Here is a 113,133-nt window from a genome sequence, read left to right as displayed (position 1 = left end):
CACTGTAAGGTCTACACCTGTTGAATTCGGCGCATGTGACTAATACAATTTGATTTGATTTGATTCCCTACTACGCATTGCGTGCAGACCGTTAATAAAGATTGTGACAGTGAGCAAGCTAACAATGATGTCGTCAGATAGATATATAAGCATGAATTACTTTTCTCGAGCCACTTATCCATGTAATGCTACCCATAACCTATGCTACCCATAACCTATTCTAAAGAATAGATTTGGATATACTGTATCTCTGTGCACTTCCTGCAAAATAAAGTTTATGACACAAGACGTATTGCTTACCAAACAGGCCTAAGTGGGCCTAAATGTTAATGATAGACTTCCTTCAGCAGAGAGACTCTACCCTTGCTCCATCCAATGATTGCATCTTACAACTTACTGAACTGGTATTATCCCATAACTACTTTGTCTTTGAGTCAGACTTTTTCCTTCAGATTTGGGGTGTAGCCATGGGCTCCCCTTTTTCCTCCAACTATGCAAACCTGTATGTGGGACAATTTGAAGAAGCATTCCTTTATTAAACAGAGACACACCCCTTACTTTCTAAAATATTTCTATGGAAGAGATACATAGATGATGTCTTTGTGCTCTGGGAAGGAAGTCAGCAGGAACTAAATTAATTCCAAACTCTGGTGCACGAGAGCTCTGAATACCTCAAAATTCACCATGCAGACTGATGAGCGAAAAATAAACTACCTGGACTTATGGATCATCAAAGAGAATGATGCATTACACACAGACTTATACACAAAGCCCACAGATCACAATACCTTGCTATGTGCTGATAGTATGCATCACCTTCCCCTCAAGAATGGTCTACCATATAGCCAGTAATGCAGGGTTAAACGAATCTGTGGCCACCAGTCAGATTTTGACAGCAATGCTAACAAAATGACAGGCTACAAGGACAAAACTCTTGATGCTGCAATGATGAAAATATCTCAAAAACCATGAGAGGAGTTACTAAAAACTCAACCAAAGAAGAAAAACAACGCAACCATCTTTTGCACTAAGTACATCAAGGGTTCGGAGAAAATGAAAGCAATCCTGAAAAAGCACTGGCATATTCTGCAATCAGACAAAAGAAATGGCACACCTCTTCAAGGAACTCCCACTGGTGGTCTATAAGCGTGGTCGCAATTTTGGAGATATTTTGGTGAGATCTGACATGTCCCCTGAGCCCACTCAGACACTCTTGACACCCATCCCAAATGGGAACTACAAATGTGGCTCATGCGCACAGTGTAATAGCACTGTAAAAACATCCTTCTTCAGACACCCACATGATTAACGAGATGTGGTGTGATCATAACAACATACAGGAACTCAAGTCCTTTTGTTCACCTGACTTAGAATTCCTCACAATCAAATGCCGACAGCATTATCTACCAAGAGAATTCTCTTCGATCATAATCACAGTGCATAATCACAGTGTATATCCCCCCCCCCCCCCCCAAGCAGACACATCGACGGCCCTGAAAGAACTTCATTGGACTATGTAAACTGGAAACCACATATCCTGAGGCTGCATTTATTGTAGCCGGGGATTTTAACAAGGCTAATCTGAAAACAAGGCTCCCCAAATTCTATCAGCATATCGATTGTGCTACCAGGGCTGGCAAAACCCTAGACCACTGTTATTCTAACTTCCGTGACGCATATAAGGCCCTCCCCGCCCTCCCTTCGGAAAAGCTGACCACAACTCCATTTTGTTGCTCCCTGCCTATAGACAGAAACTAAAACAGGAAGCTCCCGCGCTCAGGTCTGTTCAACGCTGGTCCGACCAATCGGATTCCACGCTTCAAGATTGCTTCGATCACGTGGAATGGGATATGTTCCGCATTGCGACGAACAACAACATTGACGAATACGCTGATTCGGTGTGCGAGTTTATTAACAAGTGCATCGGTGATGTTGTACCCAGAGCGTCTATTAAAACATTCCCCAACCAGAAACCGTGGATTGATGGCAGCATTCGCGCAAAACTGAAGCGCGAACCACTGCTTTTAATCAGGGCAAGGTGACCGGAAACATGACCGAATACAAACAGTGTAGCTATTCCCTCCGCAAGGCAATCAAACAAGCTAAGCGTCAGTACAGAGACAAAGTGGAGTCGCAATTCAACGGCTCGTGTTAACCGTGTTAACCCTCGCAAGGCTGCAGGCCCAGACGGCATCCCCGGCCGCGTCCTCAGAGCATGTGCAGACCAGCTGGCTGGTGTGTTTACAGACATATTCAATCAATCCTTATCCCAGTCTGCTGTCCCCACATGCTTCAAGAGGGCCACCATTGTTCCTGTTCCCAAGAAAGCTAAGGTAACTGAGCTAAATGACTACCGCCCTGTAGCACTCACTTCCGTCATCATGCTTTGAGAGACTAGTCAAGGACCATATCACCTCCACCCTACCTGACACCCTAGACCCACTCCAATTTGCTTACCGCCCCAATAGGTCCACAGACGACGCAATTGCATTCACACTGCACAGTGCCCTAACCCATCTGGACAAGAGGAATACCTATGTAAGAATGCTGTTCATCGATTACAGCTCAGCATTTAACACCATTGTACCCTCCAAACTCGTCATTAAGCTCGAGACCCTGGGTCTTGACCCCGCCCTGTAAAACTGGGTCCTGGACATCCTGACGGGCCGCCCCCAGGTGGTGAGGGTAGGAAACAACATCTCCACCCCGCTGATCCTCAACACTGGGGCCCCACAAGGGTGCGTTCTCAGCCCTCTCCTGTACTCCCTGTTCACCCACGACTGCATGGCCATGCACGACTCCAACTCAATCATCAAGTTTGCAGACGACACTACAATGGTAGGCTTGATTACCAACAACGAGGAGAGGGCCTACAGGGAGGAGGTGAGCGCCCTCGGAGTGTGGTGTCAGGAAAACAACCTCACACTCAATGTCAACAAAACAAAGGAGATGATCGTGGACTTCAGGAAACAGCAGAGGGAGCAGCCCCCTATCTACATTGACGGGACAGTAGTGGAGAGGGTGGAGAGTTTTAAGTTCCTCGGCGTACACATCACGGACAAACTGAAATGGTCCACCCACACAGACAGCGTGGTGAAGAAGGCGCAGCAAGCGCCTCTTCAACCTCGGGAGGCTGAAGAAATTTGGCTTGTCACCAAAAACACTCACAAACTTTTACAGATGCACAATCGAGAGCATCCTGTTGGGCTGTATCACCACCTGGTACTGCAACTGCTCCACCCATAACCGTAACGCTCTCCAGAGGGTAGTGAGGTCTGCACAACACATCACCGGGGGCAAACTACCTGCCCTCCAGGACACCTACACCACCCGATGTCACAGGAAGGCCATAAAGATCATCAAGGACAACAACCACCCGAGCCACTGCCTGTTCACCCCGCTATCATCCAGAAGGCGAGGTCAGTACAGGTGCATCAAAGCGGGGACCGAGAGACTGAAAAACAGCTTCTATCTCAAGGCCATCAGACTGTTTAACAGCCATCACTAACATTGAGTGGCTGCTGCCAACATACTGACTCATCTCCAACCACTTTAATAATGGAAAAATTGATGTAATCAATTCATCACTAGCCACTTTATATAATGTTTACATACCCTACATTACTCATCTCATATGTATATACTGTACGCTATACCATCTACTGCATCTTGCCATCTTGATGTAATTAAATGTATCACTAGCCACTTTAAACAATGCCACTTTATATAATGTTCTCATGCATCTTGCCCATCAACTGCATCTTGCCTATGCCGTTCGGCCATCACTCATTTATATATTTTTATGTACATATTCATATTCATTCCTTTACACTTGTGTGTATAAGGAAGTTGTTGTGGAATTGTTAGGTTATATTACTTGTTAGATATTACTGCATGGTCCGAACTAGAAGCGCAAGCATTTCGCTACACTCGCATTAACATCTGCTAACCATGTGTATGTGACAAATAAATTTGATTTGATTTGATAGCTGTCTGCATCTGGGTCTTATCCTGAGTTGATGCAATCAACGCAAAAGTTATTGCAGACAAGAGATTTAACAGCGAATGTCTGTTGAATGTCTGATATAAAAACCCACTAGATCTCGCTGCTGGGTAGGGTTACTGCCTTCAGTTGGAGTATATGTATTCTCCTCATTTTGATATAGTCCTACCCTGCAACTTGGCTTGTAAGCCTACCTGGCAACCTTGTGACCATGTAATTAGGAGTTAGGTGTATTTAGACAGTTCCAAAGCGATATTGCAAGAGATAGGTATGAGTACATGTTAAATGCCTTTGCTTCTTCAGAGGTACAGATGTAAGGGATAATAGCCTACTATGCTATACCAGCAGAGGGCAGGCTTGTTCATTTAATGTCCATGTGTTTCTTTCCCACCATTCCTATACATGAAGTTTGGTGCATTGGCCTCAGAAAGAAGATAGCCTACACCATTAGCAAGTTCACCGACCACCTAGAAAGGTACCCTATATGAACTAACTGACCTTAGATCAATGCTTCCATGCAACTTAACTGGTGCAGTGACAAGACAGGGTTGCGTGCCAAATGACACCCTATTCCCCATAGTTGATATAGTGCACTACTATTGACAAAAGCACGAGTCAAAAGTAGTGCACTATAGGAATATGGTGCCATTTGGGATGCAGCCAGGGAGAGGGGGTGAAATTACTTTTTCAACCTTAATGACATATGAATCAAAGCCGCCTACAGTATCCTCTCCTGTGCTCAGGCATATGTCATAGTGGCTATTTTATGTTCCTTCTTGTAAACTCAGCAAAAAAAGAAACGTCCCTTTTTCAGGACCCTGTCTTTCAAAGATAATTCGTAAAAATCCAAATAACTTCACAGATCTTCATAATAAAGGGTAAAGGGTTTAAACACTGTATCCCATGCTTGTTCAATGAACCATAAACAATTCATGAACATGCACCTGTGGAACGGTCGTTAAGACACGCACAGCTTACAGACGGTAGGCAATTAAGGTCACAGTTATGAAAACTTAGGACACTAAAGAGGCCTTTCTACTGACTCTGAAAAACACCAAAAGAAAGATGCCCAGGGTCCCTGCTCATCTGCGTGAACGTGCCTTAGACATACTGCAAGGAGGCATGAGGACTGCAGATGTGGCCAGGGCAATAAATTGCAATGTCCATACTGTGAGATGCCTAAGACAGCGCTACAGGCAGACAGAACGGACAGCTGATCGTCCTCGCAGTGGCAGACCATGTGTAACAACACCTGCACAGGATCGGGACATCCGAACATCACACCTGCAGGACAGGTACAGGATGGCAACAACAACTGCCCGAGTTACACCAGGAACACACAATCCCTCCATCAGTGCTCAGACTGTCCGCAATAGGCTGAGAGAGGCTGGACTGAGGGCTTGTAGGCCTGTTGTAATGCAGGTCCTCACCAGACATCACCGGAAACAACGTCGCCTATGGGCACAAACCCACCGTCATTGGACCAGACAGGACTGGCAAAAAGTCTTCACTGACGAGTCGCGGTTTTGTCTTACCAGAGGTGATGGTCGGATTCGCGTTTATCGTCGAAAGAATGAGCGTTACACCGAGGCCTGTACTCTGGCGCAGGATCGATTTGGAGGTGGAGGGTCCGTCTTGGTCTGGGGCGATGTGTCACAGCATCATCGGACTGAGCTTGTTGTCATTGCTGGCGATCTCAACACTGTGCGTTACAGGGAAGACATCCTCCTCCCTCATGTGGTACCCTTCCTGCAGGCTCATCCTGACATGACCCTCCAGCATGACAATGCCACCAGCCATACTGCTTTTTTCTGTGCTTGATTTCCTGCAAGACAGGAATGTCAGTGTTCTGCCATGGCCAGCGAAGAGCTCGGATCTCAATTATTCAATTTCTGTTAGTCACATGTCTGTGGAACTTGTTCAGTTTATGTATCAGTTTTTGAATCTTGTTATGTTCATACAAATATTTACACATGTTAAGTTTGCTGAAAATAAACACAGTTGACAGTGAGAGGATGTTTCTTTTTTTGCTGAGTTTAGGTTCATATTGTCCTTGGATAAGGGAAATACTTTATCTGTATTAGCAGTGAAGTGTTTTTAATGGAATCGCTCACTCCTGGTGGAAATGCTCTCTGGCTTTGGTAGTAGGGACAGACAGGCCACTCCTTAACCAAGGAAACAGGGAATTCAGCATACGCCTTCCTTGAACTGTTATGACCCCCCCTCTCCCCACTCTCTCTCTCCTCCATTTCCACCCACATGTCACTGCACCGCCACCTTACTGTGGCACTGTCACGCCCTGGCCATAGAGAGGCTTTTATTATCAATTTTAGTTAGGCCAGGGTGTGACTAGGGTGGGCATTCTAGTTTCTTTATTTCTATGTTTTTGTATTTCTCTGATTGGGAATCATACTTAGGCACCCCTTTTAGTTATCTAGTTATCTTTGTTAGTGGCACTATAGCCCTGTTAAGCTTCACGGTTGTTTCTTCGTTTCTTGTTTTGTTGGCAACATTTAAAATAATAAAAGAAAACGTACGCTCACCACGCTCACTTTGGTCTCCTTCCGACGACGGCCGTGACAATACCGCTACATTTTTGTGTAAATATGTATATGATTGTCTCAGAGTAGTACGCACCATATGTAATAGAGGGGCTAACAATACAAGACGGCACAATGCATGGTAAACAACCCTAAACTGAAAGATGTAAGACAAGTCATCGTCACTGTTTGTGCTGTTATGGGAGCTCTTGAATGTGTGTAGTTCGTGGTGTTCGGTTATTGCAGCTTTTCATGAGACAGTCTTGAGGTCCCTGAAGTTTGCTGCTGTGGTTTTTTATGTTTTGATGATTTCCTCCCTCATAGTAGTTTCTTCTATATTTGCCATTGCCTCAGGCTTACCAGTGTACCACACATTAAATCAAATTTTAAGACCCAAAGTATTAAGTAACAAAAATGATAAGTCGCACACACGCACACACACACACACACACACACACACACACACACACACACACACACACACACACACACACACACACACACACACACACACACACACACACACACACACACACACACACACACACACACACACACACACACACACACACAGAGCTCTGAATCAGCCCTTCTAAGCCTCTTCCCCTCTGTCACGACTTCGGTGCATCTCCTTGTTCGGGCGGCGCTCAGCGGTCGGCGTCGCCGGTCTACTAGCCATCGCCGATCCACTTTTCTTTTTCCTTTGGTTTTGTCTTTGTTTTCACACACCTGTTTTCCATTTCACAATGATTTGTTCCTGTATTTAAACTCTCTGTTTCTCCCATGGTGTTGTGCGGGATTATTACCTGTTTAGTTAGGTTTATTATGATGGCTGTTTTTTTTGACAGGTGCTGTGTTCACCCGTGCGTTATCTTTACCGTCTTGTTTTGGTCAAGTTTAATTGTTACCTTGTGCCTTGTTGAGTAAAGTACGTTGCTCACTCATTCTGCTCTCCTGCGCGTGACTTCGTGCACCAGCTACACTCACCTTCTGACACCCTCCCTCTATTTACATCTCTCTCCCCTTTTTTGTCCCCCTCGCCCTCTCCATTTCTCTCTTGTGTTTCGCCTGCAAGCACTATTTCAATTCCTCTGTCTAGGAGAGAAAGAGAGAGACAGAGAGAGCAAGTGCACGTGAGAGAAAGAGGGAAAGGGGAGGGTATGCCAGACAGGATTTGGAGTTCAAGTGCACGTGTAGAAAATTGCCTGAATAAAAGGGAGACTGAGCGGAAAGTAAGCAAGGAGGAAGGGAGGCGGCAAGAGGCACAAAGTGGAGAGAGCAGTGCTCTTACTCTCTCTTTCTGAGAGAAAATGTATTAACCCAGGAATGAGGGAAGAAATGGAAGTACAAAAAATAAATAGTGGGAGAGAGAAAAAAATAAACTCCAGCAGCCCCCTCCTCTTCCCTCTCTCCCCAACAACACACTCCTCCTCTTCTATCCCTCCCTCCTGGATATTTCACCATGAAATCCCAGTCTCGCTCTAGCTAGCTTTCCCTTTTCTCCCCTCCCACCTCTTTACACACCCGGGCTGACTCCTTCCCTCACACGCCTACTATCCACTTTCGCCTGAGACCGCAGCCAGCATAGGGCTCAGTTTTTTATTAGATTTTTTTTATTTGCTTTGCTTGCTTTGGGTCTTTCCCTCTTGTACAGCGAGACGAGTCCCATTGCACCCCTCCTCTGCCCCTGAAAACATAGGCCCTGGATTGTCCCTGCATCAGACTGCATGCTACCAATTGATTTGTGCATCTACTCCTCCCTATTATTTTTGCTCTTTATATAAAAAATTGCTCTCCAGCTTTAATGTAAAGATTCGGTTCATTCTGAGTCATTTCTTCACATACCCATTCTGGAAGAGAGGACGAAGAAAAGAAGAGAACGCTCACGGAATGGACAGACGTAATGGGACAGCAGAAGAAAGAGTGAGAAAATGGAGAGCATGTTCTGTGGGAGAGCAAGAGAGGTAGGAGAGAGAGTACCGGCACTACCAAGAAAGATTAGAGGGAGAGAAGAGAAGGGGGGACCAGTAAGAGGGTCAAAATCAAGGGAAAAGGAGGGGGGAAAAGGAGAAAACTAAAAAGAGAAGGAACAAGACCTAAACGTGTGCTGGTACTTTCTGTATCGCTTTTGTGTTTTTTGCCCCCTCACTTTTCCTAATTTCTTATAATTCCGTCAATGTCCCTCTCGCCTCTGTGTGTCTGTTCATATCCTTTTTTCCTCTTCATACGTTTATCGCTTTCTTTCTCTCAGATTCTCCGTTCTCCCGCCCTCCTCATGCCTTGCTCCATTTTTCAACTATTTTATTTTTGTTTGAAAAATGTGTTCCCTAGGATCCTAATCCCCCATCCTATCCCCTCTCTCTCTCTCTCTCTCCTTCTCTCTCTTCCCTATCTCCCTCTCTCTCTTACTCCCCCCCCCCCCTCTGCTGTTCTCTAACATATGCTATCTTAAGTGCCTCCCTGTAGGATTACCCTTGGTCGCATTTAGATGGGGATTTTGGAGGGGGCTGCATTCAGAGCATCCCGTTTTGGGGGTCCAGACAGAGGAGAAAGAGAGAGAGAGGGAGACTGGGGGGTTGGAGTGAGAGGTGCCTGGCGGTTCCCTCTTATGGCGGATCACTCTCCTGTGACTCCCTACGCATTCGTGGGGTTGTGCCAATCACGGTTCATGTTATATATCGGCGTGTGTATCGAAAGGATGTTGTGTGTTATAATGAAGCGTAAAAGGAGGCATGAAGGGCATGTCGACTTGGCTGATGACAGCCAAGTTTGATTATTTTAGTATTACAATATGGGTGTTGGGAAATGGGAATTAGAAGTATAGGGTCGCCTCTTCTCTCTTTTTGTTATATGCTCCTCCCATCTTTTTCCCCTTTTCTGTCCCATCTTCCATCCGGGTACCCCTCAATCTGTCTGTCCTCCTGTATTGAAAGACAATATTCACAAATCAAGACATGGTCTGGTGTCATCAATAGATCGGGGAATATTAACTACTGGTTCCGAAACACTTAAACGGTTTCAAAAAGTTTGTTTGATTATCGTCCCTGCATTTTTGGGGATAACTTGTTTATGTGGTGATATTTACTGGTGAAGAGAGAGACTTGGTATGTACATACAATTTCGACACAGAGCAATAGCAATAGTAGTATCTTGTGTTCATTTAAAGATATCGTGGTCATTCATTACTTTGCCTCACATGTTATATCAATGTAATGACATGTGAGGCAATGGCGATTCACACTACATATGTTATATATATGTGATTGTTGGTTAGAAAAAGACCCAAATATGCTCTACCCAGCTGCTAATCCGTCCGTGTGTATTGTATGTCCAGTACCAGTATGTAAACCCACCTTCTCCTCGCCATCATCAGCCTGATATACACTACATATACAAAAGTATGTGGATACCCATTCAAATTAGTAGATTTGGCTATTTCAATCACACCTGTTTCTGACAGGTGTTTAAAATCGAGCACACAGCCATGCAATCTCCATAGACAGACTTTGGCGGTAGAATGGCCTTACTGAAGAGCTCAGTGACTTTCAAAGTGGCACCTTTCCAACAAGTCAGTTCATCAAATTTCTGCCCTGCTAGAGCTGCTCCGGTCAAGTGTAAGTACTGTTATTGTGAAGTGGAAACGTCGAGGAGCAACAGCTGCTTAGCGCAAAGTGGTAGACCACACAAGCTTACAGAACGGGACCGCAGACTGCTGAAGCGCGTACCGCATAAAATCCTCTGTCCTCGGTTGCAACTCTCACTACCGAGGTCCAAACTGCCTCTGGAAGCAACGTCAGCACAATAACTGTTCGTCGGGAGCTTCATGAAATGGGTTTCCATGGCCGAGCAGCCGCACACAAGCCTAAGATTACCATATGCAAAACCGTGCGTCGGCTAGAGTGGTGTAAAGCTCGCCGCCTTTGGACTCTGGAGCAGTGGAAACTCGTTCTCTGGAGTGAGGAATCACGCTCCACCATCTGGCATTCCAACGGACAAATCAGGGTTTGGCGGATGCCAGGAGAACGCTTCCTGCCTGAATGCATAGTGCCAACTATAAAGTTTGGTGGAGGAGGAGTAATGGTCTTGGGCTGTTTTTCATGGTTCAGGCTGGGCCCCTTAATTCCAGTGAAGGGAAATCTTAACGCTACAGCATACAATGACATTCAACTTTGTGGCAACAGTTTGGGGAAGGCCCTTTCCATGTTCAGAATGACAATGCCCCTGTGCACAAAGTGAGGTTCATACAGAAATGGTTTGACGAGATTAGTGTCGAAGAACTTGACTGGCCTGCACAGAGCCCTGACCTCAACCCCATCAAACACCTTTGGTATGAAATGGAACACCGACTGTGAGCCAGGCCTAATCGCTAAACAGGAGTTCCCGACCTCACTAATGCTCTTGTGGCTGAATGGAAGCAAGTCCCCACAGCAACGTTCCAACATCTGGTGGGAAGAGTGGAGGCTGTTATAGCAGCAAAGGGGGGACCAACTCAGTATTAATGCCCATAATTTTGGAATGAGATGTTTGACGAGAAGGTGTCCACATACTTTTGGTCATGTAGTTTATCTTTCCCTTTCTCTCTTCCCTCCCCTGTGTTATCTGCCTCCCTACTCTGTGGTTGATATATATACAGTATGTGCTTAAGTCGAACCAGTATGACTACAATGCGCGGCCTCAATCACCACCTTCCGGAGACACCTGAAACCCCACCTCTTCAAGGAATACCTAGGATAGGATAAAGCAATCCTTCTGCCCCCCCCCCCCCCCCTAAAAGATTTAGATGCACTATTGTAAAGTGGCTGTTCCACTGGATGTCATAAGGTGAATGCACCAATTTGTAAGTCGCTCTGGATAAGAGCGTCTGCTAAATGACTTAAATGTAATGTAAATGTAATTTCTATACATGTTTCATGCATAGTTACAGGATGAATTCACATGTCTTGATTTGATTAACGAGGACATCCTCTCAATAGTCTGTGTGGGACGTCCCTTTGTTTAGTGGCGTTCCAGCCCTGGCACCACCACGACCTCCCTATGGCTTTTAAAGGAAGAGGGGGGGGAAAGTCTTTGATGTCAAAGTTCACATGAGGCAAACGTCTGGGTTTGCAGCAGTATCAGTCAGGGGGGGATCCCATGCTCCGGCAGTACACCTGTTTGATTCAAATCCACCGTCAGATGTCTCTGAATGTTCCTCAACCTCAACAAACCGCCTTTGATTTCAGTCCTGTAGGTAGTTGATGGTAATGCCAGTGTACTGTATTGGGACCCGGGTGTTTTGTAATCTTTACGTGACAGTGGCTGGATGAGGGTGCAGGCTCATGATCAGTGGTAGTGAACTATATGGGTCTACCCCTGGCATGGACTCGATGGCCCCATCCTAGCACCTATAGTACAGTACATACCTGTGCTTGAAGTGGAAGAGACAGGTTGTAAATGACAAGAATACTGTATGTCTCAGAGGGAGGTTGACATCACATCTAAATACCACAGAGTACATTATTATCATAATCATACCAGATTTCAAATCTAATAGATCCATCCATTTCAGAAATGTGGAAATCATTCATCATCACATTAGGCTCATATGGAGAATTTTAACAAATATATGAACATTGTCACCCTCCAGCAGCTCATGTGATATTCCAAACATGTAATAGAAATACATACTGTACAAGCCCATAGCTCTGATCTGTCTACATCTTGCTCTCTTAGGTTAGGTCTCAAATAGCACCATATACCCTTTGTAGTGCACTACTTTTGACCAGAGCTGTATGGGGGCTCTGGTCAAACGTTGTGCACTATATAGGGAATAAGTGTACCATCGATGTGTACCATTGTTTTAGCATCCGAATGTTCCTCTCACCATCAGTTCCATTCTTCTGTGTGTGAATCTGTTGTGTTGCTCATGCTTAAGAGATGACATTCAAACCGCAGCATCAGACATTAACTGGATCAGTGCAGACCTAAGGATTTCCTCTGCCGGCCGGCTCTGTGTGTGTGTGTAGATGGGGTTGATTCATTGACATAGAGCGCCTTCAGAAAATATTCACACCCTTTGACTTTTTCCACATTTTGTTGTGTTACAGCTTGATTTCAAATTGATTCAATTGAAATGTTGTGTCACTGGCCTACACAATATCCCATAACGTCAACGTGGAATTATGTTTTTTAGAAATGTTTACAAATTAATTAAAAATGAAAAGCTGAAATGTATTGCGTCTATAAGTATTCAACCCCTTTGTTATGGCAAGCCTAAATAAGTTTGTTTAACAATAATACATTTATCAACATAGAGATCATTACTCTGAACTGACCAAGGGGGACACCTAATTTCAGAGAGCTCTGTAGTTACTCCACAATACTAACCTAAATGACAGCTTTAAAAAAAGGAAGCCTGTACAAAATAGAAATATTCCAAAACATGCATCCTGTTTGCAATAAGGCACTAAAGTAATACTGCAAAAAATGTGGCAAAGAAGTTAACTTTATGTCATGAATACAAATTGTTATGTTGGGGGCAAATCCAAAACAACACATCACCGAGTACCGCTCTTCATATTTTCAAGCATTGTGGTGGTGGCATCATGTTATGGGTATGCTTGTCATCAGCAAGGACTAGGGAGTTTTTTAGGGTAAAATAAACAGAATAGAGCTAAGCACAGGAAAAATCATGGGGGAAAACTTGGTTCAGTCTGCTTTCCAACAGACACGGGGAGAAAAAAATACCCATTTGAGCAGGACAATTACCAAAAACACAAGGAGAAATATACACTGGAGTTGCTTACCAAGACAACATTGAATGATCCTGAGTGGCCTAGTTACAGTTTTGACTTAAATGGGCTTGAAAATCTATGGCAAGACTTGAAAATGGCTGTCTAGCAATGATCAACAACGAACTTGACAGAGTTTGAAGAATTTTGAAAAGAATAATGGCCAGATGTTATACAATTCAGGTGTGCAACGCTCTTAGAAACTTACCCAGAAAGACTCACAGCTATAATCACTGCCAAACATAATTCTAACACCTGTATTGAATGTATTGAATCAGGAATGTGAAAACGTATTAAAATGCGATATGTGTATTTCATTTTCAATACATTTGCAAACATTTCTAAAAACATGATTTCACTTTGTCATTATGAGGTATTTTGTGTGAGAGCAAAAAAATATAGTTAATCCTTTTTGAATTCAGGCTGTAACACAACACAATGTGGAAAAAGTCAAGGGGTATGAATCTTTCTGAAGGCAGGGGTTGAATGTCAATTTTTACCAACAGAAATCTGTTGATATGATATGATACACTGGTCATTGATGATATATATCTGTGATGGTATGGAAAAACTCCCAGTGTGACTGTTGCAAAGAGTAGGAGCAATATATCTGCAGAGCAATAGACAGATTGGTAGACATACAGTTGAAGTCGGAAGATTACATTTAAAACTCGTTTTTCAACCACTCCACAAATTTCTTGTTAACAAACTATAGTTTTGGCAAGTCAGTTAGGACATCTACAAGTATTTTTTTCCAACAATTGTTTACAGACAGATTATTTCACTTATATTTCACTGTATAACAATTCCAGTGGGTCAGAAGTTGACTGGGCCTTTAAACAGCTTGGAAAATTCCAGAAAATGATGTCATGGCTTTAGAAGCTTCATATAGGCTAATTGACATAATTTGAGTGAATTGGAGGTGTAAAGCCAGACTACGGTTTGCACATGGGGACAAAGATCGTACTTTTTGGAGAAATGTCCTCTGGTCTGATGAAACAAAAATAGAACTGTTTGGCCATAATGACCGTCGTTATGTTTGGAGGAAAAAGGGGGCCGCTTACAAGCCCGAAGAACACCATCCCAACCGTGAAGCACGAGGGTGGCAGCATCATGGTGTGGGGGTGCTTTGCTGCAGGGGGGACTGGTGCACGTCACAAAATAGATGGCATCATGAGGCAGAAAAATGATGTGGATATATTGAGGCAACATCTCAAGACATTAGTCAGGAAGTTAAAGCTTGGTCGCAAATGGGTCTTCCAAATGGACAATGACCCCAAGTATACTTCCAAAGTTGTGGCAAAATGGCTTAAGGACAACAAAGTCAAGGTATTGGAGTGGCCATCACAAAGCCCTGACCTCAATCCTATAGAACATTTGTGGGCAGAACTGGCAAAGCGAGTGCGAGCCAGGAGGCCTACAAACCTGACTCAGTTACACCAGCTCTGTCAGGAGGAATGGGCCAACATTCACCCAACTTATTGTGGGAAGCTTGTGGAAGGCTACCCAAAACGTTTGACCCAAGTTAAACAATTTAAAGGCAATGCTACCAAATACTAATTGAGTGTATGTAAACTTCTGACCCACTGGGAATGTGATGAAAGAAATAAAAGCTGAAATAAATAATTCTCTCTACTATTATTCTGACATTTCACGTTCTTAAAATAAAGTGGTGTTCCTAACTGACATAAGACAGGGATTTTTAGGATTACATTTCATGAATTGTGAAAAACTGAGTTTAAATGTATTTGGCTAAGGTGTATGTAAAGTTCAGACTTCAACTGTATACAGTAAGTGGACACACCGATAGACATACTGGGAAACAGACAGGTGGATATACAGTAAAAACAATAGACAGCCTAACAGACATGCAAAGACAAATATAGAGAATACAGAGGCTACCTCTCTTTAGGGGTAGCGGGGGAGCAGCAGTCAAGCATACAGAACTAGAACTGAAAGCTTTCAAAAGAACTAAAGATGACTGCAAAAAAGGTAACAGTTTTTTTCTCTTTTTCAGACCTCACCTACGCACCCAACATTACCACTCCCATTCCATGTAGCCCAAGACCTGAAAAGTAAGTAGTGGTGTAAAGTATTACTTAAGTAGGTTTTTTGGGTATCTGTACTTTACTTTACTATTTATATTTTTGACTACTTTTACTTCACTACATTCCTAAAGAAAATGATGTACTTTTTACTCCATACATTTTCCCTGACACCCAAAAGTACTTCTTACATTTTGAATGCTTAGCAGGACAGGAAAATGGTCTAATTCAAATACTTATCAAGCGAACATCCCTGGTCATCCCTACTTCCTCTAATCTGGCCGATTCACTAAGCATGCTTTGTTTGTAAATTATATCTTAGTGTTGGAGCGTGTCCCTGGCTATCCGTAAATTAAAAAAAACATGAAAATTAGGCTGTCTGGTACATTTACTTATTTAAAAGCAAATACTTTTAGACTTTTACTTAAGTAGTATTTTACTGGGTGACTTTCATTTTTACTTGAGTCATTTTTTATTAATGTATCTTTACTTTTACTCAAGTATGACATTTGGGTGCTTTTACCCCCCACCGAAGGTAAGGAGATTTTTTTTTACATTTTCAGTCAAAACTAACCAACACAAATTATCCATCATACTTCACTTACCTTTCAGGGAAGTCATCTGAAGGTGAATAGAATCAAGTGCTCTATAGGTCATCTTTTTTCTCAAACATCTAGCAGTGAGAAAGATCACTTGGTCAGCCATTTTGAGCTCGGAAACCGATTTACCACCAGAACAATTGAATTAAGAGTCATCCTATAATGATTCCCTTTAAGGTTGTTCTACCAAGGAAGCTAAATAGCAAACTAATGATCATGTTCTACGGTGATGGGTATTTCATGTCACATTTGATCTTCGTACAATGCGGGTTGCATGTTTGAGCGTTGACATACTGTATTTCTTACTGAGTTACAAGTGGTGAGGTTGCCAGTTGGTCATGTCCTGATCCGGCAGTATTGTATGTAGTGAATTGCTAGGGAATCATGGAGAAGCAGAGGGGTATAAAGAAGAGCATGTGGCTTTGAGAAGCTTCACATTACATTTTTGTCTTTGTAACCCCCCCTGTCCCCCGTTCCCACCAGCAGAATAAGAGCTACATTCTGCCCCGGTGACACAATAGAGCCCTTCATATGCAGATATTGTCACAATGTGTTTTTGCAGCACCATATGCACACCTACACCCAGTTCAATGGTTCACTTGGTTATGCTACGCACTTTACCTGATCAACTCATTCTTGTTTACTGTGTTCGTTTAGAAATGTGTAGAGGCTCCCTTCAGCGTTTGTGTGTGTGTGTGAGTGTGTGAGTGTGTGTATGTGTGTGTGTGCCGTGTCAGTTTAGGCATCACAATTAATCATGCTTCAATATATGTCGATCAGTGGCTTTTCAGATACAGTATATGTGCTGATTTATTGTGTGTGCAGAACTAGGCTTGGTGAATGTGTGCACAGGACAGTACTGGGGAAGTGGCCAGTGGTGGTCTAGCCGTTTACTGTGGCTGCCTTTGGAGCACTGTCTCCCTTCACTGTCTCTATCCAATAAATAAATACAAACTTTGAAACAATGAGTTGCTGGTGTAGAGCGGTGTACAATGGTGCAACCCAGTGCCAGTGAGGGCTGCCAGTGTAACCCGCTCCACCCCAACAGGGCGGCAGCGCGTGGGTTAATGTCTGACGACCGGAGGAATGTGTCCTGGTCGACAGGGTGAATTCCTCAGTCCTGCATGAGTAGGTCACAGTGCCGACAAGAGCCTGCCTCTTATTTTAGCACACACCCTCCCGCCTGCCTTCTCTCTCTTTCTCTCTCTCTCTTCTCGCTCTCTTTTTCTTTCTCTCTCTCTCTCCCCCCTAACCCAGGCCCTTTCTGCCCCGCTCTCTTTCACGGGTAGTCTATTCCTGTCTATCAACCTCTTGCTCATTCTTCCTGCTTCTCTGTCTTACTTTCTGCTCTCTTCTCACTCCTGTTCATTGTGTCTCATTTTGTCTTGATCTCCACGTCTCTCTATTCACATTCACATATCCTCCACTTACATTAGGTATCCTATTATCCTTATGCACTATACCTACCCTTCGTTGATCTCTCTCTCCTTCTCTCAATTCAATTTCAATTCAATTCCATTTGAAGGGCTTTATTGGCATGGGAAACATATGTTAACATTGCCAATGCAAGTGAAGTAGATAATACTGTAGCTCTCTCTCTCTCTCTCTCTTCGGCACATGGAGTTCAGTACCTGTGGTGCTGGGGGGTTGGTTGAGAAAGGGAAAGATACAGACTGTGTGTCTGTGCGTACTTGTTATTAATGCAGCGCGGTACAGTGTCTGTATAGTGTGCCTGGTGCTGGTGGTCATGTATGATTTATAACATGTGTTCCCATACACAGGAGGTTGGTGGCACTTTAATTGCGGAGCACGGGCTTGTGGTAATGGCTGGAGTGGAATGAGTGGAATGGTATCAAATACGTCCGACACAAAATTTGAAATTGTGTTTTTTTACATTGGATAAAAGTAGAGACTCAGAGCTCAAAAATTGTATAACATTCTATTGAAATGGTTACTTGCATACGGGAGTATTTTGTTTAGACATGTAGCTAGCTAGCCAGCTAAACAACAAGCCATAATCCCAACTCATTATGTTACTACCCGGCATGAATCTGCAGGTAGCTAAACCACCAGGGTCAATGTTAGCTAGCTAACATTGACTAGCAATGCAAATGGCTCTGAGATACTAATAATATTACCACACAGATCATGCACATAACATTAGCTAGCGAGCCAGCCAGCCAACGGTATGTTAGCTAGCTAACAGTACACTTTAACTTGAAATGAAAACGACTTTCTGACAAAATTAGAAACGTGTAACATCTGAAAATGTAGCTAGCTAGACAATCTTATACATGGACACTTCTCCCTCTCTGTCACGGATGCCATAGTTGCCTTAGTTTGAAGTTGTAATCCGGAGACGGGTGTTTTATATAACAGCCTTCTGTGTGTTCTCTTTTCGACTCAGTTCGTAATTTAACAATTTTATTTACAGATGGCAAATGTATTTACAAATGGCATGCAAGTTTGTTATTAAGGCACATGAAAGTTCACATGTTCCAGAAAGCATTTCTGCCCAAAAACGCATTTTCATTCAAAAAATTTAGTTTATGTTCAAAAGGCTCTGCTGTGAAGTAGTGACGCACGACATACGCTTAGTTTCCTGAAATGAGTCACATATGAGCTATCTGGATATCTGACTGTAGTAACCCAAAGCTGTGATTCTCTCTTTCTGTAACCCCCCCCTACTATCCCCAATCCTCACTGGTTCATATTGTGAGTGACAGACTCAAAAGATAGCCGTCAGCCATCAGATACGCTGATGCCATCAGATACGCCGTCAGCCATCAGATACGCTGATGTTCTTGCTTCTGTCAGATGGGGGATTTGACATACTTTAAACCTCATACACATGCTCCTTGAATGAAAGCACATTTCACATACACAGATGTAGGGCATCTCAAATCTGACGCAAAGGAAGCTTTTAATGCCAGATTGGCAGGGAATAGAACTTAGCTCAGGGGGGCAGACAGAGGGAGGGAGGGCGGGAGAGAGAGAGAGAGAGAGAGGGGGAAGGGGGAAAAAGAGATCAGAGAGAGAGTCTCCTGGTCTGTCTCACTCAGACACACAGACAAACATACACACACAGCTCTGTACTACTATACTTGTGAGGACTTTTTACCCTAACCCTAAACCAAACCCTTACAATAACCCTAATTCTAACCCTAAACCTAACCCGAAGCCTAAAATAGCCTTTTTAGAAGTGAGGACCGGCCAGATGTCCTCACTTCTCAGAATTGTCCTTGGTTTACCATTGTTGTCAGGACTTCCATTGCTGTGAGCACTTTGTGCACTGAGGTGGGAGGGGTGGCAATATCTTAGGTGTGTCTTTTAAAACATGTGCCAACGTGCCAATTTCAGGCAGTGCTGGTGGGGATTTTTAAAACCAAACAAAAGCTGGTCATAGCGGTTATGACATGGATTTTGACGTTGGAAGCACAGCCTATCCAGCCGTGATGCACAGTGCCGGTATGCGCATGGAGGAAGAGGGATGTGCTTCCCCCCCCCATTTATTTGATTAAAAACCAAGCATAGCCTTCCCTCCTCTCAATGAAGGCAGTTTTTTGTAATGCCCAAGAGAGAGAGAGATACTTACTTATCTTGGACACATTCTATAACTATTCTCACAATTATATAGTTTGCACACGAACCCCCCGTTTGGAAACTAAATAGAGTTCACTCTTCCGTAGGGGGGATTAGTATAGTGTACTACGGTGATTTGAGACTCGTAGGAAGATGGGATGGTTTGAAGAGTTCGAGATATTTGACCAAGGACAGCTAATCAGCTGTACCAGTGATTGTCTGAGACGGGAGTTTGTCGCCAAGAAGACATTAACCTGTCTAGGATGAGGGTGCCGCTAGCGGCACTCCCCCCCCACCCCCACTGAAAAACCAGTGCCGCGAAATTAAAAAAAAATATTTTTTTAAAATATTTAACTTTCACACATTAAAGTCCAATACAGCTAATGAAAGACACAGATCTTGTGAATCCAGCCAACATGTCCGATTTTTAAAATGTTTTACAGGGAAGACACAATATGTAAAGATGTAAATCTATTAGCTAAAAACACATTAGCATAATCCACCATCTTTTATTTGTCCACCAACACCAGTAGCTATCACCAATTCGGCTAAACTAAGATATTTATAGCCCCTAACCAAGAAAAAAACTCATCAGATGACAGTCTGATAACATATTTATGGTATGGGATAGGTTTTGTTAGACAAATGTGCATATTTCAGGTAGCTGGCATAGTTTACAATTGCACCCACCGTCACAAATGGACTAGAATAATTACAATGAGCAACGTGTTTACCTAACTACTAATCATCAAACATTTCGTAAAAATACACAGCATACACTAATCGAAAGACACAGATCCTGTGAATACAGACAATATTTCAGATTTTCTAAGTGTCTTACAGCGAAAACACAATAAATCGTTATATTAGCATAGCACATAGCACATAGCAGCCCAGCATTGATTCTAGCCAAAGAGAGCGATAACGTAAACATCGCCAAAATATATTATTTTTTTCACTAACCTTCTCAGAATTCTTCAGATGACACCCCTGTAACATCACATTACAACATACATATACAGTTTGTTCGAAAATGTGCATATTTAGCCACCAAAATCATGGTTACACAATGACAAAAGTAGCCCAGCTGGTGAGAAAATGTTGGTGCGCCATATTAGACAGTGATCTACTCTTATACATAAATACTCATAAACGTGACTAAAAAATATAGGGTGGACAGCGATTGATAGACAATTTAATTCTTAATACAATCGCGGAATTACATTTTTTAAATTATCCTTACTTTTCAATACAGTTTGCGCCAAGCGAAGCTACGTCAAAAAACATGGCGTCCTAAGCCACTAACATTTTTCGACAGAAACACGATTTATCATAATAAATTGTTCCTACTTTGAGCTGTTCTTCCATCAGTATCTTGGGCAAAGGATCCTTTCTTGGGTCTAATCGTCTTTTGGTGGAAAGCTGTCCTCTTGCCATGTGGAAATGCCAACTGCGTTCGGGATGAACTGGAAGCGTGCCCAGCGATTCACAGCGTTTCAGAAATAAATGTCCCAAAATCGCACTAAACGGATATAAATTGCTATAAAACGCTTTAAATTAACTACCTTATGATGTTTTTAACTCCTATAACGAGTCTTAACATGACCGGAGAAAGATTACTCCCAACACTAATGCTTGGAACAGGTGCGGGTCGGTGTCCTCCACGCGCATGACGCACCAAGAAAAGAGTTGCTAGCTACAGGGTTTTTTAATTTATAGTGCCTGTGAACGCGCAATCGACCCCATTCAAATCGTCATCACGTAAAGGCATCCAGGGGAAGACGTAAGCAGTGTCCGTATACTCATAGCAATAACAGTGGCCTTTTAACTGACTCCAGATCAGGGGCCAACATTTCTGAAATCTGACTCCATGTCAGGGAAATTGCTGTAGAATGGGTTCTGTTCCACTTAGAGACAACATGTCAACTCCTATAGAAACTATAGACTGTTTTCTATCCAATAATAATAATAATATGCATATTGTACGATCAAGAATTTTGTGGGAAGCCGTTTCAAAAATTACACGATTAGCATAAATAGTGACAACAGCGCCCCCAGCCTCAACAGGTTAACGACACTCAGGTGTGTCCTGTTTACTCATTATGATTTCCCTGTTAAAAGAGGTGTGTTTTCTGTTGTTCTTTTCTGAAGCTGTGCGCGTTTGTCTCCTGAGTTTTCGAGACTTAGTGTTTGTTGTTTTCCCAGTGTTACTGTGATCCCGTTTCTCAGTAAAGCATTATGCTTATCCTTACCTTCTTTGGGAACGGGGGCAGTATTGAGTATCTTGGATGAATAAGGTGCCCAGAGGTGCCCAGAGTAAACTGCCTGCTACTCAGGCCCAAAAGCTAGAACATGCATGTAATTAGTAGATTTGGATAGGAAACAATCTGAAGTTTCTAAAACTGTTTGAATGATGTCTGTGAGTATAACAGAACTCATATGGCAGGCGAGAAAGTGGGAAATCTGAGGTTTGTAGGTTTTCAAGTCTTTGCCTATCCAATATACAGTGTCTATGGTGTCATATTGCACTTCCTAGGGCTTCCACTAGATGTCAACAGTCTTTAGAACCTTGTTTCAGGCTTCTACTATGAAGGGAGAGCGAATAATAGCTGTTTGACTAAGAGGTCTGGCAGGATGCCATGAGCTAAGTCAGGCGTGCGGCCGTGAGAGCGAGCTGCGTTCCTTTTCATTTCTAAAGACAAAGGAATTGTCCGGTTGAAACATTATTGAAGATTCATGATAAAAACATCCTAAAGATTGATTCTATACATCGTTGGACATGTTTCTATGAACTGTAATATAACTTTTTCGACTTTTCATCTGAACTAATTGCTCGCGCATTGTGCATTTGGATTACTGGGCTAAAAGCGCAAACAAAAAGGAGGTATTTGGACATATATTATGGACTTTATCGAACAAAACAAACATTTATTGTGGAACTGGGATTCCTGGGAGTGCATTCCGATGAAGATCATCAAAGGTAAGTGAATATTTATAATGCTATTTCTGAGTTTTTTGATACCTCTCATTCTTTGGAAAATGGCTGTGTTTTTTTTTATGTGACTTGGCGCTGACCTAACATATTCACAAGGTGTGCTTTCACCGTAAAGCCTTTTTGAAATCAGACACTGTGGCTGGATAAACGAGAAGTTTATCTTTAAAATTGTGTATAATACTTGTATGTTTGAGGAATTTTAATTATGAGATTTCTGTTTCAATTTGGCACCCTGCAATTTCACCGGTTGTTGTCGTGGTGGGACGCTAGCATCCCACATATCTCAGAGAAGTTAACTGATTCCTTGTCTGGTCTCATCTCTGCACCTGGTCCAACCTCACGATGTCACAGCAATCTTCCGCCTACAACATGGACCCAGCAGAGGTCAGTCAGGTCAAGAATATTGTAACCCACCAAGGAGCACTGCTGGGGCGGCAGCAAGAACAACTCTTCCAGATATCAGAAACCCTCCGGGCAATTACCGACTCCCTCCAGCCACAGTCCAACCCCAACCCAGGAGCAGCCAATGTCCAAGTCTCATCACCCAGTGCTACAGGCGTTGCCGTAGTTCCTCCAGGGAACCTCCACCGGGAACCAAATATCCCAGCCTTACCCAAGTTGCCCTCAGCGAAAGAGACCGCTGATCTCATGATTACCCATGTCTTTTGACTACACAGACTTCCCCAGGACATTGTCTCGGATCATGGGCCGCAGTTCGTCGCATGGTACTGGAAAGTCTGGGTAGCCATTTGATTAGATGTTCAAGAGTCTTATGGCTTGGGGGTCGAAACTGTTTAGAAGACTCGGCGCTCCTGTACCACTTGCCGTGTGGTGGCAGAGAGAACAGTCTATGACTCGGGTGGCTGGAGTCTGACAATTTTTAGGGCCTTTCTCTGACACTGCCTGGTATAGAGGTCCTGGATGGCAGGAAGCTTGGCCCCGGTGATGTACTGGGCCGTACGCACTACCCTCTGCTGTGCCTTGCGGTCGGAGTCCGAGCAATTGCCACACCAGGCAGCGATGCAACCCGCCAGGATGCTCTTAATGATGCAGCTGTCAAACCTTTTGAGGATCTGATCTTTTCAGTCTCCTGAGGAGGAATAGGTTTTTTCGTGCTCTCTTCACTAGTGTCTTGGTGTGCTTGGACCATGTTCGTTTGTTGGTGATGTGGACGCCAAGGAACTTGAAGCTCTCAACCTGCTCCACTGCAGCCCCGTCGATGACAATGAAGGAGTGCTCGGTCCTCCTTTTCCTGTAGTCCACAATAATCTCCTTTGACTTGATCACGTTGAGGGAGAGGATTTTGTCCTGGCACCACACGGTCAGGTCTCTGACCTCCTCCCTATAGGCTGTCTCATTGTTTTCAGTGATCAGGCCTACCACTGTTGTCATCTGCCAACTTAATGATGGTATTGGAGTCGTGCCTGGCCGTGCAGGGAGTACAGGATGGGACTGAGCACGCACCCCTGCGGGGCCCCCGTGTTGAGGATAAGCGTGGCGGATGTATTGTTACCCACCTTTACCACCTGGGGGCAGCCTGTCAGGAAGTCCAGGATCCAGTTGCAGAGGGAGGTGTTTAGTCCCAGGGTCCTTAGCTTAGTGATGAGCTTTGAGGGCAATATGGTGTTGAACGCTGAGCTGTAGTCAATGAATAGCATTCTCACATAGATGTTCCTTTTACCCAGCTGTAAAAGGGCAGTGTGGAGTGCAATAGAGATTGCATCATCTGTGGATCTGTTGGGGTGGTATGCAAATTGGAGTGGGTCTAGGGTTTCTGGGATAATGGTGTTGATGTAGGCCATGACCAGCCTTTCAAAGCATTTCATGGCTACATGAATACCTTAGTATTCTTGGGCACACGGACTATGGTGCTCTGCTTGAAACATGTTGGTATTACACACTCAGACAGGGAGAGATTGAAAATGTCAGTGAAGACACTTGCCAGTTGGTCAGCGCATGCTCGGAGTACACATCCTGGTAATCCGTCTGGCCCTGCGGCCTTGTGAATGTTGTCCTGTTCACAGGTCTTACTCACATCGGCTGCGGAGAGAGTGATCACACAGTCATCCGGAACAGCTGATGCTCTCATGCATCTTTCAATGTTACTTGCCTCGAAGCGAGCATATAAGTTTTTTAGCTCGTCTGGTAGGCTCGTGTCACTGGGCAGCTCTCGGCTGTGCTTCCCTTTGTAGTCTGTAATAGTTTGCAAGCCCTGCCATGTCAGAATGAGGGACACCTGAGAGAGGCAAAGCCTGAAACCTTTTGTCGTCTTCACTTCTTTGTGTACCGAGCTCTGGTTGCGAGCTTGGTTGCTTGGTTGGGTACTCATTCTGTAGCGCGTGACCGTTCTGGAATTCTTCCAAATGGTACCTAAGGGTGGTTTTCCTTAATCTAGACACGTGAGTGTCGCACTGTCTCCGTTCAGCCTCATACTTATCCGTCATGGTTTGCAGGTAGAGATCTTGAGTGTGGAGCGAGCAATTGAGTGATGAGATTTCCTCCGCTTGTTTAGAAATATATATTTTTCATCTTTCTCGCCTTGGTTCTCTCAAAAATCATTTGATCAGCAACTTCAATGAGTTCCTCTGTTTTTTCATCCAACTTGGTCATGGTGTTCCTTAATTGAAAGTTTGGTTTGCGGCATTTGGACTAGAACATTCCTGCTTTGAGTGTTGATAACATGCATGCAGTTTTGATTAACAAGTTGTGCGTCCCTGTTTGTAGAAAACTTGCGTACTATTGTTTGTACAGATGAACATGGTACCTTCAGGCATTTGGAAATTGCTCCCAAGGATGAACCAGATTTGTGGAGGTCTACAATTGTTTTTCTGAGGTCTTGGCTGATTTCTTTGGATTTTCCAATGATGTCAAGAAAAGAGGCACTGAGTTTGAAGGTAGGCCTTGAAATATATCCACAGGTACACCTCCAATTGACTCAAATGATGTCAATTAGCCTATCAGAAGCTTCTAAAGCTATGACATCATTTTCGGGAATTTTCCAAGCTGTTTAAAGACACAGTCAACTTAGTGTATTTAAACTTCTGACCCACTAGAATTGTGATACAGTGAATTATAAGTGAAATAATCTGTCTGTAAACAATTGTTGGAAAAATGACTTGTGGCAGGTACAAAGTAGATGTCCTAACCGACTATAGTTTGTTAACAAGAAATTTGTGGAGTGGTAGAAGAACGAGTTTTAATGACTCCAACCGAAGTGTATGTAAACTTCCGACTCAACTGTATGCTCATATAAAGGTAGTCAATATAACTTGGAACATGTTGAATCCGCTTAAAAAAGATGCCAAGTTCCATGGGGGTACAATAAGGATGATATTTCAGGATAATGTACAGTACCAGTCAAAAGTTTGGACACATTCTTGGCATTCTCTCAACCAGCTTCATAGTCACCTGGAATGCATTTAAATTAACAGGTGTGCTTTGTTAAAAGTTAATTGTGGAATTTCTTTCCTTTATGCATTTGAGGCAATCAGTTGTGTTGTGACAAGGTAGGGGTGGTATACAGAAGATAGCCCTATTTGGTAAAAGACAAAGTCCATATTAGGGCAAGAACAGCGCAAATAAGCAAAGAGAAACACTTTACGACATAAAAGATTTTTCTTTTTCAAGAACAAGTTTCTTCAAGTGCAGACGCAAAAACCATCAAGCTCTATAACGAAACTGGCTCTCATGAGGACCGACACAAGAAATGAAGACCCAGAGTTACCTCTGCTGCAGAAGATATGTTCAATAGAGTTAACTGCACCTCAGACTGCAGCCCAAATAAATGCTTCACAGAGTTCAAGTAACAGACACATCTCAACATCAACTGTATAGAGGAGACTGCATGAATCAGGCCTTCATGGTCAAACCACTACTAAAGGACACCAATAAGAAGAAGAGACTTACTTGGGCCAAGAAACACAAGCAATAGACATTAGACCGGTGGAGGAGGAGGAGGTGTGATGGTGTGGGGGTGCTTTGCTGGTGACACTGTGATTTATTTAGAATTCAAGGCACACTTAACCAGCATGGCTACCACAGCATTCTGCAGCGATACGCCATCCCATCTGGTTTACGCTTAGTGGGACGATCATTTGTTTTTCAACAGGACAATGACCCGACACACCTCCAGGCGGTGTAAGGGCTATTTGACCAAGAATGAGAGTGATGGTGCTACATCAGATGTCCTGGCCTCCACAATCACATGACCTCAACCCAATTTAGATGGTTTGGGATGAGTTTAACCATAGAATGAAGGTAAAGCAGCCAACAAGTGCTCAGCAAATGTGGGAACTGCTTCAAGACTGTTGGAATAGGGATTCCAGGTGAAGCTGGTTGAGAGAATACCAAGAGTGTGCAAAGCTGTCATCAAGGCAGTGGGTTGAAGAATCTAACATATTAAATATATTTTGATTTGTTTAATACTTTTTTGGTTACTACATGATTCCATGTGTTATTTCATAGTTTTGATGTCTTCACTATTATTCTACAATGTAGAAAATAGTACAAATAAAGAAAAACCCTTGAATGAGTAGGTGTGTCCAAACTTTTGACTGGTACTGTCTATACGGGACAAGAATACCGTTATATGCCTTTCGCCAAACACACATATCGCTAAACGATTACTGGTACAGTTTCAACATGATGATCCTCTCCTCATTTGGATCCACATAATGCGCATGCATCGATATTATCTAGGATGCACCTGTTTGAACACTAGTTAGGTTTCCATCCAATCGGCGACAGACTTTCATGCAAATGTAATAAAATATGCATAAAGAAAATATGCTAATTTTCCCGCCAGTGGTGTGTTTCCACCAAACGCACTTGTTGCGGATAGAAATCAGTGTGTGATGATGTAGTCCACACAAAATGTCATTTCTCTCTTAAGTTTTCATGTATCACATAAAAATCGAAAGTTATATTTGTTTCCATTGCATTTTCAAATTTACCCATAGTTTTATCACAAAAAAAGTGTTTTGCGTTAAATAGCAAATGTGGTTTCCATCAGCTCCCGAGTGGCGCAGCAATCTAAGGCAATGCATCTCAGTGCAAGAGGCGTCACTATAGTACCCGGTTCGAATTCAGGCTGTATCACATCCGGTTGTGATTGGGAGTCCAATAGGGCGGCACACAACTGGCCCAGCGTCGTTGGGGTTTGGCCGGAGTAGGCCGTCATTGTAAATATGACTTTTTTTTCCTTAACTGACTTGCCTAGTTAAATAAAGGTTTAATATAAAAAACAAATGTGCCTACTCTAGTCGTGGCATGTGTGCTGTAGTCAACAGCTCGCAGATACAGTGCAGGTAGGCTGTGCGGTTAGGCAAGTCTACATGATGATATTATTACGGATAACAGTGAGAATATTTTTTGGGGGGTCAATTGGCAGTCAAGCATCGATCCTCATGCCACCATAATGAGACCCAAGATAATTATTGGAAAGGAGCATCAATATCAACATGCACTTTCACCACCCTGTGGATTTCATCGTAAGTTATTTCATCCGTAGCCTAATAAACTGCATGGTTTCCCAAGTCGTAGTGGGAAGACCACAGACCATATCATGACTTCAAGTCGGATTTTTCCACAGACATTTCTCGCATAATACATTTTACCGAACTAACAAATGATTTGTCGGCATTTATAACATTTTCCCGAAACATCCTGCTTCCATCACAGCTGTCGTGATTTTTCAATACGGTATAAAAACTGTGGATGGAAATGTGGTTACTTTTAATAGAAATGTACACTTATGCACCTGAACCTCCTGCTGAATCTCAGCAGTGAACACCACTACGCTATATTTCTACACAGATCATTCAGAAGAAATGGTCAGTTTGACTTGTATGCATGCGGTGGCCATTCTAATTAAAACTTGTCTCCAGTACTGAGGAACCTTGAGCAAGATGGAGAGCAGGTTCAATAGCACTCAGCAGCCAGGTGTTTGTTTTCACCACTTCACATCAAAAAAGTCTCATCCAGTATAGACACCGAAATGGCCTTCTGCGCTTTGATCTCGCCGCCCAAGCGATGAGGTGTTGTAGAAAACCAAGTTATCCTGTTTTCAGCACTCAGCTCCGCAGCCCCAGTTCGTCGTCAGCCCAGCCCCCAAGTTATCCTGTTTTCACTTTTGAGATGTGTGAAGACATTGGCTGAAAGAATTTGAAATGTTTGTCACGATAGATAAATAATACCAATCTGAAAAGGAAATTGATAGCTGGAAAAGATAGAATGTATGGTATGCATAGTGCATGATACTTGCATATGCATTTCTCAAAACAAAAGATGGAGTTTTGCTTAAGACGGTGGGGTGACAGATTGATGGTCAGTGTCCACTTGGCCTTCAGCTGTAGCGTGACTGCCTCTATCATACAGAGCCAGATTTCACTAACTGGGGTTCAGAGGTCAAGGATAGGTGACACACAGCCATACCCTGGACACCCTCCAAACCGTGGCTTTGTCCCAAATTGCACCATATTCTCCATATAGTGCACTGGTCAAAAACAAATAATGTCACTCAAACAGAAGGGGGAACTAACAAAGAGTCACTGACAACAACCAAAACGAAACAGGTGGGATTTTAGGAGGGGTTCTGAAAGACACTCATGGGGGTGCCCACTGAAAGTTGACTAGCAACAATAACTGGAACCTAAAAGACAGCGACCATGAGCGGCCACCAAACTTGGCGCAAAACAAATTCAGACAAAGGATTGTTTGTCTAGACATCAAAATAGGAATAGCCAACAAAAGGTGTTACCGCTCTGCATCTAACAAGACAACTGGAGTACTGGGCCAGCCACTGAAACACCTTCCCACTAATGAGATGAACAAGACACCACAGGTGTAACACATACTGACTAACGATGTGACACCAATCGGTACGTCCTAAGTGCTAACGTACTAAAGTCCAACCTCAGAACATAAATGGAAAAACCAAAGCCTGTAATAATATCCAATTCCCTCTCTTCTCTCTGTCTGAGTCACTGCTTTAACAGAATGTCAATAACAATGCAGGAAGGTTGAATTAGTCTCCAGTATCTCTGCTCTCCTCTCTCTCCCCTCCTTGACCCTCTTTCTTCACTGTCACTGACGTCTAGAGTTTAAGTACTCAGGTTGTGCTGTAGAGATGACTGGTTTCTCCCCAGTGTACAGTTAGCCAGTGCACTAGCACTATCAGTCAGTCCCCGTCCAACCCTCCAACTCACCACCTCCCACTTCTTCATCCCCCTCCTCCCTTTTTCTCTCTCTCTCCTTCACTCTCTCACTTGGCTTCATATTGATCTGAATTCCTTTGTTTCTTATTGATCCACCACTCCACCCTCTGCCGCATTAAACAAACATAAAGACACACACACACACTCTGGAAAAGCACACACACCCACTCACCTAGGACATATGTGAACTGCGTCAATGCATGCATGTTGTGAAGACAGGTCTGTATCTGAATTGTATTTAATGGAAATACCACTATGCATGCATAAATATGCACTCACTCAGTGCTATTCCCGTCAATGTGTGTATGTCTCTATCTCTCTCTGTCCCACACACACACACCTGCGGACACACTTAAAAAGGTCTCTCCTAAATGATCAGACAAGCAAATGACACAGAATGGAGACCAGATTCCATATTGACCCAACACTCCAGAGCTGAATTGAAAACAGAGTCAGACCTTGCAGGTAACACAATTAGGCTAAAGCTGCTGTTCATTTTTCAGTGTTGACGTTTTTGAAGGGGCTTTACATTTTTGTTTAGTGTTGCATTGTCATTGTTGTTTTTGGGCAACGCTGGCACCACACATACAATTCATTCATAGAAGGATGTCTACACTCTTAGAAAAAAAAGAGAACCTTTTGAAGAACCCGTTTTAGTTCCATACTGTAGAACCATTTTGGTTCCAGGTAGAACTCTCTTGGGTTCCATGTAGAATCCTTTCCACAGAAGGTTCTACATGGAACCCAAACTGGTTCTCCTATGGGGACAGCCGGAGAACCTCTTTGGGACCCTTTTTTTCTAAGAGTGTAGTATGCATGGGGAAGTATGAAGGACACAAGTGAAAACTCAATGAGTATCCAGACCGAGATTCACTTGAAAATACACTTTAAGAAGCATCAATATTTTAGGCTCAACTTCCTTCTTGCTGATTCAGAGCCAGAATGATGCGTCTCTGATAATGACCCCCTGACAGGTTGTCTTACCTGCCAAACCATCCCTCCTCACAATCTCTGGTTGGTGGCATCAAGTTGCCGTAACACCTGACTGTTTAGCCTGGTCTTTGACCTCCTTTAAGGGCATGCTGAGCTCAATCTTACATCTCCAGCCATGGTTTAAATTCAAAGGGATGGGAGAGGCAGGGGAAGGGGCAACAGTTCCTCTGGTGATGCTAGATCAAAACACACTGCAGGCAACACTGATCTCTTACTGAAGGCATGCTTCCCATCTGAAACAGTTTGGAGCAGTTTGTGCATATATTAGGATGACATTTTGTGACGTTGTCATTCGTTTTGTCCTTCGGCAAGGGTTTTTTCAGCTGTTCGTGCACACAATTTTTTTTGAGGCAAACCGAAGTTCGGAAGTTACATTTTGTGACGTTTTTGTTGGTTTTGGCCTTCGACAAGTTTTTTTTTTGTTAGGGCTGTTCGGAAGGCGAAGTCTACGCCCCTTCATCGGTAACTGGTCAACAGTAAGGATTATTCAATGAAGAGTTTGTTGTCATTCAAAGACGGACGACTCGTTTTCATATACATTTTTTCATTTGAGAAATACTGCACCAAACATCCTAGTTAAATATAAAAATGTGCGACTAAGATTTCCTTGGCAAAAATGTAAAAGTGAATGACTTATCTTGACTATTTTGAGGAAGTGTATACTGGCTACGCGTCTCCAGATTGACAAACGGTACTAAGGATGCTTTTTTCCCTTGTTTTTTTTAAGCCAAGTTGTTTTCAAGCGAAGGTCGAAGGTATGCAAGCGCACTCGTTCGGTTCGCCACACCGATTTTCAGCTAGGTGCCAGCTGAACCGAAGCATGCAGAGGCCTTAAGTGCATGCAAATACTGTGTTGAGATGTAATCATTATTGCATTTGTTTGGCTCACTACTATTTAATTTATAATGTCGGATTGTGTTGTTCATCATTGTTAATGTGTTATTCATCACTATTGTCTTAAAGCATCTCTTCATGGCTTTGTATGTCATGTTCTATTCAGTCTTTGTCAATAGCACAACATCATTGTAATATTTTCACTCTTCCATTTTCCCTTTCATTATCTACACAGATAATATTGCGGATATACTCTGTTTCCTGACGTAAAGCTACAATATGTAACTTTTTGGTCAACCTGACCAAATTCGCATAGAAATGTGTGTTATAGATCTTTCATTCCCATTGAAGGCAAGTCTAATAAGCTGTAGATATGTTCTATGTGTGCTATTTCTATTTTCCCCGTTCTGAAGTTTCGTTTTTGCTCTTTTGCTTTGGTTTCGTACACCAGCTTCAAACAGTTAAATATACAATATTTTTGCTAATGGAAAATATATTTCACAGCGGTTTAGATGGTACAATGATTCTCTACACAATGACTGCTTGTTTTGTCAAAAACTGAAATTAGGCAAACTATTAGAATTGTAGTGATTTCTGCATAGTTTATCTCTAAGACTATGAGCTATTATGTTCTCGGTTCAATATTGTTATTTATTGTTCAAAGATTTGCTTCACAAATGTTTAGCTTACATTATTCAATGCTCTATGTTTCCATCGGAAATAGCACTGGACAAGGTCAGGTCTGAACTGTGGACATATGAATTGATTTATTAATAGATAATAATAAACAGCCTATTCTCTGTTGCTTTCAGGAATGCTGTGGTCTACTCTTGTCTTGAGTCCGTGGAAACTTCCCACTAAGGAGGAACAATGGAAAGAATTTCACTCCAGCCTCAGTAAGGTAAAGCTGCCTCCAATCTTTCTCTCTCTCACCCTTTTTTTCACACCCTCTTTTTCTCTTTCCCTCTCTCGCTCTCTCTTTGTCTCCTCTCTCTCTCTCAGACACACACACACACACACACACACACACACACACACACACACACACACACACACACACACACACACACACACACACACACACACACACACACACACACACACACACACACACACAGACACACACACACACACACACACACACACACACACACACACACACACACACAGACAGAGCGAGAGAGACACACAGAAACACGCACATATACACACATATGTGAATGTTCTGGCAACTTCAAATCTCATTCCACTCACAAACACTCCCACTAGTAGCTATTTCAAACAGATGGTAGAATATCTCATTTACATAAAACATCAAATAATGAGCTATATCAACTTTTTCAATGGGCTATATTAGAATTGGGTACAAGTACATTGACTTACATAGGCTACAAAAACACATGTTCCACACGTGCACTCACAGGATTGGCACAATACCCATAGCAACTGAAAACTGCGCCATAGTAACTATTGGGCATCTTGCCAAGCCATTGAGGTTGCCAGGCAGTGTCAGTGTTCCCATGGTAACATCTTATGCTGCCTTTGTAAATATGGGAGAGAGAAATGGGGGAAGAGAATAGAGGGGTGGGGACTACTACAGCATCTCGTATCATCTTGAGAAAGCTAATCATTTATGGTCTGGGAGAAGCAGATACTTACCCTGGCCTTGAATCAAGTTGCCATCTGGCTGAAGAGGGAAAGTTTGTCTGTGGGGTGGTCTGAGCCTTGCTCTCCCATACAGAAAATCAGGCCCAAACTCTAAAGAGGACAAGGGACTGAATATGACTCCGGAGAGGAGTATAACACATTCCAGCATCCTCCCCAACGTCTAACGGTCACATAAACACACTCTCATAAAAGTTCCGAAAAGAAAAGGGAAAATAATGACCACATATCCACACAGTATACACAGTTTATACTCCCACCTGCCTCCGCTCTGGTGAGGTAATGCGTGTCACGTCGACTTGCCGTCCAACTCAATCTGCTTTTCCAGTTAGAAGACAATGATAGATTGAGTCAAGACTCTCCACTCAACAATTTCTTTGTTGCCATGCAGACTTCATGGACTCTGCTCTCTGGCTGTCTGGGTTTTGCCATACACAGTGGCTTAGTTGTCTGTCACTCAAATCACAGTGGAGACATGTTAAGTCTTAAGATGTGTCATTTTTTTTTAAGTGTGTCAGAGGTGTATCTGTCACCTGAGCTCATTATTTTTAGCTTTGTATCACTTTCTCAGTGATTGACAAAGATCAGACTGGCACGTTTGATACCAATGCAGCTGTCACGTCGCTCTAGTGTCTCTATCCAGTCAAGTCAGAAGCATATAAATTCAAAATCTTTTGTTTTGCGTTCACTCCCTGTTAAGTCAAACTGTGTTTTAAATGTATTATCTTCCTCAAATCTCATTTAAGACTTTGTCAATCTCTCAACTTTTGACGACAAGAACAGATGTTACGTTTATTCTTTTAACAAACAAACAAGCTTTGGTTACTTTTTTTCTTTCTCTCTCCTTATATCCTTAATGGATAAAAAAAAAATGTAACTGCTGGTTACTCAGAAGGGGGCCAATGTCCTTCTATCTTCAGTGAATATCCAGTGGGACACTGTTTGCGTCCCAAAAGGCACCCTATTCCCTATGTAGTGCACTACTCTCGGCCCTGGTCAATGGCTGTGCACTATGTTGGGAAAAGGGTGTCATTTGGGACGTAGACACCGTTAGTTACAGAGACGGGCTGGGAGGGAGCCACCCACTGTGAAACAGCTGGAAAGTTTGACCATCCATCAGTCAACTGTGCAGTGCCAAATTTGGATTCTGTCGACGGATGTGCTTCCTTCTCTCACCTTAACAAGCCCAACTCTGGTGTCTGGTGCAAAGTCACAGATTCCCAGACAGAGCCTAATAAGTGCATGTACTGTCACTCTCTGAATATACAGAGAGGAATTTCTAATTCTTTATTATATCTAAATATTCTTCATCATAATTTTTCTTGACGGTGGAGCTCTATGCTACGATCCTCCGACCCTCCCAATTAATTTGGTGTCAATCAAGTTGTTTGAATAGTCATCTACAATAGCTTCACGTAACCCCAAACCGTCTTGGGTTCATAAACCATAGACTGGCATCCAACGCAAGGGCGTTCCATCAGGCTTACACTGGCACACAAACACACACACAAACAGACTGGCAGAGAAATGGCATTGGCACAACCATGCCGCATACACACGTGATTCGACTACGAATGAGACAGTGAGAGAGATTGAAAGGAGAGGAGCGGAATCAAGGGGATGAAGAAGGGAGACCTGTATGAAAAGAGAGATTGTCCAACAACAAAAAGAGCTGGAAAAGATTTCTCAGACAAATGTTTAGCAATGAAGGACAACTGAGAGGCACTTAGAGACCGGGGAAGCCGGCCAATGAAAGCGAATGAAGGGTAGACGGGCTTTGTGGGGTAGACTGAAGGAGAAAGAGAAGTGGCGAATGGGGTTTGCAGTTGGATGCTATCCAAAATGAGTAAAAAAAAAGAAAAAGATTACAATCGTTAATGTCTCCACTGATCATACTTTTCATAATAGGTTTGACATTGGCACTAAATCTATTGAAGGGCATAAAAGTTGGTCTTTCCCACCTGATATATCTGTGTAATATATCAAACGAAGGGTAGACTCAGATAGCTGGCTCTGGTGATGGCATTTATGCTCATACATAGGCCTAGACAAAAAGCCACTGACGTAAATGTCGCAATACGAATTTCCCAGTCAATATGCATCAGTTGACATGAAACCTTGTTCCCGCGCCTCAACCTTTTGGTCAACAGAAATTCAGTAAGGCTTTAGCTAGCCAACTCAGAAGTGAAGGATGTTTTTTTTTTGGCGCATTAACCAAGCTGAATGGGGAGCCTAGCAAAGCTGTGTAGCTATCAAGTAATCAGTGAGTCCTTCAGGCACAAAGGAAGAGTGTCAAAACACCACCATTGACTTCCAACAACAGCCAATTTACTGCTGTTATCGGAGAGGAAAAGATCTGCACCTCACTCTGCAGTCTGTACGCGCCTATCAAAATCAGCTCCCTATGTTGTGCAGTGAGAGAGACTGACCCAATGTTGAGCTGTAGATCTGCACCTCCCTCTGCAGTCTGTACGCGCCTATCAAAATCAGCTCACTATGTTGTGCAGTGAGAGAGACTGACCCAATGTTGAGCTGTAGATCTGCACCTCCCTCTGCAGTCTGTACGCGCCTATCAAAATCAGCTCCCTATGTTGTGCAGTGAGAGAGACTGACCCAATGTTGAGCTGTAGATCTGTAACCCATGATTACTCATATTTGACAAATAAAAAATCTAACCTGGATCTACCATCAGGGCAAGTATTGCTTCATTGATCAGAGAAGGGAGTATATTATATTAGTACATATTATACTCCCTGTTTTGGGCACTCCCATATGATTATTAAGACAGAATGTCTACTGATACAATAACTCATGCTGTGGTGATTGAACGCGTGTGCTAAAAGAAGATATCTAGTATCATCATTTCCAAATCACTACACTCTATGTCTTGATCATTCTTCTGTCACAATCTTATTGCCATCAGTTGATAGTCTAGTGAAGAGTGATCCTACAGACCTTTTTACCTGAGTAAAGTGATGATTATCAGCTCACAAAGAGAGACAATACTTCTGATGTTTTTTTTGTGGGAGAAGAAGGAGAAAGGATGAGACTGAACTCAGCATTTCTAGACTGCTTTAGAATAATGAAGTATTCTCAGTGTTCAAGGGGGTGAAGATTTTGGATGCACCACATTATTGTTTAAGTACGTCAGACAGACTGCAGGTAGAGTGCCTGGCTTTGTGCTGTAAGACAGGGAAGGGGATGCGTCCCAAATGGCACCCTATTCCCTTTATAGTGCACTACTTTTGACCAGATCTGGCACTATAAAGGGAATAAAGTACCATTTGGGACGTATCCAAGGTCTTGCGATAAGTGAGTTGAAGGGGGAGGGGAGGTCTTGAAGGTTCAATCACGTACCACAAGAGGGAGACAATACCACAGAAATGCATTGGGTGGATGCATTTCCTAACCCGCGCGCATTTTTTTTATCACTTTGGAATCTGAACATTTCATCATGATACCCTGTACAATGTGAGGATATAAGTTAACAAACCTTTCTGGAATTTTTGTTTTTATTTTTTTTAATTCAGGATGACTTTCGAACCAATATTGAATTGTATGATGAATCGGGTGAAAAAAATACTGTATTTAGAGTAAAAATACTGAAAGGACAGACCATTAAAGAGATGGACAGTCATTCTGTCAGGAAACTCCAACAGTGACCCTGCTCTAAGAGGGCTCTGCAGTGTGAGGTAGTTGGTTGTATTGTTTCGCATAATAAACAGCCTGGAGATAACTGTACAACCTTCTAGCTTTCCCTGCGGTGTCACCAATACATCATCCAATGGACCCCTTCTCTCAACTCCCCTGTGGTAAGTATGAAGAGTTGACTAAAGACCCCACAACACTTCTGGACATTTAGACAGAGTTTAGAAAGTGTCAGCTCTACGCTACGACGCTCCATTAATCTTGCTTTTTAGTTCAGGACTAGGTTGAATCTGTGTCCAGGAAACCGCCCCTAAAAATACCTTTACTATGTATTCTGTCAATTTATAATGAACAATGTATAATGATGTGTAATACCACTGAGTAAGAAATGTGAAATAGGGCTGTGTCCCAAATTGCCGCCCCCAGGTGATGAAGGTAGGAACAACACCTCCACTTTGCTGATCCTCAACACAGGTGCCCCACAAGGGTGCGTGCTCAGCCCCCTCCTGTACTCCCTGTTCACCCATGACTGTGTGGCCACGCACACATCCAACTCAATCATCAAGTGTGCAGACGAGACAACAGTAGTAGGCTTGATTACCAACGATGACGAAACAGCCTACAGGGAGGAGGTGAGGGTTCTGGGAGTGTGGTGCCAGGAAAATAACCTCTCACCCAACATCAACAAAACAAAGTAGCTGATCGTGGACTTCAGGAAACAGCGGAGGGAGCACTCCCTTATCCACATCGACAGGACCGCAGTGGAGAAGGTGGAAAGCTTTAAGTTCCTCGGCGTACACATCACTAACAAACTGAAATGGTCCACCCACACAGACAGTGTGATGAAGAAGGCGCAGCAGCGCCTCTTCAACCTCAGGAGGCTGAATAAATTTGGCTTGGCACCTAAAACCCTCACAAACTTTTACAGATGCACAATTGAGAGCATCATGTCAGACTGTATCACCGCCTGGTATGGCAACTGCACCGCAAGCAACTGCAGGGCTCTCCAGGGGGTAGTGAGGTCTGCACAAAGCATCACCGGGGGCACACTGCCTGCCCTCTAGGACACCTACAGCACCTGATGTCACAGGAAGGCCAAAAGGATAATCAATAGCAACAACCATCCAGGCCACTGCCTGTTCAACCTGCTACCATCCAGAAGGCGAGTTCAGTCCAGGTGCATCAAAGCTGGGGCCGAGAGACTGAAAAACAGCTTCTATCTCAAGCCATCAGACTGCTAAATAGCCATCACTAGCACATTAGAGGCTGATGCCTGTATACATAGACTTGAAATCACTGGCCACTATAATAATGGACAACTAGTCACTTTAATAATGTTTACATATTTGCATTACTCATCTCATATAAATATACTGTATTCTATTATATTCTACTTTATCTTAGTCTATGCCGCTCTGACATTGATAATCTCATATGTATATATTCTTAATTCCATTCCTTTACTTAGATTTGTGTGTATTGTGTATACTGTTGTGAAAGTGTTAGGTATTACTTGTTATATTTTACTGCACTGTTGGAGCTAGAAACACAAGCATTTCGCTACACCCGCAATAACATCTGCCAAACACGTGTGACCAATAAAATTTGATTTGATGTATTCCCTAAATAGTGGTGTACATTTGAACAGTGCCCATTGGGACGCAATCTATGTGTGTGATTGAATAAGGGGCATAAGAGGCCGATTAAGGCACATTATTTAGACTTTGAAAATGTTATTTGAATTTCATCCCAACATTAATATTTTTTTTATAAACAAAAAAACCTAATACAACCAAAATGTCAATTCGATTGAAATAGACATGGAATGACATAAGGACAATGGTATTCTCATTAATATATGCTATTGACATCAGGGCTTTTGTTCCTGAATGTGAAACTCCAAAGGCACTTAGACAGTGAGGGAAATCCAGGCAGACATCAACATGGCAAGCGTCTGCTGTTTGATAAGTATTTGGTGCAGCATGTGGACGTATAGAGGTTGTATCAATTATTCTCCTACACAGTTTGAGATTTCTCAACTGCGCTCTGTTAACTAGAGGTACACATACAATAACATAACCTAAACACCATTATCATGGTTTGTTCATGGTCACAGACTACAGTGTATTGCCCTTTTTATTGTTGCACTCCCCCATTGCCATTACAGGTTATGACAGCCTCTGGTCCCGTAATATAGAGCAAATGGACATTTGTGATGCTTTTAACCATTTTGTCTCAGCTGGCCACCTTTTTGAAAGAATAGTTTCTGAGAATTCCTCTAATTTCTCTATAGGGAGTTTATTTAACTTGAAACAGACTGTACAGACAATCTTATTTTTTTCATTTCAAGTATTTTATGTCTGATATATTTAGTACCTTGCTAAAGATCGATGGAAAAAAATCCCCATGGCCTTACTACAGCTCTCTGCCCGACTCATTGTTGAATCATTAACCGTTATTTTTTACTTGACAATTGCTACTGGTGTTATCCCCTTCTGGAAAATGGTGGAGATCCTTCTGACTTGGATAACTTGGAAATTGGGCGATAGTTATCTTGCCTAGCCAAGGTATTAGAATCCCTGACCAACTCCCAGCCCTTGTTGATTTAAAACTTGTACTTACAGTAATGCGAGCAAAACTAAATATATGTTGCTCTCTAATTCACGCAAAGAAAATTCTCAGATGGACTAAACACAGTGCCTTCAGAAAGTATTCACACCCCTTGACTTTTTCCACAAAAGCAGACATTGAATATCCCTTTGAGCATTGTGAACACCTACAGAGTTTAATGGCTGTGATAGGAGAAAACTGGAGGACGGATCAACAACATTGTTGTTACTCCACAATACTAACCTAATTGACAGAGTTTAACTTCTTATGGGCAAGTGGGACGGTAGCGTCCGGTGAAATTGCAGAGCGCGAAATTCAAATGACAGAAATATAAATATTTAACATTCATGAAAATACAAGTATTATACATCAAAATTAAGCTTAACTTCTTGTTAATCCAGCCAATGTGTCAGATTGCAAAAAGGCTTTAGGGCGAAAGCACACCATGCGATTATCTGAGGACAGCGCCCCGCATACAAAAGCATGAAAAACATTTTTCAACCAGGCAGGTGCGACACGAAAGTCAGAAATAGCGATATAATAAATGCCTTACCTTTGAAGATTTTCTTCTGTTGGCACTCCAAAAGGTCTCAGTTACATCACAAATGGTCCTTTTGTTTGATAAAGTCCTTTTTTATATCCATAGAAAACTCAGTTTAGCTGGCGCGCTTCATTCAATAATCAACCGGTTTCCCTCCTTCAAAATGCATACAAAATGAATCCCAAACGTTACCAATAAACTTATCCAAACAAGTCAAACAACGTTTATAATCAAACCTCAGGTACTCTAATACGTAAATAAACGATCAAATTTAAGATGGAGAATAGTATGTTCATTACCGGAGATAAATAACAAAGAATGCGCTTTCATCCACGAGCATGGAAACACTACAGCCAAAATGGGAACCACTTAGAAAAACTACAACTTCTAGCTCATTTTTCCAAAAACCAGCCTGAAACTCCTTCTAAAGACTGTTGACATCTAGTGGAAGCCCTAGGAACTGCCATCTGGGAGGACTTCGCCTCATAATAAACATGAAAGCCATTGGAAACAGTGGTAGGCTGATTTAGTTTTTTTTGGGATGGTTTGTCCTCTGGGTTTTGCCTGCCATATCAGTTCTGTTATACTCACAGACATTATTTTAACAGTTTTAGAAACTTCAGAGTGTTTTCTATCCAATGCAATTATATGCATATCCTAGCTTCTGGGCCTGAGTAAACAGGCAGTTTACTTTGGGCACGTCATTCATCCGAACTTCCGAACACTGCCCCCTAGCCCTAAGAGGTTTTAAATATCTGTGCGTTTGGAATGATAAATATCTAATGTATTAAAACGCCAAACCCATTCACAGGGATGGTTAACTCTTGGTGTTCCACCAGTCTGCACCAATCTAGGTAGATCTGCTTTCAGTTTTAATGCCCCCCATTCTTGGACTAGCCTGCAGAACTTCTTGCATCTTGGTTCCCTGGTGCTGCCAGGGCAGTTTAAGATTATAGTATTAGATGTGTTGAATGAAAGTTGCAGTTGTTTTGATTGAATTCAGAGATTGTTTTGGTTGTAATGTTGAAAGCTGTAATGTAGTTTTCTTTTTGTTTTGTTAGAATGATCATTTTTGTACTGTTGTATTGCTGTGCTCAGGGCACCTTTCAAAATGAAACCCTCGTCTCAATCAGTTTCCCCTGACTACATACAAGTTAAATAAAACAAATAGGCACACGCCCTGGATTATATAGCCTTTGAATAAAATGGACAGGTGACAGGTTTCTACTGTGATCTCGTAAATTCGCCATCTTCACAAGAGTCTGCTGATCTGTGTGGTTGCAGGAAGTACAGCTATTAGTACCAATATGGCCGAAAGCATGGGAGCTTTGAGCTCCCCCCCCACCATACTGCCTTCCCCCTCTCCTCCTCCTCGCCTTACAACCCCCCTCCACTCCCCCTAAGTCCCCCCCAGTGTGTCTGGCTAGTGGCTCAGACAGTCACTATCCGCATTGCGTTACAGTGCTCGAGTAAGGAGAGAAAAAGAACACATATCATTCATCTGTGCCTGCCGCTGTTTTATCTTTAAGCACTCAAAGAAATACTTGCTTGATCTCTCCTCCAACAGGATAAATATACCCAGCATGGCACTAGTGCCAACTATTGTCTGCTATTTTGGAATTTCGTGCCATTCATAGGTTTGTGGGGGAACTTTATTATTTTTGACTTTCTGACATTCCTTTCAAGCCGTCAACCGTTGATGTTTCATTCTTGAAACATTGTCTCATATGACTTTATCTTGATTGTGTTATATTCACATACAACCTGTGTTGGTTTAAACGTGCTACACAACTGTGGCGCGGAATAAGTGGATCACGTAACATGAAAATAACAGTGAATCTGTTCATATGTGCATTTGAGATAAACGTGTCTGTGCCAAGTAGAAATGATCAATGAAGAGACGGCAGTTATATGCATATTATAATTGGGATTCTAACTGTAAAACATTTATGTTAAGAGATATTTATAAGAGGCAGATTCTTAGGGACATATTTGCTTCAGAGGTACTGAGTGTTGTTTAGATGTAGAGATGATGTATGTTGTTTACATGCCCAGTGTATAATAGTGAGGACGGTGGCGGTCGAACAGAATGTGAGGTTAATCACTTTTGGGCGAGATGTGGCTTTGATCCTCATGCTGTGTGAATACCACAGCCTCAGTCTCTGTCTGCTCCTGCCACTGCCACCTTCCCCCACTCCCTCCCTCCCTCCAGCTCTCACACACATTTACTCTCTTTCCCAGATGCACGAGCACAGCAGTGTACGAGCACACACACCACACATGCAAGTGTGCACACACACACACACACACGTACAGATAGACACACACACGTAAAGACACACATGCGCGCACACAGACTGCAAGATGGGCGAGACAAGTCGTCACGCCTGAAAAAAAACACAAGGGTGAGAGTATGAGCGAGAAAGAGAGAGAGAAAGTGAGAGGGGGGAGGAGGAAAAGGGAATAGATGGAGATGAGGGGAAAGGGGGTGAGAGACAGAGCAGGGGAGGCGGGGACAGAGCGGTGAGAATGTCAGCAGGCGAGAGAGAAAGATGGACTGTAAGCTTGCATATGTGTTTTGTGTGTGTTTGTGTGTGTGCGATGTATATAGGTGACACAGATTTATGAGGGGAGGAGGTCAGAGATGGAGGCGCTGGCTGGTGTTTGTGGTAGGGGGTTGTGGAAGTATGGCTGTAAGTACAGCAGTAATGGCATCAATGCGATTGTCTGTGGTGTACCTGTCTCACACAATGGCTGCTTGGACTCTAATCGCCCGGAGAATTAGGGATCTGACTTGGCACATGGAGACAGCCATTAACAGAGCCAGGGACAGAGCCTGTGAGAGGGATAGGAGGAGAGAGACAAAAAAGAGAACGCTGGGGGAGTAGAACGGGAACCTTTTTCATGTTACTGTCTAGGCTACAGCCCTGAAAAAAAGGAAGACAGTGAAGATGGAGCAGGATAGGGTTTATTGTGCTTTATTTCCTTTACCGATGGAATAATCGTCCTTTTTCTCAGTGGGGTAATAGATCAATAACTAATCGAGAGTGTGTGTGCTACTGTGCATGTTTGCCTGCGTGTGTGTGCATGCTCTTGTGTATGTATGTACAGTATGTGCATCCATTTGTGTGTATGTGTGTGCACACAGTCATGTGTGTGAGTGTGTGTTTACACAAGGAACACAAATTCTACACCAGCTAAAGCCGAAATGGTGAGTGGATACACTCGAGCGAATAGGCAAACGAAAAGAGAGAAGCTATCTATCTGACTTCTTCGGCTAGCCGCCGTTATTCTCTTTCCATTTCTTCCTTCACATTCATCCCTGTTTTTTTTGCGTGGTGTTTCTACTCCCTCTCTCTCTGGTTTTCTTCATCCACCTTCCTCTTGTGCTCTCATGCTTTGGAGAGAAAGGAGGAGCTCGTCAATCTGGGACGGGGAAAACCTGAGGGACAAGAGGAAGCTGAAGGGGTCTAATTTCAGACAGTACATGCTACATGCACCTTCGTTGTGTTGGATTTATTTGCATGACATGTATGTATTCCGTTGGATGAGCTCTGAGATGTGTTCTTGCTGCCTTGTGAAGGCCATCTTCCCCATCTGTCTTTAACATGCATGATCTGTCTTTAACATGCATGCAGCAAACTTAGCGCATCGGTAGTATCTCAGTAGTTTTAAGCCTTTTTTTACTTTTAAGAAAGCATTTGTTTAGTTATGTTTCACTGTTTGTCTAATATAGACTAGCGTAGAAATGTGTCTGTAAATCAATGATATTTCTACTAAATATACATTTTAACTAGAATATGGGTGTGGGTACGCAGACCCACGAACCACTGCGGCCCCTCATGAGTTACATTTTTTTGTGGCCCCCTCCCCATCAAAGTTGCCCATCCCTGGTTTAGACAATAGTATGTCAGTCTGTTTCAACAGTAACTTTTTCTCTGTCTGTCTACCACTAGGGGGTAACTAGAGGAATGAAATGCATATACAATATCTTCATGTCTTGAAAGATTCAAATGAAAACACAAGAATGGTACAGCGCATCAATACCATCCAATGATTTCTTACCCCTGTCTTCTTTTCATCTTTCAGGTAACATCTCTGGCAAGTTTTGGAGGTTTAGAGATGAGCCATTATGAGGTGGAGCCGTTCACCAACCCAACACACAACACAATTATATGGTATCCAAACTAGTGGCAGATTGACTCTTTCTTTCAGGGATCGTCATAAGTAAGTTTCCCATTAACTGCTGTTCGCCGTTTCGCTACAAAAGCCTTTATACACTTCCCACCATCATCCAAATGATGACTCTGATTGTGACGTGATAATATGACATGCTCTATTGTCTTTGTTGTGTTGTAACTTTTATCCTCAAATAGATTCACATTAAGTATATTTAGAGACTTGACATATCTACGCATGTTTTGTTGTCCCTGAGACCCTTAACCTGTGATTACTTGAAGGTCACAGGTGAGGTCCTTGGGAACAAGGCTACATGCAAGTTCATCTGAATTTGGGGGAATAAATAAAAACTATTAGGAGAGGGGTAAGAATGATGTAATCGGGATCAAGAAGATGTCATCGGATGAACAGCCAGGAAGCACGGAAATATCACCACCTAAAGCACCAGTTACCCTACTGGAAATTTGACACAAAATAAACACATTCTGTTTGCAATTCTAACATGTTCCAACTCATGTGAAATTACTTGATTACCTGTTTCCTATGCATTCGTAATGTGTTTAGGAACTACAAAGGCACTCCAAACAACCTTTAAGGTGTTTATGAAATAATTTGTTATGTTACAATTCGATTTGTGTTACAATAAATGTTGTTATTGTGAAATGAATGTATATTCCTACGTTTTTAGCATGTACATTTCTGGTAGGGGACCCTCACAAAATTGTCTTTAATAGAATAATAATATTATTATTATTCACAAATGTTAAGGCTAAACTCCATTGTACTGATAAAGGAAATACACATTTTCTTGGAAAAAATGTATAAGGGATGACATTGACATTGTAAATAAGGACACTAAAATTATGTCACACAAGCAATTAACAAAGGTGTATGGAGTATAACGAACTCATCGCAGCAGAGGACATTTCTCAAAATAGAAAGGAATGAATTGGTTTGTCTGCCTCCAATGAAAAACCATGCATGGCTTAAAATGACTAGTATAAATCGTAAAATGTATCAGTTTCACTTAAGGTCGAGAGGTTTGATAACTACGCCGCATATAATTCTAGATAGTTGGGAACAGATTTTTTATGTCCCAATACCATGGCATCGGGTTTATGAACTGATTTACAAAACAACAATTGAAGCATAAATCCATTATTTTTAATTTAATGTTATTATGTAAAATTCTCACCACAAAAGGAATGCTTAATATAATGGGGCATTGAACAGTGAGTCCTGTGCAGACTCTGCCACGAAGAAACAGAATCAATAGATCATCTCTTTTGGTACTACCCTTCGGTGGCTCGCTTTTGGAGTCAGGTCCACAAGTGGTTATTAAGTCATAAAGTCTGTGCTCAGATTGACCTACAAACAGTACTGTCAAGAGATTTGAAAAAGCACGATCAATTATTGGGAAATATGATAATACCCTAAGGTAAAGTATTTATTTTTAGGAGAATCTCGGTAGAAATGGTACAAATAGAGAGGTTCAAGACCCTCATAAAACATCACAGTAAAATAGAAGGATGTATGCAAAAGGAAATAGTCAAATGTTAGTGTACTGGGAAAGGTGGCTTAGTCTGTGGTTATCTGATTATTTATTTTTTTTTTACATTTGACCTTGGAGTCCAGTGTAATTAGGAAAGAAACGTTATACACTGACGGTACAAAACATTAGTAACACCTTCTTAATATTAAGTTGCACCCCCTTTTTGTCCTACACCTTGTAGAGTTCAATCCCCGACGAATTGAGGCTATTATGAGGACAAAACGGAGTGCAACTCAGTATTAGGAAGGTGTTCCTAATGTTTTGTACATTCAGTGTCACATATATATTTACAAAGTTTAAGTCGGATGTTTACATTCACTCGTTTTTCAACCACTCCAAAATGTCTTGTTAACAAACTATAGCTTTGGCAAGTCGGTTAGGACATCTCCTTTGTGCATGACACAAGTAATTTTTCCAACAATTGTTTACAGATATTATTTCACTTATAATTCACTGTATCACAATTCCAGTGGGTCAGAAGTTAACATACACTAAGTTGCCTGTGCCTTTAAACAGCTTGGAAAATTCCAGAAAATTATGTAATGGCTTTAGAAGCTTCTGATGGGCTAATTGACATTATAAGAATCAATTGGAGGCGTACCTGTGTATTTATTTCAAGACCTACCTTCAAACTCAATGCCTCTTTGCTTGACATTTAAAAAAAGAAAAAAATATTTAACCTTTATTTAACCAGGTAGGCTAGTTGAGAACAATTTCTCATTTGCAACTGCGACCTGGCCAAGATAAAGCAAAGCAGTTCGACACATACAACAACACAGAGTTACACATGGAATAAACAAACATACAGTCAATAATACAGTAGAAAAAGTCTATATACAGGCAATAAATAGGCCATGGTGGCGAAGTAATTACAATACAGCAATTAAACAATGGAATGGTAGATGTGCAGAAGATGAATGTGCAAGTAGAGATACTGGGGTGCAAAGGAGCAAGATAAATAAATACAGTATGGGGATGAGGTAGTTGGATGGGCTATTTACAGGTACAGTGATCTGTGAGCTGCTCTGACAGCTGGTGCTTAAAGCTAGTGAGGGAGACATGAGTCTCCAGCTTCAGTGATTTTTGTAGTTCGTTCCAGTCAATGGCAGCAGAGAACTGCCAGTGACCAGTGAGATATACCTGCTGGAGCGCGTGCTACGGGTGGGTGCTGCTATGGTGACCAGTGAGCTGAGATAAGGCGGGGCTTTACCTAGCAGAGACTTGTAGATGACCTGGAGCCAGTGGGTTTGGCGACAAGTATGAAGCAAGGGCCAGCCAACGAGAGCGTACAGGTCGCAGTGGTGGGTAGTATATGGGGCTTTGGTGACAAAACGGATGGCACTGTGATAGACTGCATCCAATTTGTTGAGTAGAGTGTTGGAGGCTATTTTGTTAATGACATCGCCGAAGTCGAGGATCTGTAGGATGGTCAGTTTTACGAGGGTATGTTTGGCAGCATGAGTGAAGGAGGCTTTGTTGCGATACAGGAATCCAATTCTAGATTTAATTTTGGATTGGAGATGTGAGTCTGGAAGGAGAGTTTATAGTCTAACCAGACACCTAGGTATTTGTAGTTGTCCACATATTCTAAGTCAGAACCGTCCAGAGTAGTGATGCTGGACGGGCGGGCGGGTGAGGGCAGCGATCGGTTGAAGAGCATGCATTTAGTTTTACTTGCATTTAACAGCAGTTGGAGGAGAGTTGTACGGCATTGAAGCTCGTCTGGAGGTTAGGTAACACAGTGTCCAAAGAAGGGCCAGAGGTATACAGAACGGTATCATCTGTGTAGAGGTGGATCAGAGAATCACCAGCAGCAAGAGCGACATCATTGATGTATACAGAGAAGAGAGTCGGCCCGAGAATTGAACCCTGTGGCAACCCCATAGAGACTGCCAGAGGTCCGGACAACAGGCCCTCCGATTTGACACACTGAACTCTATCAGAGAAGTAGTTGGTGAACCAGGCGAGGCAATCATTTGAGAAACCAAGGCTGTTGAGTCTGCCGATAAGAATGTGGTGATTGACAGAGTCGAAAGCCTTGGCCAGGTCGATGAATACGGCTGCACAGTAATGTCTCTTATTGATAACGGTTATGATATCGTTTAGGACTTTGAGCATGGCTGAGGTGCACCCATGACCAGCTCTGAAACCAGATTGCAGAGGAGAAGGTACGGTGGGATTCGAAATGGTCGGTAATCTGTTTTGTTAACTTCGCTTTCGAAGACCTTAGAAAGGCAGGGTAGATAGATATAGCAGTTTGGGTCTAGAGCAGGGGTGTCAAACTCATTTCGCATCGTGGGCCACATACGGCCTAGGGAGATGTCAAGTGGGCCGGACCATTAAAATTATACCATACTCTGCTATAAATAACCAAAATATCATGTCTTTCCTTTGTTTTGGTGTAAAGAAGCACAAGAACATTAGGAAAATATTGAAATTTAATGAACTATCCTTTTACAAAACATTTCATGAAACACCTCATATTTCCTTAGACAAATGTGCAATTTACTTTTATCATTCACAAATATGCATTGCAACTGATCCCACTGATTGTACAAAGGCACAAAACTTTAATTGGCACTGAAAAATATAGTAATGCACTTTAAGATTAAATGAGACTTTTAAAGAAAGGAATTTTTAAACCACTTACACATACGCATATAAAATCTAAATGTAATCCCTGCGTACACCTTACAAACTAAGGAGAGTGATTTTAAATGTGTAATGAAGAAAGTGTTCGCCTGTCCTGTAAATCTGTAAACTTCATACATGAAACATACATACACATACAATACATACTGAAAATTTATGGAGTTGTATGAACAGTAGAATTCCATCACACAACTTTTGTTTTGAAGCTGCTGACTAACATTAAAGTGCACATTTTTTAAATCACCACAGTAAGGATTCATCTTCACAGAGCTGTATTCTTTCAATGCAAACAGTATCTAAGGCAGCATTTTAAAGGTGTTAGTCTAGTCTGGACTTGTATTTGTTCCTGAAACTTGGCATCTTTTGGCCTGTACAAGTGCATCAACACCAGGTGTCATGTCCTGACTAGCTGTCACTTTCAGAATGTCATTTAAGTGCTTGTTTGTGAGCCTTGAACGCATTTTTGTTTTATTGATATTCATCACTGAGAAAATTTGTTCACAAAGGTAGGTTGTCCCAAACATGCACAAAATTTTAGCAGCCAGGGTTGTTAATTTGGGGTACCCTGGTAGTAGATACTGATAAAATCTGTCCAGACCTACAGAGGCAAATTTGCCCTTCAAATCTGCATCACACTGCAAATCAATTATCTCTAGCTGAATTTCGACCGGCAGATCAGAAGCTTTAACTGTGAAAGGTGAGCGAAAAACTGAAAATTCTGTCTCAAGTTCACCAAATACCTGAAAACGTTTCTCAAACTCCCGCAGTAGTCCTGCAATTTTGTCTTTGTACCGTTTCATGTCCGCATCAGGTCTGGTCACACACACATCTCTCAGACAGGGGAAATGAGCAGGGTTGCCATTTGCCAGTTGCATCTCCCACAAAGTCAGCTTCAACTTAAATGCATGTATGTTGTCAGAAAACTGTGTGACAACTTTTTTGCGGCCTTGCAACATTTTGTTCAGATTGTTCAAGTGTTCAGTAATATCAACCAAGAATGCAAGGTCCCGTAGCCATTCCTGAGATTGTAATTCCAACATCGGTTTTCCTTTTTTCTCCATGAACTGTCCGATTTCCTCTCGTAGATCAAAGAAATGCCTCAGCACAGCGCCTCGGCTTAACCATCTCACTTCAGTGTGGTATGGCAGGCTGTGGGTAATGTTGCTGTCGCTGAGAAGTTTGTCAAACTGATGATGGTTCAGACCTCTGGACCGGATGAAATTTACAGTGCGAACAACCACCTCCATGACGTGGTCCATTTTCAGCGACTTGCAACACAATGCCTCCTGGTGCAAAATACAGTGAAATGTCCAGAAACGATCTCCTCCATTAAGGGCTTGTACTTTGTCTTTGAACTTTGTCGCGACACCTGCTTTCTTTCCGACCATGGATGGCGCGCCGTCTGTAGCCAGGCTGACAGCGCGGGACCAGTCCACTCCAACTCTGTCCAATGCAGCAACGACAGAGCCGAAAATGTCCTCGGCTGTTGTGGTGTCCATCATTGGCACCAACTCAAGAAACTCTTCAGTAACAGTCAATGTCTCATCAACTCCTCGAATAAATATGGCCAGTTGGGCCACGTCTGTGATGTCAGTGCTCTCGTCAATTGCCACGGAAAATGCAATAAATGACTTGACTCTCTGTTTCAATTGACTGTCTAAATCTGCCGATAGTTCCGAAATCCTCTCTGCTATAGTATTCCTCGTCAGGCTAATATTGGCAAAAGCTTGTCGCTTCTCGGGACATACAAGTTCAGCCGCCTTCATCATGCATCGTTTAACAAAGTCACCGTCGGAATACGGCTTCGATGCTAATGCTATTTCGCTAGCAATTAGGTAGCTGGCTTTTACCGCTGCTTCACTGACTTCTCGGCTCTGGATGAAAGTTGACTGCTGTTTCCTCAGACCCGCCAGCAATTCGTTAATCTTATCTCTTCTCAGTTGTCCTTGCAAGCCGTCATATTTTTCGCTGTGATGAGTCTCGTAGTGGCGTCGAATATTATATTCCTTCAATACCGAAACTTGTTGCAAACACACCAAGCACGAAGGTTTTCCGTGCATCTCTGTAAATAAATAGGACGTGGTCCATTTTTCTTTGAAAATTCTACACTCCTTATCTACTTTTCTCCGTTTGGATAACGACATTTTGGCTAATGAGGGTGTAGCGGAGAGGTAGAGACCAAGGTATTAACAACGTCGTAACAAGCAGCAGATGGCGCATTGATACCGTCTGCTGTTTTCAGTCTGTCTCAGTGATGCGGCTTGTCTTCTACTCTGATGGAAAGAGTGCGCCCCTTAGCGGATAATCCATGAATTGCAGCGAATTAAAAATATTAATTCCATGTCTTTTATGCATTTTTTCCACTTTCAAATTATCCTGCGGGCCTGATCGAACCTCCTTGGGGGCCGGTTCCGGCCCGCGGGCCGTATGTTTGACACCCCTGGTCTAGAGTGTCTCCCCCTTTGAACAAGGGGATGACCGTGGCAGCTTTCCAATCTTAGGGAATCTCAGACGATACGAAAGAGAGGTTGAACAGGCTAGTAATAGGTGTTGCAACAATTTTGGCAGATCATTTTAGAAAGAGAGGGCCCAGATTGTCTAGCCCGGCTGATTTGTAGGGGTCCAGATTTTGCAGCTCTTTCAGAAAATCATCTATCTGGATTTGGGTGAAGGATAAATGGGGAGGCTTGGGCGAGTTGCTATGGGGGGTGGAGAGCTGTTGATCGGGGTAGGGGTAGCCAGGTGGAAAGCTTGGCCAGCCGTAGTAAATTGCTTATTGAAATTCTCAATTATAGTGGATTTATCGGTGGTGACAGTGTTTCCTAGCCTCCTAGTGCAGTGGGCAGCTGGGAGGAGGTGCTCTTATTCTCCATGGACTTTTCAGTGTCCCAGAACTTTTTAGAGTTTGTGCTACAGGATGCAAATTTCTGCTTGAAAAAGCTAGCCATAGCTTTCCTAACTACCTGTGTATATTGGTTCCTAACTTCCCTGAAAGGTTGCATATCATGGTGGCTATTCGATGCTAATGCAGAACGCCACAGGATGTTTTTGTGCTGATCAAGGGCAGTCAAGTCTGGAGAGAACCAAGGGCTATATCTGTTCCTGGTTCTACATTTTTTGAATGGGGCATGCTTATTTAAGATGGTGCGAAAGGCACTTTTAAAGAATAACCAGGCATCCTTTACTGACAGAATGAGGTCAATATCCTTCCAGGATACCCGGGCCAGGTCGATTAGAAAGGCCTGCTCGCCGAAGTGTTTTAGGGAGCGTTTGACAGTGATGAAGGGGCAGACCCATTACGGATGCAGGCAATGAGGCAGTGATCGCTGAGATCTTGGTTGAAAACAGCAGAGATGTATTTAGAGGGCAAGTTGGTTAGCATGATATCTATGAGGGTGCCCGTGTTTACGGATTTGCGGTTGTACCTGGTGGGTTTATTGGTAATTTGTGTGCGATTGAGGGCATCAAGCTTAGATTGTAGGATGGCCGGGGTGTTAGTTTAGTTCACCTAGCAGCACATGATCTGAAGATAGATGGGTGGCAATCAATTCACATATGGTGTCCAGGGCACAGCTGGAAGCAGAGGATGATCTATAGCAAGCGGCAACGGAGAGACTTGTTTCTGGAAAGGTGGATTTTTAAAAGTAGAAGCTCTAATTGTTTGGGTACAGACCTGGATAGTAATACAGAACTCTTCAGGCTATCTCTGCAGTAGATTGCAAAACCGCCCCATTTGGCAGTTCTATCTTGTTGGAAAATGTTATAGTTAGGGATGGAAATTTCAGGGTTTTTGGTGATCTTCCAAAGCCAGGATTCAGACACGGCTAGGACATCCTAGGCAGAGTGTGCTAATGCAGTGACTAAAACAAATTTAGGGAGGCTTCTAATGTTTAGGGAGGCTTCTTTTAGGGAGGCTTCTAATGTTAACATGCATGAAACCAAGGCTTTTACGGTTACAGAAGTCAACAAATGAGAGCACCTGGGGAGTAGGAGTGGAGCTAGACACTGCAGGGCCTGGATTTCCCTCTACATAACCAGAGGAACAGAGGAGGAGTAAGATAAGGGTGCGGCTAAAGGCTATCATAACTGGTCGTCTAGTGCGTTCGGAACAGAGAGTAAAACGAGCAGGTTTCTGGGCGCGATAGAATAGATTCAAGGCCTAATGTACAGATAAAAGTATGGTAGGATGTGAGTACATTGGAGGTAAACCTAGGCATTGAGCAATGATGAGAGAGATATTGTCTCTAGAGACATTTAAACCAGGTGATGTCATCGCATATGTGTGAGGTGGAACTAAATGGTTGGTTAAGGCATATTGAGCAGGGCTAGAGGCTCACTAGTGAAATAAGACAATAATCACTAACCAGGACAGTAATGGACAAGGCATATTGATATTAGGGTAGAGGCATGTGTAGCCGAGTGATCATAGGGGTCCGGTGAGTGGTTGGGCTGGCTGGAGACACAGCGATTCAGACAGCTAGCAGGCCGGAGCTAGCAAGCTAGCAGAAGGGCCTTAGAGGGACATTGCAACAGAGGGAAGTCTGTTTTAGCCTGCGCATGCGGTGACGTCGATAGACCAGTCGTGATGGATTAGTAGGGTTCCCGAGTAGCAGAGGGGTCCAAGTCTAATTGGAAAAATAGGTATAGTGGCCCAAGAAATTGGCCGATGGATCGATTCAGCTAACAGTCCAATATGCTCTAGACAGCTAGCTGGCCACGGCTAACAGCTAGCGGGACGCGGCTAACAGGCTAGCAGATAGGCATTCAGGGGACATTGCAACGTAGGGGCCAGTTGAGTACCCCCTCGAGCAGATTACGTCGGTAGTCCAGTCGTGAAGGGCATCATGGGAAAATCAAAAGAAATCAGGCAAGACCTCAGAAAAACAATTCTGATTCATTCTTGGGAGCAATTTCCAAATGCCTGAAGGTACCACGTTCATCTGTACAAACAATAGTATGCAAGAATAAGCACCATGGGACCAAGCATACGTTATACCACTCAGGAAGGAGATGTGTTCTGTCTCCTAGAGATGAATGTACTTTGGTGTGAAAAGTGCAAATCAATCCCAGAACAACAGCAAAGGACCTTGTGAAGATGCTGTGGAAAACAGATACAAAAGTATCTATATCCACAGTAAAACGAGTCCTATATCGACATAACCTGAAAGGCCACTCAGCAAGGAAGAAGCCACTGCTCGAAAACCGCCATAAAAAAAGCCAGACTACGGTTTGCAATTGCACATGGGGACAAAGATCGTACTTTTTGGAGAAATGTCCTCTGGTCTGATGAAACAAAAATAGAACTGTTTGGCCATAATGACCGTCGTTATGTTTGGAGGAAAAAGGGGGATGCTTGCAAGCCGAAGAACACCATCCCAACCGTGAAGCACGGGGGTGGCAGCAATCATGTTGTGGGGGTGCTTTGCTGCAGGGGGGACTGGTGCACTTCACAAAATAGATGGCTTCATGAGGCAGGAAAATTATGTGGATATATTGAAGCAACATCTCAAGACATCAGTCAGGAAGTTAAAGCTTGGTCGCAAATGGGTCTTCCAAATGGACAATGACCCCAAGTATACTTCCAAAGTTGTGGCAAAATGGCTTAAGGACAACAAAGTCAAGATATTGGAGTGGCCATCACAAAGTCCTGACCTCAATCCTATAGAAAGTTGTGGGCAGAACTGAAAAAGTGTGTGCGAGCAAGGAGGCCTACAAACCTGACTCAGTTACACCAATTCTGTCAGGAGGAATGGGCCAAAATTCACCCAACTTATTGTGGGAAGGTTGTAGAAGGCTACCTGAAACGTTCGACCCAAGTTAAATCATTTAAAGACAATGCTACCAAATACTAATTGAGTGTATGTAAACTTCTGACCCATTGGGAATGTGATGAAAGAAATAAAAGCTGAAACATATCATTCTCTCTACTATTATTCTGACATTTCACATTGTTCAAATAAAGTGGGGATCCTAACTGACCTAAGACAGGGAATTGTTACGAGGATTAAACGTCAGGAATTGTGAAAAACTGAATTTAAATGTATTTGGCTAAGGTTTATGTAAACTTCTGACTTCAAATGTACAGTGTATATTCAATTTTAATGTTTTCCACCAAGTTTTCTAAACAGGGGAGAAGGGGGTAGGGGCATAGTAATCTATGTATATATATATAGTACCAGTCAAACATTTGGACACACCGACTCATTCAAGGGTTTTTCTTTATTTTTTACTATTTTTTACATTGTAGTATAATACTGAAGACATCAAAACTATGAAATAACACATAGTAAAAAGTGTTAAACAAATGTTATAAATTTCAAAATATATTTTAGTCACCCTTCGCCTTGATGACAGCTTGCGCACTCTTGGCATTCTCTCAACCAGCTTCATGAGGTAGTCACCTGGAATGCATTTCATTTAACATGTGTGCCTTGTTAAAAGTTGATTTGTGGAATTTCTTTCCTTCTTAATGCGTTTGAGCCAATCAGTTGTGTGACAAGGTAGGGGTCGTATACAGAAGATAGCTCTCCCTATTTGGTAAAAGACCAAGTCCGTATCATGGCGAAAACAGATCAAATAAGCACAGAGAAATGACAGTCTATCATTACTTAAAGACATAAACGTCAGTCAATCTGAAAATTTTAAAGAACTTTGAAGGTTTCTTCAAGTGCAGTCGCAAAACCATCAAGCAATATGATGAAACTGGCTCTCATGAGGACCGCTATAGGAAAGGAAAACCCAGAGTTACTTCTGCTGCAGAGGATACGTTCATTAGAGTTACCAGCCTCAGAAATTGCAGCCCAAATAAATGCTTCACAGAGTTCAAGTAACAGACACATCTCAACATCAACTGTTTAGGGGAGATTGTATGAATCAGGCCTTCATGGTCGAATTGCTGCAAAGAAACCACTACTAAAGGACACCAATAAGAAGAAGAGACTTGCTTGGGCCAAGAAATACAATCAATGGACATTAGACAAGTGGAAATCTGTCCTTTGGTCTGATAAGTACAAATTTGCCATTTTGGGTTCCAACCCCCGTGTCTCTGTGAGATGCAGAGTAGGTGAACGGATGATCTCCGCATGTGTGGTTCCCACCGTGAAGCATGGAGGAGGTGTGATAGTACTTTGCTGGTGACACTGTCTGTGATTTATTTTGAATTCAAGGCACACTGAACCAACATGGCTACCAGAGCATTCTGCAGCAATATAACATCCCATATTTTTTGCGCTTAGTGGGACTATCATTTGTTTTTCAACAGGACAATGACCCAAAACACACCTCCAGGCTGTGTAAGGGCTATTTGACCAAGAAGGAGAGTGATGGAGTGCTGCATTAGATGACTTGGCCTCCACAATCACCCGACCTCAACCAAATTGGGATGGTTTGGATGAGTTGGACCGCAGAGTGAAGGAAAAGCAGCCAACAAGTGCACAACATATGTGGGAATGCCTTCAAGACTGTTGGAAACGCATTCCAGGGGAAGCTGGTTGAGAGAATGCTAAGAGTGTGCAAAGCTGTCATCAAAACATTGATTTGTTTAACACTTGTTTTGTTTACTACATGATTACATATGTATTAGTTCATAGTTTTGATGTCTTCAATATTATTTTACAATGTAGAAAATAGCAAAATAAAGAAAAACTTTGAATGAGTAGGTGTGTCCAAACGTTTGACTGGTATTGTATATACATGTAAAGTGCCTTCGGAAAGTAATCAGACACCTTTAATTTTTCCACATTTTGTTGTGTTACATCCTTATTATAAAAAGGATTTAAACATTTTTAGCTCAGCAATCTACACACAATAAATACCCCATAATGACAAAGCAAAAACAGATGTATTAAAAATAAAAACTGAAACACCTTATTTACGTAAGTATTCAGACCCTTTGCTATTTGACTCGGAACTGAGCTCAGGTGCATCCTGTTTCCATTGATCATCCTTGAGATGTTTCTACAACTTGATTGGAGTCCAACTGTGGTAAATTAAATTGATTGGACATGATTTGGAAAGGCACACACCTGTCTATATAAGGTCCCACAGTTGAAAGTGCATGTCAGAAAAAAGACCAAGCCTTGATCTGGTGAAGGGTACCAAAACATTTCTGCAGAATTGCAGGTCCCCAAGAACACAGTGGCTTCCATCATTCTGAAATGGAATACATTTGGAACCACCAAGACTTTTCCTAGAGGTGGCCGCTCGTCCAAACTGAGCAATTGGGAGAGAAGGCCCTTGGTCAGGGAGGTGACCAAGAAGCCAATGATCACTCTGACCGAGCTCTACAGTTCCTCTGTGGAGATGGGAGAACATTCTAGAAGGGCAACCATCTCTGCAGCACTCCACCAATTAGGCCTTTATGGTAGAGTGGCCAGACGGAAGCCACTACTCCGTAAAAGGCATATGACAGCCCGCTTGGAGTTTGTCAAAAGACTCTCAGACAATGAGAAACAAGATTCTCTGGTCTGATGAAACCAAGATTGAACTATTGTGCCTGAATGCCAAGCGTCACGTCTGGAGGAAACCTGGCACCATCCCTACAGTGAAGCATGGTGGTGGCAGCATCATGTTTTTCAGCAGCAAGGACTGGAAGACCAATCAGGATTGAGGAAAAGATGAACGGAGCAAAGTACTGAGTGATTCTTGATGAAAACCTGCTCCAGAGTGCTCTGGACCTCATACTGGGGCAAAGGTTCACCTTCCAACAGGACAACGACCCTAAACACATAGCCAAGACAACTCAGGGATGGCTTTGGGACAAGTTTCTGAATGTCCTTGAGTGGTCCAGCCAGAGCCCAGACTTGAACCCGATCAAACATCTCTGGAGAGACCTGAAAATAGCTGTGTAGCAAAGCTCCCCATCCAACCTGACAGAGCTTGAGAGGATCTGCAGAGAAGAATTGGAGGACCTCCCCAAATACAGGTGTGCCAAGCTTGTAGCGTCATACCCAAGACTCGATGCTTTAATCACTGCCAAAGGTGCTTCCAGAAAGCACCTTTGTGTTCGAATACTCATACTAACCGCTAAACCGTACTATTTGTGACATGAATTGAGTATATAGTATGCTTATTAGTCATAGTATGGATATAGTTAGTATGCCAAAAGTTTCCGGATGTCGTACTAAATTCGCCAAAATATGAATTATACACACAGAGGACACTATTTCCGTACTTTTGGGCCCATAATGCAATTCTTCAGGAAATGGGTGTGGCTTCACGTCGTTTTCAAATGTGAAGAAATTGGCGGAAAATATGCAGCCGAAGCACAACGAGAGCGGATACAAATTCATTATGACAAATGTTCAATTATGACAAATGTTAAGAAAATTAAACAATGTAATAAAAATGACTTTTCAAATAAGTTACCTTACACGTTATGTCGGCTGACAATTTGTTAGCTACGCTGTCATTACGAACCGCAGCATATCGTTACAGCAGAATCGCAGCTAGCAATGAGGAATCGGCCCAGAAGCGGCCCTCTTCTGGGGGGCTGGAACTGATTGAATTGGCCCAGAATCGGGTTTCGGACTCGGTCCGGAATCAAAATTAAGGACTGCCCAGAACCAGCCGTTTCCGTCGGGCCGTTTCCGTCTACCAGAATTCAGCCAACATCTTACCAGAATCTCCCCAGAAGCGGTCCGATGCAAATTTAAACAAATGTATACAAAATTACCCAATTTAGTCATTTTAAATACTACTATTATACATACAAAGTATACCCATCGCGATGGGACAAGGACCTCCCCTAACTCGGACGATGCTGCGTCAATTGTGCATCGCCTCATGGGTCTCCCGGTCGTGGCAAGCACAGGACTCGAGACAGCATCTGTAGCAACGCAGTTTGTACTGCTATGCAGTGTCTTAGACTGCTGCGCTACTCGGGAGTGTAATGAACACAAAGTGAGACATAGAGCTGGTTTCAAGCGCAGGGCACAGCAGGTGTTTATTGGTAAAGGACCACATGAGGCAGGTAGCTGGGTCCAGGGGCAGGCAGAAGGTCATACACAGGGGGTCCAAAAAGGCAACAGTACAGGCAGGGAAAAGGGTTGTAACGTCATCCGGGAGATCAGGCAATAGGTTGATAACGGAAAATCCGATAGGCTAAAGTACAGGCAGGGAATAGGTGTCGTTAGTGAGGCAGGCAGAAACTATCATACACGGGAGGATTAAATTACGGGAAAAACAGAGCTCCGAATAGAAGTGTGTCACAAAACAAACAATACCTCACAATGACGGGATGCAAAGAACTGAACAAAATCATGTGTGATAATGACATGCAGGTGTGTGAACAGGTGATCAGAATTCAGGTGATTGGGATCTGAAGAGTGAGCTGCGTTCAGGGGATCTATGTGCTTGAAAGTGTGAGCTGGAAAGTGGACTGGAAAGTGAGCTGTGTTCAGGGGATCTACGTGTTTGAGAGTGAGTTGGAAGCAGACGTTACAGGGAGGCTCCATCCACAAAGTTTTTAAAGCTTATCAATTGCCTTGCACAAAGTATCAAAATACTAAAATACTACACAGGACTCTTAAAGAATTTCATTTAAATGTTAATTATATTTTTTGATCACAGAAACAATTAGAAATCATGGAAAAATAAATAATGAAATGTCAATTATTTAAAGCAGCCCTTGTAATCATCCGCCAGAGAATAGTCCCAATCTGCCGAGCCCCAAGAAATACATTTGGGCCAGTAAACTCTCACCAGAATCAGCCCGAGCCCCAAATAATACATTTGGGCCAGATAACTCACGCCGCAATCGGCCCGAGCTCAATCCCCGCATCCTAGCCATAAGTAATACTGACGTCGGCAGAGTCTGATTCTCAGCCGAGTTCCCCAACTCTACCCAACGTTTATTGACAAGATTATTCCCGTCATTCTTAGTTTAGCTAAATGGTATAGTCATGGTGCATTCTCAATGGACATTTGGGTCCTTTCGTAAATTCGCTCTGGCTATCTACAGTACTCTGATTTCAGAGCACTCTCCTCTGAGTGTAATGAATTTATGAGCGCTCAACCCCCATTGAATATGGCTGGTGTCAGTAAACTTCGACAAAAAGAGCATAATTAAATTGTTGCCAGCAGCACAGTTACAGTCACCAACGCTCTGGAAAACTGCCTAACCAGCTCTGCTAGGGCGAGTAAAATGGTCAGAGTGGTCTCATTTGTGTCTGGAAGTAGCTAGCAAGCTAGCCAACGTTAGCTTGGGTGCTTGACTGCCATAAGGTCAGAAAGCTCAAAGGCTGGAGTGTCCAGTGTGCGCTCCGAGAGCGAAAGCTCTGAATTTACAAACAGACAATCTGACTATGCTCTGAATTTACAAGTGCACTCTGGCACTCCAGATTGAATTTAAGAACACACCCAAAGTTGTAAAATGTCTAAATAGTAATTTGTTATGCTAACTAGCTAGCAAGAGGTTGCATAGCAACAGCATCAACTTCCGGTAGAGAGGCGAAGAGCTAGTACACTCAACTGAAAGCATACTGTTCGTTTACAGCATACTAAAATGAACTGTGTAGTATATACTCATTAAGTGTGCAGTATACGTATGTTAGTATGGGTATTCAAACGCAGCTCTGGTTGCCTCTGCCAGGAGGCTGAAACTTGGCTGCAAGTGGCTCTTCCAGCAAGACACTAACCCCAAGAACTCATCATAATCTACAAATAAATGGTTAATTGACCACAAAACCAATATTTTGCAATGGTCATCTCAGTGTCCGGACTTGAACCCCATTGAAAATCTGTGATTTGAATTGAAGAGGGCAGTTCATAAGAGCAGACAAAGGATATCAAGGATCTGGAAAGATTCTGAATGGAGTAATGGTCTAAGATCCCTCCCGATGTGGTCTCCAATCTCATAAAACATTTTAGAAAAAGGCTAAGTGTCATTATCCTCACAAGGTGAGGTATTGAAAAAAAGGAAGACAATAATTTTGACCCCTATCTTTAAAAAAAATATATATATATTTCTCTGAACAATAAAACAAAATCATTTTCAAATGTTTTTGAGCATACAATAGCTCAGTATTTTTATTATTTATTTTATAGACTTTTTTTGCTCATCTTTATCAAGTGTGCCAATAATTTTGGACCTGACGGTACGTATCAAAATAATTTACTGAAAACAAAAATAACTGACATAAAAAGAAAGCTCTTGTGCAATAAATTGTGCTAATATATTGTACAAAAATGAATTGAATAAATTAAAATGAGTCTCTAATTACTCTTATTTTCTCTAACTCACAAACTAATTCTAAAATCTTTAAGGAGAGCAAGGTATTTTGTTTCATTTTAAAAAAGCATAACATTTTAGTCACCTTACATTATTCAGCCTTGCAGGCAGCTTGGTGGTTTCCCTGGCCCTCTGCTAGTGGTGGTGCATCCTGGGACAGTTGATATTGATTGTGCCATTTTCTGAGGAGACAGACCGAGACACATTAGTACCCAGCTCACCCCTGCTGAAAAACACATTAACTGCCTGCATTGGGAGCCCTGTCTCGTAACCATGGCAAAGCATGCAGGGAGTAGGTAGGGGTATTAGGCGGCAGCGGGTTCAACACACAGACTCTGGGATTGTCTGTCAAGCTCTCTCCCTGTTTCTCTCCAAATCCCACACAGAGGCACGTACAGGGTCATGCGCACACATATACAATTTGTATTTTTTTTAAAATTCATGCTGCTTCCATCACTCATATGTTACCACATACCTCTTATCTCCCTTAATCTCCATACATAAATATTTTTCCTGTCTATGGAGACGAGAACAAAATATAGAGGTAGGGAAAAGAAAGGGGTAGCAAATCAAGTGGTGCGAAAATAACAAAAGTGCCTGATATACTGTATATTTTAATTATTTCTACAGTTATAGACCTATGCCATATTATTTTATACAGAAGCTGTAAAAGTTCTCAGCTATACTGTAGTGATCCTCCCTAATGAGCAACCTTGCAATTCCCACCAAGTGGGTTAACTCTATTGGTGTGAAACGTAGGGGGCTTGCTTTTCACGCCAGTGACACCCATTAGCGACACACTCCCTCCATTCACTACATTGGTGTCAGAAGTGGGATGGTGGACATGAGGCCATCGAAACGCACGGCCGGACGTGTGAGGGGACTGAGGTGATCAAAGCACGAGACAAGCCTTCCCATTCCGAGGGGTCAGTGTAGCGATCCTCGCTAATGAGCCACATTACAATTCCTAAGTGGGTTAACCCTATTGGCGCAATGCATATAGGGTGTTTTCTTTTCACGCCAGCGCCACAGGTTTATGTCTCTGTTCCTCCGTTTGCTACTCTTACTGATCTTTTTTAAATTAATGTTATTATCTAAAAGATTGCAGTTTCAAGCTAACAGTCTCAAAAACACAGGTACATCTAGCAATTAATAACTAATTAATTGATGAGAGATACATTTTCATGATCCAAAGACCAATAGATCTAGCAGAGTTGGCTGCTGTTGGCACTGTAACAAAACATTCACTCTCCATCATGGACAGATCATCGGTAAGAGAGGAGAAAACTTGGCGGAAGTGGACGCTGATGTGGAGCGTGAATACAATGGCGGGGGAATCAAGGAGAATTGGAATGTTATCCAAAAGAATATAAAACGGAGCAAAGAAGCAGTGATGAGAATGTCCCTTCTTATCTTGTAGGTGTACGTTTTGTTAATTAGGAGCAGCTGATTGGATTGCCAATTTTGAAGAATTTATTTGATATATTCAAACTGGGGGAGAGAGTGCTGGGTAACGTGAAAGCTGTGAGGATCACTAGAGGCGAGCTTGTTTCGATTTTTTTGTTCTTCTGAGTTTTTAGAAGGAACGTGTTTTGCGTCTCACCCGAGTTTGATGTGTCCTGTGTGTCTCTTCGGAACAGGGCACCCCTCACGAGGGTAATATCTGGCGTTTCATTGGAAATCAATGTTGCAGAGATGAATAATATTCCTGGAGTGATTGATACTCATCGGATGAATTGTGGGGTGTACGAAGAAAAAGTGTTATTTTTGGAACCTCTCCCTCCTCAAGTGCATTTGGGATATATAAACTACAGAGAGAACATTTGTTCCAAGACCAATGCAGTGTGATCACTGTAAAGCTTTTGGACATGTTTAAAGTGTTTGCAGAAGGGAGAAGCAAATATGTCCAAGTTGTGGAAAAGATCATATCATGTGTTTTAAAAGTGAGGAAAATATGGCATGTTGCAATTGTGGTGGTAACCAATAAGCCACCTATTTGGAATGCCCAACGAGAATGAGGTGACCTAAGTCAGGGCATTTCATATGCAGCGGCTGTTAAAAGGGTTGAGGTTTCACATAGTGCACCTGAAGAGTCCACGATGGTGGGTAGGTCTTCACTGAAGACTGCATTGGTTGCCGTTCAACAGCAGAACCCAGGTATGTTAAAGGTTAAGAAGGTGGACTTTGTGGCCTTTATAGCCAAGGTGGAGAGGAAGTCCTGGAAAATAGACATCATTGTGGATGCGGCGGAATGTTTCCTGGGACTGAAAGACTTCTTGGCGGAGGAGTTGCATGGAGTATTGTCAAGCCTCTCAGGTCATAGAGCCTGAGAATGAAAAATGAATACATTATTTAACCTTTATTTAACTAGGCTAGTCAGAAGAAGGGAGATATGGGGATTTGAAGGATGGAAGAAGTGGGTGTTTGTGGGTTTTGGTTTTGTCAATGTGGTTTTTATTGTTTTATTTGGGGTGGGATTTAAGTTTGTTTTCCCTATCATGTATGGATTTTATTTTTACCTTGTTTTTTTCAACGTCGTCCAGTTGGTGGCGGTAATACATATTTTGGGGTTGTAGAATGTTCAGATCATCTCTTCTCCAGAGTATCCAGAAGAAGCCCAAGCGTTTTCCCAGGCTTTCAAAGGAAATCAATCTGAGATATGATGCTATTATGCTTTTAAAATTGTTTTAAATAACAATTGCTCAAGTAAAGAACTCTCCACAAGTGTCATCAGTGTCTCGTGAAAGAACAGGGGTCATAGACAACATATGATTTATTTCAGGGAACGGAACTGAAAAACGTTGTTTTACTTGCCTTTAGTTGTAGGGACTTCCCCTTTAATAGTAGGGAAATCAGCTCGCACCCGCCAGAACGTCCGGTTGAAATTCAAATCTCTAGCTAGCGAAAAAAAAATACAACAAAGACCGATTAAACATCTGGCGACTTTCATGACAAACGATATCTGATAGAAGTGTGAACAGCACCAGCTAAACCAGGATTTTACCAAGGTGAGGATTGGGCTATTTTCATTACACTAGTTTAGCTAGCTTGAGATCCAGGGCTGTCGCAAGCGCTCGAGCTAATACTAGCATTGTAAAGATAATTAGCTAGCTACGTAACTGGCTATGCTACATAGTTTGCTAGCTTATTTTAAAATCAATTTACTTAGGTAGCTAGTTCACCGTGGTCGTAGAAGATGAATGTGATGTTGCTTCGAACATCTGGTAAAGTTAGCTACTAGTCACCAAAACAGTCACTGAATCAGTATAACCTTACTAGCTAGCTAGATTTCAGCATCGCTTCAATGCATCAACTTTAGTTTACTTATGGAGGAGAAGAAGACTGTCATATCAGATGTTGTTTATTGTGCACCTTTCCATATACATAATTGCAACGTGACCTATCACAAAATGAAGAAACTGCAATGAGTAAACACAATCTGTGTTTACAATGTGCATATTACAAGACATGTTAGGCTGGACACATTACATTTTTAACAATACTTTTTCTGATAAAACTAGTTCATTGCATCCGCCATGGAGCCCAGTTATATAATATTACAATATGTCCCAGCTGCTTGCCTTAGTTTTGAAGTAATCACGAAAAAACAGGCCTTATTTTAGGGCATTTTCCCGTTTCCTATTAGTTCTATTGAGCACGGTGGCACCAACTCGCTTTCTGACCGTTCTATTCCCAGCCTATTGTTCTGTCACGCCGCCTGCTTCGCTATGGTTGGCAATGAGACCTGCCCACGTTGTTGGTAGTTAAAATGTAAACCACAACAAAACATTACTCATTGAACTCTGAGGTCGCCCCATTGTCTCCTATAGGGAAACATAGGCATATCTATCTATTTTGCCAAATATCTCGCAATGTGCATATTTAGGGTTTTTCAAATTTGACACAATTTTTATCATGAGAATCTCTTTCTAATTATGTAAGGCTGGGCAGCGTACTCTGCTGTCATCGATCACTAGACCAGAAATAGTCAAAAGTTGCCCTTTTTCCCCCTACCTCCTCGTTATGCAGACATACTCACACTTGGCACCATCGAGGTGCGGATGTTTACTTTCTACACCAGTTATTTTTCAGTTTCATCCTAAGGACAGATTGTAGTGGTAAAATAAAAATGGATACATTTTTTGAGATACATTAAAGGGATACAAAAAATGGAATTATAGGCGTCACCCTGGTCAGAAGAAGCTCTGTGATTGTTCAATTCCATTCATATGCTAGTGTTCCAGCTTAGCTAATGTTCTTTTGCCATGTTTCATCCTTGGGAATTTTGACTCGTTCTATTGTCCAGCCTAGACATGCTAGCTACACTTTCTCGTGCCCACGTAGGCCAGTTTTATGAAGGGGTGCACGAGTAACATTTTGTTTTGTATTGTAACCTTCTCGATATGACCTTTACAGTGGGAAGCCCTAAGTAGTTCACAAGACCTCCTAGGAAGTGAGCTGGAAGGAAAGAAAGGAGCCAGGTTGCGAGAAAACATATGAAAGAAGAAGCAACGATGTCAGAAGGGGCAACGGTGTTGGAAAAAGGGGCAACGGTGTTGGAAAAAGGGGCAACGGTGTTGGAAAAAGGGGCAACGGCGTCGGAAGAAGGGGCAACGGCGTCGGAAGAAGGGGCAACGGCGTCGGAAGAAGGGGCAACGGCGTCGGAAGAAGGGGCAACGGCGTCGGAAGAAGGGGCAACGGCGTCGGAAGAAGAGGCGATGGATGCCACTGGTACTGGTAGTGAAGAGGAGTTAGGTGAAGCCTTGTCTAATGGCAGCCCCATACCACCTAAGAGGGGTAGGCCCAAAGGATCAGGCTCCAAGAAACCTAAGATACTGAGGGTGCTAGACAAGCGGCCAATGGGCAGGCCACGTAAAGTGATTGACCCTAATGCTGTTTCAGTAGAGACAACTGCACCTTTGAAGCGTGGCCGGCCCAAAAAAGTTCAACAAAAAAAAAAAATGGGTAGGCCGAGGAAGAACCTGCTGTCACCCGAGGAGGAAGAGGAGAGAAAGATACTGGAAAGCCAACCTAAGGGACCTAGAGTGTGGAAGCCGCTCGGAAGGCCGCGCATCCATCCCCGCGTGGATCCCCCCGCCACACCCACCTCTCCCGAGCCACGGGTAAGAGGCCGTCCACGCAAGGCAATAACAGGTAGAGGTGCCCACTTACGGAAGAACCCACCTTCAACTTCTAAAGTTTCAAAGCCCCCCGCTAAAGATGATTCCCCGCGAAAGAGCGGCCGCCCCTTAGGCTCCTTCAAAGCCAAGAGAGCAGCAGAGGAGGATAGGTCCAACAGTGCACCCTCAGCCAAACAGGGGTGCACTGTTTCTCCAATAGTAAGGCTTTACCGCTGCTCCAACGGTAAAGCAAATGTGTTAGATGAAGCTGCCTTCCAAGCCCAGAGGCAAAGAGGCAGGAGAAAGTCTGTGAAAGTTGATTATACAGCTTATGATTCAGAGGAGGAAAATGAAGATGCAGAGAGAAGTGAGGATGAAGTCTTTTCTTCAGTAGAAGATGACAAAGAAGAGGAAATAAAACCACGTGATGGTCGTGGCAAGGCTAGTAACCCTGGTAAGGTAGCGGCAGCCATTAAGAAAAAAGTAGTGGTTGTTCCTAAGAGGCAGGGCAGAAAGCCTTGCTCTATCAAAAAGGTAAAGTAAAAAGAACCTAGGTGGAGCAGACTGAATGACTATCAGTAGCATCTTGTAAGATGTTTTTTTAAAACATTTTATTATCTCTTACCCAACTCTTTCTTGTTTTCTCAACTAACCTATGTGTCGGTTTGCTCTTGTTGTTATTTTTTATGGTTTGATGCCTTTGTGGAAACCATGTGAAAAAACAAGTACTTTTTGTACTTCCTTGGTCATCCATAGCTTGAATGATGTGAAGACAATTTCATTGACAGTTGTTAATCTTGTATTGGTCTGTTTAGACTTATCCCATTTTAGATTTTTTCACTGGTACTGTCATTGATACGGTTTCTAATTCCATGCACATCCTATAGTTGATGATATTCTCATTGAGGTTTGTTAATCTTGTATTGGTCTGTGCAGATTTGTCCAAATAAGATCAAATGGTTTAAATCAATTGAATTAGTTAAGTATTTTGTTTTTTGTTTTATCTCTCCTTAATTAAGCTCTTTAGTTTTCAAATTGCTAATGTCTTATTTTGTTTGCCTTAATTGCCAAAGCTTTGAATGTAACAACTTCCCCTTCCCAGCTATCTTTGTTTCGATACAGATGTTGTTACTATCACTATCATGGCACCCCTTTACCTACAAAGTGCACTACTTTTGACCAAATCCCCGTGGACCCTGGTCAAAAGTAATGCACTATAAAGGGAATATGGTGCCATTTAGGACGGTACCATAATCATAGTTGTATTTTCTTTCACTTGGTTCATTGCATACTTCACCTCGTGGAGTCAAGACGGTAACTGTGAACTTCCAATCCAGCATCCTTTAAGATTTCTCTTAGAAGATGTATGGTTATTGACTATTGTGATGGGTTTTGTTTGCCAGTATCATCCTTGTAATTCACTCAACATCACTCCTCACAGTTCTTTTTAAGACTTTTTATGTCAGCTCTTTTTAATAGTTTTTTTTTTATCACTTTGCTTTCATCTGGCGTGGATGGCTTGGTTTCACAGACTCTGGGGTGATGTTGTGTGTAAGTGTTCAAGATTGTATGTTAAACATGTCTTCATCTAGCCTGGTATTTGTTTATTTAATTAATTCTGTGCTGGACCATGATATCAACAGTTCATACTGCATTACAACTTGGTCAATTATGTAATTATAAAAATAGTAATTGAGGTACACAACAATCTATAATTTGTATGAATTCATGTTCCTGTGACCAAAGCTTGTTAGTTTCATGGTTTCAACTTGGTCTGTTCTTATGCTATGTTGCTTGGATTAATACAATGTTCTTGGCTTGTAACAATGTTTTTGAAGATGCAGTTAGAACTATAGAGATACATACTGTACGTTTTACCTATGTATTTATCTCTGTGATCAGAAACAGGTCTGTGAAACCTCCCCAACATTCGTTTGAGGGTAATGTGAATTTCAGTTTTGTTAGAGACAGCAAATATTTAGAAAGTTTCATGTAATAAAGTGAAATGTCAAACTTTGTTTTTGATGTTTTTTAATCTCAATAAAACCTAAAATATTACTTATTTTGTCTTTTATTTGGTATTGTTGTAAAGCTTAATTGTTTGAAAAGCAGAATGTGGGAAATAAATAGAAGATTTGATAAACATTTCTTCCTGGCTGGTCAGGATCAAAAAGTTGGTGGTGGAATGTTCACACCATTTATTGGACCCACTCAGTGCGTATCTCATTAGCCTCATGGCAGCAACATTAAGACTTCTTAAAATGCTACAAAAAAAATCTAAACCAAAGAGAATTACTACTTTATATAAATAATATAAGGTGGAGAACATAGATAAATGGTTGAAGCTTAAGTAACTTAATGTGAAGAACATAACATTGTAAAGAATGTAGAATGATTTAGCGCTAGAGTCTACAGTGCAATCAGAAAGTATTCAGACCCGTTCACTTTTTACACATTTTGTAACATTACATACTTATTCTGAAATGGATTAAAAACAACCCTCATTCATCTACACACAATACCCCATACTGACAGAGTGAAAACTGTTTTTTAGAAATATTTGCAACTCTATTAAAAATGTATAACAGAAATACCTTACTTACCCTACCTAAGATAAGTATTCAGACCCTTTGCTATGAGACTAGAAATGGAGGTTCAGGTGTATCCTGTTTACATTGATCATCCTTAAAATGTTTCTACAGCTTGATTGGAGTACACCTGTGGTAAATGCAATTGATTAGACATGAGGAAAGGCACACATCTGTCTATATAAGGTCCCACAGTTGACAGTGCATGTCAGAGCAAAAACAAAGCCATGAGGTCGAAGGAATTGTCCATAGAGCTCCGAGACAGGATTGTGTCGAGGCACAGATCTGAGGAATGGTACCAAAATATTTCTGGAGCATTAAAGGTCCCCAAGAACACAGTAGCCTCAAATTGTTCTTAAATGGAAGAAATTTGGAACCACCAAGACTCTTCCTAGAGCTGGCCGCCTGGCCAAACAGCAATCGGGGGAGAAGGGACTTGGTCAGGGAGGTGACCAAGAACCCAATGATCACTCTGACAGAGTTCCTCTGTGGAGATGGGAGAACCTTCCAGAAGACAACCATCTCTGCAGCACTCCACCAATCAGGCCTTTATGGTAGAGTGGCCAGACGGAAGCCACTCCTCAGTAAAAGACACATGACAGTCCCACTTGGAGTTTGCCAAAAGGCACCTAAAGGACTTTCAGACCATGAGAAACAAGATTCTCTGGTCAGATGGAAACAAGATTGGACTCCTTGGACTGAATGCCAAGTGTCACGTCTGGAGGAAACCTGGCACCATCCCTACTGTGAAGCATGGTGGTGGCAGCATCATGCTGTGGGGATGTTTTTCAGTGGCAGGGACTGGGAGACTAGTCAGGATCGAGGGAAAGATGAACAGAGCAAAGTACAGAGAAATCCTTGATGAAAACCTGATCCAGAGCACTCACGACCTCAGACTGGGGAATGGTTCACTTTCCAACGGGACAACAACCCTAAGCACAGAGCCAAGACAACGCAGGAGTGGCTTCGAGACAAGTCTCTGAATGTCCTTGAGTGGCCCAGCCAGAGCCCGGACTTGATCCAGATTGAACATCTCTGGAGAGACCTGAAAATGGCTGTGCAGCGACGCTCCACATCCAACCTGAAAGAGCTTGAGAGGATCTGCAGAGAAGAATGGGAGAAACTCCCCAAATACAGGTGTGCCAAGCTTGTAGTGTCATATCCAAGAAGACTCAAGGCTGTATTTGCTGCCAAAGGGTCTGAATATTTATGTAAATTTGAAATTTCAGTTACTTTTTAAAATCTAAAAACGTCTTTGTTCTGTCATAGGTTATTATGTGTTGATTAAAGATATATTTCAATACATTTTAGAAAAAGGCTGTGATGTAACAAAATGTAGAAAAAGTCAACGGGTTTGAATGCTTTATATGGTGTTATTTCTTGAATGACTGTGGTCTAAATACCCAGCAGCCATTTTTACTCGGCCCATTCCATTGGTCCCAATACAAAACACTGTAGGCCTATAAATTGGCATGTGGGCATACTCAGTAAGGTCTGTAGAATCTATTTGTGGTGTCATTTCATGGGGCTCTGAATAATACAGAGTGTTGCTGGCAATGTCCCCTCAATCTTTTGGGACACTGAGCCCATTTTAGGTCTTATGAGTGTAAACTTGAACCTTGTGAGTATTTTTCTGCAACTTCCTGTGCACGTTTACAGTGGACACTGAGGCTGTACACTTACAGTTTTGGACAGTAACCAATAGGCTATTGTGGCTATTTGAGCATAATGTACGCCTACCAACAAAACCAATGGAGCAAATCCCATAACATTCTGACATGGAAATAGTTTTTGATTAGATAGTTTTCTATGATATAGCCTATATGTGGTGTTCAATGCAGGCCTACATTGCATGTGACTTTTGATAACGTTTTTACATTGTGAAGGACTTTAATTAATACCTTTTTTACTTGTTCTGTAACACCATGGGCCGAATAAGTGACTAAATTGTATAGTCTAATGATGCAAGAAACCACTTTACAAAATAAAAGTTATTATTACCATACAGAAATACAACACAATGCAATCACCTATTTTGTCATCTATTTGGCCCATGGTGTTACAGACCAAGTAAACAATCATGAATTAAAGTCAAGCCCTTCATAATGTAAACATTTTATTTAAAGTTGCATGCAATGACTACTACATATAGGCTACGGTAGGTTATATCATGGAAATAGCTTTTGATGTCTATGTGAAAATGTTATGGGATTTTCTCCATTGGTTTTGTTGGTGGCTTACCTTATACTCAAATAGCCACAATAGACTATTGGCTACTTTCTAAAACTGTAAGCCTTAGTGTTCACTGTGAAGTTGCACAATTCTCACAAGTTTCAAGTTCTCTCACGAGACCTAAAATTTGCTCGTTGCCCCAAAAAATTAGAGGGAACATTGCATCCAGGTCCTTGACTGTTGTGTCACAAGCCGGCTCATAGCCTGTGACAAAAATGAGGGGACACAAACAGGTATAGGCCAATTCAAAAGTGTTCTTTATTATTAAACAAACTATTAACTTAAACTAAGAAATAGGAATGAGGTGTGGATGTATCATAATGTAAGGTGTATGTAAAGTGCATGGATGCGTGAATATGTGTGTGTGAACATGACTGAGTGAAAACTATGCAAAACTACAAAGGAACAAACAAATCATGAGCAGACCTGGAGGAGCAGAGAGGGAGAGAGAGCAAGAGAAAAGTGATTAATGACAACTTTATACCCTGAGCCCAATCACTAACGACCCTCCTCTGCCTGCAGGAGGAACCACCCCCTGCACGGCAGAGGAGGAGCCGTGACACCCCCCACCTTAAAATGAGGGTCCCACCCTCAACCCAACTTCCTCCAACATATTCAAAATAATTCAAATTTCCCAAAAACAAATAAACAACAAAAATACCAATCCCGGCTCCTAGCAGTAGCCCCGTGTCCCCCAGCTGACTGTCCGCCCCTCAAACTCAGCAGCCCTGGTACCTGGGGAGCAATTTAAGAGAAAAGAGGCGCAGACAGCCCGTAGGGGTCAGCAGAGAAAAGATACAAGCTAGGTTAAAGGAGCACGGGACAGAGCATCAGCAATGATATTATCCTTACCACCAATGTGCCTAATATCAAGGTTGAATGGTTGCAAGAACAAAGCCCAACGCATCAGGCGCTGGTTGGGGTTTTGCAGGGACCTCAGAAAAACAAGTGGGTTGTGGTCAGTGAACACAGTTAAAGGGGTCAAACCAGAACAACATAGACCTCGAAGTGCTGTAAAGCCCAAATGAGACCTAAAGCCTCCTTTTCAATTACAGAATAGTTTTTCTGATACTTATTAAATTTTCGGGAGAAGAAACTGACTGGACACTCAACCTTGTCGTCATTCTCCTGGAGAAGAACAGCCCCAGCACCGATTTGACTGGCGTCTACCTGCAATTTGAAAGGTTTCCCAAAATTTGGTGCTGCCAACACAGGTGCCAAACACAAAAGAGTCTTAACTGCATCAAATGCCTCTTGACACTGGGTGGACCAGATAAATTCAGCCTTGGCCTTCAACAGATTGGTCAGTGGGGACACTACTACCGAAAAGTTTACAAAAAGCACGGTAGTACCCCGCCATTCCCAGGAAGCGCATCAGTTCTTTCTTTGTAGAGGGCTGTGGGAACTGCTTCACAGCCTGAACCTTGGCTTCTACGGGACAGACAAATCCCTGACCAACAACCTTGCCTAGGTATGTGACTGTAGTTTTGGCAAACTCACATTTTGCCAAATCAATACCTGTGTCCAACATAGACTGCATCTCTGTTTCCAGTTTTAGTCTCTTCTCCTCAGATACACGATAAAATCTGTGTTTGATAGGCTTAGCATCTCCGATGTCTATATCATGTTCAATTAAGTGGGTTTGTGATGAAGTGTCAGAAAACAAAACAGGGTAGTTTCTAATAAGAGCTACCAATTCATCACGTTTCTCAGAGTCTAAATGATCTACCAAAACCCCAAGGTTTTTCTTACTTGTACACTGACACGTATGACAAGTTTTAATAAACTGAGATACATCCCGCTTTAAACGTGGCCAGAAAAAATAACGAAGTATACGATCATACGTTTTACGAACACCCATATGACCTGCCACATCACCATGTGAAGTTTGCAACACTTTCTCGCAAAGTAGTAGGTACAACTATTTGAAAGACTGGTTCTCCTAGACCCTGATCATAGTGTGGAACCCATTTCCTGACCAACAGCCCATCAAGAATAAAATAACACTGAGCACTATTCCTCACCACTGAATCAGGAACCACTTTATCAAACAGATCAGCCAAAGTAGTATCAGCCTTTTGCTCAGCCATCAATGAATCTCTAGAACTAGTCAACTGTTCTGTCTGGAGTTTGACTGGCAACTCAAGACTTTCTGGCTTACTCTCAATCTCCTTACGAGAGGCTGCGCGGGTAACCGCACAAACTGGAAATACCTCAGGAGACACACAGTTCTGATCCGGAGATTCCCTTGCAGGGGACACTGAAGGTTGCTTCTTACAGATGTTTAATTTGCCATCTGCCCACACCTTACTACCTGCCAAGTCATTCCCCAAAATCATGTGGACTCCCTCTACTGGCAACTGGGGTCTAACCCCAACATCTACATCACCCTCTACCAGACCAGATTTTAGGGTAACTTCATGTAAAGGACAAGAGAATGGAACTAAACCCATACCACATACCATTACACAACGGCCAGTATCAGACTCTTTAGAGAACGGCAAAACAGATTCCAGAATAAAAGAATCTAAAGCTCCAGTGTCTCTTAGGATCTTGATTTTAACATTCTGGTTGCCATCTACCAGGGACACTACACCATCTGAAATAAAGGCTGAAAAATCACAGCGGGAAGACTGAGAATCAAACTCAACTAGTGGCTGAAACAGCTCACCCTGGTGGTCAGAGGCTGTAACAGGACTTGCCATCACAACAGGTTTAACTTGAACTGACTGTTTTGATTTAAGCAGAGGACAATTTTTCTTCCAATGTCCTTCAACTAAGCAGTAGCGACAGGTATTAGCATTAACCGGTGCTTTAAGTCCTCCAGACCCAAACTTCTGCCGAGGCCTTTGGAAAGAATCTCCAAAAAAAGGTGACCTCCTATTCCTAGGAGTAAAGTTATTTTTATGGTACATGTCACTGTTTGACTCAAAATGGCTTTTATGTGTTAGCCTGTACTCATCTGCAAGGATTAATGCATCACTTGGAGACTTAACTTTACGTTCATTCATGTATGTAGCAACCTGGTCAGAAACAGAATTTTTGAACTGTTCTAACACAATCAAATTAGACAGACCCTCAAAAGTACTAACTTCAGAAGCTGTACACCAACGATTAAATGCAGAAGTCAGATCACAAACAAACTCAGAATAGGTTTGTGAATCTAACTTTTTCCTGTAACGAAAACGTTGACGATATGCCTCTGGCACAAGCTCGTAGACCTTCAGAACTGCTGATTTAACTTTAGCATAAACTTTACTGTCAGCTACACTCAGTGCTGCAAAAGCCTCACGTGCTTTACCTGTAAGTACACATTGCAACAACATAGTCATGTCCAAATCTGACCAAGCTCTAGCTTCCGCAATACGCTCAAATAAAGTAAAGTATGTGTCTGGATCTGACTCATCAAATTTAGGCAACAAATGAAGATTCTGTGAAACATCAAACTGTGGTAGTCTTTCCGGTCTATTAGCATTTCTCAATTGCTCTATCTCTAATTGCATTTGCAACAGTTCCCTCTGCTGCTCAAAAGTTAATGAAGGGCTAGACTGAAAACTTGCACCCTCACTACTAGCAGACTGACTGCCAAAAACACCCGTTTCCCTAAGACCCTGCTTTAAGCTAGTTTTAACAGTCTCTTTAATTTTTTTATCAACAATCTCAATCTGATAATGTTCAGCAATTTCAATTAACTGCTCCTTAGTACACAACTCTAAGGCTACCTCTGAAGGAGCTTGAACAAAACTACACAAAATGGAAGACATTTTCCTCAACCAATACAACTATTACAAAATGCTCAAAAAAACACAACTCACCTGCTGTCAATCTGGGTTCAAGGACAGGAGCCACACCCCACTATCCTCCAAAAACTACTAACTAACTGGCCCTGGTCTTCGTGCAGTCACATGTGGTGGGGTTTTATGCACACAAAACCAGTGGAGTTGAAAAGACAACCAGAAACTGGCGGCCCTCCCATAACCACGGAGGTGCTCCCGAGCCGATGTAGGGGAAAAGGGAAAGGGATGCTCTACCCACGTTCACTGCCACCTAAAACAAAAACACCACAAGCCTCCTATGGACACTTGCTGATATGCCTGAACAGGAGAGGACTCCCACCTGAACAAAACCCAGAAAAACACAGAGTGAATTGCTTAGCTACCAAGCTAACTGAACCAAAAGAACACATGGCTCAACTCTCTCTTAAACAAAATTGGCCCAACCAAAACATCCACTCAAAAAAAAAACATTGTCAATCTGAACTAAACTAACCCAAGTTAACTACTATCCCGGACGAGTCCCCACTTGTCACAAGCCGGCTCATAGCCTGTGACAAAAATGAGGGGACACGAACAACAGGTATAGGCCAATTCAAAAGTGTTCTTTATTATTAAACAAACTATTAACTTAAACTAAGAAATAGGAATGAGGTGTGGATGTATCATAATGTAAGGTGTATGTAAAGTGCATGGATGCGTGAATATGTGTGTGTGAACATGACTGAGTGAAAACTATGCAAAACTACAAAGGAACAAACAAATCATGAGCATACCTGGAGGAGCAGAGAGGGAGAGAGAGCAAGAGAAAAGTGATTAGTGACAGCTTTATACACTGAGCCCAATCACTAACGACCCTCCTCTGCCTGCAGGAGGAACCACCCCCTGCACGGCAGAGGAGGAGCCGTGACAGTTGTCATCCCCACCCATACCATCAGAACTATCATCCAGTGTTGAGGGAGCGAAGAAGGCGAAGGTACAGTAGTGAATAACAAAAGTAAGGATGTGTCGGAGTGGAAAGTTGTAATGGTGTTTGACACCCTATTCGATTAACCCAGGTATTCCCACACTGGGGGTACGCGCAATAACGTTGAGTACGCCAAATAAAATAAAAGTTATTCAGATTTTCAAACGTTTATATTTTCCAATGGGGTTATACATTAGGGTGAGTTTTTATTTCTCGCCTGAGTAGTCTCGTTTCACTGCCAAAAATAAAATTAAACCATCTAGTGTTCAGCGAAATAACAGCACAATGTCAAATACAGGTAGCCTAGTCAAATAATTAACATCCAATCACATTAACCGTTACTCTCTCGCGGGAATTCCACTAACGGTCCGTATGTAGGGAAACGTAGCTGCTGCTCATGTTGGTATCTGTACTGATGGCGCAAAAGCCATGACAGGGAGACCTAGTGGAGTGGTAACACGCATGCAAGCAGTTGCTCCCGACGCCACTTGGGTACACTGCAGCATCCCCCGAGAGGCTTTTGCTGCCAAGGGAATGCCTGACAGCTTGAAAGACATTTGGACACTACAGTGAAAATGGTTAACTTTGTTAAAGCAAGGCCCCTTAACTCTTGTGTATTTTCTGCACTATGCAGAATGGGCAGCGACCTGTGACGCTTTTACAAAGTACAGGAGTGCGCTGGTTATCAAGGGGCAAAGTATTGACACGTTTTTTTAAATTGAGAGACGAGCTTAAAGTTTACTTTACTGACGATAATTTTCACTTGTCTGACCGCTTCCATGATGACGAGTTTCTCACACGACTGGCATATCTGGGTGATGTTTTTTCTCGCCTGTATGATCTAAATCTCGGATTACAGGGACTCTTCGCAACTATATTCAATGTGCGGGACAAAATTGAGGCTATGATTAAGAAGTTGGAGCTCTTCTCTATCTGCATTAACAAGGACAACACACAGGTCTTTCCATCATTGTATGATTTTTTGTGTGCAAATGAACTCAAGCTTACGGATAATGTCAAATGTGATATAGCGAAGCACCTGAGTGAGTTGGGTGCACAATTACGCAGGTACTTTCCCGAAACGGACTACACAAATAACTGGATTCGTTATCCCTTTCATGTCCTGCCTCCAGTCCACTTACCTATATCTGAACAAGAGAGCCTCATCGAAATTGCAACGGTTCTGTGAAAATTGAATTTAATCCGATTTCTGGATTGGGTTGCACTCAGAGTATCCTGCCTTGGCAAATCACGCTGTTAAGACTCTGATGCCCTTTGCAACCACGTACCTATGTGAGAGTGGATTCTCGGCCCTAGCTAGCATGAAAACTAAATACAGGCACAGACTGTGTGGAAAATGATTTAAGACTGAGACTCTCTCCAATACAACCCAACATTGCAGAGTTATGTGCATCCTTTCAAGCACCCCTTTCTCATTAACCTGTGGTGAGTTATTCACAATTTTTAATGAACAAATAAGGTTTTATATATAAGATGGTTAAATAAAGAGAAAAATTATTGATTATTATTATTTGTGCCCTGGTTATTGAGTGCGCTGACCCTGGTGCTAGAAGGGGTACGCAGCTGGAGGTTGAATGTTTGAAGGGGATGCGGGACTACAGAAAGTTTGGGAACCACTGGATTAACCAATGCCATTACGAAAGAGGTAGGTGAAGTCACATTAGCCTGGCCTATTGGTAAGGCACACTTGTTAATATTCTGTGCTGACCATGTTCAGCAAGGAAAGATTTTCCAAATGGAAACTCTCAATGGGAAGAAAATCACAAGTCATGTCCCTGGAGCTTCGGCTAAGATGAGGGGGATCATTTCTAGGGTTCCACTTTCTATGTCCATCAATTATTGAAAAGAAAATGTAGAGGGGTGCATAGTGGTTGGAGCCAAAAGTCTATTCAGTAAGAAAGAGCAGCAAAGAAGTGAAAGTCAGTACTCTTAATGTTTGAGAAGGTTCTGCCTGAGACACCTTCTCAAATAGAAGTGCTTCCTGGCTTTCACTGTTAGAGTTTGGCCCACCTCCATTAAGGTGTTTTAAATGCCAAAGAATGGGACATGTAGTGGCTCTGTGCAAAGGAAAGAAAAGATGTGCCAAGTGTGGAGGGGAACATGATTATGGTGAATGTGGGAAAAATGTCAAGGCTAACTATTATAATTCTGAGGGGAACACAGTGGTTACGAGAAATCTTGCTCTCACAAATGTGCCGTGTCAAAGGACAAATGATAGTTCATCAGATTGACTTCATAGCTTTCTTTGGAAAGGTTATCAACCTGAGTGCGTTTGTGGAAAGAAGAACTGCTAAATTGAAGATCATTGTGGAAGCAGAAACAGAGTTTTAAGGAGTAACAGATGTCACTGTCACCATGATTGTTGATATGTTGACTCCTGATAATACTAATGATGGAATGTTATTGTCACCATGATTGTTGATATGTTGACAACTAATAATACTAATGATGGAATGTTACTGTCGCCATGATTGTTGATATGTTGACTCCTAATAATAATAATGATGGAATGTTACTGTCGCCATGATTGTTGATATGTTGACTCCTAATAATACTAATGATGGAATGTTACTGTCGCCATGATTGTTGATATGTTGACTCCTAATAATACTAATGATGGAATGTTACTGTCGCCATGATTGTTGATATGTTGACAACTAATAATACTAATGATGGAATGTTACTGTCGCCATGGTTGTTGATATGTTGACAACTAATAATACTAATGATAGAATGTCTCAGTATGATGATAATTACAGTTATGGTTTTTGTCATCCTTCAGTGGAATGCCAGAAGCCTTATTGCTAACTGACTTGCCTTGTTAAATAAAGGTAAAATAAATATCTCCCTCTCTAACTTTAAGCATCAGCTGTCAGAGCAGCTTACCAATCACTTTACCTGTACACAGCCATTCTGTAAATAGCACACCCAACTACCTCATCCCCATATTATTACTTACCCTCTTGCACCCCAGTATTTCTACTTGCACGTCATCATCTGCACATCTATCACTCCAGTAATAATGCTAAATTGTAATTATTTTCGCCTCTAGGGCCTATTTATTGCGTACCTCCTTACTATTCTACATTTGCACATTAATGTGTATATAGATTTTCCTATTTTTCTTTTCTTTTGTGTTATTGACTGTACGTTTGTAACTCTGTTGTTTTTGTCGCACTGCTTTGCTTTATCTTGGCCATGTCGCAGTTGTAAATTAAAACTTGTTCTCAACTGGCCTACCTGGTTAAATAAAGGTGAAATAAAAAATAAAAAGCCTTATTTCTAACTGTCAGGAGTTTAAGAAACGTGTCATTGATTTAGAGATCAAACCTGATGTGATATGTGTACAAGAAACAGGGCTTAGACCACACCTTGATTTTATTATTCCTGGTTATTGTTCAATCAGATCTGATAGATCAACTGGACAGAGTGGTGGCTGTGCTGCATTCATAAGGGAAGGTCTTGTATATCGTAATATACCTGTCCCATCTGAATATGTGATGGTGGGAATCTACAGTGCAGGTTGTAATATTAAGTAGCAACGTTTTTACAACTCTTGTCATCAACTATCTGTAGCTATGTTTGATGAAATTTCAGGAGAATTGGGCTCTGGGGAGATGTGGTGCGGTGACTTTGGTGCATTTATATCAAAATATGTAAGTGCCTTACTAGTAGAGGCAGGTAAGATGCCTTTGGATATAGCTTGTCATTAGCTTATTGGGTTGGGCTGAAAAGCTGTGAGGTTGATCATCCCACTGCTTCTGTTCTAGACGACTGTTGAGAATATACTAGTAGACAAGGCAATGGTTTTGTTTGGACAGTTGGGAAGCTTGCTGATGAGAGTGGTGTAATGGAGTTGGAGGTTGGCCCTTCTGTGGTGATAGGGGATGTTCCTCAGTGGTTACTACCGGATCCTGTTGGTGATCTAACCTTGGTAGAGAAAAGAAAAGATTGGTCAGAAATCAGTGACAAAGATGGATCCAAGGACCCAGATAGTGGGCGCACAGGAGCAGGCGTTTACATTCCTGAATTTGATGTGCAGATATGTAGAAGAATAACAGGTAAACTGTCAGTATACTCAGTTGAACTGTTGCTGATAGTAGTTGCCCTCCAATGGGTGGAGGATGTTTAACCTGTTAGAATTATAGTATGCTTAGATTCCCTGTCTGTGTTGAATATCTAAGTGACCTACTGTTGGAGGCATTCATGTTATTATGGAGAATCGAGAGACTGGGTGTAGCATTGAAATTCTGCTGGCTCCCAGCCCATTCGGGTGTGGAAGGGAATGAAATTGTAGACCAGATAGCCAAAAGGGCTTTAAAACGAGATGTAATTGATATTCATGATCCACTGGGTAGAGGTGAGACCAAATGTAAGATCAGAGCCATTTTGATAGATGTGTGGCAGAAGCGATGGGACTTTAAGCCTAAGGGCCGGCATTTATATGCCCTCCAAAGAAAGGCTGTTGGACCAAGATTCAAAGGTCAGTTTAGCAAGGAAGAGGTGGTGTTTGCTCGATTGCGCCTAACGTGCTGACCACACCGCCCGCGTCGCATGTGCAAGCGTGTATACATACATGTTATTCAGTCAGTACACCCACACTGCTCGCGCGCATCAACGAGCGTCTGCATAGCCAGGCGCTAAAATAGAACTTGGTTCTATTTGTGATTCTTGATGCGCTGCCGCCTCTCCCATCTCCTCATTGGTTGTTTAGGAGCATATACCCACGTGGGTGATTGAACGATGAACTGAGGTCCACACTCCAGACCAGTTGGTGGTGGTAATGCATGTTAAAGTTGGTTACCAACCACCATATAAATTCCAAAGAAGAAGAAGAAGCCTGAAGGAGGAGAGATTACTAGAAAGGACCTGTGGATTTCAGGTAAAATAACAACCCAATGTTTATATCCCAGGACAAATTAGCTAGCAACAGCAAGCTAGCTAGCAAAATTGTCATAAATGTTGAAAGCTTTTCGACCTGTCCCCAAATTAATATAGTTGGTTCAGAGTTCGTTTTGATATTTCAACCTGCGTGTCCTGATTGCGTCTGGTGTGGATGGACAAAATCAACATGCGCGGAAGCGGTGTGGTCAGCATGTAAGACATTGTACATTAAACTCGTCATTACATCTGGTTGGCAAGCATGTGAATAATTTGTTTTCGTATATGGTCGATGAAACGGTGGAGCATGTGTTGTTATTTTTGTAAGTATGTTAAAGAGAGGGAAAGATTGGAAGTGTGAATGAAATGTTGCCTATTCACATTGCCTGACTACAATATTTAATCTTGATAAGTTAATAAATACATGCTGTGTTAATAATGTTGGCATGTTTACCTGCTTACAAAACCCACTGTAGTGTGCGTAGATCTCAAGCCCATAATAAGTCAATAGGGCTCACTGGCTAGCGACTACTGTTGGCTAGCTACTACTTTTAACAAGCCAGACAACCACGAATGATTGACATCTACCTTGCATAACATTACTTTTAGGTAATTTTTGCCTGTTAAACTATCTGGTTAGCTACATTATTACAATTCACATATAGCTCACTGGAGGTTCCTCCAAGGAGGAAGGGGAAGACCATTCTCCTCAGTGAATTTCATAAAAATAAAGATTGTGAAACATTAAAAAAGTTTACCTTTTTAGATAAAACTATACTAAATATATTCAAATGTCACCAGATAATTAATTAAAACACACTGTTTTGCAATGAAGGTCTACAATAGCCTCAGCAGCACTATGTAGGGTAGCACCATGGTGCAACCGGAGGACAGCTGGTTTCCGTCCTCCTCTGAGTACATTGGTACATTGACTTTACTACAAAACCAAAAAGGCTCGTGGTTCTTACCACCTTCCATAGACTTACACAGTAATAATTACAACTTCCGGAGGACGTCCTGCAACCTATCAGAACTCTTGCAGCATGAACTGACATGTTGTCCACCCAATCAAAGGATCAGAGAATTAATCTAGTACTGAAAGCATAAGCTACAGCTAGCTAGCACTGCAGTGTATAACATGTGGTGAGTAGTTGACTCAGAGAGAGAAAGACAATAGTTTAACAGTTTTGAACAAATTCATTTCTTCCAAAATTAAAGAGAAGCAAGAGAGAGCTAGCTATATTTGGTTGTATTTTTTTTTTTTTTACTTTCCCTTTCACCCAGCTAGCATATGCATCTAGCTAGTTTAGCCTACTCAAACACCCGGCTAAAACAGATAGGGATGCTATGTTAGTTTACAAGTCAAGGTAAGCTTTTGGTTTTATTAATTTATTGCCACTGGGGCCTGCCGGTGTAACTGCTAAACTGCTTGCTGCTGACTGTACACTGTACTGTTGCCATTGGCCTGGCTGGAAGAAGGTTCAGTGAATCTGGAGGTGCAGCGTGAGGTAATACAGTAGGGGGAGTGTGAGTGCTGCTCAAATGTAATGTTTTGTGCATTCTCCACACTCTCTTCCTCACAAGAACATACTCAAGAGAACGTCCTTGGAGATGCATATGCATATTGAGAAAACACCCATTGACTCGTGACGAATGGGAGAGGGTCCATTCAGAGAGAAGTGGTAAGTATTTTAAAAAGTTCTCATTTGCACCGCCGAGTAGCGGGGTCCAGAAAACTCGGATCTGCAGCCTCTGCTTTAAAAAAAAAACAAAAAACAGTAGCAGCTGTGGTGTTTATGTATGCTTGTTCTCTAAGAGGGCAATGTGAATACACTTTTTCACAATGGCATGCAAGACTATGTTTTACATGAGTTAACAGAGAGGAAATTACCTAGTTGAAAGAAGTTAAGATTTTAAACTTAAATGATAGAGCAGACTGATAAAATGAAGCTTTACGCTTAATAATTAAAATATAAATATGTTATTTATTTCATATAGTGGTGGACACCAAATTGTATAATTTGATATGATATTGATAAGTGTCGTTTGCTCAGACATTGAAGAGAGTAGTAGAGAAAGATGGGTCCAGGGTGAGGGATCCTAAGAAGATCTCTGTGAGTAGGCTGAGACCAACAGAGAGTGACAGAAATAACAAGTGCTTCAGTAAAGTTTTTTTTTTTTGCATTCATGGCCATGGTTGTCATCTGTACTGCAGGAATGGAAGGTAAATCACTGAGTATACATGTTGTGGTGGCAGTTGCAGAGAAGTACTTGGGTGTATGAGATTTTACTCCATAAGATTTAAGGTGTTTTGAACGATAGTGTCCCGTCCTCCCAGGCTGGTGTAGGATCAGATAGGGCCAAAGTAGTGGAATGGTGGTGAGGTTTTTAATGGGTGTAGGGTAAGTTGGTAGGGCAATTTTTCCACAAAGTGTAATGAATTCATTATACAGAGTAGTAGGCTGATACACAGCCAATACAGTAGGTGGCGGCATGCACCTAACATGTGTTTTCGGACCGCATAATACCAAAGAAGAAGAAGAAGCCCGTCGAAATGGACGTCTTTGACTATGTTGCCACAATTTATCTCGACTTCGTGATTTTACAGTAATTTTGCAAATCAGAGACTTCAGGAGTTCACTGTTCTATCGAATGGTATGTGCATCCATGCATACGAAACGGGGGGGTGGGGGGGTGGGTGTATGGTAACGGTATCCCTGCGTTCGCTAGCGTTAGCGCGGTGACGGGAAGTCTAAATTCCCGTAGACTATCAGTCATTGTGCTAACGCTAGTTAGCATTAGCACGTAAAACTACTGCTAACTTCCTTCATACTGGACACAGATACATAACAATGTTATCCACAAGTTCATCTGACTCGGGGGAAGTATATAAACGGAATCATTGCCAAAATCCCGAAGTATTAATGATGAGATAGAAGGCGAGTTCCTAACGAGTTCAGGTAGCCAAGCTGGAGCTCTGCGAGACATTAACAGCGATGGGGGCAGACGTTTTGATCAAGAGACCTTCAGAAAATATGCAAATTCTCAGACATTAAATATACAACTATGTATTTTACATTTATAAGGAAGGTCGATTCTTAAAGTTAGTGGTTTTATAAATGGATTATACTGTATTTAGAAAAAATACGCCCTACTATTTCATATTTGTACTGTGTACTTGAGCTTGTGTCCTCAAAAGTGACTACACCTCAGCAATTTATAACTATTTTTACCAGAAATGTGAGATTTGAACCTTTCTTGGAGTATGCAGTATTACTAGTTATTGTTTATAGCCCTCATGATAAATATTTACTTTTGGGGATTATGTAAATTACATTTTCGATTACATTTACATTTTTAATGTTTTTAATCAGAGAAGTGTGCACTCACAAAATCAATATGTACAATAATATGGACTGCTTGTTGTTGTCAGGAGCATGCATGTGTTTCATGGACTTTACCATTTAGCAATGTGCAAGGGTTTTACTATGAATTTGGTTCATAGTAAATCCCACTTTTTTGCTGCATTATATTTAGCCTAGCCCAAAGGCCAGCAGATGGCGATATTTAGTCGTTTCATCTTACTGTCCGATGGGAATCTATGCAACGGGCTATACACACGTGGCCCTGTGGACTGGTTCGTACATGAAACATTCTCCATTCCGGCTGCAAAGGTGTCGATTTCCTCCTTAATTGCGAGAAAGCATAAAATAATGGGGAAAATATGCATACTTTCTTTATGAAACACCATTTTCCACCACCATACTACAGTGGTGTGGCTTTTGCTAGTCCCTGTCCACAGTAGCGTTTGGAAACTATCACTGCCGGTAGTGAAAATACAGACTACTGCAACCTGATTGGCTGAACGCGATACGCAACATCTGGGACTAGCATTAGCCACTGTAGCATGGTGGATAAAAATGGTGTTTCATACATTTTTCTGCCTTCTCGCCATTCATTTGAGTTAAGGAGGAAATTGACGCCTTTGCAGCCTGAATGGAGAATGTTTTATGTACGAACCGGTTCATGGGGGATATGGGTGTATAGCCAGTTGCATAAATTCCCTTTGGACGGTAAAATGAAACTTCTCAATAATGCCATCTGCCGGCCTTTGGGCTACATTATTACTGTACTAACGTCACATCATTTGATATATTATATCAGACATTCTACAACAAAAGTTACAGCATTTACAAATGTTATATAATAATGTATTTATTCTTATATTTTAGCAATAGCCAACCAAGGAGCAACCAGGATAACTGAAGGAGTCTGGATATGATCTGCAGTGAGTACATTTCATATTTTTTATAAATGATGTAGCCTAGAAGGCTATTTTATTCATGATTATGCAATTGCCAACTTTCCATTTTTCCCGCATACAATAGCACTGATGTAAGTGCTACTCCTATACAATGCATTCGGAAAGTATTCAGACCCCTAGATTTTGATTAAATATTTATTTCCCTCATCAATCTACACACAATACCCCATTATGACAAAGCAAAAACAGGTTTTTCAAAATGATTGTACATTTACTCAGTACTTTGTTGAAGCACCTTTGGCAGCGATTACAGTCTCAAGTCTTCTTGGGTATGACGCTACAAGCTGGACACACCTGTATTTGGGGAGTTTCTCCCATTATTTTCTGCAGATCCTCTCATGCTCTGTCAGGTTGGATGGGGAATGTTGCTGCACAGCTATTTTCAGGTCTCTCCAGAGATGTTCGATCAGGTTCAAGTCCGGGCTCTGGCTGGGTAGGGTTGCAAAGGGTGGGGAACTTTCTGGGAAACTTTCGGAAATTTTCCATGGAAGGTTTAGCCCGGGAATTTAGGGAATTTTGCTTAAATTCCTCAAACAACTTAGCTTATAACAGTGAACCTTTTTTTGTGGGATACACATAAGGTAATTATAGGTCCTGTGGCATATTTTGGTTAAACTATCTCCAATTCTATGGAATTGCAACCCTCTGCATGCACAGTGCATTCTTCCACCACATGCACAGCTGATTCTCAAGATCTTGCACACTAATGAGATGCTATTGAGCCCACACTACTACACTGTCTGAGCCAAGGACTACATGCTTTCAGGTAAGTTCTGATTACAATACTGGGTGGGGTGAATATATTTTATATGACATACATGCTTTTTTGTTAACTAGTAAACAGTAGCCTACAGCAAAGTGTGTTTAAATCATTTCTAACTTGTTAACAATTTCTGCTAGTTAGTTTTTGCTACCATGTGGTTTTTATCTTGCTTGTGCCTGCTAACTGAAGAGTGTTAATTCACCTGTTTCCATACATGTTTCATTTTAAAACATTTATCTTACAAAGGAATTGTTTAATCTAACTGCTTAACCATTTATCTGTACATGGAATTGTATTTGTTTGTTTTTTACAATTTTTTTTCTAATCTTTACAGGAAAATGCCATGGGCACAATCTGATGTGTGGAGACATTTCACTGAAGCAAATGTAGAAGGAAAACCTGTGTACATTTGCAAGTACTGTGCCGAATCAAATGTGAAGAATGCAATAAAGATGCAGAATCATCTGGCCAAGTGCATAAAGTTCCCTCAGCTCTCACAACAAGCAACCTCTTCTATTCGAGGTGAAAATGATGAATCAAGCACCTTATCGATGGCAACAGCTCATGGTCCTCCTGGAATCAGAAGGTTTTTTGACTCAATGGAGGAACGTAGTCAGAGAAGTTCTGATGAATGTCTTGCTCGAGCTGTGTGTGCAACTGGTTCACCTCTGATGCGCACAGGCAATGTGTATTGGAAGAGATTTCTGAATGTTCTTTGCCCAACATACACCCCTCCAACCAGACATGCTTTATCTACTCATTTGCTGGATGCAGAGTTCATCAGAGTTCAAGTGAAGGTCAAGCAAATCATAGAGAAAGCAGACTGTATTGCAATCTTCTCTGATGGGTGGTTGAATGTTCGTGGGCAAGGAATAATTAACTTCATCTCCACCCCTCAACCAGTATTCTACAAGAGCCCAGACACAAGGGACAACAGACACCGGTCTCTACATTGCAGATGAGCTGAAGGCAGTCATCAATGACCTTGGACCACAGAAGTTATTTGCACTGGTGACAGACAATGCTGCGAACATGAAGGCTGCTTGGTCTAAAGTGGAGGAGTCCTACCCTCACATCACACCCATTGGCTGTGCTGCTCATGCATTGGTTCTGCTCCTCAAGGACATCATGGCACTGAAAACAATGGATACACTACAAGAGGGCCAAGGAAATGGTTAGGTATGTGAAGGGTCATCAAGTTATAGCAGCAGTCTACCTCACCAAGCAAAGTGAGAAGAATGAGAGCACCACATTGAAGCTGCCTAGCAACACCTGTTGGGGTGGTGTTGTCACCATGTTTGACAGTCTCCTGGAGGGGAAGGAGTCTCTCCAAGAAATGGCCATATCACAGTCTGGCGATATGGACAGCCCCATCAAGAAGATCCTCCTGGATGGTGTATTTTGGGAGAGAGTGGTAAGCGGCCTGAAACTCCTGAAACCGATAGCAGTAGCCATTGCACGGATTGAGGGAGACAATGCCATCCTGTCTGATGTTCAGACTCTGTTTGCAGATGTAAGAGAAGAAATCCGTACTGCCCTGCCCACTTCACTGTTGCTCCAAGCAGAAGAAACTGCAGTTCTGAAATACATAAAAAAACATGAAAACTTCTGCCTGAAGCCCATATGTTGGGCTGTTGGACAACAAGTATGCTGGCAAGAGCATCCTGTCTGGTGCAGAGATCAACAAGGCCTATGGTGTCATCACTACCGTGTCTCACCACCTTGTTCTGGATGAGGGCAAGGTTCTTGTGAGTCTGGCGAAGTTCACTTCCAAGCAAGGGCTTTGGGGTGGAGAAGCAATATGGCAGTCGTGCCAACATCTCATCAGCCACCTGGTGGAAGGGACTTTGTGGATCTGAGGCTCTTTCCCCTGTTGCCTCCATCATCCTCCAAATCCCACCAACATCAGCCGCCTCAGAGCGCAACTGGTCCTTGTTTGGGAACACACACACCAAAGCACGCAACAGGCTGACCAATACAAGGGTCGAAAAATTGGTGGCCATCCGGGCAAATTTGAGGCTGTTTGAGCCTGACAATGAGCCATCCTCAGCAAGGTTGGAAAGTGACAGTGAAGATGAGGCCTCAGCCTCTGATGTTTAAGAGGTAGACATTGAGGAGGTCCAGGGAGAAGACATGGAAGCCTATCATTTTACAGATGTATGCTGAAAGTGTTTTTGGGAGATGCGATGGATCATTGGGGATCATTCAATATTCATTTTCTTTTGTTGTTCAGTGAAATCATCCCATGTGAAGAGTCAACTCATTTCATTAAAGTTCAATTTTTATTTTCTTTCTATTGGAAGGATTTAATCATTTGCAATTGTCTACTTATGATAAGGTAAAAGGTTTCTGTATCCATATGATATGGTAAATATATCCAATGCAAAAAAACATCTACATTTAAATTGTATTAATATTAATTTGCATATTTCCGTTAATTCCCATATATTCCCGTTAATTCCCACGGAAAGTTTCCACCTCTGAATGTTGGAAGTTGAACCTTCAGCCCAGTCTAAGGTCCTGAGCGCTCTCTGTACTTTGCTCCGTTTATCTTTCCCTTGATCCTGACTAGTCTCCCAGTCCCTGCCACTTAAAAACATCCCCACAGCATGACGCTGCCACCACCATGCTTCACCATAGGGATGGTGCCAGGTTTCCTCCAGACGTGACGCTTGGCATTCAGGCCAGAGAGTTCAATCTTGTTTCAATCTGACCAGAGAATCTTGTTTCTCATGGTCTGAAAGTCCTTTAGGTGCCTTTTGGTAAACTCTAAGCGGGCTGTCATGTGCCTTTTACTGAGGAGTGGCTTCCGTCTGGCCACTCTACCATAAAGGCCTGATTGGTGGAGTGCTGCAGAGATGTTTGTTCTTCTGAAAGGTTCTCCCATCTCCACAGAGGAACGCTAGAGCTCTGTCAGAGTGACCATCGGGTTCTTGGTCACCTCCCTGACCAAGGCCCTTCTCCCCCGATTGCTCAGTTTGGCCGGGCGGCCAGCTCTAGGAAGAGTCTTGGTGGTTCCAAACTTCTTCCATTTAAGAATGATGGAGGCCACTGTGTTCTTGGGGACCTTCAATGCTGCAGACATTTTTTGGTACCCTTCCCCAGATCTGTGCCTCGACACAATCCTGTCTCGGAGCTCTACGGACAATTCCTTTGACCTCATGGCATGTTTTTTGTTCGGACACGCACTGTCAACTGTGGGAGCTTATATAGACAGGTGTTTGCCCTTCCAAATCATGTCCAATCAATTGAATTTACCACAGGTGGACTCCAATCAAGTTGTAGAAAGATCTCAAGGATGATCAATTGAAACAGGATGCACCTGAGCTCAATTTTGAGTTTCATAGCAAAGGGTCTGAATACTTATGTAAATAACTGTCCACTTTGTCATTATGGGGTATTTGTGTAGATTGATTTGGACTTTTTTATTTATTTAATCAATTTTAGATTAAGTCTGTAATGTAACAATGTGGGAAAAGTCTGAATACTTTCCGAATGCCCTGTAAGTGGTTATGTGTTTCTCTGTTTAGTAAATAGTAGGCAATGTATGTTATATTTGTTTGTCATATGAAGGTTGCAGATGAACTTATTGACCAAGTTCTCCTGGAAGCCTTTGACAACATGGAGGAAAGTTGGGACAGCGTAGATGAAGCAGGACACTACAAAACAGATGCAGCTAGACATTTACCAAGCTGTTCATGTCAGCAAATCACTGAACACAAGGTGGGCCATACAAACAGAAATGTATTCCAATTGATGTTTTAGAGACCTTATTCCAGCCTCAATAACGATCACTTATTTGTACTCATTCAAATTTTTTGTCAAAAGGGAACAGAAGTGGGAGAAGAGATCTTGACTGACAATACGTATAAGAGCGTGACAGCATTTAAGGTGAAGGATGATGAAGGCTCCGCTCCTTTTTCGGCCATCCACAGTCGTTCAAAGATCATGGCTCAAGACCTTCAACAAAAGGCGACAGAGAGGAGGGCAACAGAGGTCACCCACGATAAGAGTCCTTCCTTCTCAGAAAGATCATGCCCTGTGGGCCTAGCAAATGTTCAGGAAATATGCATTTTGTCTTCTGGATTTGATGTAAAAAAGAACAGAGGGAGAGTTTCTGCTGCAGTGGAGGTTGGCACTACAGTTTCTTTCCCCCCCTCTTCAAGCAATCTGTCAAAAAACATAAAGGGAAATGTCACACTTTCACCCACAGAGAAGGTTGCTGTGACTCCAGGGTTATCAAGTGACCACGCACAATATTCAAGAGAGGTAGTGGACGAGAAAACCGATGCTGTTTCCCATCAAACGTTACCACTTGCAGATACCAAGAAAGGAAAAGAGAAAACGTCCTTTAATACCCTTTTGCCTGTGATGGAAAAGCAACAAAAGCGAAAAGCTGGTCGGCCATATAAGAAGAAAACTCTAGTGAAAATGGCTAAACTTTTAGCAATTGGCCAAGAACGGGATTCAGATGTCACAGAAATACGCAGGGTGACTCTAACACCCTCATGCGAACAAACAAAAGAGAAGAAAAAGGATGAAACGTTAGAGTTTCCCTCAACTACCTCAAGTGACACGTGCTTTGGATGCAATTCAACATCTGATTCTTCAAACCACCTTACTATTGCACATTCAGATGACATCATTTCTGCAACTCAAATAGCCGCACCAAGTATTTCTATGGAATTTAACCAACCCTCCAGGATACAGAAAACTTCAAAGACCACACAAAAAGAAGAATTAAAAATAGAAGAAGTGTCGGCGCTGAAATTGACCACGGTCACAAAGGGGCAATATTCTCCTATAGAACAAGCTCTGACACAAAACACCTTGGTGCCATCTGAGAATGCATTGAAAGTACAAAAGAGACCTGGAAAAAATAAAGCGATGATATCCAAAGGAGGAAATAGAAGAACTCAGGCATTCAAAAGAAACAGAATGAATCCGAGCAGCCTCTTCACCCCTCAGTCACAGAGTAGCAATGCTACACCCCAAGAAAAAATACATTTGGGACTCGCTCAAGACGCGACTCCATTGCAGTCATCAGATATAAAAGTGGAGCCCAAATACTTGTCAGACACTGCTGTCTTGGATGTAAAGAACAATTTGAAGGAACACCAAAAAAGAGAACCTCCCTCCAAAAACTTTACGGAAGGGAGTGTTAAATGTCCTGGTATAATGTCAAAATGCTTTGACTTTTCTATCACTCAAAAAGACCAGGGGGCACAAAGTGACATGAAGAGGGAAATCAAAGATAATGTAACTGCTAACATATCAGCTGTAGGAAACCAGGGGGAAATGACTCCAAGAACTCGAGAGCTCTCAAGACGAAATACTATTGAGGATGTGCTCAAATTGAAGCGGAAAGCTGGTCGACCATTCAAGACAAATAGGTTGTTTAAAATGGATAAGCTGGTAGCGATAGCACAGGAAGGCAGAATTAATGATACAGAGAATAGTGGCATGACTAAAGAGTGTGTTCCAAAATTCCCTGCATATCACCCCCTAAAGTCAAAAGTAAAGAAGGAAAAGACTGACACAAAAACCTTGGCATCAAATTCACCTACAAGCCCCTCAAGAAAATCCAGCAGAACATGTAAAACTACCCCAAAAACTGTTCAAAAGATGCAAGTCCTCACACACACGCTCGCCCAATCAGTTTTATCAGTTCCATCCAATCTTATTGAACCTATTCTCAAATCAGAGGACACAACTCTTATCTCCTCAACGGTCTCTCCAATTCTTTTATGTGGTGCAGAGATTTTCCCTCAACAGGAAAGCCACAGATGCGTGAAACCCCCGAAGAAAAACACAAAAGTTAACAAAAACATGACCACTGCAGTCCCACATCCTCCAATATGTGCAGTAGTTTCCAAGGCCCTTGCTGAGATTGTTTCTTTACCATTCCCTGTAGAGACAAAGAAAGACATTGGATCCAAAAGAAAATACAAACAGGTGCCTAGAACTTCTGGTGTATCAGAATTGCTGTGTACAAATGGAATTCCTCAGGGAGATATACATACCCAATCTAATAGGGATGAGGTATATTCCAAGACTTCAGCCCCAACTGTGCCACAATCCCAGAACACACGGAAGCGTAAGGTTCAAAATAAAAAAGGTACAGAGAAGGCAGCTGTCCCATTATCTGATGAAACTGTCCTTCCAGTTTCAGATTGCCAGTTGCAGGTGCAAAGTCACAGTGTGTCTCAGGCAACGCCTTTACTGCCATCAAAGATTAAGACGCAATCGGACACATTACGCCTGACACCTAGAACGGTTAGGAAGAAAAATCCAAAGACGTGTAAGGAAATAAAAAAAACTTCACCGAAAGTTGAGAAAGCACAGGTGCCATCTCTGGATCCTTCACTTGGAGTGGAACATGTATGTCATGATGTGTCACATGCGGATCAAATGAGACAAGTGGAAGCAGTGATAGAGTCAGTCATTGAGGATCTCCACAAACCACTGAAACATGTGAGTCATAGAAAAAAGATCAAAGAAGAGGCTGGCAATGTTCTTGCATTAACTCTGAATCCTTCACTTGAAGTGGAACATAGAACTCCCGATGTGCCACACGTGGATCATATAAGACAAATGGAGTCCGTGATGGTGGATCTCCACAAAAAAGAGGTCAGGGATGTTTCTGCATCAGCACACTCAACCTTTCTTGCCTCAGATAATCTGTTTGAACCACATAACCATAGTGCATTACCTCAAATGCTTCTGCTGCCATCAGAGATGAAGACAGAATCAGGCAGAATCAATAATGCCATACCCAGAACTCCTGATGTGCCACAAATCGATCATGTAAGACAAATGGAAGCGGTGATAGAGTCAGTGATTGAGGATCTCCACAAAAAAGAGGCCAGTAATGTTGCTCCATTAAAACCAACCCCCTTTTCTGCCTTGGGTAACCTGTTGGAACAGCATAACCATAGTACATTACCTCAATCTTCTTTTATGTCATCCGGAGAGGAAAAATCAGGCTTGAAACATGCAACACCCAAAACGGCAACAAAAAATAAGTCAAAAACATTCATGAAAGAGAAACGTACCTGCAAAAGCTATTCAAAGAATCCTAAGAAAGCAGCTATGCAAACTTCAGTTCCTACATCTGACACAATGCATGTGTCAACAGTTAAGAAGAATTCAAATATTTGTAAAGAAAGAAAAAGATCTTCACAGAAAGTTGAAAAACCACAGGTGTCATCTCTGGATCCTTCCCTTGTAGTGGAACATAGATGTCCTGATCGAATAAGACAAGTGGAAGCAGTGATAGACTCCCTGATTGAGGATCTCCACAAACCACTCAAACCTAATGGACAACAAAAAAAGTTTAAAGAAGAGACCGGTAATGTTTCTGCATTGGAACAAACAGCATTTCTCGCCTCAAATAACCTGTTGAAACAGCATAACCATAGTACGTTACCTCAATATTATTTTATGTCATCCGGAGAGACGAAATCAGGCTTGAAACATGCCAAACCCAAAATGGCAACAAAAATTAAGTCAAAAGCATGCAGTAAAGGGAAACTATTTAAAAATGCTAAGAAAGCTGCTGTAATAACTTCCGATCCTTCTATTGGAGTAGAGAATGGATGTCTTGAAATGCCTTCCCACCTTACCCAAGCAGAGAAAGGAGGAAAGGGAGATGGAAAAACCAATAAATATGTAGGAAAGCATGAAAAGGAAGCAGTGATATCAGTGACCGGTGATCATTTGGAAACAGCAGCCCACAAACCACATCAACGTAAGGGGCCAAGAAAGAAGCTAAAAGAAGAGGACGGCAGTGTTTCCAAACCAGAACAAGTAGAATCTACTACTTCAGATAGCCAGCTAAAACAGCATGACCACAATGCATTACAGCAAGTTTCTTTGCTCGTATCGGAGGCAAAGACAGAATCGGGAATAGAGCATGTCATTCCAGAAATGGAAATAACAAGTAAGCCAAAAACATGCAGGAAACGGAAACTCCCTTCAAAAGCACTCTCAGGAAATGCTAAAAGAGCAGCTATGCGAACTTCACATCCTACTCTTGGAGCAGAAGTTGGATGTCTTGAAATGCCTCCCCACCTTACCCATGCAGAGCGAGGAGGAAAGAGTGATGGGAAAACCGATAACAATGTCGCTAAACGTAAAAAAGAAACAGTGACATCAGGGGAAACAGCCCACAAACGACGTATGGGGTCAAAAAAGAATCGAAAAGAAGAGGATAACAATGTTCCCATATCAGAACAAGCAGCAACTCTTACCTCCGATAAACATTCAAACCAAGTTGCTGTGCTGGCATCAGAGATACAGTCAGGATCGAGCAGTGGACATGTCACACCCCCACAAAAAACACAGATTTCAAAGGCATGCAAGAAAAGGCAAATACTATCCAAACAAAGCTCAAAGATCACTGAAACTCCAACCCCACCAAGTTCAAAACCATCTCTTGGAGTGGAATATAGATTTTCTGAAATGGCTACCACTTTCACACATGTGGACCAGGTTCAGAATATTCTTGATACTCCTAAAGGCTCCAACGTGAGTAATGAAAATACTGGTTCAAGCCATCCAATATCCAATGTAAGACATTCCAGACGGCCCTCCAAATCTAATTCACGTATCACAACTGACTTGATGCGAGATCAAGCAATTTTATCAGTTACATCACATCTCACTAATCGACCTACCACTCCTGTATCAGCAACAGTGTCCTCAACTGCAGCACAAGGACAGATTACTGAATTAGTGAGTGCTCTTTGTACAGAGAAAAGGCCGCATAAAATGGGGAGGCCTCCTAAGAAGAAAAGGTCTCAGAGACCAAAAGGAACAGGTCTTGATAAGAATATCGCAGATGACGACAAAGTGTGTGTTAAATTCGTATCACCATTTGTGAAAGAGGAACTAATTGAGGAAGAAAAAAGTCTAGAAAATAGGGAAAAAGAAAAGAACGGCAAAGGGAAGAAAGGCAAACCTAAACCTAGCCAATCTCCGGTGAAAGATGGCAATGCATTAACAGATGACAAATTAGTTTTACAAGTCCCTATAGATGAAGCAGGGGACTCTCTATCTATTGCAATAGACCCAATCAGTGCTGTGATTCCCAAACATAAAAAAGGTGGTCGTATTGCCAAGGGTAAAAGAGTGCAAAAAATTGAATCCACACCCAACATCCCCAGTGACCAGCAATGCATGAATATGTCCCCAGAAGAAACATCTCTGTGTCTCAGCAATATATCAGAAAAACACAAAAAACGAAAAGTTGACAGCAGCAGTGCTGATATTGTTCATGCAGATATAAATGTTCCAAATCTTCAAGATGATCTTAGTGATAGATCTGAAATACTGGACTCATCCTTACTAGGGACTCAGAGGGTGAAGAACAAGGGTAAGAACACATCCGAGACAATTGCAGAAGAACAGACAGTGGCCACATCAGTGGTAAAAGAGATGGTGTGGCTCGATTTACAGACCACCATAGCAGCACTGAAAAAGAAACGAGGTCGGCCATTCAAGAAAAGTACCTTGACGAGAATGGCAAAACAGCGGTCATGTGAACAGCAGGAGTCAAACACTAGCAGAAAATGTTCCGTGAACAAGACACAGAGCTGCAAATCAATGGGAACTTCTAAGCGAGGGAAAATGCACAAATTCAACCCAATGTCAACAACTTCAAGAAGGCAAACTAGAGCATCCGTGGCAAGGAAGAATGAAGACCTTGTTCTTAAACAACAGCAAGACGACATATGGGAGATCATTGATGTATCCAGCAACATTTTCTCCCCAATTGTGACTAATTCCCGCAGTATTTCAGTGCAAGAAATCGACACTTCAGAAACTATTTTCTCTGTTGATGCAGGGGCGACACAAGGAATCCGGCAAGTTGAGTCTACCCCATTAACAACCCCTCTCCCAAAATTACCTCACAAATTGACTGGCGTGAAGAAGAGACGCAGGAGAAATAAAACGGGATGGGCTACAAAAGTGAAATCCAAACGACCTCTCTCCGAAGTGAACTGCGGGGGTACGCTTGAGGTGTTTCTTCAGTCTTCCATTGACAACACTGGATTCTCGTTCAACTCTAGCCTCTGTAATTCGTTAACAGAAAATGACACGTTGGAAAGTGTTGAACAAGAGAAAGAATCTAGAGCACATGTGAAAGCAGTAACAAACTGCAATAGAGTGTGTGTGGAGGAGGAGATCAACTGTGGCGATCAACCCCTAACAGCTCGTGCTAAATTGCAGCATTCAAGTGTACTCCTACACAATTTTAAGACCAGGAAACCTATGTCATGCCATTTCTGCAGTCGCTCGTTCCGTCACATAACGGCATACACAATTCACAAGCGCATCCACACAGGTGAGAAGCCGTACGGTTGCCAGAAATGCGGCAAGAGCTTTGCTCATCTCTCCAAACTCAAATCACACTCAAACATCCACAAACAACATGGGCCCATTCAATGCCCATGTTGCGTCACTCAGTCGCCAAACAAAGATGACTTGATTGATCATTTCAAGATCCACATGAAGGGCACCAAGAGGTTCAGTTTGATTAATAAAACAAGAAGAGACCAAGAAATCCAGATTCAACCTTACACTGATTACATAGAGTCCCCAGTCTCTCTTAATGGCAGGAAATCCCTTAGATGCTCCACTTGTTTAAAAAAAATTTTCAATAAGGCCACATTGAAGCTGCACCTACAAACACACAGTGGAGTGAGGCGTTTCACCTGCAAAGTCTGTGGCAAGATGTTTATCACGTTCTCAAGTTTCAGTGCACATGAGAAAACACACTGGCCTGTTAAACCGTATGCTTGCTCTGTGTGTGGAAAAGGCTTTGGTCTGCTTAGGGAGCTAAAAACCCACTCTCATATGCACTCAGGAGAGATGCCTTTCTTCTGTAACCACTGTGGTCAGGCCTTTAGCGACTTCTCATCCTTGCGCACACATCAAGTCTCCAAAGTGTGTTTTGAGGCTAGAGATGAAGGGGATGGAGACAAGGTTGACATTGAGGGGTTCCTGGTGGAGCAAAGGGCCGATGGGCAGATTAATACCCCGATGTACTTTAAATGTCAGATTTGCAAACAGCTTAATCGTCACTGGTGTCAGTACATTCTTCATCTGCAAACGCACACTAATAGCAAGCCAAACCTTTGTGAGATCTGTGGACAACGGTATGAGGTTCCTGAAGTATGTGTTCATTGTAAAGTGTGCTGCAAATCAAGTGGAGAGGAGAGGGCATGCAATTCGTCCTTGTCAGAGGTCTGGCATGAACCCCAAACTCTGCAAAATCCGATGCATGTGACTGAAATAGATTTTCTGTGCAACGATAATCAGGAAATGTTATCTACTGATGACCAACATCCTAAATGTAAGGAGCCTGAGCCTCTGCCACCTCTGGAAACTACGGAGGAGTATTCCTCAGATGTGCTTCCACAAAACCCCAAACCTGCTTGCCAGACCACAGGTAATGGGTCAGAGATAAATCGACCTTCTCCCTCAAACTCCATGTGTGCAAGTTCTGCCATATTGTCCCCCTCTGTAATGAGCTGTAATTCAGTACGTGTGGTTCAACAGCCTGCAGGTTTTCGCTCTCGTTTTCAGACCCATGCTCCTTGTGACAGATATCCCCGTGGAAAATTTGGAAAATCCTTTAACCAGTGGAATAAGCTCTGGTTGCATCAGGGACTACACAGAGGAAAACGCTGTAGCTTCTCTTGCACTCAGTGCAATTTAGAGTTTCGCTTCTTTGGCTCCTATCGGGAGCACCTGCAGGAACATGCATCGCAGAGACCCTACGTTTGTCCGTTATGTCCCAAAACCTATGTCACCGAAGAAGACTTAAATACCCATCTGTGCAAAAATCACCCGCCGTGCGAAAGCCTGAAATGTGACACGTGTGAAAAGGGTTTCGCCAGTTTCAGAAATTTGGAGAGACATCGTCTCTTACACAGAGGTGCTAGCACGCACTATTGTCTCCCTTGCAAGCTCCCATTTCCTAGTTACCTAGCCTTAAGGAATCACTTGAAGGCTCACAAAGCCCGCCCTGTTATCCCTGTCCCTGAAGGGCCATTGGAACCACTTCGATTTCCCTATCACTGTAGAAAATGTAATGGCAGATTTACAACCACAGACTTGCTCCAAGCCCATCAGGTTTGCCATCTTATAGGGGGGAAGAAAACATATAGCAGTTCAGCAAATGTAGTTTCTTCTTCCCTGACCTCCAAGCTCTCAAACAAACCACGAGAGAGAGTCACGCCTCTATCCCCTACGACAGTACCTAGTCTTCTCCTGTCAAAGAAAAGGAACATATATAGGTATCCTCACCCTGATTGTCTGTATGTTGTCCCTAAAATATCCTCACAGCCACCGGTCGTTGTTTCAGACACAGAAGAAGATCCCCAGGAGATTCTAAACTCTAGCTTATCCTCAGTCCACGACTCGCCCCGTAACACTGTGTCCCTTGAACATGAAGGGCGAACCAGCCCAAGCAATAACTGTTGCGAGGCAAACAACTCGGATCTACCTCGGCGCTCATGCTCCTCATGTGTCCTTATTTATGAACCTACTCCATGTATGCCAAAAACAGACACCCCACACATGCCGACTCATGAACCACCCTGTCCCTTGGATAAAGGTCCTCAGAATGTACCACTTCAAAGATGGAAAAAGTCTAAGGGTAATGATGATGCTTTCTTTAGAGCCTCAACAACATTTGTGATATCAAGGGGCAAAAAACAGCGGTATGATGGCTTTGAGTGTGCTGATTGTTGGGTAACATTTAGCAACGTCTCAGAGCTACATGAGCATTACTTACATCATGCCAGGGGGATGAAGTGAAAATCAATATATTTTTTCCACTAATGGACATTTGCATCGGAAAGTATTCAGACCAATTTACTTTTTCCACATTTTGGTACGTTACAGCCTTATTCTAAAATGGATTTTTGCAAATGTATAAAAAAGAACTGAAATATCACATTTACATGTATTTAGACCTTTTACTCAGTACTTTGTTGAAGCACCTTTGGCAGTGATTACAGCCTTGAGTCTTCTTGGGTATGACGCTACAAGCTTGGCACACCTGTATTTGGGGAGTTTCTCCCATTTTTCTTTGCAGATCCTCTCATACTCTGTCAGGTTGGTTGGGGAGCGTCGCTGCACAGCTATTTTCAGGTCTCTCCAGAGATGTTCGATTGGGTTCAAGTCTGGGCTCTGGCTGGGTCACTCAAGGATATTAAGAGACTTGTCCTGAACCCACTCCTGCGTTGTCTTGGCTCTGTGCTTAGGGTCGTTGTCCTGTTGGAAGGTGAACCTTCGCCCCAGTCTGAGGTCCTGAGCACTCTGGATCAGGTTTTCATCAAGGATCTCTGTACTTTGCTCCGATCATCTTTCCCTTGATCCTGACTAGTCTCCCAGTCCCTGCCACTGAAAAACATCCCCACAGCATGACGCTGCCACCGGCATGCTTCACTGTAGGGATGGTGCCAGATTTCCTCCAGACGTGACACTTGGCATTCAGGCCAAAGAGTTCAATCATGGTTTCATCAGACCAGAGAATCTTGTTTCTCATGGTCTGAAAGTCCTTTAGGTGCCTTTTTGGCAAACTCCAAGTACCTTTTACTGAGGAGTGGCTTCCGTCTGGCTACTCTACCATAAAGGCCTGATTGGTGGAGTGCTGCAGAGGTGGTTGTCCTTCTGGAAGGTTCTCCCATTTCCACAGAGGAGCTCTGTCAGAGTGACCATCGGGTTCTCAGTCACCTCCCTGACCAAGGCCCTTCTCCCCCGATTGCTCAGTTTGCCAGGCGGCCAGCTCTAGGAAAGGTCTTGGTGGTTCCAAACTTCTTCCATTTAAGAATGATGGAGGCCACTGTGCTCTTCGGGACCTTCAATGCTGCAGACATTTTTTGGTGTCCTTCCCCAGATCTGTGCCTCGACACAATCCTGTCTCAGAGCTCTACGGATAATTTCTTTGACCTCGTGGCTTGGTTTTTTCCTCTGACACGCATTGTCAACTGTGGGACCTTATATAGACAGGTGTGTGCCTTTCCAAATCATGTCCAATCAACTGAATTTACCACAGGTGGACTCCAAGTTGTAGAACATCTGAGGATGATCAATTGAAACAGGATGCACCTGAGCTCAATTTTGAGTCTCATAGCAAAGGGTCTGAATACTTATGTAAATAAGGTATTGCTGTTTTTTATTTTTAATACATTTGCAAACAATTCCAAAGACCTGTTTCGCTTTGTCATTATTGGGTATTGTGTGTACATTGATGAGGAAAATGTTTAGTTTAATCCATTTTAAAATAAATGTGGAAAAAGTCAAGGACTCTGAATACTTTCCGAATGGACTGTATATCATTGTTTTTGATGAGTACTAAGTAAGTTTCCGAGTTAACCATGGTTGTCTTCATAAATATAGCAATGGGTAAATTAATAATCCACTCAAAACCAGTAATTCCTATGATTTACATTGTTAAATAACGCCAATATGTATTTTCGTCGTTATGTTAAGGAAGGAAGCAACTTGAAAATTGTTGTGGAAATTTGTTTGAGCGCAAGTCGACTACAAAACCCACAATGCCATATTCTCTCCGGACAGAAGGGCTGGCTGGCTATCTTGCTAGAAAACAGCTATACACAATATTACCAAAGTCAATATCAGCATGTGAATTAGCTAGTTGGCTGTAAAATCTCAAACACCACACTATCAATATAGGAGTTACAGTCTCACCATGTTCAACCTGGTAGAGATTTTGTCTTGCTCAAAACAGCAAGTGAGTGAGGTTGTGAATGCAACACAATGGACCTGTGCTGCTAAGGTCTCTGGCAGGGTCATTGGTACGTAGTTGGAGGAAAGGATATTGATCTGACTGTGTACTTTGAGTACATTTGAAAGAAATAGACAGATGGATGTGTTCTAGACAAGTATGCCCATACCTTCTATTGGCTGATTTGGCGAGCTGGCGTACAGGTTATTGTTTTAAGCAACAAAATTTCACTTTTTGTGCGACCTGACCAAATTCACATTGAAATGTGAATTATACATCTGTCATTCTCATTGAACTCAAGTCTAAGAAGCGGTAGATATCCTAGTGTTTACCTGTGGTGCCAGGTAGCCTAATAGTTAGAGCGTTGGGCCAGTAACTGAAAGGTTGCTGGATCAAATCCCTGAACTGACAAGATAAATATCTGTCCTTCCCCTGAACAAGGCAGTTAACCCACTGTTCCCCGGTAGGCCGTCATTGTAAATAAGAATTTGTTCTTTAACTGGCTTGACTAGTTAAATAAAGTTAAAAAAAATAAAGATATGTTCTATGTGCGGAATTTCTATGCTTCCCATTCTTAATTTTGGTTTTTGCATCTTTTACTTTATTTTTTACACCAGCTTCAAACTGCTGAAAATACAGTACCTTTTTGTTACTGAAAAGCGGTTTGAATGGTAGAATAATTTTCTAAACTTGCTTGTTTTGTCACAAATTTAAATTATGCGAACTATAAAAAAAAAAAGCAACCAGGAAATGGCAAATTATTTTTGCATATTGGACATTTTTTAAAGGCGTAATAAGGATTAACCGACCATCACCAAATTGACAGGAGTTTCACTCCTGGAGTGGATTATCCATTTAACTTTGATATTAACCTTTGTTTATTTTGTTTTTATATTCATATTTACACTGATTGTACAAAACATTAAGAACACCTTCCTAATATTGAAATCCCCCCCACCTGTGAAAAATACCCGGCAGCTCCTGGCACCTACTACCATACCCCGTTCAATATCCCGTTCAAAGGCACTTTTGTCTTGCCCATTCACCGTCTGAATGGCACACATACACAATCCATGTCTCAATTGTATCAAATTTCTTCTTTAACCTGTCTCTTCCCCTTCATCTACACTGACTGAAATGGTTTTAACAAGTGACATCAATAGGGGATAATAGATTTCAACTGGATTCAACTGGTCAGTCATGGAAAGAGCAGGTGTTCTTAATGTTTTGTACACTCAGCGTATACTATTTGAATGTATCCGGCAGAAATCCGTTTTTCTACCAGTAGTTTTTTTGTACACTACTGCAAGAATGTGCCTTTTGAATAGATTACAAACTTGTCATGCTTTAAATGGTTATTCATATCCAGGGGTGGAAAAAGTACCCAATTGTCAATACTTGAGTAAAATGATAGATACCTTAATAGAAAGTTACTCAAGTGAAAGTCAACCAGGAAAATACTACTTGAGTAAAAGTATTTGGTTCTAAATATACTTAAGTATCAAAAGTAAAAGTGTAAATAATTTCAAATTCCTTATATTAAACAAAGCAGACTGCACCATTTTCTTGTTATGAAAATGTACGGATAGCCAGGGGCACACCCCAACACTCAGACATAATTTACAAAAGATGCATTTGTGTTTAGTTAGTTTGCCAGATCAGAGGCAGTGGAGATGACCACGTGTTCTCTTGATAAGTGCGTGAATTGGACCATTTTCCTGTCTTGCTAAGCATTCAAAATGTAACAAGTACTTTTGGGTGTCAAGGAAAATGGATGGAGTAAAAAGTACATGATTATCTTTAGGAATGTGGTGAAGTAAAAGTTATCAATCGTAAAGTACAGACCCCATAAAATGACTTAAGTAGTACTTTAAAATATTTTTCCTGAAGTACTTTACACCACTGTTCAAATCTGTCCTGCTGCTGTTGGCGAAGTTTTCTTTGTTGTCTTTTTGGAAGAGATTTATGTACACAAACACCATGAGTGTCTCTCTTTTTATTATGTTTAACATGGGATATATATTGCACATTTGATAACGCACTCTAAATTGCACCCTTTGGGGAAACGGTTAGATCTGCTTTCCAAACAGTCCATAGTTTGGTAATGGTGATTACTTAAAACATCTTTGATTTCTGGAAGGTGGTTTGGCACATTATAGTAAATCGGTCATTTTAAAATGTCAACGATTTCATTGGACATTCAGTAAGCATTACTCATTGAATCTTTAGGCACTGTGTGCACAGTACAACATGAGTATGAAAATGTTTGAAATGTAATTGTAACACAAAGATGTGATGAAAAATATTAGTTATTGATTCTGTACTGGTAAGTTTATTCTTTAGATGTCACTGTCTCATTATCGATGCAGAATGTGTTTTGCTTTTGATTTACAGTAGTCTTACAATAAAAGTTGACATTGGATCAGGAGTATCTTGACTGCCTTTTGTGCCGAGTTTCATGTTTCCAAGCACGTTTCCATTTATGCAAGGAAAGTCAATTTTGCTGTTATGTATATCTTATCATATTACCTCCCAAAGTTATTGTAGTCAACTTTTTTGATAAAGGCTCCTCCACTAGCGCCATGTTGCCGCCTCCATACACAACGCTATCCGCAGTGGTAAAATTATTTTCAGCCATATTCCCTCAATAGGCTATCGCAATAATATATATTTCGATATGCAACCATGAACGTAGATCAATAATCGCTCCAATGCGCTGTGCTTCTTCAACAGTGTCACTATCATTAATCTTCACACTTCGATGAATTAGGCAGCAGAGATTGGAAATCGGATTCTATGCTTTCAATCCTTGTTCGTTGTCATGGGCATAGCGCGAATGATTCCAATAATCCGACATGCTACTTGCAATGATCCATTAGTCCAATTTCCAACGAGAGTTAGTTCTTACTTTTGTAGTACCGATTCCCTATGAACTGCCACTGGCACAGGAGAGCTGTACATAACGCGTCCACAAAAATCAGCTTTCCAAACGTTACTCTTTTGGGGTGAAATTCCCATATTGCGTATATAAATAGCTCCAAAACACATATTCCTACACAAAAGGTGCAGAGAGATGCATTCTATAAGCTATAAAAGTGATACTGTATGTGCTCTCACCTGTGCTAACCCTTCGTGCTACCTATATGCACACGTGACCCATGACCCCAACATATGTCCTCTAGTGCCCTAGTGTACAAAACAAGTCAAAATAACCCTTGACAAACAACACAACTCATAAACAGGCCAAAATGCCTCTTACAATATATATATATATATATTTGTTTTTGTGACAAAACCATCAGTACCATAAATATAGTTCTTCTTCTGCTATGAATTGGTAAACAAACAAAGGTTGCATACTGCCACCTATAATATGTTGTTTGAACAGGTATAAAGCCCAGGTTTGGCGATTGACTGCCACCTGCAGTTTGGAATGTTTTGTTACTAGTATAATTCATTGGTTTATGCGTCCTGATTACTTGGATGGAATTATGTGATCCTTCCTTACCCTGTAGGAAGTCCCACCCAGTCGACTTCTTCAAAATGGTTAAGTCCTCAATGTCACTGCCCATGCTAAAATGGGCTTTGGGGCCCAAGTCCTCTATCTCTGTGATGGAAACGACTTTGGTGGGAAAATGTGCATGTTTTTTTTATTATGCAGATTTGAGAATATCATGACAATCTGTTGCCAATTGGATGGAATGCGTATGATGATCATCATGCCATATATCCATGATCATAAAATACACTGAACAAAAATATAAACGCAACATGTAAAGTGTTCCCATGTTTCATGAGCTGACATATGCACAAAAATCTGGTTTCTCTCAAATGTTGTGCTATTTACATCCCTGTTAGTGAGCGTTTCTCCTTTGCCAACATAATCCATCCATCTGACAGGTGTGGTATATCAAAAAACAGAATGAGCATTACACAATGTGTTGTGTGACAAAACTGCATATCTTAGAGTGGCCTTTTATTGGCCTCAGCACTGACTGCAGGAATGTCCACCAGAGCAGTTGCCAGATAATTGAATGTTCATTTCTCTACCATAAACTGCCTCCAATGTAGAAGATAAATAATAGATCAAATGTATCGGTGCTCATCGGCCATTGGACAAAAACATAAGTTGGAAATAGCAAATTCAACAGTGAGTGGTTTGGAAGGAATCAGTGGCTAACTGCAAGCATTGCAAAGCAATCATTAGCCTGTTATTCAGTAGAGTGGCTGTGTGGTTCTACATCTAAAACCCAAAACAGCAAGCAATGCAGGTGTAGAAGCACGGTGGCTAGGAAAAACTCCCTAGAAAGGCCAAAACCTAGGAAGAAACCTAGAGAGGAACCAGGCTATGAGGGGTGGCCAGTCCTCTTCTGGCTGTGCCGGGTGGAGATTATAACAGAACATGGCCAAGATCTTCAAATGTTTATAAATGACCAGCATGGTCAAATAATAGTAATCACAGTGGTTGTCGAGGGTGCAACAGGTCAGCACGGCCAGGTGGACTGGGGACAGCAAGGAGTCATCATGCCAGGTAGTCCTGAGGCATGGTCCTAGGGCTCAGGTCCTCCAAGAGAGAGAGAAAGAAAGAAAGAGAATTAGAGAGAGCATACTTAAATTCACACAGGACACCAGATAAGACAGGAGAAATACTCCAGATATAACAGACTAACCCTAGCCCGACACAAACTACTGCAGTATAAATACTGGAGGCTGAGACAGGAGGGGTCAGGAGACACTGTGGCCCCATCCGATGATACCCCCGGACAGGGCCAAACAGGCAGGATATAACCTCACCCACTTTGCCAAAGCACAGCCCCCACACCACTAGAGGGATATCTTCAACCATCTTACCATCCTGAGACAAGGCCGAGTATAGCCCACAATGATCTTGGCCACGACACAACCCAAGGGGGGGTGCCAACCCAGACAGGAAGACCCCGTCAATGACTCAACCCACTCAAGGTTCGCACCCCTCCTAGGGACGGCACGGAAGGGCACCAGTAGGCCAGTGACTCAGCCCCTGTAATAGGGTTAGAGGCAGAGAATCCCAGTGGAGAGAGGGGAACCGGCCAGGCAGAGACAGCAAGGGTGGTTTGTTGCTCCAGTGCCTTTCCGTTCACCTTCACACTCCTGGGCCAGACTACACTCAATCATAGGACCTACTGAAGAGATGAGTCTTCAATAAAGACTTAAAGGTTGAGACCGAGTCTGCGTCCCTCAAATGGGTAGGCAGACCATTCCAAAAAAATTGAGCTCTATAGGAGAAAGCCCTGCCTCCAGCTCCAGAAATTCTAGGGACAATTAGGAGGCCTGCGTCTTGTGACCGTAGCGTACGTGTAGGTATGTACAGCAGTACCAAATCGGAAAGATGGGTAGGAGCAAGCCCATGTAATGCTTTGTAGGTTAGCAGTAAAACCTTGAAATCAGCCCTTGCCTTAACAGGAAGCCAGTGTAAGGAGGCTACCACTGGAGTAATATGATCAAATTTTTGGGTTCTCGTCAGGATTCTAGCAGCCGTATTTAGCACTAACTGAAGTTTATTTAGGGCTTTATTCAGGTTGCCGGAAAGTGGAGCATTGCAGTAGTCTAACCTAGAAGTGACAAAATCGTGGATTAATTTTTCTGCATAAATTTTGGCCAGAAAATGACAGGTTTTGCAATGTTATGTAGATGGGAAAAAGCTGTCCTTGAAACAGTCTTGATATGTTCATCAAAGAGAGATCAGGGTCCAGAGTAACGCCGAGGTCCTTCACAGTTTTATTTGAGACGACTGTACAACCATCAAGATTAATTGTCAGATTCAACAGAAGATCTCTCTGTTTCTTGGGACCTAGAACAAGCATCTCTGTTTTGTCCGAGTTTAAAAGTAGAAAGTTTGCAGCCATCCACTTCCGTATGTCTGAAACACAGGCTTCCAGTGAGGGTAATTTTTTGGCTTCACCATGTTTCATTGAAATATAGAGCTGTGTGTCATCCGCATAGCAGTGAAAGTTAACATTATGTTTCCGAATGACATCTCCAAGAGGTAAAATATATAGTGAAAACAATAGTGGTCCTAAAACGGAAACTTGAGGAACACCGAAATTTACAGTTGATTTGTCAGAGGACAAACCATCCACAGAGACAAAATGATATCTTTCCAACAGATAAGATCTAAACCAGGCCAGAACTTGTCCGTGTAGTGGTGATCGATTATATCAAAAGCAGCACTAAGGTCTAGGAGCACGAGGACAGATGCAGAGCCTCGGTCTGACGCCATTAAAAGGCAATTTACCACCTTCACAAGTGCAGTCTCAGTGCTATGATGGGGTCTAAAACCAGACTGAAGCGTTTCGTATACATTGTTTGTCTTCAGGAAGTCAGTGAGTTGCTGTGCAACAGCTTTTTTTTTTGAGAGGAATGGGAGATTCGATAGTTTTTAATATTTTCTGAGTCAAGGTTTGGCTTTTTCAAGAGAGGCTTTATTACTGCTACTTTTAGTGAGTGTGGTACACATCCGGTGGATAGAGAGCCGTTTATTATGTTCAACATAGGAGGGCCAAACACAGGAAGCAGCTCTTTCAATAGTTTAGTTGGAATACGGTGCAGTATGCAGCTTGAAGGTTTAGAGGCCATGATTATTTTCATCATTGTGTCAAGAGATATAGTACTAAAACACTTGAGTGTCTCCCTTGATCCTAGGTCCAGGCATAGTTGTGCAGACTCAGGACAACTGAGCTTTGGAGGAATACTTAGATTTAAAGAGGAGTCCGTAATTTGCTCTCTAATGATCATGATCTTTTCCTAAAATAAGTTCATGAATTTATTACTGCTGAAGTGAAAGCCATCCTCTCTCTTGGGGAATGCTGCTTTTTAGTTAGCTTTGCGACAGATTTAAAATACATTTTGGATTGTTCTTATTTTCCTCAATTAAGTTGGAAAAATAGGATGATCGAGCAGCAGTGAGGGCTCTTCGATACTGCACGGTACTGTCTTTCCAAGCTAGTCAGTGGACTTCCAGTTTGGTGTGGCGCCATTTCCATTCCAATTTTCTGGAAGCTTGCTTCAGATTTCGGGTATTTTCTGTATACCAGGGAGCTAGTTTCTTATGACAAATGTTTTTCGTTTTTAGGGGTGCAACTGCATCTACGGTATTGCACGAGGTTAAATTGAGTTCCTCAGTTAGGTGGTTAACTGATTTTTGTCCTCTGACGTCCTTGGGTAGGCAGAGGGAGTCTGGAAGGGCATCAATGAATCTTTGGGTTGTCTGAGAATTTGTAGCACGACTTTTGATGATCCTTGGTTGGAGTCTGAGCAGATTATTTGTTGCGATTGCAAACGTAATAAAATGGTGGTCCGATAGTCCAGGATTATGAGGAAAAACATTAAGATCCACAACATTTATTCCATCGGACAAAACTAGGTCCAGAGTATGACTGTGGCAGTGAGTAGGTCCGGAGACATGTTGGACAAAACCCACTGAGTCGATGATGGCTCCAAAAGCCTTTTGGAGTGGGTCTGTGGACTTTTCCATGTGAATATTAAAATCACCAAAAATTTGAATATTGTCTGCTATGACTACAAGATCCGATAGGAATTCAGGGAACTCAGTGAGGAACGCTGTATATGGCCCAGGAGGCCAGTAGCTATAAAAAGTGATTGAGTAGGCTGCATAGATTTCATGACTAGAAGCTCAAAAGACAAAAACGTTGTTTTTTTTGTGTAAATTGAAATTTGCTATCGTAAATGTTAGCAACACCTCCGCCTTTGCGGGATGCGCGGGGGATTTGGTCACTAGTGTAACCAGGAGGTGAGGCCTGATGGTCTCATAGAAACGCCCCCCCCCCCCAAAAAAAAATCATAACACATCACCCCTCGTTACCAAGCCCCTGATTGGTAAATCACTAATCCATTCACAGCTCTTTTTCTGTTGGCAAGGTTAGGGATACTCTCACACGCAGTGCTTTTAACTTACAGTACAGTGCTTTCAACTTGCATATTTGACACACATGATTACATTGTGCATGTTCATTTATACAGTAATTATTATTGAACATGTCTTCACCAGGGATTTGAACAATTCAGAGCTTCCTGCTATGCCACCATGTCTGTGTCAGCTTTCAGTTAATTTTACCCGATTAGATTGATTTATCTCAACAATTTAAGGACTTTCTGTGTAGTTGTCTAATGTCGGTGGAGCATATTAACCTGTCGTAATGGCGCTCCTGAATTACTATGATCACTAAAACAATTTCTTGTGTACTTGTAACAGAGCTGAAATGTACTTCAAAGTGCATTTTGTGAATAAAGCTTACCCCATAAAGTTGTTGTAAGGGGTTTAGGATTTCTTTTGGACAGGGCCTAACTATACTGGCCCAATAAGGAGATCCCTTATTGACACGGTCGTTAGGGTGTTCGTCATTGGTGCTGGTGGCCTGGGTTTGAGACCTGCTAGGGGAGTAACCCTACTCTCACGTTCTTAGCAATATACACAGTGTACTTAACATTAAGAACACCTTCCTAATATTGAGTTTAACCTCCCCCCTTTGCCTTCAGATCAGCCTCAATTTGTCGGGAATGGAATCTACAAGGTGTTGAAAGCATTCCACAAGGATACTGGCCCTGTCACGCTCTGATCTGTTTCACCCGTCCTTGTGCTTGCCTCCACCCCCCTCCAGGTGTCGCTCATCTTCTCCATTATCCCCTGGGTATTTATACCTGTGTTTTCTGTTTGTCTGTGCCAGTTTGTTTTGTTCGTTCAAACCTACCAGCAGTTTCCCTTGCTTACCGACCTCTGCCTGACCCGAGCCTGCCTTACACTCTCTCTGGATTATTGACCCCTGCCTGCCTTGACCTGTCGTTTGCCTGCCTCGGTTTAAAGAATAACCTTTTGATTCTTCACTGTCTGCACTTGGGTCATACCTGAAACGTGATAGGCGCATGTTGACTCCAATGCTTCCCACAGTTGTGTCAAGTTGGCTTGATGTCCTTTAGGTGGTGGACCATTCTGGTATTTGGAGAACCTGCTACCATACCCCATTCAAAGGCACTTAAATCTCTTGCCTCTGACTGGCACGCATACACATTCCATGTCTACACTAATTGAAGTGGATTTAACAAGTAACATCAATAAGTGATCACAGCTAGGGCTGTGGCAGTCGGCCTCATGGTAATTGACTGTTAATTAAAATCTCCTGGCTTCTACACACTGATGCAGACCTTTGGAACATCTACATTTAAAAATAATAATAAATCCATGTAATATAGCCTACACCATCACAATAAATCCATTTATTTTAGACAGGTCTAAAGAAGCACGATATGAAGAAAATGTAGTCTATTTCAGAAGATCAAATCGGTCACATACGTGATTAGCAGATGTTATTACTGGTGTAGCGAAATGCTTGTGCTTCTAGCTCCGACAGTGCAGTAATATGTAACAAATAATATCCAACAAATTACACAACATATACCCAATACACACAAGTAGGAATGAATTAAGACTATACATATGGACAAGCGATGTCAGAGCGGAATGGACTAAGATACCGTAGAATAGTATATACATATGAGATGAGTAATGCCAGATATGTAAACATTAAGTGACTAAGATACAGTAGAATAGTATAGAAAACAGTATATACAGTCGTGGCCAAAAATATTTGTACTTTTTTCAAGTAACTCACAATTTTTCCTAAAAATAAGTTGAAATTTAACAAAGTATTTGCTCTCCACAATTCTTTATTTCACTTAATATTACAGAACATTTGTTTTTGATTCAGAACTTAATATATCCATTTAAATTGACAAAATTATTGAAACCTTATACTTAATATTTGGTATCACAACCTTTGGTCAAAATAACAGCAATCAAGCACTTCCTATAACCATCAATGAGCTTCCTGCACCTCTGTACTGGCAGTTTGGCCCACTCTTGTGCAAACTGCTCCAGGTCTCCCAGATTAGAAGGGAGCCTTCTAACTGCTGTTTTCAGATCTCTACACAAGTTTTCAATGGGATTTAGATCTGCACTCATTGCTGGCCACTTCAGAACAGTCAAGCGTTTTGTCTTGGACCATTCCTGGGTGCTTTTTGAAGTGTATGTGGGGTCATTGTCCTGCTGGAAGACCCATGACCTTCAACGGAGACCCAGCTTTCTGACACTGGGTCTGACATTGCGCTCCAAAATACCTTGGTGTTCACCTGACTTCATGATGCCATGCACACGTTCAAGGCACCCAGGGCCAGAGGCAGCAAAGCAACCCCAAAACGTCACTCAACCTCCTCCATGTTTAACTGTCGGGAAGGTGTTCTTTTCTTTGAAAGCTTCATTTTGTTTTCTGTAAACATAGAGACGGTGTGCTTTACTAAAAACCTCTAATTTGGTCTCATCTGTCCACAAAACATTCTCCCAGAAGGATTTTGGCAAATTGCAGTCAGGCATTCTTGTTTTTCTCTTATGTATTTCTCTCCTGGGTCTCCTACCACATGATCCCCTTTCATTGAGTTGGCGACGGATGGTGCGAGTTGAAACAGTACCTTGTGCCTGAAGGTCAGCTTGAATCTGTGTGGCAGTTCACCGAGGTGCTTTCTCCAACATTCAAACAATCCTTTGCCGCAATCTTCCATCAAGTTCTCTTGCGGCCAAGTCCAGTGAGGTTGGCTACAGTGGCATGGGCCTTGAACTTCTTGATAACATTACGTACGGTGAAAAGAGGAAAATCAAGGTCTCTGGAGATGGACTTGTTGCCTTGAGATTGTCCATGCTGCAGGCACCTTCAACTCACCACAGGTGAGTTCAATTCCAAAGTAAATGAGAATCACCTGCTTGAAATCTAAGTATTTCTAACTACTTCTAGAAGGTGCCAATAATATTGTCCGTGACATTTTAGGATTTCTTTCTGGAATTAGCTAAAATTTAGTAAATTATCCCGAATATATATTTTTTTCAACTGCACACCGAAAACATACATATGTGGATACCAAAATATGTTTTAATTTCAACAGTTTTCTGGAAGAAATGGTGCATTATTTGAAAAAGGTGCAAGGGTGCCAATATTTTTGGCCAGGACTGTACATATGAGATGAGTAACGCAAGATATGTAAACATTATTAAGTTACTAAGATAACGTAGAATAGTATAGAATACAGTATATACATATGAGATGAGTAATGACAGATATGTAAACATTATTAAAGGGACTAGTGTTCTATTCCTTAAAGTGGCCAGTGATTTCTAGTCTATGCCTATGGGCAGCAGCCTCTAATGTGATAGTGATGGCTGTTTAACAGTCTGATGGCCTTGAGATAGAAGCTGTTTTTCAGTCTCTCGGTCCCCGCTTTGATGCACCTGTACTGACCTCGCCTTCTGGATGATAGCGGGGTGAACAGGCAGTGGCTCGGGTAGTTGATGTCCTTGATGATCTTTTTGGCCTTCCTGTGACATCGGGTGATGTAGGTGTCCTGGAGGGCGGGTAGTTTGCCCCCGGTAATGCGTTGGGTAAACCGCACCACCCTTTGGAGAGCCTTGCGGTTGCGGGCGGTGCAGTTGTGAGGGTTTTAGGTGAAAAGTTTGTGAGGAATTTAGGTGACAAACAACATTTCTTTAGCCTCCTGAGGTTGAAAGAGAAGGCCCTGTTGCACCTTCTTCACCACACTGCCTGTGTGGGTGGTCCATTTCAGTTTGTCAGTGATTCTGACTAACTTCTGCACTGTGGTCCCGTCGATGCAGATAGGGGGTGCACCCTCTGCTGTTTCCTGAAGTCCACAATCATCTCCTTTGTTTGTTGACGTTGAGTGAGAGGTTGTTTTCCAGGCACCACTACTCCGAGAGCCCTCACCTCCTCCCTGTAGGCTGTCTTGTCATCGTTGGTAATCAAGCCTACTACTGTTGTGTGGTCTGCAAACTTAAGGATTGAGTTGGAAGCGTGCTTGGCCACGCAGCCATGGGTGAACAGGGATTACAGGGGAGGGCTCAGCACGCACCCTTGTGGGGCCCCAGTGTTGAGGATCAGCGGAGTGGAGTTGATGCTTCCTACCTTCACCACCTGTGGGGCGGCCCGTCAGGAAGTCCAGGACCCAGTTTCACAGGGCGGGGTTCAGACCCAGGGCCTTGAGCTTAATGATGAGCTTGGAGGGTACTATGGTGTTGAATGCTGAGCTATAGTCAATAAACAGCATTCTTACATAGGTATTCCTCGTGTCCAGATGGGATAGGGCAGTGTGCAGAGTGATGGTGAATCGATCGTCTGTGGATCTATTGGGGCGGTAAGCAAATTGAAGAGGGTCTAGGGTGGCAGGTAAGGTAGAGGTGATATGATCATTGACTAGTCTCTCAAAGCACTTCATGATGCCAGAGGTGAGTGCTACGTGGCGATAGTCATTCAATTCAGTTACCTGTGCATTCTTGGGTCCAGGAACAATGGTGGCCATTTTGAAGCATGTGGGGACAGCAGACTGGGATAGGGAGATTGATCATGCCGTGAACACACCAGCCATCTGGTCTGTGCATGCGCTGATGATGCGCCCAGGGATGCCGTCTGGGCCGGCAGCCTTGCAAGGGTTAACACGTTATAAATGTTTTACTCACGTCAGCCACGGAGAAGGAGAGCCCACAATCCTTGGTAGCGGGCCGCGTCGGTGGCACTGTGTTATCCTCAAATTGTCACGTTCCTGACCTATTTCTGTTAGTTTGTTATATGTGTTAGTTGGTCAGGACGTGAGTTTGGGTGGGCATTCTATGTTTTCTGTTTTTGTGTTGGTTTATTGGGTTGCCTGGTATGGCTCTTAATTAGAGGCAGGTGTTTGGCGTTCCTCTAATTAAGAGTCATATTTAGGTAGGCGTTTTCACAGTGTTCGTTGTGGGTGGTTGTCTCCTGTGTCTGTGTATATGTTTGCACCATACGGGACTGTTTGCGGTTTGTTCGTTTTATGTAGTCTGTTCCTGTTCATTGCGTTCTTCACGTTATATGTAAGTTCGTCGTTCAGGTCTGTCTGCATCGTTTATTTGTTTTGTTTGTTTATGCAAGTTTAGTTTGTTTTTCCGTCGTGTTCAATAAATCATGTCATTT

General features: G+C 42.3%; 2 protein-coding genes across 3 annotated transcripts; both read left to right on the top strand.

Moving 5' to 3' along the window:
- The first annotated feature begins 61,725 nt into the window (after positions 1–61,725).
- Positions 61,726–67,829, top strand: LOC129819606 (uncharacterized). Its single transcript, XM_055875998.1, has 2 exons — positions 61,726–63,659; positions 65,068–67,829. Exon 2 carries the CDS (start codon positions 65,148–65,150, stop codon positions 66,312–66,314), a length of 1,167 nt encoding a protein of 388 aa, XP_055731973.1. The 5' UTR covers positions 61,726–63,659; positions 65,068–65,147; the 3' UTR covers positions 66,315–67,829.
- A 12,352-nt stretch (positions 67,830–80,181) lies between these two features.
- On the top strand, positions 80,182–102,506 carry LOC129819604 (uncharacterized). Of its 2 annotated transcripts, XM_055875995.1 has the most exons (5): positions 80,182–80,234; positions 81,818–81,915; positions 84,466–84,521; positions 88,894–89,043; positions 89,149–102,506. In XM_055875995.1, the coding sequence occupies exons 4-5, from the start codon at positions 88,942–88,944 to the stop codon at positions 98,146–98,148; spliced, it is 9,102 nt and encodes a 3,033-aa protein (XP_055731970.1). In that variant the 5' UTR covers positions 80,182–80,234; positions 81,818–81,915; positions 84,466–84,521; positions 88,894–88,941; the 3' UTR covers positions 98,149–102,506. The 2 variants fall into 2 exon arrangements, with proteins under 2 accessions (XP_055731970.1, XP_055731969.1); XM_055875994.1 differs by lacking the exons at positions 80,182–80,234; positions 81,818–81,915 and adding an exon at positions 82,770–82,888.
- The last annotated feature ends 10,627 nt before the right edge of the window (positions 102,507–113,133 follow it).

Source organism: Salvelinus fontinalis, chromosome 22 (assembly GCF_029448725.1).
Source record: "Salvelinus fontinalis isolate EN_2023a chromosome 22, ASM2944872v1, whole genome shotgun sequence".
Lineage (NCBI taxonomy): Eukaryota > Metazoa > Chordata > Actinopteri > Salmoniformes > Salmonidae > Salvelinus > Salvelinus fontinalis.
The sequence above is the reverse complement of the archived record's forward strand: the minus strand, read 5'-3'. Positions and strand labels throughout refer to the sequence as shown.

Bases quoted from the DNA above. Each gene is read 5' to 3' on its own strand.
- LOC129819606 (XM_055875998.1), top strand. From the start codon at position 65,148: ATGAAAGAAGAAGCAACGATGTCAGAAGGGGCAACGGTGTTGGAAAAA.
- LOC129819604 (XM_055875995.1), top strand. From the start codon at position 88,942: ATGGAGGAAAGTTGGGACAGCGTAGATGAAGCAGGACACTACAAAACA. The intron at 89,044-89,148 runs GTGGGCCATACA...TTTTGTCAAAAG, and splicing joins AGCAAATCACTGAACACAAG to GGAACAGAAGTGGGAGAAGA.